Source organism: Malaclemys terrapin, chromosome 1 (genome assembly GCF_027887155.1).
Source record: "Malaclemys terrapin pileata isolate rMalTer1 chromosome 1, rMalTer1.hap1, whole genome shotgun sequence".
In the NCBI taxonomy this organism is placed as follows: Eukaryota; Metazoa; Chordata; order Testudines; family Emydidae; genus Malaclemys; species Malaclemys terrapin.
The window spans coordinates 91,035,073-91,138,584 of NC_071505.1; the positions used below are offsets into that span (position 1 = coordinate 91,035,073).

A 103,512-nucleotide genomic window follows, 5' to 3' on the forward strand; every position below is an offset into this window, starting at 1 on the left:
GGAGAGCACACATACATTGACAGCAGACACACAGATACAGCAAATACACACAGTCACACACACAAGAGTATACATTACACACTATCAGCAAATGCACACAGAGACACAAACAGTAAATGCACATACCGAGCCACATGCACACTGACATCATACATACAGACTGACGGCAAATACACACATGGATCCAAATACACATACACATCGAGACCACAGATCCAGCAAAAACTCACATTGAAACACACACATTGAGAGGCACTCAAACACTGATAGCAGACACACGTACTAATACCATACAAACACACACAGAGACACAAAATGTGTATGTCTCCATCTTTTAGTTTGTAGGCTCTTTGAAACTGTCTTCATATGTTGTACAATGTACACTGTCTATACTTAATAAGCTATTACCTATTAATAATGTAAGACATTTTTCTTAGTAATCTTACCAACCACAATTTTGGCCAAGTTTGCATCCCCAAAAATGTAGAATTTGACTTCAAAAGTGCCACAAGTTTTTTCAGAGATAAAATGGGAACCTGAGCTGCCTCATCCCTGAATGCTGATTTTATGGGCACAAGGTCCTGATCCTGTGAACATTTACTCACGTGAGTAGCCTGCTGACTTCAATTAAACTGCTCACATCTGTGAGGTTCAGCTTAAGGGCTTTGCTTTACTGGGATCCAGATTCTTGAAAATTGATTTTTTTTTTGTTCTCCAATAATAATATGTTTCTTTTCAGAGTGATAATGAACTGGGTTAGATTTATTTAGATATATAACAGAAAGGTGTGAGGAGAAGTGCTTTTTCTGGACTCAAGGGTTGAGATTTTGAAAGGAGATTAGGGGTGCTGTGGAGCTAAATACCCTAATCGGCTTTGAAAATTTCAGTTGAGGTGCCTTTGACATTATTCTTAATTAAAATTTAATGACGTAAAACCTTAGCAGCTTCCCCCAAACCAGAAAATAACCAGCTAGCCAACCAGTCAAACAACACACTGCAAATACACCATCACAGCTACAAATACTGGCCTTTATTGTGCCCCTCTCCTGCCAAAAGGCCAGAGGGAAGGAGAGAGGCTTTGTAGAATTCCCTGAAGGACACAGTTTCTGGCTCTTTTGATTCAGGGGAAGGGGAGTCAGCATTCTTCCATGGAGTACAACCTGCCAGCAGCCCCTTCTTTTATATTGACACAGCCCCAGCTCAAGAGCCTCCACTTATCACAGCTGTTACAGTATGCTACAGGGAGACTCTCTCTCAAGAAGGTTGCCCATGTTCTTTTCTGACACTTACCAACTGTGGTTCCAAACCTTGTCTATCTTGGTTGCTTAAGGCAAGTGGAGTAGCTGTGGGGGCCATTCATTATTATCAGGCATTATTCATGTCTGTTTAACAAAGGGAGGAGACAGACTATCCTCAAATATGTGGAATCCTGCCCCTCCTCGGGGACCCCTTTATTGACACTGACATGCTTGCCGGTTATCACCAAGTCTAACTTATTCCCATGCAAAGAAAGTGATTGAGCAGGTAGTGGCTAGTCAGTTTCAGGTGCACTTTTACATCCAGTGACATCCTGGGTTGATTCCACATGGGCTACAACCTCTCTTTGAAGGTGAGACTACACTGGTCAGGGACAGGAATGTTTTTTTATTTGTTTTTGATTAGCTATAGCTAGTCATTTGGGGGATAGATGACTTCTCAGTAATTTATGGAACAAATGCCTGTGGGTTATTGCTTCAGCAAAAGAAGGAAGTTGCTGGTGTCTGAAATTGCCATCCCGTGGTTTGAGCCATTAATAGAAAACAGGGGCTGTTCTGTGGTAATGGATATTTATGTGATATGCACTAAAGGTCTAATAAGTAGTATCCCCCACCATGTGTTCATCATATAAATGAGGCCTCTTGCCAAGACTATGTCGTTCATGCCTCATCGACCATGTAAATGTGGTCCCTGCCCTGGAGAAATGCTTGGCTGATTTCAGAAGAAGGATGTATCAAGCTGTCTTGTTTTCAAGGCCTGCGGTATCAAAAATCATGGCAGTGGGAACTCATCGTAACAAGTTCTCTCTTCCTTTGTGCCCCTGCTGTTGAGGGGGCTTGCTCTGGGATAGTGAATGATGTTTAAAACACTGGCTCTATCTTTGTCTATGGTAAGCTGTGTGTCAGACATCGTAATAAAGTGTTTATTTCAGATGCACAGTTTGTCCTGGTCGCATCTTTATCTATCTTGCATTGACCTTGCAGGCCCTCATGCTCCGGTGCGGTTTATTATTGTAATTCCATCTGAGTGGAGCTCTCAGCAGGGCTTCGCCATCATTCACAACTTGTTCAGCCTCTGGAAGCATGTTTGCTCACCAGTTTGAACAACCAGGATCAAATTACGCCTGCCATGCATTCTTTATATTGGCTGTACATAGATGTAGCTTAATTTTAAACTGGTACTCCTGGGTTTTAAAGCCCTCTGTGGTGTAGGCTTGAGTTACACGCAAAACCATTCCCCTAAGCCTCAGCGGGACAGGTATCTGATCACACACACCACCTGCTGTAAGGTAATCAGCCTGTTAATCTTGCCTTTTAAATTTGTATGCAATGGTGGCATGACTGCACTGGGCCCTAACACGTGGAATATTCTTCCCCGGACATCTCTCTTAGTACATCTCTTCCCACTATTACAGCTTTCACCGCAAAGTTGGCTTTTCATATAAAACTAATGGCAAATACATATTTGTTTCCTTTACAACCCATTCCTACTCTGAGCTAGGTCCTTTTTCCCAGTAGCAACCCCCTCAGTTTGCTTTATTAATTCTACATTTTTAGAAGGTATTTTTCTATAGAGTTTTATTGCTTGTTGGAATGGCTTAAAGCGTACAGCAGAGCATCCTGAGTGGTTATTATTAATGCTTCTTCTATCTCTCCGCCTCTGTGTGGGCGAGGCAAAACTCTGTTCAAATCAACTTGGTTATCCAGTAGCTTGTCTCCTCTAGTAAATAGATGCTATTTTTTCTTCAGCTGAGACAACTGATTTTTGCAGCATCGTCATTTGCTTTGGAATGTCACAATTGCTCTCACAGAGGCTTCGCATCATTCTGCCGTGTGTCCTGTGGATCAAGATGACTCATAGCGTTCTCCATCAAGGGTCCAAGCCCTGAGGGTGGAAAAACCCAGCACTGGCAGTTGGCCCCACTTTCCCATTAGAAAAGTTTGTTGGAGGCCAGGCAATGACCTTTCCACGTAACTCATCCACATATTTCTTCTTTTCTTTGTCTAAACCAGAAATTGGGCGAGGTAGTCAATTGAAGTCAATGGGAGTTTTGCCTACTTCCTTCAGAGGACTGAACTTGCCTTCTTTGGGGATTTTTGATGAGAGCCACCTTCGCTGCTGATGACCTAAATTTCACCACAACCTTTTGAAAAAGCATGTTTGTGCCATATCCCAGCTCCCCCTTTAGTGGTGGCCTTTGTCCAACCCATTGCAGCAGGGGCGCTGGAACAATTTTTATAGTGTGGGTGCTGAAAGCCATTGAACAAAACTAAACCCTGTATATGATGGAAACCACTTCAAGCCAGAGGGTGCTGCCACACCCCAGCATCCCTACTTCCAGCACCCCTGAATTACAGTAGTTCATGAAGTAAGAGAGAGCTGGAGATCAGAAGTGAAGGGCATTTGGCAGAACTGTGTGGGACCTCAGGACTGCAACACCAGGGGAAGCTGAGGCTCAGGCTTGAAGCGCATAGGCAGTAGGGTTGCCAATTTGGGTTGGATGTATTCCTGGGAGGGCTGTCACGCAATTAAAAAAATTAATCGCGATTAATCGCCCTGTTAAACAATAATAGAATACCATTTATTTAAATATTTTTGGATGTTTTCTACATTTTCAAATATATTGATTTCAATTACAATACAGAATACAAAGTGTACAGTGCTCACTTTATATTTATTTTTGATTACAAATATTTGCACTGTAAAAAACAAGAAATTGTAATTTTCAATTCACCTAACACTATACTGTAGTGCAATCTCTTTATTATTAAAGTTGAACATACAAACTTAGAATTATGTATAAAAAAACCTGCATTCAAAAACAAAACAACGTAAAACTTTAGAGCCTATAAGTCCACTCAGTCCTACGTCTTGTTCAGCCAATCACTCAGACAAACAAGTTTGTTTATATTTGCAGGAGATAATGCTGCCCACTTCTTGTTTACAGTGTCACCTGAAAGGGAGAACAGGCGTTTGCATGGCACTGTTGTAGCAAGATATTTATGTGCCAGATGTGCTAAAGATTCATATGTCTCTTCGTGCTTCAACCACCGTTCCAGAGGACATGGGTCCATGCTGATGACAGGTTCTGCTCGATAACGATCCAAAACAGTGCGGACTGATGCCTGTTCAATTTCATCATCTGAGTCAGATGCGACCTGCAGAAGGTTGATTTTTTTTTTTGGTAGTTTGGGTTCTGTAGTTTCCGCATCAGAGCATTGCTCTTTTTAAGACTTCTGTGAGCATGCTCCACACCTCATCCCTTTCAGATTTTGGAAGGCACTTCAGATTCTTAAACCGTGGGACGAGTGCTGTAGCTATCTTTAGAAATCTCACATTGGGACCTTCTTTGAGTTTTGTCAAATCTGCTGTCAAAGGGTTCTTAAAACAGACAACATGTGCTGGGTCATCATCCGAGACTGCTATAACATGAAATCTATGGCAGAACACGAGTAAAACAGAGCGGGAGACACAATTCTCCCCCAAGGAGTTCAGTCACTAAGTAATTAATGTATTTTTTTTTAAATGAGCATCATCAGCATGGAAGCGTGTCCTCTGGAATGGTGACCGAAGCATAAAGGGGCATACGAATGTTTAGCATATCTGGCACATAAATACTTTGCAATGCCGGCTACAAAAGTGCCATGCGAACGCCTGTTCACACTTTCACAATAAAGAGATTGCACTACAGTACTTGTATGAGGTGAATTGAAAAATACTATTTATTTTATCATTTTAAGTGCAAATATTTGCAATAAAAATATAAAGTGAGCACTGTACACTTTGTATTCTCTGTTGTAATTGAAATAAATATATTTAAAAATTGAAAAAAAATCCAAAAATATTTAATAAATTTCAATTGGTATTCTACTGTTTAATAGTGCAATTAATCGTGATTAATTTTTTGAGTTAATCACATGAGTTAACTGCAATTAATCGACAGCCCCAATTCCTGGCGGTGTCATCCCATTACAATCTTTAATTAAAGATTAATCTTTAATTCCTGGAGACTCCAGGACAATCCTGGAGGGTTGGCGACCCATATTGGCAGAGCTCAGTACTTGTGGGGGCTGGTGAGATAGCTGCCACATAAACCTGAAGTGCAATGCCCACGTTGTGCTGCCCTCCAGTACCTTTGTAGGGACATAATTTCAGCCTATCCCTAGCAGCTGACTGTCCCCCACCCTAAATTACCTGGGTGAGGATATTGCTCATTATAGACAAATATCACCATAGATTGGAGGATCTTTCATTCAAGTATCATACAGGATGTGATTTTTTTTTTAAAAGGGAAAATAAATATCAAAGGGGGGTGGATGGCTCAGAGATCTGATAGGTTTCAGAGTAACAGCCGTGTTAGTCTGTATCCGCAAAAAGAAGAACAGAAGTACTTGTGGCACCTTAGAGACTAACAAATGTATTAGAGCATAAGCTTTCGTGGACTACAGCCCACTTCATCGGATGCATCCGATGAAGTGGGCTGTAGTCCACGAAAGCTTATGCTCTAATACATTTGTTAGTCTCTAAGGTGCCACAAGTACTCCTGTTCTTCTTTCAGAGATCTGAGAATGGGAGTGGAGTTTTTCCACAAGTAGACCACTAGTGACCCAGTTCAGTGACTTTGAAATGAGTCAATGAAACAGGAGTAGATTACTGTATACTAGGGAATTTTCAGTGCATGGTAGTCGGGTTCACACGGACAGTTAGTGTGTGGCACACTAGTGTGCTGTGCATTTACACCCCAGCTTGCCACGCACTAACAGTTCATCTAGATGAGCCCTTAGGTACGTGCCCACGTGGCAAAAGCCCCATGACTACTGGCACTAGTTCTCAGCATAGAAGCCAAGGACTGAATAGGCCTATAACAGGGGACCTCTCCCATAGGGGCTTGAGTGCCTAAAGCTAGCCAATCCTGATTATGAAGGAGCCACCCCTGGGTTGGATCAGGTGGTTCCACTATCAGAGCAGCAGGAAGCTAGAGAGAGAGAGAGAGAAGCTGTAGCAAGAGCACTGAGAGAATTGGTGAGACTGCCAGAGGCAGGAAGCTGTGGGAGAGACACCCTGAGGCCAGAATTCAATGCTGGCAGGGTAGCGTTGCTTTCAATTTTTGTTTGCTGAACTAACAAAATGAAAGAGGACTAAAAACCTGGCCAGAAGTGTCTGGCAGGGCCGGCTCCCGCCCCCCCGGAGCACGGCAGGAGAGGGCGCCGAGCCCAGCCGCGGGCCACTCTCCCCAACCGGCCGGAGCGCCGGGGGGAGGGCAGCGAGCCTGCTGCGGTTCCACTGGCGGCCAGAGCCCCAGGAGGAGAGCAGAGAGCCCGACTGGGGCTCCGCTCTCCCTGGCGGCCAGAGCACCGTGGGGAGGGCGGCGAGCCCAGTCGCGGCCCCGCTCTTCCCGGTGGCCAGAGCGCCGGGGGAGGGCGGTGAGCCCACTGCGGCTCCGCTCTCGCCGGCGGCCGGAGCACCACACCGCGCCACCCCCCTCCAGGTGCCGCCCCAAGCACAAGCTTGGTGGGCTGGTGCCTGGAGCCAGCCCTGGTGCCTGGAGACTGAAGCCTGATAAGAAGCTGGTGAGACTGTCCCTTTGATGTGGAAGTTATGGGAGAGTCCTGAAAGGGGGAGGAATTGTTAGCAGGGCAATGCCCAGGCACCCCTGGCCATGAGGGAGTGCCCAGGAGGCAGCTGACCCTTACTCTGAACTTCCTCTGTATTTCTGGGAGCAGTCATGGCAGGGTAGTCTGTGGGGGATTACCCACTGACACTGTGTGTGCTGCCCCTATGTTATGGCTACAGAATTTGGTGCCCCCAGCAATCAATCTCACCCCTTTTCACCAGCACTAAAGAAACATCTCCTCAAGTTGGGAGCTAAGGGAGGCCTCCCACCTCAGTGCTTCAGCCAGCGGAAAGGCCCGGCCTAATTAATCAAAGTGCTCCTGTCACAGCAGCCACGGGAGAAAGAATTAGAGTTAATACCCAGCAGCAGGTCTCTGAAGAGCTCCAGGGAGGTGTGCCTGGTGTCAGCAGCAGCTTGACTGCTTCTCCTTAATCCCTTCCCTTGATCACTGGGCACAGCATGGTGTGGGTGTTCAGTTTCAGCTCAGCTCCCTTGAGACAGGGAGGGAAGGGCAACCTAGTTGTTTGAAGGAGGAAGGGAAGGGGGAGGCACTCCCTTACTTTAGCAGGGAAAGAAGCAGGTATGGTTTTCGCTTATGTGGGCAGAAAATGCTCCCCTCAGACATCCTCCTGCAATGATTAGAGCAGCATTCCAGGTATCCTAGGTTGGCATCACTGTGACCAGTATCCCTGTAGCCCCAGCAAGGAGCTGCTGTGATCAGTAATTTGAGCACCCAGCTTGGCACCCCTGTAATCGTCATCAGCATGTGGGAGCCTGCAGCTCTTCCTCTAAAATTACTACAGTCTCCATGGGTTTGGCCTGCCGTCCCCAGTCCCAGCCTAAATGGAACCAAACTGCACATGGGCAACATTCATAAGTCCCAGCAGCATGTCCTTGGCACCTTCCTTCCCTTCCCCCAAACTGTGTAAAGCCAGCAGGCCTTACTTATCGAGCCCTGTGTTGGACGAGCAACTGATTTTGGTGCTGGGGAGAGGAATCACCTGGGGAGAGGAGGCACCTCCTGCCTGAGGCAGAAGAAATTCCTTTCACACCTGTCTGTGCCAAAAACTAATTAGCTTTGCTTCAAGTCAAAATTGTGCCCCCTCCCCCTCTGGGAGAGCTCACGTGGCAGCTGGCTTCACCACAGCTCTGCACGCACATGGCCATCCCTTGTGAGCTGCCACCCCCTGGGAATCAAAGAGAGTGGGCGGGGAACGTGAGCAAGCTTGCTGGGGCCAGAGTGTCACCACAAGTGCTCTTTCCTGCCAGGCACACACAGGCAGATCTTGGGCTGTGTCTGTATTTCTTCAGTTGTTATGAAACATCTGGGTGCCCGAGTGGAGCCAAACTTAAGAAGTGCCAAAGGTGAATTCTCACAAGGAGCCCTTTGCTTGAAGCACCCCTGCTAGTGACCAGTGCTTGGAAACTACATAGATGCACTAAACCAGTGATACACAGACCTCAGTGGTTCAGGAGCCAAATTAGCAATCAACATTACCCAAAAGAGCCAGAGTAGTGTGAATTGTTTCATCCACTATAGTACTATATTTAAACAGTAATTCTCCACAGCAAAATGACCAAGTATTATTATTTTATCAGCTACAATTGGTTAATAACATAGTAAAAGGTTTCAGAGTAGCAGCCGTGTTAGTCTGTATCCGCAAAAAGAAGAACAGGAGTACTTGTGGCACCTTAGAATTTGTTAGTCTCCAAGGTGCCACAAATACTCCTGTTCTTTTTTTGAACATAGTAAAAGCATCCTGATTGGTTAATGAATTAGATTGCTCAATAATTAAATAACAGTATTAATATGTGGTGCAAAGAGCCACTTCCAGCTTACAAGCCTCAGTCTGAGTATCACTGCACTAAACTGAGTCCTGGTCTACGCTACACATTTAGGTCAACATAAGGCAGCTTATGTCAACCTAACGATGTCAGTGTGCACACTACAGCCTTGCTCCCGCTGATGTGCCTGCCCCACTACACCGACATAACTCCACCTCCACGAGAGGCTTATGGCAGTGTAGTTAGGGCCATGCAGTGTCTGCGTAGACATTGCATTACTTACATCGGCTGTCTGCTGTCATTCTTGTCAATTTAACAGCTCCAGCACAGAGCCGTGAAATTGACAAAGTCCTCCCTGCTCCCAGCCAGGCTGTTCCCCAAGGCTCCTGGCTCCCTGCAGGGGGCCTGGGCAGCTGCTCTGCTCCTGGCAGTGAGCACAAAGCTGGGAGGGCTGACAGGTTCCCAGCAGGGAGTGGAGGGAGGGGCAGACGGGTTCCCGGTGGGGAGCATGGAACAGAGAGCAGGCAGGTTGGGTGGGGAGGAGAAGAGAACTGGCAGGGAGCAGAGAGCCAGAAGCCAGTGGGGCAGCCGGGCTCCCAGTAGGGAGCTGGTGAGCAGAGGTGAGATACCAGACTCTCAGCTCTCCACACTGCCCCTCCTAGGTTGGTGGAAGTGCTTCTGCAGTGGTTTTATATATGGAGAAAGAACAGGAGTACTTGTGGCACCTTAGAGAAGAAGTGGGCTGTAGCCCACGAAAGCTTATGCTCTAATAAATTTGTTAGTCTCTAAGGTGCCACAAGTACTCCTGTTCTTTTTGCGGATACAGACTAACACGGCTGCTACTCTGAAACCTGTTATATATGGAGATATACCTATCTCATAGAACTGGAAGGGACCTTGAAAGGTCATCGAGTCCAGCCCCTTGCCTTCACTAACAGGACCAAGTACTGATTTTTGCCCCAGATCCCTAAGTGGCCCTCTCAAGGATTGAACTCACCACTGTTTTTAGTGTAGACATGTCCTACTATATTTAAAGGAGAATGGAAGGAGTGAAAATCATTAATCTCATAGGGAGCAGCAGAAGCCTTCGGGGTGGGGAGACAAGGAGGGCAGTTGACACTGATTCCCTCAGGGCAGGTCTTTGTACTTCCTCTAAAAATAAGTGAGACCAGCAGTGAAATTAAGAAGATAAGTTATGTTACAGCAGAGACATGCTGGGTAAGGTAATATCTTTTTCTGGACCAACTTCTGTTGATGAAAGACAAGCTTTGGAGCTCTTCTTCACATCTTACCTTACAGCAGACATTTCCCTAGCAGCACCTTTCACCCCTCCCCATCCCAAAGCACTTTACAGACTGGATCACTCACCCACCACTGAAATGTAGGGGCCTCTGGGGTGATGTGCCCTGGAGCAATGCAAATGAGAAGAGCAAGGGAAGAACACTATGTGACTGAAACTGTCTGGGGTGGGGGGGGGTAGGGAGAATGTATGTCAGAAGGACATAATTACCCAAACTGGAATTTAGATAGAGGTAACACTTCCTCATAGGGAAAGCAGCTTTTGATGACTCCAGATGGTCAGGGCCTCCATTTTTAGGTCTCAAAAGAAAGATGGCACCTGCAGCTGAACAGATTCCCCTGCCATCATTCTGAAATATTGGTTCCTTACTGTCTCAAAACACCCCTGCACGAGTCACTAACACCACTTCCTGCAGCACCATGCATTTCCTTAGAGGTCTCCTATTGATAGTCTCATTGGGCCTGATGCTGTTCAGCTTATGAAAACTGGTGCAGTCACCCACACGCTCCACGCAATCAGGGATTTCCAGTTCTACTGCACAAGCAGTATTGGGTGCATGTGGTTACCAGGTGTTTAGTTCTAGCAACACATGGCTATCTACCCCTTCCCAGCGTCTCCCTGTAAGGTACCAGAAAGTTAATAGTCACTGCAGACTGAGGGAACCTATAGGAGTAAGAGTTATTCAGGGTTCCTTTAATATTAAATGTTTCCCCCTCTTCTGAGCATGAGGTGGCCATGATAGGAGTCATGTCTGAGAGGTTCCCCTTCCAGGCCTGGGTGAGCTTTATTGAGGAGTTCCACTCATCTGGTACCTAACAGCCTGTTTTTCAAAGGTCTGGGCTACAAGCTTGTAATTCCCAAGCGTTAAGAGTTACAATTTTTGGGCAGGCCCACAGGTTTAGCATCACATGTACAATGACATTTCATGTTCATGGTGCATCATGGCCTGATGCTGCTCTATAATCAGTGATCATGCAGCTCGGCTAGGAACCCTGTTTACAGGTTTTAGAGAGGGCAAGGTCACCACATAACTGCCTTTTTCAGTCCCATCCTCCATATCTAGCTTGTGATGCACTACCAGGGCCTCCACCACCTGGCCTTGAGAGTCCATCACGGCTTGCTCAGTTGTTAAATTTTCATTATGTCATCACTTGAACTTCTTGCTCTTTAGTCATCATGTGTCCTGCTGCCGTCAGAACACAAGAGTCCCCTTCTTTCAGTGCTCAGTTTATAGCTTTGGGTCAGATCTCCAGGGAGGTTCTCCTTTCTCGACACCGCACATTTAGCTCCAGCTCTTTCTCCTCATGTTGTCCTCCAATCCTCCTATCCTCCGATTTGTATTTTATGTAGCTTTTGCCTGAAGCGTGAAGACCAGAACTCCACTCCGTATTCCAGGCAAAGTTTTTACACTAGTTCTATAGAGTGACACTTATCAACTGTAAAAACTGTGTGCTACCTCCATAGACATCTTAAAACAGCATTGGATTGTTGTTCCTACAGCTTTGCCCTGCAGGCTCATGTTTAGCTTGGCAGGCTACCAGTAGGTCATCCTCTGTCTCCGCCTTCCACATAGACAGCGTGTTGCTTGTATCCCCCCTGCATTCAAGACTGCAATAATGAATCTCAGCTAGTTGTTCATTGCATAGGGCACACAGTTCCAATAAGCGACTGGGTATTTATACGGTACCCATCACCATAGTATCTGAACAGCTGAGTTTCTTGTGTTTGCCACATCTCGATATTTTGGTGTAATCAAGAAATGAAATCTCAGATAAGTCATTAGTGAAAATATTTAGCAGGTGTCCCAATCTTGACCTTTCACCCTCACCTGTGGTGCTCCACTGGATAGTGTTCTCTATAGAGGGAAGTCTGAGCAACTACTCTGCATTGCCTTAGCTGCTGGTACTAGGTGCAGAGGACTGTGGGATGTCCCAGGGTTTGGAATGTCCTCTTACAGTGAAAGATGGGAGGCAGGAGAACTGGCTAACGCAGTTAAACAGATTCAGTTACTCAGACCAGTCTACACAGCAGAACTCTACAAGAGCCTGACAATCAAGTTACAGACTTGCTCACCAGCAGCCTTGAAACATGGGTGCCCCATATACATAGGGGACGGATGTGTTAATGCAGAGTGACCTTGTTCAGGCTCCGTATGTTTGGTAAAAATGTCATTCAGATGGACCACTTACACAAAGGTTTGCATGGCTGGTGGAGAAGTGCAACACACACACACTTTTCCATACAAGAGGGCAGCTCTACATTATGAAAGGTACCAGGTTCGATGTTACCGTGGCATTGAGAATGAACAGATTCTTCAGGGTGTGGAAGCTAATTGTTGGAAGAGGCAGTTGGTTTTAGTTAGACTGATAGATTGACCTGAGTTCAGATGCTCGGTGTATGTTAACTATGTATCTAAAAAAGACAAATTACTAGCAATGAATAATTATGAAGACTGGTGAATTACATGAATATAAAACACAGGGTACCAGGAGTGAAAGTAGTGATAAACAGAACTAGAAGAAGTTTAAAACAAAACAAAACAAAAACAACAACAACCACCACCCTGAGGTAAAAGTTACTCATAAGTGAAAAACAAGTTTGATTGAAGTAAGACGGATCAATTAAGAGCACCCCCATTCCTAAAATGTCAAGAAATGCTGCAGAAAATTGGAAAAGGCTTAAACGTGACCGATTTGAGGGCCTTGGGATCTACTCATAAGGAAGATGAATAAAAGATTGCTTCAATACCTGCAATATTGAAAAAGATGACAATTTCATTATATAATTCATTTGAGCTTAAGGTTAGAGAATGTACTAAGAGTTTGTCTTAACCTGAAAGATTTCACTCAAGAAATCAAATGGAGGAAGAGACTTTTGAAGCATTTTTAACAGATCTAAAGAGAAAAGTCAGACATATAATTTCCAAAATTTGAGTCCATGAGAGAGATGAAATTGTGATGGGTACATAAAAGATTTCAGTGTAAGAAAGACGGCTAGAGGCAGATCTAAATCTGGAAAAAGCAGTAAGAATTTGTCAAACTGTTGAACTTCATCAACAGTGATTGCACAGTTAAGAAAGAAAACAAACTGTTGAATAGGAAAATAAAAAAAAATAAAAAACAAACAAACACAGAATGAAAGTATTAAAGTTAAAACATATGAGCAGATGAAAGAATGTTCTAGATGTGGAAGGAGGTACACCTCTACCTCGATCTAATGCTGTCCTCGGGAGCCAAAAAAATCTTACTGCGTTATAGGTGAAACTGCGTAATATCGACCTTGCTTTGATCCACCGGAGTGCGCAGTCCCCCCCCCCCGGAGCGCTGCTTTACCGCATTATATCCGAATTCCTGTTATATTGGGTAGAGGTGTACCAACCTAGGCAACGTCCAGCATATGGTCAAACTTGTCATATCTGCAAGAAACAAACAATCGTTTCACAAAAGTTTACACACAGAAGTCTGGAAAAACTTCAACTTTTGAATGTTGAACTAAATGTATATTTCTAGGACAATACCAAATAAGGACAACAAAGCTGACATGACAGATGAAAAAACTTGTTTCTAGGTATTTTAAAAGTCACTTTGAACTACAAGGAGGATTGGTCAATTACACTATCTACTAATGGAACATCTATTTCCTATGTAATATATACGTATCCACAAGCTAATGTAATTTCAGAAAAAAATGTAAAAAGTCTAAAAGTAAAACCTGTAGTTATAACAAATACATATTAACTTACAATATTATAGGGGTGAAAAAATTCTTGTTATGGCTATTTGTGAATTACAGGTCAGTTAAAGGTAGTTTAGAAAACAAGATTTGTAGTACAGGGACAACATTTCTGTATTAGATTTAGAAACAATGTTTAACAATAAATTTACCTGGTAGAATTCAGACTATTCAGGATTCTGAGACACTGGAAATAAAACATCCGCTTACAGAGTTATTCACTGGCATTGGTAAATTGAATATAATGTGTTAAAAAAAAAAAAAAAAAAAAAAAAGGAAATGAAACAAACCAGTAATACATGCAACTAGAAAGATATCCTTAGCTTTAAGAAATAGGATACAAAAAATTGGGTTAGTTAGTTTAGATATAATTAGAGTAGGTGAATTCATTATTAACAGTAGAAAATAAAGGTGGATCATTACATTTTTATTAAATTTCAATCCTGTAAATTCAGAGTGCAAGAATTAACATTTCTAGAAGGAAAAACTGACCATTCAGGGATTATAGATTGATCCACAGTGAATACAACCCATTGAGAGTATTGCTTACCCAAAAGACGAGTCATTACAGAAATTTTGGATATTGTTAATTTTATAGGAAAATACATTCCCAGCCCAGCAGAACCACCACCACCATATTTAAGGGCTTTACTTTGTAAAAGTAATAATTGGAAATGGGACTGTCAACAGCAACAAGAATTTAAGCATCTGAACCAACTAATAAAAACAGCTCCAACATTAAAACTATTTGATAGTAACAGACTTATAAAATTGTTTTTATATGCCTCCAAACAAAGCTTAGGAGCAGTGCTATTACAAAAGTAGGCTGATGTATGGAAACCACTCTCTTATGCATCCTAGAGCCATATCAAAAATGGAATGTCAGTATGCTCAAAGAGAGAGGCTTTGACATTAGTTTTGGCATGCAAAAAGTTTCACGTTTATATAGGGTAGACCTGTATTGGCAGAAACAGATCACAAACCATTAGTTAATATTTCAAAAAGGAACATGATAGACATACCACCTCGGTTCCAAATATTATTTTTTCAATTATTTAAAATGAGGGTATCAGCCAAGCAAGTCATTCATTGTTGCTGATACTCTTTCTAGATCTTATTGTATAACCAATGTAACTGAAGAAGGGGGACGTGGTACATGTAAATGTACTTAAACTGTTTTCTATATTGGAGTGCACAGTCCAGACTATGGGGGGGAGGGGAGAGAGCTATGTCACCCCTGTTCTGCAACCTTGGGTGCCTTACAATACCTTGCTGTAGTAGCTCCCCCTTGGTCTGCTCACAAACAGCCTTCCAGCATGCAAGCCACACTCTGAGTGTCTGTGTATAACTGCAGCCTGCCAGCTACACTCTGGCTCTCTCCAGCCTTGGTTATACTGCACGGTGACCCCAGCATTTCCCCAGAAGTGTATGTCCTGTAGTGCCCAGCCCTGTGCTGGACAGTACAAATATATGAAGTCTGTTAATCCTTAAAGGGAATAATATGCCATCTTATTATTTTAAATAGAGTACGCAGACATTCCCACTTACACACACTGAATTAGATAACAGTAAAACAAGTTTAACAACTACAACGAGATTGACTTTTATGCCTCATTACTTGTAACCAGTTCAGATTAAGTGAGTACAAGTAGGGTCACCAATTTTTTGGTTGGATGTATTCCTGAAGATTTCATCACATGACAATCTTTAAAGATTAATCTTTAATTCCTGGAGACTTCAGAACAATCCTGTAGGGTTGGAAACCGTAGTTACAAGACAAAATAGAAAAAATGTTGACTAGTGCCTAACTATATTAGATTCAAGCAAAATTTCTCAGCACCTGCTTCCAGCATGATTATTGACCAAACTCTTCAGGTCAGGACCCTGCCACCAAAGTCCAATAGGTGTTTCCTTTTGTCTTCTCAGTGCCGACACTGCAATGGGCAGGGGGAGAGAAGGGTGGCTGCCCCTTCTTTTTATAGTCCTGTGCCCTCCTTTGAGAAGCACTTCCAGATTAATCTTTAATTAAAAACTGCCATGTGACAAAACCTCCAGGAATACGCCCAACCAAAATTGGCAACCCTAGCAACGGGTAGCCTGGTGAAGAAAAGAAACTCCATGCCGTTTCTTTGTGAACATGTAGATTTTTTGTGCCTGCCTCTTTCTTGCCAAAAAATGGCCATTTCACAGGTAATGGTCCATCAGCCTCATTGACACTGGCTGAGGCATCAGCTTGCCCTTTGCCTCTGAGGAACTGGTTTAGTCACTCCCCAGACTTATCCGGGAAACATACTTCAGTCATGACTTCAGCTTATGTTCATAACTTTACATATAATGTTGCTATGTGCATTTTGCCATGACATTATTGAGTGTTTTTTTTTTTTTTTTTTTTTTTTTTTTAACAAACATTAATACGGTAATGCGTAGGGTGTGAACACAGGAGTATATTCTGTCACACAGTCTGGGAAGAAATTGTACAAGCAACTAGACAGGATGAGAATTTATAAAGATTATTACAGCTATTGAAAAGCTAATACTAATAAAATGATACTGAAGCCATATAAATAAATTTATTCAAGGTTTACCAGTAATTGAAGGAATTCTGTTTAAAGGGAACAGTAGTAATTCCTTTTAGGGTTAACAGCAGAGATGTTGAAATACACACATGGGACATTTAGGCACAGAAAAATGTAAACAAAGCAAGAGAGGTTCTGCATTGGCCACAAATGAACCAAAACATAGAGCATTATATAAAAGAATGAGACGTACGTAAAAAGATATAGAAATGCTCAGTCTAGAAAACCTGACATTTATTCATGAAAATTCAAGACCTTGATCTAAAGTAGGTTTAGCTCTATTTGAATATAAAAAGACATGCATATGTTATAGTTCTTGATTACTTGCATTTTCCTGAAAATATCTAGACTAGAAAACATGCCAAACAAATCATGAATAAAATTAAATCAATTTTTGCAAGGCATGGCATACCCAACATAGTAACAACTGATAATGGACCTTAGTTTCAGAGTCAAGAGTTTAAAAGCTTTGCCATAGCATATCATTTCAAACATATTACATCAAGTCTAGGTTACCCATAATTTAATGGGCTAGTGAAAATTGGTGTTAATAGTAAAAAGATTACTAACAAAAAGGCTGAAGAAACAAATACTGATTTATATTTGGCATTATTATAGATCACCATTACAAGGTTTATCACCTGCACATTTGTTGTTTAACAGAAACAGATTACTTATGTTTGCTTAAAAAAAGGTTATAAAGAAAAGTATAAACAGTCGAGTTTGTATCAAAAGATTTATGATGATACAAGATTGCATAAATTACCTTATTAGAAACTGAATGATAGAGTCTATGTCTATATTGGTAGCTACTGGGCTCAGAAAGCCACTGTAACAAAAGAGGTAGCACCTCAGTCTTATGATGTCATGACTAATAATGGTCAAGTGTATAGATGAAATCAGAGACATTTGCAGTTGTTACCTACAGACCAGACTCAGCTGAAAGAAGAAATGAGGTAGTACAGCACCAAGAACAGCAAGAAAATGACCTCATTCCTCTAAATAATAAAAGCAACTTCAATAATACAGTAACTCTTCACTTAACGTTGTAGTTATGTTCCTGAAAAATGCAACTTAAGTGAAATGATGTTAAGTGAATCCAATTTCCCCATAAGAATTAATGTAAATAGGGGGGGTTAGGTTCCAGGGAAATTTTTTTCACCAGACAAAAAACTAACACACAGTATACGTTTTAAACAAACAGTTTAATACTGTTCACAGCTATGATGGTTGTGATGCTTGGTTGAGGTGGTGAAGTTAGAGGGTGGAAGAGGGAGGGATATTTCCCAAGGAATGCCTTGCTGCTAAATCAGTGGTTCTCAAACTTTTGTACTGGTGACCCCTTTCACATAGCAAGCCTCTGAGTGCGACCCCCCCCCCTAAATATATAAAAAAGTATTTTTAATTTAACACCATTATAAATGCTGGAGGCAAAGCAGGGTTTGGGATGGAGGCTGACAGCTTGCGACCCCCCATGTAATAACCTCGTGACCCCCTGAGGGGTCCCAACCCCCAGTTTGAGAACCCCTGATGAACTAGCACTGGGCTGAGCCCTCAAGGGTTAACACATTGTTGTTAATATAGCCTTGCACTCTACAAGGCAGCAGGAATGGAGGGGAAGTGAGACAGCATAGCAGATAGAGACAGACACACACCTTGTGTGTGGGAGAGAGAGGGAGAGAGAGAGAGAGAGATGCACACTGCCCCTTTAAGTAAGCTGACCCACTCTTAAGTGCATTGTCTTTTTAAGTGGATCAGGAAGTTGAGACAGCAGCTGCTGCCCCAGGCTCTCTGTCTCTCTCCATCCGTATCCCCTCCCTGCTCTATATGGAGAAGAAGGGGTAGCGGGGTGTAGGAGCAAGGGGGAGGGGGTCACCCTGACATTAGGGCTCTCCCTCCCCCCACCCCCACAGCAAGCAGAGGCTCAGGGATCAGCTCCAAGGCAGAGGCCAGGAGCAGCACATGGCAGTGGGGGGAGGGATAGCTGCAATCGCTAGCCTGCTGGGCAGCTGCTGCACAGGGAACTTAGGGGAGCAGGAAGCTGATAGGGGGCTGCTGGTCCACCCTGGTTCCAAGCCCCCACCAGCTAGCTGCAACAGGCTGCTCTTCCTGCCAAATGACTTTAGAAGGGAGCATTGCACAACTTTAAACAAGCATGATCAGCAACGTAACAACGAAACAACGTTAACCGGGACGACTTTAAGTGAGGAGTTACTGTACAGCAAAAATAGAATTTAGATGGCCACTGCGTCAAAGAAGATCTGTTAAGACAATTTTGATATGAATACATTTGTATTAAAAAAACTACAAGACAGATGTGGTGTTACTCTGGATTTAAGAGCGTGAATAGATTGTTCAGGGTGTGGAAGGGACTACTGGAGAAGGCTGTTGGTCTTAGGTTAGACTGATAGATTGGCCGGAGTTCAGATGCTCTCTATATAAGTTAACTATATCTCTAATAACGACTGTTGTTAAGCTACTAGCAATGAATGACTATTAAGTGGATACTAGTGAATTACTTAGATATAAACCACAGCAGGTGTCTTTCAATCCCATCCCCTCACCCCTCCCACACCACTCTCTCCCTGTAGCAGCAATGCCATTTATCAAAGGCGGCCTTGAGGCCCCGGATAATGCCTTTCACAAACTCTTTGCAACACAGACACGCAAGTCATCTGGAGAGGGTTTAAAGTGCACACTTTTATTTTCTATTACAAAGGCTAAAAGAAGCAAGTTTGTTTTAAGAACAAAAACAAAATTGTTAAAACATCTACATTATTATCTTGGTACTAGACCTTATGAAAGGTACTAAGGTTTTCTTTAATAGTAAAGCGTGGTATTCTTAAATTATATTAATACAGAGACATTTTAAAGGACTCCATCTCATTACTATCCAGCTTAGAACTGCAGCAGCCCCTTGCAATTTTTCCCTTTCACATGCCAAAAGCACGTCCATTTCTGACACACTGTTCATATGAACTGATTTGTTGTTGTTGTTTTTTGCTTCAAACATTTGGTTACTTCTGACACCAACTTCACAAATCCCTCCCTTCACTTGAAAGGATTAGGAGAAGGATTTGTATTATATCCCTCAGCATTTAACAAGCTGAACTAAATCAAAGTCTGGTGTGTGTGTTGGAGGGTTTTGGTTTTTATAAATAAAGGGACAAGATATTTTTTGTAACGTTAAAAAAAAAAAGTTAACGCCGCTCGTTAGCCCTCAGATTTGGTTCCTTGCCGAAAATCCTCCCCTTAGCCCCCACATTGCACAGGCTAGATTGTTATTGTAGGAGGAGTGCGTGCTGGGCTGAGCGTACTGGGTTCGTTGTAGAGTTCCTTTAGAACACTGGAGCTTATGGTTTAAATTATCATAGAGCTGCTAGTGCGGTGTATTTTTGGTGAGATGAAATATCATACTGAAAAAAGCTATAGTGAAAGAAAACGAGGGGTCAAATCTGGAGTCTCCTGCCCTTAACATACATATAAGCAAAGCTTTTAATCATAACTTTACTCATTAGCGAAGCACCTGAATATTCTTTCACTAGGGTGGAGTAGGAAGGTCATCACTGGAGGGTTTTCAGAGGCGTGATCAGGAAAACCTGTCCCAGCTTGAACTTTATTCCTGTCTATAAACTCCTCCCTTCCTCCTCCTTTCTGCCACCCCAGCCAGGAATTTAAAAAAAAAAAAAGCCTTCACATTTAAACAGGAGATGCTGCATTTCCTGGACTGAGTCCTTTTCCTTTACCCTCATTAAAAAAGATTCCTTCGATACCACACACATATATAATATTATATAGAGCGATATATTTAATACCTGTGTATATATGCTTCACAGGGGTCACATATATACACACTAAAACAAGTCTGTGACAAAATACTGCAACACCACAGATCAGGTTATCATATCTGGGAAAACAAAAATAGATACGCAATGCTCGTGAGCATCCCCACCCCCTTTGCCCCATAACAATAGCCCCTCCCCCCAGCTAACACAGTCTGGAGAAGAGTGGGTGCAGAGCAGTTATTTTGATTAAAGAGAAGGGACATCGCCCCGCTCCATAATCTAAACAAATGATCAACTCTTAAGTCCTGGTGCAGCAAACGCGACAATCACACTGTAAATGCAGATTTGTTTTTAAACTAAAAAACAAGCATTCCCCCTCCCTTGATTAATTTTTCCTCTCTTCTCCCCTGCACACGTCGCTGCCGCCACTCCAATGAACATGGTACAAGCCTACGCACTGGTGCTAATATCACTTTTTTGGTAAATTCTGCAGAGGGAGCAACCGGCTGAACACGTGTTGGTAAAGCAGGGATTAGACAGCTACAAAAAGGGGTGTGTGAAGGGAAGGCTGGATTAGTTCATTTAGCAGCAGCTGGGTTCCTGTTACTTTGCTTAATCCAGTGTCACAGCAATTCTATACATTATGAGTATACTTGGCAAAATAGAGACAAGCATCCCTCTCCCTTGCCATCTAGCCTTTCAATTTCAGTGCTTGAGACAATGAAATGTACGTACTAGGAGATGAGATGCCCAGTTTCAAATCTGAACAGAAATCGCGCCTCACCCTATTGGTGGAAACAAATACAGCATCAGCCTGCTCATAAACCATGGGCATCCAATAAAACTTGGGATTGGGAGGCGGATCAGTGGAGCAAGGATCTTTCCAGCTGCTCAGCCGTCTCCTTGGGGCATGCGAGAAAAAGCATCCTCCCTTCTCCCACCTCTCTATCATAAACAACGAATACATACTCAATCTCTGTGCTTCTAGTGCCACTTCCGGGCCAGGACCCTAAAGAGTTGTACACACACTAATGAATTAAGCCTCATATCATTATTATCGCAATTTGGCAGCAGGGAAAACAAGCATGGAGGGGCTAGTGGCTTGTCCAGGGGACCCAGTGACTTAACAGCAGTGGCTGGAAAGACTAGACCCCAGGTCTCCTCATTAATACTCCCAGACTCTAACCACTATGCAAGAACTGAGCCAGCTGCCTATGAGTTGTGTACATCCAGAGTTAGGTCTGTAAATAAAGATGCCAGCTGCCAATTCAGTATCTCCCCCATATTGCTTCCTACCTAATATCTCTTGTCTAGGGGACACAGGTGTTCTCAGAGGTGGGGAGAAGAAAAGGGGACCCAACGCTGCTGAACCACCATGCAAAATACAGCCATGTTTTATTTATTGTACGTACAGCACTGGAGGGCTCTGACTTCTCACAGGCAAAACAATCTCATAAGACCCTATTAAAAAAAACACAACTACACACACATTGCTCTAAGAAGGTGGGACTGTTTGTTCTTCAGCCGATGGTACTGTATCAAACTATGTACACACATGCACACTGTATTAAACTGTAATCAGAGTGAGGGAAAGGGAGGCTCAGGACAAAGGGGGCAGATGTCAGCGTACCCACTCCCCAGTGACAGATGGACCAGAATGAGGCACAAAGCTGACCCCAGAGAAACTCTGGGGTGTTGGCATAAGCTCATTATTGCCATTAGAAATATTGAGATCCTGACTCAGTGGAGTTATATTTGAGACTCTACTCGCACCCCGGTTCGGCCAATCAGGTTCCTCCATTTGAGCTGCCCTATTTTAACACAATTTATATCATTCCAGTATTGGAGATAGAAAATCCTGCGAGTCGTCCTACCACCACTCCTCAAACAAACAAGGCAACAGTGCAGGTGGTATAGTAGGCACTATGGACAGTCTCTGCCATCTTCTTAACATATCCCTGCATCAATCCCACCCCATCCAAATGATGAGAGATCACCCCGCCAACTTGCTGACAGATGGCACGTGTTGGGCCACATCACGGATCTTCCCTCTGGAGCCACACATGCCACATGCACTAATGAATCCCCTCAGCTGGGCTCAACGGAGAATGGTACCAACTCTGACAGGAACAGCGTTCAGCGGGGCCACTTCATTTGGCAACACTAGCTTCACTTACAGCTGACACAGTCTAAGGGCTGGTCTACACTGGGAACATACAGCTGTACAGCTACAACTCTCAGGGCGTGAAAATTCCACACCCCTGAGAAAAGCAGCTATGCCAACCTAAGCCCTGGTGTAGACAATGCTGGGGCGACAGAAGAATTCTTCCACTGTCCTAGCTCTCCCCTCTCTGGGAGGTGGGTTATCGACGCCAATGGGAAAACTGCTCCTGTCAGCGTAGGTAGTGTCTACACTGAAGCACTACAGCAGCGCAGCTGCAACTTTGCCCGAGTAGCATTTTCAATGTAGACATACCTTGAGTGCTTCCCCTAGAGCTGACCTAATTCAAAATGCAAGTCAGCACAATACCAGCAGCAGACCTGACAGCTGTTGCCTCTCTTGCTCCACGAGGCGGGGTGATTCTATCAGAGGCTCCTGTATCCCCTGCGCACCTGAATGTTTCCATGGCAAAGAGGCACTCCTGTATTCTTCCTGACGGCAGGGGCCAGCTTGCTGGAAAATGACATTACTTGCCGCACTGGAAGTCTAGTGAGAGGAGGGAGGCACAAAAGCCTAGAAGCCAGTTTAAACGCAATGTTTATGATGATTTAAAAAAACCAAAACAATCAGAAAAAACACACTTCCCACTGCTGAACATTCCCCACCAAAAAACCAAGGTGTAACCTGATGGGGACACTGGGGCTGGGTGGTTGTGTGTTTCTATTTACCCAGAGGGACTCTCATATTACAAATATGATTTTCCTTTTCTCTTCCAGACAGTTGTTGGACATCTTGTCCTCTGTCTGATAAGGGATACAGGAAGAGTTAATTTCCTTTTTCTTTTCCGGGAGGGGAGACTGCAAGGGGACACACAGTCAAAGTAAAATCACACGCTAAGAACAAACATTCTCCTTACTTGCATTAATAACTGGCTTCAATTTAATAATCTAAAAGAGCCTTTAAAATTGGTCTCTTCAGCACGCTATTGGTTTGTGTTTTGCACGTCACTCAGCTCCAAACTACCCTGGTCAGTTTTGTCTTCCATTTCGAGTTAGCTTTGTTTTCTGGTTCCCAGGCACTCGTCAAATGCTATTGAGTTTGATTTTGCAAGAGAAGGTTTCAACCCCCTCCAGCAACCACACTGTATTCATTTCAATCGCGAAATCATTTCTAAACACATTCTTTGTCAAACACAGACTCTGAATTTTGGGCCTATGCTACTTGATAGTGTCCTTGAATTGATTTGTGCCCACTTCCTCTGACAGCACCTTCAGCCTCTACAGACAAAACCCGTATCCAAGTAACCAAGTATATAGACTATTTAAAGACATAATCCCCGAAGCAGAAGCTGACTGACTTTACACTGCTGACAAATACAAATATAAGCTCCTTTTCTGTTACTTCCTTTTTTCTGGCTGATCCCAAGGCCCAGAGCACACAGATGACAACAGCACCATAGTATTAGCTATACCCTGTGGACAGATTCAGTCTTACTTACATAATCACACTAGTTAAAAAAAAAAAAAAAAAAATCTGCACTCTCTTCTGTCCATGAGAAAGTCAAATGACCCATTACTAGTTTGCTTTTTGGATACAATCAATAGTAACAGCAAAAAAGTCATCCATGATCACTTTCAAACTGCCCCTTCTGCAAAAAGCACTCTGGTTGTTTTCTCAGCTATGCTCCTTGCACCCATGTATGTGGGGGGGCTAGACAGCCATTACCCTCCTCAGCAGTTGTGTGCCTCAGGGGAAGACTTGGGATGTAATTTTGCTCCTTTGCTGTCATCCACAGCAGCTAACAGGCCAGGTGTTTTAAAACAACGTTTTAAATCAGCTACAATTGTTTTTTACATTGTTCTTCCAGGACAGCGTGAAAGAGAAGGGGAATTTGCTCCATCATACGGAGGAGAATGAGCACAGAGGACTGCAGACACCTATGCTCCAGTAACCCTGCCCCCTCTCAGCTGCATTCATGACACTGCGATGTCCCAAAAAACCTCCTAGCCACACTTACAGTCTAGAGACAGGGAATTAAAAAGGAAAAGATTTTCTCTCTCTCATACCAAACTGTGTTCATTCCTTTCAATTAGGAAGGAAAAAAAAAAAAGAAAAAAGAAAAAAGGAAGGTGGGCAGAGAATAAGGAAAGAAAAGAAGATAGAAAAGAAACTTTATGAGCTCGGCATTCACTGGCCACAGAGGAATCAGGTCACAATTTTCACAATTTCATTCACCACCGGAAAATCATATTGGTAATCTTGAAACAAAAGGAAAAAAAAAAAAAAAGTTCTCCTTGTGATACAGGTCTCTCAGTTGCCCTGCCACAGCCTCACCCTTTGAAAACTTGCTTCTGTTTCTCCAGTCAATGGGTCCCCCCACCCCACTATACGCCGTCCCGCAATAGGAAGTTGTATTTGCCGAAGTCGTCATCCTTGGGGCACAGCAGCATGTCCTTGCGAGCTTTGGCCAGTTTCTGCTTCAGCACCTCCCGCCGGTCCAGCCACTCGGTCAGCTCGTCCTGGCCATGAGCATAGCAACATTTCTCCCCCTCAGGGCAGGCCTTGGTCTTCTGGAACCTGCCAGGAGAGAAACACAACTCACTGGACTATTTTATTTTTAAGGGGCAGGGTTTAAAGGGTTGCTCCATTTCTCCAGCATTGACATTGTGCTGGATTCTAAAGCACTTTACAAACGCTCTACCTGTATCGGGCTCATTGTCTGAATGCAGAAATGTAGCCACCACCTCTGGGGTGATGCCTGGAGGTTGTTTAACTTAGGGCTGGTCTACACTGGGAGGGGGGAATTGATCTAAGATAAGCAACTTCAGCTACGAGAATAGCATAGCTGAAGTCGACACATCTTAGATCAATTTACCTTGGGTCCTCACGGCGCAGGATCGATGGCCGCAGCTCCCCCGTCAACGCCGCTTCCGCCTCTCGCTCTGGTGGAGTTCTGGAGTCGACAGGGAGCGCGTTCGGGGATCGATTTATCGCGTCTAGACGAGATGCGATAAATCGATCCCCGATAGATCGATTACTACCCGCCAATCCGGCGGGTAGTGAAGAAGTACCCAGAGTATAGCAATAACAGTTTTGGCCAAGAAGAGACATACTCATACCCAACTGAGACTAAAAGGGGATTTAGGGCTGCCAAGTTAGAACTGGGCTAACATTTAGGGTTGGACAGCCCTACTCTTGAAAAAAATGCCATGGGATCTTGAAACAGACATGAGTGATCAGGACCTCAGTTTTCTACTTCACCTCCAGCAGCACAATGCCTCGTATCATCATCTTGAGGCATAGACAAAAGAGAGAGGGGCACTCTAGTGAGACATTAAACCCACTTACTGAAGCAGCTGGGTTTCCCAAAGAGGTGTCTCATGCAAGCAAGGACCCAGCCAGGCTCTGATTAGCTTGTGAGATCTGATGTCACCACAGTCATGGGTGGCGGGTTAAAGATTCTTTCATTTCCCAAAGTATAGACAGACCGTGTGAGACTGGAGAAGCATCATTCATGCCTTTGAGCTTTGTAGTTTATCACTTTTAGGTGGGGGAATGGGGTGTGAGCTTGATTCTGAAGCGTTATCGGAGGGGGTGTTCCCAATAACGTCTCCCACTTTTTGACCTTCCCAGAACTCCCCCGAGCTGCAGTTCCTTGGGGCTCCCCATTTAGGAGCAGAGCAACTCGGTACCAGATCTGCTCTCCTTTCACCGGCAGCGAACCTGTGTAGAACGGAGGTGTGGCGCACGCGGTACCTGTCACAGAGCCGGAATTCGCCCATGGGGAAGCGGTAGGTCCAGCAGCTAGAGTCGTTGTCAGAGGTGAAAACCTTCTCTTTATGCTTCTCTGACTGGATGTGTTGCTGCCATTGCTTCTTGCTGTTACTGTTCTTCCCACACAGCCAGCAGTGGTATCCCATCTAACCAGCACAGACCGAGCAGCCCATTAGCAGTGCCTACGCTGACCTTCCCAGCACTGGGGAGTGGAGAGGAAGGGCTGTCCCCCTCTCTGCCAGAGCATCCAGGGTCTCCCCACCCCACCCAGCACCCCCCTCTCCTGACATATCAGTGTTGGGAACGTCAAACTGCTGGCCACAGGGGACAGGACTGGATTCTTTGTCTGAGCCCACCAGTATCACTCCTTAGAACAGCCATAGGAGGGATTGTGGAGCAATTAGATATCGTTTCTCCAGACCTTAGTGACCTGCCCATCCCCCTTTCCCATACCTCTCCTCTGCACTCTCCCCCTACTTCTCTTCCCACCCATTGGTGGGTCAGTTACACCCTCACAGATCTCTCACCCCCAACCCAATTCTTTTCAAAATGGCCAGCCGTGACTTTGCCTTTTCAGGGCTCCAGGGAAGGGCGGGAGACCAGGAAGCAGGAGTTGATGCGTAAGATACAGTTTCAGCTGACTCTTGGATAAAAACATGTTTAACTGACAGAAAAGTCCTGGAGCAGCCTTGCTGACCCAGGCCTATGCCCTCCCGCCTCATCACTGCTACCCCAGCTGCCCTCCTCCTAGCTGGCAAAGATCACAGGCTCTTTCCCAAGGGAGCGTTCCAACCTCACTGGATTTCCAGTCAGCACAGTCTCCTCTCAGGAGACTCCTGCAGGGAAGCACAGGAAAGAGGGGGAGATGTCAGAATGAGGAAAGGGAGGAGAGGTATTACCATGATGTCGGCGTAGTCAGTGGGCATCTGGATCTGCTTCTCTCCTTCACGCGACGTGAGTGGTGTCCCCTCTCCTGGCTTTCCAGGGTTGTGTTTCTTTAGCCACATGTCATAGGTCTGCTGCATATCCAGTACTGTGAGGAGGGAATCAGCCAGGTCAGCCAGGCAACCCACCTACCCACCCACTATGGACACACTCAGAACAAGGGACCTGTACAGATCTGGTGTTCTGAGTGTGCAGCCCTCCCCCGCCCACGCTTCCTTCAGTTACAGACACTCCTTCTCCAGTGCGGTTACCTCCTCAGGTGAGAGGCTGGGTAGAGAAATCTCTTTCCCTTGGTCTGGGGGAGGGAGGCAGAGTTCTGAAACCTACAGATCAGATCTGAGCCTGGTCCCTCTCACTGGATAGCTCACCTCCTGCTGCAGCAAAGCAGGAGATGAAACAAAACAAAGTAGTAGTTTGTTTGGGTTTCAAATGTTGTGATTTTTAAACAAAATATTAATTCAAACTGACATTTTCTTCAGAAACAAAGTATCCAAACACTGACCGGGGGGGGGAAGGAGGACATTATTTTTTAGCCACAACTATTCACCAAATTTGACCCAAGTTTGTGAATAGTTTTGGAACACCTCCCCCTCCCCCCCAAATTAATTTTTTTTTAAGCAAAATTTCCATTAGCCAAAGCATTTTGGCCAGCTCTACAACTCATGACACTGGTGGGAGAGTGAAGTGGCAAGGGGAGGAGAAGAAATTTGGCCAAGACCATGGGGTGTGGTGCCCACCTATACTTTCAAGAACTATTAACAAGTGAGGACAAGCTTGGTTGTAAGGGGTACTGCCCAACGGGGTCCTCACACAAAGTTCACACACCTGTTTACGACCTTTCACACAATCAGCAGGGAGTGCTGCAGCCTGGGCATGAGGGACATTAGCAGAACTACGTGAGAGGCCAGGACAGGCGCAGAGGTCAGGAGGAGTGAGGTGTATGGAGCCAGGGCTAGCCTAGCAGAGGAAGAGCAGAGCTGTGGAGCGGGCAGGCAAGAATGGAATAGCACTGGGTGCAGGACTCGGGTGCGCTGGCGGAAGGGTGATTGCACAGCTGTGTGTGGCTGTCGTTTGAACAGCTCTAGCCCACACTCGGAGAGCCTCATTTTTCGGAGTAATTTCACCCTCCTCCTGGAAAGGTGGGGGTGCTCAATGTCGCTGGGGAGAAGAGCCGTAACACACCCTGTGCTCTTCAGCATCCCTGTTCCTGCCCCCATCTCACTACTCACTTTTATTTTCTTTCATGAAGGTCCACATGTCTCTCTCCTCAGGGCTGTGGGCAAAGGAGCAGTTCCCAACATACTGGCACTTCCTGCCATTTTGTGCATGGATACACAGCTGTCAAGAGACAGAAAAGAAAACACAGCCCCCGCCCCACCCAGACCCTTCTGGTTAGGGAAAGAGAAAGGGGCAGACCAACCAGCAAAGGCACTGAGCAGGTGATGCTGATCACTCGTGCCTCTTCTCCCTGGGTCCCCTAAGACTTGAGGGATGAGATCTCTGTATAAACGTACAGGAGGCTTGAGTTCAGTGACTGTCCTCTCACTACCTATCCACCAAGCCCACGGCTGGCCCGCTTACAGGTAAGGTTACTCATGGAGCCAGGTGAGGTGGTGGAAAGCAACTTTTGCTAACCCAGCCGCGGTGTCTGAAGGGGACTCTCACCCATGTCCTCTCCAGCCTGATGGATGAAGGTCTTGAAGGGGGGGGGGGGGAGAGGCTATCAGAGGGAAGTGGAGAGATGCCCAAGGCGAGTTTAGATTGATTCACAGCAAAAGTTCCTAATGACAAAACTCTAGTAAGAACAACAAAGGGCTTTCCCTGCACACGTCCAGCCCACCCTTTGCTAGTTACACACTCTCCCCCTTTCTCCCTGTAAACAGTCCTACCAAGGAGAGTCAGCAAACGGAGGGTGGCCTACAGAGCCTCTCCTCTCCATTCATGGCTGTCCTTATGCACAGCCAAAGCAAGCAGCTGGTTGGAGCCCTGCCTCCTTCACAACTCACTGGCTGACCTTATCTCCCACTTCAGCACCAGGAAACAGCTCCCTCCCAGATCCCGGCTCCTCTTCCAGCAACTGGACCAGAAGTGGAGAAAACTTACAGCTGGGTTCCCCCCCCCATTTCAGCAGCTTAGGCCCTGCAAATTGTCAAGCTAGCCCTGACTAAGCTGATGGCTGGAATCCAGCCCAGATCAGCAGTGACCCTTAATTGTGACCCACCAGGAAGCTGCAATGTGGCCCCACATGAAATGAGCACGGCATGGTATGAAGAAGGGAAATTGCCTTTCGGAAGCACCTGAATGCAGAGGTTTTTGACACTGCAGCCCTCCGGGGGGGAGAGAGAGGGGGATGAGGACACGTCTACCTTGCAAACCCCCCCCCGCTGTTGACACACACAGACCCCCTTGTTGCAGCCTCAGCAGAAGGGCCAGGGCCTGAAGGCGTCGCTGGAGACGTAACCATTCTCTCGCCCGTTGGAAGCGAGAGAGACAGCAGCAGGGCCGGGGTGGGAAGCTTGCACTCTTGCTGCCCATGCACTGCCTACTGTGGGAACAAACCGCAGGGTTCGCTCCCCAGCAAACACTGCCCACACATATGCACCTACACAGGACAGAGGGGAAAAGCCCCCCAGACACTCCAGTGACATCAGTGCCGGCGGCAGCGTTTGGGGCCACAGGTCCATGACTCCCTCATGAGCTCAGGAAGAATTCAGAGCCACGCCCAAGGCTCTTGTCAGGCCCTTTTCTCAGGACACAGTTTACAGACTCACAAAACGAAAGCTGTCACCCTAGAACACATGTGCTGCCCCTGCCCGGGGTCCTTCCTTCTGCAGCTCTCCCACTGGGCAGCTCTCCTTCCTCTAAAAGCCCCGCTGAGCCACGTGACAGGCAGGCCTTAGCTCTCTCCTGGCCGTGCCTCCCTGTCACAGGCTCTTTAATGGAGGCATGGTGGAGAAAACAAAGGGCTACTTCTTCTGCCAGACACTGGCTCCCATTTCCCGTAGCGCTCATGCCTCCTTTTGCACTACAGGGAATCTTAAAAACAAAAAACAAATCCCAAGTCAGCTAAGCTGCGAGTCCACACCCTTCCCCTCTCCCCACACCACAGCTGGGATCTCCCCTGGGTGACATCTCAGCAGCAACTTAGTCTGACCTATCGCCCCCACCCGCCGCCAACACACACATGATTTTGGCTTTGGGCTGAGAGGGGAGAGACAAAATCTGATTAGAAACAGACTGAAAAACCCAGGACAGTTTCCCAGAAGTCAGCAGCCATTCTAGGAAGAAACTCCCACTCCCCCAGGCACCGCCTGCGACTGCCATGGCAGCACATGGAAATCTTTTATTGAGAGGCAACGGAACACACTCCAGCAGCTGAGTGATCCGACTGACTGAGAGGTCGCAGGTGCTTTATAGCTACCCTGGCTGTGAGCAGGAGAAGGGGACCCCCAGCATTTTCACATGGGCTCCCCTCTGGCTCTAGATGAAGAGATGGCAGACACCTCTTCACTGAGGGGAGGGGAGCTCTCCGTTAACCATGGCTGGGGCCTGTCCCGATCTCCTCCTCCTCCCCTGAGGCAGTAAGGAGAAGAGCGCTATCCCACCTCCTATCACATGCTGAGCTGGGATTGGGCTTCACAGCTTTTCACGTCGCTCTGGGGTTTTAATTTAGGGGTTGTGGTTTTTTTTTTTTTTAAATATCTGTTTCCAAATCACCTTTCAAGTGAGCTGTAAAAACTGGTGGAAGTGGCTGAATTGGAAGCCTAGGAGACTAATGCGCTCGGTTTACCAGCGGACAGGTACAGCAAAAGCAGGGACAACATAAGCTTATCCTGTGCCTACTGCCCCACCTGTGACCTGGCCTGGAAAGGCGTGACCTAAGGAGACGGGCTAGACCCCATCCCCATCCCCTGAGCCGGCCAGTCCTATAGGTGTGATGGTGTTAAGAGCAGTGTCAAAAACCTGGTTGCAGGGGTCCTTTCATACCATGCCACGGAGCTGACTGTTTGAGATGGAACTGATCTCTCTTTGTTTTCAGTTGGTCTCTGCTTTTCACCTGGGTCTACGTCTACCTACCCACCTGTCCATTTACAAAAGCACCTGCCCCAAGAGCATCGAAGCACTGGCTCCATGCTCGGTGCATGCAGCGTTGCGATAGGAAGGGAGAGGATTCTGGAGCCGCGAAGGGGTACAGGGCTTACATCATATTGCTGTGGGAAGTTGCGGATGGAAGGCAGCGGTCGGACGGACACCCACTTCCTCTTTGCTTTGGACATCACCAGCAGGACGCGACGCTCCTTTGTCCAGCTAGGAAACGGGGAGAGGGGGAATTAAAACAAAAAGGCAGGAGGGGAAGCAAAGGGGGTTTAAAATATCCCATCACCACACCAGAACCGTCACTCAGCCTGCCCCTCGCACTGGCTGGTAGCCATGGGCTACAGGTAGCTACAGCAGACACACTAGAAGAGCAGATTGTAGCTCTACAGGGTGAGTCAAAAGGGAGCATTTCCTTCTGCTTCCCCCTGCTCCCCCCACTTCTTGTGAGGTGCTGAACACCTCCCACATTCCATCCCCAGGGGTGGCTGAACCGGTCCTGGTCTATACAGTCTTAAAAAAAAAAAAAAAAAAAAAAAAACCAAAAAAACCACACTTCGGAACCCTTCTGGGCGAGAGCTGCTGTAGAACTGCAACACAGACACAGCACTGTGAACCAGATCCTAGTTAGGCAGATCACTCTTCCACAGTGTCCTACAAAAGGATCTGAAGAGAGTACTGTGGCAAAAAAAATCCAGGCCAGTGCAGCACAGACAGAGAAATGACATCCCAGGAAGGGAAGGTGACCGTCCCTCTCTATGTGGCACTGAGGAGACCTCTCCTAGAGCACCACATTCACAGAACAAGGCAGACAAATTGGATACCTTTCCAATTACAACAATTGGAAATACAACAAAAATGATCAAAGGGCTCATTTAAAAAGGATGTAAAGTATATACCATGGCTAAAATTACAACCAATAACGATAGGATTGCCATCTACAAACAGCTGATGTCTGGAAACAAGTTTGGAGAAGAAACTTGGGGGGAGGGATAGCTCAGTGGTTTGAGCATTGGCCTGCTAAACCCAGGGTTGTGAGTTCAATCCTTGAGGGGGCCACTTAGGGATCTGGGGCAAATTCAATACTTGATCCTGCTAGTGAAGGCAGGGGGCTGGACTCGATGACCTTTCAAGGTCCCTTCCAGTTCTAGGAGATGGAGATATCTCCATTAATTATTTATTACTATTATAACTGTTTTGGGTGCTCCAGCTGAGTATAGCTAGGAGAGATGGGATGAATTGAACAAAGGGAAAATGGAGGCTCCCTCTACCCTAGCTTGTAAGCTCCTAGAGAGGGGACTGTCTTTTTTCTCTCTGCAAAGTGCCATGCCCAAAGAGGGCCCTGCATACAAATGATAAATAATAGAACCTGACTGCAGAAAAAACCCAGTTACCTACCTTTTCATAATTGTTGTTCTTCGAGATGTGTTGCTCAGGTCCATTCCATTCTAGGTGTGTGCACACCCCATGCACAGTCATCAGATATTTTTGCCTTAGCGGTATCCATAGAGCCGGCTGTGGCACCCCCTTGAGTGCCACACTCATGCGCTGGTATATTAAGTACCGCCGGCCCTATGCCCTCCGAGTTCCTTCTTGCCGACTACTCCGACAGAGGGGTAGGAGGGTGGGTAATGGAATGGAAATGAGCAACATCTCGAAGAACAGTTACAAAAAGGTAGGCAACCGTTTTTCCTTCTTCGAGTGCTTGCTCGTGTCGATTCCATTCTAGGTGACTCACAAGCAGTATCAATGGAGCTGGGCTCAGAGTTCAAGGTCTTGCAGCTTGCAGCACTGTTCTGCCAAAGCCAGCGACATCTCGAGCCTGCTGGGTAAGCACACAGTGAGACGCGAACATGTGGACAGGCAACTGGGTAGTGGCCCTACAGATCTCTTGGATTGGCACCTATGCTAGGAAGGCCAACGACACTGGCGCCCTAGCCAAGTGTGCCGTCACGACTGCTGGCGGAGGCACCTTCAGCAGTTCATAGCAGTGGTGGAAGCAGGCCATGATCCAGGACAAAATCCTCTGAGCAGACACTGGGCGACCTTTCATTCTGTCTGCCACCGCAACGAACAACTGCGCTGACTTACGGAACAGCTTCATTCTATCTACGTAGAAGGCCAGCACCCTCCTGACATCCAGGGTGTGTAGCCTGGGCTCCTTATCTGACGTATGAGGCTTTGGAAAGAAGATTGGTAAATGTGTGTCCTGGCCAGTATGAAACTAGGAAACTACCTTAGGCCGAAACGCCAGGTGCGGTCGTAACTGGACCATATCCTTGTAGAAGACCGTATAGGACAGCTCTGAAGTAAGGGCCCTGATCTTGGACACCCTGTGGGCTGACGTTATCACAACCAGGAATGAAACCTTCCAGGAGAGAAGCAGGAGAAAGCAGGAAGCCAGAGGTCCAAAGGGAGGCCCCGGCCACCTCAACAGCATGAGATTCAGGTCCCAGGGAGGGATGGGATCCTGGATGTACGGGTAGACACACTCCAGACCTTTCAAAACCATGCTATCATGTCACGAGCGAAGATCGACCTGCCTTGGAATGGAGGATGGAAAGCCAAGATAGCAGCCAGGTGAATCTTGATCAACAGGGACAAACCTTGGAGTTTGAGGTGCAACAGATAATCCAGGATCTCCTATAGTGGGGCCTCCTCGGCTCAGATACGCCGTTCAGAAGCCCAGCATGTGAACCTTTTCCATTTGGCCAGGTAAGTCACTTTGGTGGAGGGTTTCCTGCTACTCAGAAAGACCTGCCCGTTTGTCTGCGCTTAGCCATGCGGTAGCCAAGCCGTCAAGTGCAGTGCCACCAGGTTTGGGTGCAAAAGGCTGCCATGGTTCTGGGACAGCAGATCCAGCCAGAGGGACAGCTGCAGCAGGATGGCTACTGAAAGACTCAACAACGTGCCAAACCAGTGCTGGCGAGGCCACGCGGGGCTATTAGGATCATTCTTGCACTGTCTTGCTTGATCTTCACAGGGACCCTGTGAACCAACGGCACTGGCAGGAAAGAATACATCACCGCCCCCGACCATGGAATGAGAAAGGCGTCTGATAAGGAACCCCTGTGCATCCCCCGGATCGAACAGAACATGTGGCATTTTCTGTTCTGGAAGATTATGCTGACCACCTCCAGATGGAGTGACCACTCATGGCGGGACGAGAAATCTTGCTAAGGTGATCTGCTATGACATTCCTGGTTCTGGGCATGTGCGCAGCTACCAGATGGATGGCATGCCGCACACAAAAATCCCAAAGGTGGAGAGTTGCTTGACAGGGGCCGAAGACCTGGCACCGCCGTGCCTGTTGATATAATACATCGCAGCAGTATTGTCCGTCAGGATCTGCACCACCCTGCCCTTCAGGTGGGGCAAGAAAGTTGCAGAGTATAGCCCTGAGATATTATGTCCAGCACCCAGTGGTCTGAGGTGACCCGCGACTGAACGGTAGGGATGGAGACGGTTGAGGAAAGAACAAGGTGGATCCAGGGAATTGACTGGGGCATTGCTCTCGAGCGCACCTTCAAAATGAGCGTTTCTGGCCCTGGGACGCTTTGTCAGGCTGGGCTGCGCGGGTGAGCAGGCGGCGACGACTAAAGTTGGTGTCTCTATCCCTTCTCCTTGCACACCCCTGATGAGGTTGCCAAGGCCTTGGTGATGGGGGCAGCTGGAACTGCTTCCTTGAAGACTGCAGCATATGCATGCCCAGCGAGCAAAGGGTGGCCCAAGTGTCCTTTAACATGTGCAGCCTCGCAGCAATCTGCTTCGGAGAGAGACTGTTCTCATCAAATGGGAGGTCCTGGATCGAGGTCTGCAGACCGCCGGCCTGTTCCGAGAGTTGAAGCCAGGAGCTGCGCCTCATGACCACCGCGACCACCCTAGCTGCTGAGTCCACCACCAGGTTGCCTCCTTCACCAGGGTGCCAAATTCTGGGCCAAACCCTAAGGGAGAAATTCCTTGAACTTATGGAGGAAGTCCCACAAGTTAAAACTGTACCTGCCAGAAAGGGCCTGTTGGTTCGCCACCTGGAATTGCAGGCTGGATATTGAATAAATTTCTCTCCCAAAAAGGTCCAGTCTTTTGGCCTTTTTATTTTTGGGAGTTGAACTGGTGTGTCCCTGCTTGTCCTTTTCGTTGGCCACAGAGACAACCAGCAAGCCCGGAGGTGGATGGGTATGAAGGTACTTGAACCCTTTGGCCAGGACAAAGTACTTCTTTTTGGCCCTTTTGGAGTGGGAGGGATGGACGATGGGATTTGCCAGAGGGCCTTGGCAATTTTCAGGACCCCGTGCCAAGGTAAGTTTCAGAGTAACAGCCGTGTTAGTCTGTATCCGCAAAAAGAAGAACAGGAGTACTTGTGGCACCTTAGAGACTAACAAATTTATTAGAGCATAAGCTTTCGTGGACTACAGCCCACTTCTTCGGATGCATAAGGTAGAGGCTGAGAGGATATTGAACAAGGTGTTCATCTGCCCGGCCATCTCCTCCACTTCTAGGCCCAAGTTCTCGGTTACCCATTGAAGCAGGGCTTGGTGTTCTTTTAAAACTGTCTGGCAGACTGGCCCTCGAGGGTCCTGCAACAGCCTCGTCCAGGGATGAGGACGACAACTGTACCACTGGGAAAGGCTCCAGGGCATCATCCCCCCATTGGGGAGGGGTTTTTTTGGGGTGGACGCTGTCTCCTCTACCCCAACCTCCAAGCAGGTCTCATGCACCGAACCCAGTGCCGCCAGCTGTTGCGCCGAGGTGGCGGCAGATGAGCAGTGCAAAAGGGTCATCATTACTGGCATGCCCCACGCACTCCAATAAGGCCACTGCACTAGCCATGCTGCCAAGGCAGCGCTGTAGATGTCAATGCAGCCTCAAGTGCCCAAACGCACTGGTGGGGTCTTGACGAGGGGCTGAACTGCCCTTCCGTGTCGGAGGAATCCCCTTCCGGTGACCACAGCGGGGCTGTCGCTGCCTGTGTCTGCCTGCTGACCGTCGCCGCTGGAGACCGGTGTCTGGAGTGGAGGGGTGGGGGGGGAGAGAATCGGTGCTGGTATCGAGGGGACCGGAATCGCGATGGGGAGTACTCCCATGGGGCAGGCAACCAAGATGTGTGCCGAGAGGATGATTGGCAGGAGGGTGAACGGTGACGGTAGAATGGAGACCGGCTCCTCCCCCAGGCGATCCGTGTTGAGATGGTGGGGACCACGATCGTGGTGCCAATGACCGCGGGCAAGCCCCAGAGGATCTGGGCTGCGATGCCAGAGATCTGCAGCGCGGAGATGGAGAGCGCTGCCTTGTCTCGGGGCATTGGTGGCGCTCCACTGCCCCCTGAGGGGTCTTAGCGGCTGGCTTGCTCTTGTAGGGAGCCTTTGCCGCTTCCTGTGGCATGGGAGGGCACATCCACATGGCTCCAGAGTGGCCCAAACTGGGTCCTTGCCAGATGCCCCGTGGCCCTTCTTGCCCGGTGCCGGGGAGCCGTGCTGCTTCTTTTTCTTTCTGGGCACCGGCAACGGGGAGCGGTGCCAGGGGTGCACTGAGGCCGAGGTACTAGGTGAGTCTCAGCAGCATGGCTCGGAAGCGGATGAAGGGCAGCCTCCATGAGGACAGCCCGCGAACAAATATCCCACTCTGAGACCTGGGTCAAAGTTTTTTACAAATATGACTCTTGTCCTTCACATGTGATTCCAAGCACTTGAGGCAGCTGTTGTGGGGGGTCACTTACAGGCATAGGCCTGTTACAGTCCATGCAGGGCTTAAACCCTGGAAACTGGGGCATGTCCCGCTTGGGGCAAAGTCCCCGCTGGGACTCTAACTTCTAACTACACTTAACAGCTACTTAACACCAACTACTATGAACAACTATTTAAAGGCTCTAAGTCAGAAGAAACATAACTGCGAGCCCTTGCTATGTAAGGAAAGGCGCGCCAACTAACCACCCCGGGCAGTAAAAGATAACGGAGAGGGCGTAGGGCTGGTGGCACCTGATATACCGACGTATGAGCGCGGCACTCAAGGGGGTGCCACAGCCGATCCTATGGATACTGCTAAGGCAAACATATCTGACGACCAGGCACGTGGGTGTGTACGCACCTAGAATGGAATCGACATGAATAAGCACTCGAAGAAGAATGCTTGCTAATGGGGATGTCTATAAAACTGGAAGAGTCTCCTCAAGGGAATAGTCTGCCAAGATGGAAGCCCTCACACATATTTCAAAGTAGCCTGTACAAAGCACTGGAGAATGAATATATGGCGGGGGGAAATCCTGCACTCAGGCTAGGGGGAGACAGAAGAGAGGACAAGAGCACTCACCAGTGGCGGGCTTTGGCACTACAGTACTTGAGGTCCTTGTCTGGCTCCACCACCTGCCCGTTTCTCCAGCATTGGCCACACACAAATTTCATCTGGAGGTCAAAGCTGCTTGATGTCGGAGCCCGGGGGGCAGCCTGTGAAGGATCACATGAAGAAACAGGATTCAGGCAAATTGACCTCAACACCTTGCCCCAGTCAGTACTGTGTACAGGCACAGGGTCATGCACGCGTTTGCCCTGGGATAAATGCCTTTCCCCATAGGCACTTGTACACTACAGCAAAGTGCATAGCATAAAAGCCAAGACAGAGGCAGATTGAGCTCTCATTTGGCAGTACAAGCCATTGGTCCATCAAGATACCAGATTAGCTCAAACCACTGGTCCGTTTAGCCTGGTTTCCTACCTCTTGCCATATGATATGGGGCCATTGATCTGTCCTGTCTGTAGCCTCTCTCTAACAGTGGCCAAATCCAGGTCTTCAGAGGAAGACACAACCACCTCACAATGCACATGAACAGGCCACACACCACTAGCACTGACCGAGGGTTCAATCCGGGCTCACTGATGCAGCTGCAGACAAGGGATGGGGATTCATTCGCAGGGAGGGTAGGGGGGCATCTACACTGAACCTCCTGGGGATGTTGTCTATCTGAAGAAAGCAGTTTAAAGTCACAGTTTGGGCCTCTTAGGAGCTCTGATAGCAGAGGAGGCACCCCTGGGCTGCACTGAATCAACATGTCTCCTAGCCATACTACATCCAGCCACTGCCACCCACTTTTGGGTCACAGCTGGATGATGTAGGCCCCACCTTGTGCCTCTAAACTCCATTGTGGGCAGACTTTCCACCCCCAAGGTTCCTGTGCCCTGAGTTGCAGAACCGGACTCAACCCACCAGCCTATTAACCAACATGTGACCCGAAGCCTGAGAATTCACAGCCCTTTCAGCTAGGGATCGTGATGTAAGAGTCACGAAATGTCCGTAGTCCTTTCATATGCTCTCGAGGGATGAAGGACGGTCATATGATTAAGATACATAATTTGCAATCAGGAGGCCTGAATTCTGTACCTGTCTCTTCCACACACAGCAGAGTTGCATTTTGAATTTGCGCCACTACCTTGGGCACTTAGATCTGCAACAACAGGGAACACGTGATGTTTGAGTCTACAGCTCATTTCCCAAGGAAAAAGCAAATGCAGATGCAAGGAGCTACACTCAGCAGCCAACTACATGGGGTGCAGCCAAGAATCCAGAGCCAAAGCGTAATTTCCAAAGGAGCGCACCTGGAGGCGAGCAGGCTGTGAGAGCCCAATGGTTTTGTGCCAGTATATGTGACTGTCTGCCTGTGCCAGCTAACCACCTTGCACCAGCTGTCCCACATTGACTTTCTTATGCTGGGTATTTACCAGAGAACAGACAGAGGCAAACAATCTCCATGAGCAGCAGGTTTTAGTCAAAAGCGACAGAGTCCTGTGGCACCTTATAGACTAACAGACGTATTGGAGCACGAGCTTTCGTGGGTGAATACCCACTTCGTCGGATGCATGTAGTAGAAATTTCCAGCGGCAGGTATAAATATGCAGGCAAGAATCTAGTCTAGGTTTTAGTCAGTTTTCTCAACACAATGTGGATCCTAGGGACATTTGGGCCAATATCTGACAGGTTGTGACGGCAGGCCAAAGGTCCAATGGACAATGCAGAGCCCAACTGCCTCAGTTAGGGGCCTACGGGCCTCCAGTTGGCAGACTCAGTTCCTCTGATTGAGGCAGATCTGGTGGCATATTCATTTTCACCAGCCCTGCAAGGTCTGCTGTATTATCCTGCCATGTGGTGTATTTCACAACATAACCATGAGATGCAGGTTAGCTCTACCTGACAGGCCATACTGATGTGTCAGATCCAGAGCATGACAACGTTCAGGGACCCAAGAGGATTAGCTGAAAAATTCCTAACAGTGTCCGGCTGCTATTCCGAGAACTTCAGGCAGGAACTAACCAAACATGTTTTCTGACATGAGTAGTGCAAAGACCTTGCATATTTACTGTGAGAATAAGGGTCCAGACACCCCAAGGGGAGAACAGCGACAAAGAGTCCTGTGGCACCTTATAGACTAACAGAAGTATTGGAGCATAAGCTTTTGTGGGCTTATGCTCCAATACTTCTGTTAGTCTATAAGGTGCCACAGGACTCTGTTGCTTTTTACAGATCCAGACTAACACGGCTACCCCTCTGATACAAAGGGAGAACAGAAGGTTTAAACCCACAAAATGAGCAGTTAAACGAACTGATTTATAGCATAATACAGTACACAAAATATATCGAGTAAGGTCTTTCACGAAAGCTTGTCTGAACTTGCTGGTCAATATGAGATGTATACAGAAGGTGGTTATGAATCCATGTGTATAGAAAACTGCATTCAGAATCTGTACTACGACTCCAACTACATCTCTCAGTAGGGCAGCGAGCAGTCATGCAGGGAGGGGGACACCACCCAAGCCAGGTGTTTTTACATGAAACCGGCTTTTTTTTCAACCCAGGAAAAGGCAACGATGGATCATTAGTGTTAGTGGGAAGGCAGAGAGACAGCCGGGCTATCAAGCCAAGAAGGAATTTCTCCACTCTGGCTAAGCAAGAGTCATCATGGACAGAGGGAAAAATAAAAGGGAAACCTTTTAAGAACAGGCTTGAGACTGAGGGCTTGTCTACACTTAAAAGGCTCCAGTGGCACAGCTCCGCCGCTGTAGTATAGACAACAGCCACACAGACGGGAGGGGTTCTCCCGTTGGGTTAGGTACCCACCTCCCCGAGAGGCAGTAGCTAGGCTGACAGAAGAATTATTTCGCCAATCGAGGGCGGTCTACACAGCAACTTAGGTCAGCTTAATTATGCCGCTCAGGGGCGTAGATGTTCCACACCCCTCAGCGATGCAGTTAAACCAACCTAGTTTTCCAGTGTAGACCAGGTCTGAGGTTTTTTATCCAGAACTTGAGGGAAGTCTCTAGAGGTAGGAGGCTGCCCATGAATGCTGGACCCCTCCTATAGCTAGATGGTATGTGGAGAAACTGTTTTAGGGCAATAGGTAACTTGTATTTGAAAAGGGATTTTATTTAATACAGAAGTATAAAGTCGGAGTCTGCGTCTACGTTTACGATTACGATTTCATCTTTGAACCTGTGTTTTTTCTATTAAACAAAACTTTTGGTTTTTTTTACCCTAAGTAGGTCTCTAGCATGCAAACTGGGTGGAGCATGGGGGCCAAAGTGAACTGATAACTGGGAGCCGGTTTCATGCCTTTAGGGGTGAGGAACCAGATGGGAATAGTCTGAGCATCTAGTACTTAAGAACTCGGGGAGGATGGATTTGGGACTGGAAAGTCAGGTGGTGTCTCTCTGCAAGTAGCACCTAGGCTGGTGAAAGCCAGGGTGAGACCTTGTGCTTGTGGGCAGGCTGCTAGTGTCAGGGGATTAAACCATAGCTGACCAGCACAGGGACACAAGGTTACAGGGCAGGCAGTGACAGAACCCCTAACCGGGCGGATGATCCCCAGAACGTCACGCTGACCACGTGCAGTAAATCTGGCATGCACGCATACTCAGAGGGGACTGGGCGTAGAGTCAAAGCAGCTGCTGCTATACACAGCGATATTTGTAAGGACATGCTACACGCCTGGCAGACTGGTAATAAAACAAAATCGCCGTGACATGGAAATTAGGGTCTCAGGAGGTTGCTACACATTAAGTCAGTCAAAGGACCTTCAGAATACAACAGCACCCATTGTTATGAAGCCAACACAGAACACTACAACAAAGTTAGCTACTAAACTGTAGCAACCAAATGAATCAAGACTTTGGCACGGCAGTTCTTAGCTTCACGTTCTAAATAAAGCACCAGACACATTATAAGGGAGGTAAAAAAATTCTCCTTCCCACATTTTCCCTCAGTGCCTAGCTACCAACTCTGATGCTCACCTCAGATGTTGTTCAGCAGCTGGCCACTGTGATGGGGCACAGTAACTTCTGGAGTCACAGAGACCTCCGGGAGTCCGGGTAGGTCTACTGCAGAGTCCCCAAACCACCTCCTCTCCCACCCACGTCCAGCAGCGGTTTGCCTCTGCACTGCAGCAGACTCTGATCAGAAACTCCTCTGACCAGCTCTGGGTGAATGACCTGAGATCCACACGTCCTCTGGGTCTGAGCTGAGTTCCAGCACTAGCCTGAAGAGCAGGCCTTTGGCACGTGGCACCTCCTGTGTGAGCCTCCTCGCCTGCACAGCATTTCGAGTCAGCCCAGTATTGCGGCCTTACGCTGTTCTTCTCCAACCAGAGGCATCTAGCTCGTTTTGGGGCTCAATTAGCTGCTGTGACAGTTTAGGTTGCTCCTAACCGTATAGGCCAGTGGTTCCCAAACTTGTTCTGCCGCTTGTGCAGGGAAAGCCCCTGGCGGGCCGGGCCAATTTGTTTACCTACCGCGTCCGCAGGTTCCGCCGATCGCGGCTCCCGGTGGCCGCGGTTCGCTGCTCCAGGCCAATGGGGGCTGCTGGAAGCGGCGCAGGCCGAGGGACATACTGGCCGCCGCTTCCAGCAGCCCCCATTGGCCTGGAGCAGCGAACCGCGGCCACCGGGAGCCGCGATCGGCGGAACCTGCGGACGCGGTAGGTAAACAAATTGGCCCGGCCCGCCAGGGGCTTTCCCTGCACAAGCAGCAGAACAAGTTTGGGAACCACTGGTATAGGAGATGCCTTGTTCCTGCTGTCTGAAGGACACCCTGAGAAGCTGACCTTGGAGCTGTTTAAGTTAAGGGTGGGAGAAGGGGCTGGTTTGCACAGTGCTCCTGGGAAGTTGTCTTTGCAGAGTTGTGAAGCTGGGTGGATGTTATGCCAGATTAGCCTGCTCAGGCTGGAGAAAAATAAAGGCAAAAACAAGCCTCTCTCTGCCGAGTGGTCTAGCCCTGCCCTGCAGTCTGCAGCAGCAAGTTGCTGACTCTCCTGAGCCTATTGTCTGAACACTCACCGGTGCCAGAGCTGTGGTGTGCTGCCAGGCACACATGTGGCTTTAATTGACTGCAGGAGTCTCTCTCTCTTTTTAAAGACAAACAATGCTATGCACTGGCGTCAGGCTGGGGGCCAACCAGCGCCATGCTCGTGACATGGGATGGCGTGATAAGCAAGCACCTTCCAGCCACACTGACAATGCATCCCACGTGTCCCACGACAAACGCAGGGACACGGGCCCTGCAGCTCTGTTATGTTGCAGAGCACCACAAAACTCAGTGCCTGGCTGTCATGCAGCTTTATGAGAATGTTAGCAAAGGGGCCTGGAAACTGTCAGCTCGGTCTTCAATCCCCACAGGCACAGATGTCCTCCTCATCCTGGCACTGCACATGTCGCTGCTACAGGCCTTTAGCAATAAGGGGAACCCATATTTCAGGTGTTATTTCCTACTCCCTAACCTTTGTCTTTATTGTTTGTACATTGTCCATTTTAGGACCTGATCCCTCTGCTAGGCCGAGGCACCTCAATTCACAGTGATTCTGATGGGAGCAGAGGACACTCAGTGTCTCACAGGACTGGATCCTAGATTTTCAGCTCTGCAGGGAGGGAACTGGCTCAGGTGGTCTCTACAGTGCCAACAAAGTATTGTTGCTCTGCCACCCAGGCACGGCCTCTACATCCTGGTTGAGCCACTCAACTCCTCAATATGTGGCAGAAGGAAGCAAAGACCCCCTTGTGGTGGGAGGGTTTAACAAGGCCTCCCCCGCCCCCTCGGTGGGGTTTGCACGCCAAGGCCTTGCTTGGAGGCATAAAGAAACCCTGCTCCTACTTTTCTCACCTTGTCAGCTGCACCAGGCAATTAAAGGAGAGAGAACTTTGTGTTCTAATGCAAGAGCAGCTTTAATCTGACCCCAGGGCAGGGCCGGGCTCAGACGGTTAATCACCAGCTGGGCTCTGCTCCACAATGCAAGCCACCACCACCAAGAAAGCAAGCAAGTGGTTAGGGCTGTGGCTGCCTGACATCACCTAAACCCTACAGCTCAGAAGGAGGTAAATGTGGCCTCTGCTTAAAACACTCCTCTCCAGGGTCAGCGCTGCCTTGAAAGCCTGGGGAAGGGGGGGGGGGGGAGAGTACAACCAGGGGGTCAGGCAATGCCTTCCATCTGCTCTGTCCCCCAGCTTCCCCTGGATTGGTTGCCTGGCATGACCAGCTTCACCAGCACTTGAGCTTGCATGTCCCCTGGAGTTGTTTTTAAATGGGCTCCTCCATCCTAACAGGTGTGTTTGAACCCGGCACCAGTATGACAGTTACTGCTCCCCACGGGATCTGGCTTGTATGAGCATGATGTCCTCCTTCCCTGCAGAGGCGATGCGGGGGTGGGGGGGAACACAGGGTCACATGCCCCCCCAGATTTCTCAAGCCACCTCTTGCCGGGATGCCTAGCAGTGAGGAGGCAGCAGTGCTCACCATGTGTCCGCGGGGAGGGAGGGAGGAAGGAAGCAGCAGGGCGGCTGTGGCTGGCTGAGCTCCCCCACCCACTACATGGGGCTGCTTCTCCTTCTCTGCTGCTAGAGTCCCAGCGCTTCCTGCCACCTGCTTTGCAGGCTGCCTGCTGAGGTGAGTCAGGGGCATCTTCAAAATCGGGAAGAGGAGCTGCGACTTGGTGCCCAGCACCAGGCAGCTCAGGTGGAGCCCCATCCAGTCCGAGTGCCCCAGGGTGAGTGAGGGGAGCAGGCTGGGGGGGGGGGGGGGGGAGACAAGGGGGGGCTTGCAGCTGCTGGGAGTGCATTGAAACAGCAGCAGCCTCCAATGTCTCTATTAAGGAGAAGGCGATTTGTGGGTGTCACATCCCCACTCCAGCCAAAAGTGGCTGATAATTCTGCAGCTTCTTGTTAACTGAGACAAGCCAGCCCCAAGCACCGTCCCACCCTGGCGCCACCCATCCCGGACTGCGCATCCCATCTGTGTTCAAGCTCTGCAAGGGGCAGGCCAGCCACAGGGCAGAGAGCAGGAGGAAGAGGAAGTTGCTGGCGTATCTTGTCTACATACAGATCAAGTTTTAGGGGATGGAGGCAGAGGCAACATGAAAAGGGTGGTCACATGCCCCCACAGAACCTTTCAGTTGTGTGACACCGCCTCCCCCCCCCCATCTACACTTATGTGTCACCTCTGATCTCCCCCCGCCCCCATCATAACAGGCACCATCCTCTTTGCTCCACCCCAGGCACACAGCAGGGGGGGAAGGCAGCCCTCACCGTGACTGAGAATGCGGGAAGTGATGCCTCACGCTAGAGAAGAAGCCAGCTCCTGTGCGGTCCCATCTCCTCCATGGCCGTGCAGAGTGCCATTCGCGTTGGAGTGTGGCAACAGCAGGGATTCACCCTTCCCTGCAGAGCACCTCAGGTCCAGCCCGGGCCACTGTCAGGCACTCACTCCCACCCTGCTTGCTATGGTGCACAGGAGGCAAAGGGGGCCCCGGTGGCGCCATATTTTCTCTCTGATAGGTGGAGAGCGGCAGTGGGAGGGGAAGGCACCGAACTGGCTAGAACAGGTGCGAGTAACAGCTCCAAAACCACAAACCAGTCCCAGGGTCCCCATGGCTTCTTACCGTGCTGCTGGTGGCTTTGCTGGCGTGCTCCATCAGCTGCCAGTACTTTTTAGACTCCTGGACAATATCTTCATGGGTCATCCCTGAAAACGACAAAGCAGAGACATGACTGAGCATCCCCACACCAGTCTGCTGACCCAGGCACCGAGGAGGGAGAGAGGGAGGGTGGTGTGGCTCCTTTCCCATCACCAGCCCAAGACTCCACTTCTAGTAATGCTGCAGTTCATGCCTGAATCACATGGATATTTAGTTTACAGGCTAAAAAGGTGCTGGAGTCACATCCCTGGAGACTCCGGCCTTTTACTTATCACCAGAACAGGTTCACCACAGGCCAAGGAAGTTCACATTTCCTCTACACTCATTCTCTTTCTCGCCCATGTGAATCAACACCTCAGAAGAGAGAGAAGAATTCAGTCTCCATGACTCAGTCAGTCTTTGGCCTGCCTGCTGAGACAGAAATTGCCAACAAAGGAGCCAGTGGCTAAGATGTGGACACTTGTCCTACAAAATCTTGACAAAGACCCACCAAACGATTTCACGCGGAGCACTGACCAGTCAGCAGAGGTCTTGTACATTACTACCAACCTGCGGCCGGGTTGGAGCTGGTGCCTTAAGACGAAAGGCTGCATACAGTAGAACGTCAGAGTTAGGGACACCTCGGGAATGGGCTTCTGATCCTCAGGAGCACCGGGGCTCAGAGCCATGCAGGGGGCACTGGGGTTCGGTGATTTAGCTACAAGGGGGCCGGGAAGGGGGCCAGTTTCCACCCCAGCACTCCCCCCCTAGCTAAAGCTCCAAGCTCCAGCGCCCCCACAAAACCGAACCCCAGCACCCCCCTGATCTAAAGCCCTGACCCTGGTGCTCCAGTGGGTCAGAAGCCCTGTCCACCCCCTGCCCAGAGTCCTGACTCCCCCCCCACCATGCGGCTGCAACCCCAACCTCATCCCCCGCCCGAAGCCTTGAGCCCCAGGGCTAAAGCTCTGAGGCAGTAAATATTTGGGGGGAGGGGAGAGAAGATGTCTGTCTGTCTCTCCGCTGCTGCCTCATGACTTCCAGTTCCAGAGGGTGTCCGGTTGACCGGTAAGTCCAGAACTCTGGTGTTCGCAGCGTTGAGGTTCTGCTGTATATCACATTCCCCTGAGTCAACCAGTCTCTGATCGATCTTGAAAGTCTAAGCTAATTCCTGGCTCCCAGATTCAGTCTGTCTATGGAAAATCCCTAATCAAAACTGGGTGACTTAACAAATCCACTCAAAACAAAAACCCAAAACCCAAATAGCGGGCCGTACATTTTACTGGATACCAACTATGGCTCCTCCCACTAACAAGACATTCACATATTTAGTTGAGGATAAAGGTCTACAGTTTTTGTACCAGTATAGCTATATTGGTTAGGGGTATGATTGTTTATCAGTATAGCTCCTAGTGTGGACAGTTATATCGGTATAAAGATACCTTATACCAGCATAGCTTTTCCTGTACAAGAAGAGGCATAAGCATATTTATACCACTAAAACTGTGTCCAGTATACAACTTGTGTGACTTGTCTACACACAAGGGCTGAACTACACACAAACTGTCACTAAATAACTAAATCAGGTGTAATTCACACCTTGTCATACTTTGCTGCAAGTCTGTGTGTAGACACTCTTGTTTCAAAGTAAATGTCCTATTTCAATTTTGCTAAAGTTGGTAAGAAAAAGACTCTTACAGAAACATTGCCTTGGCCACAACTTATCTCAGGAGTTAACTCCTTGATGGGTTCAAGGATCTGAACCAGAGCCTTTGCCTACACTACCAGCGTGGAGAGAACCAACCAGCATTAAGATTCTCAGAGCACCGAACAGTGAGAACTTGTTAATTTTCTAGCAGGCGTACAAGCATGTAGTCAGTGGAGCACTATGTGGTGAGACATCTTTAACTAGCTGGGTTACTGCCAAGCCTAATTATCTCGTTGTCGTGCAGTTTAGAGATGGCGTATGAAGGATGTTTAAGATGTCTGACCAATTTCCAGCGCATTGAAACCAAAAACACCAGAAGGTTGCTTTAATAAGGCCCCACTGATACAGAAAGGCAGCAAAGCTGTATATATTACAGTCACTGAAAGCTGTTATTATGTTAGCTTTGCTATTACAGAGTACCACGTGAATGCTCTCTTGGCTCTGAGAGCCTGTCTAGTCCAGAGGGTCGGAAGCCAAGAAACTCTATACTTATGACCTGCTGTGTGGCCCTGGACAAGTCAGAATATTCTGTGCCTCAGTTTCCCCATCCATGAAATAATACCATCTGGCAGCTTTCCAAGCATGTTGGGGCATTCATTTTGTTAAAGTCTGTACAGTGTGTTGAGGAAATCCAAAGCACTAGGTAAGCATTTTTATTATTCAAGCACACCCAGAAATGCCTCTGGAGCAGCAGCTACCCTATGTTTGGTACTCAAACCAGTGTTTTGTTGGTTATCTCCTTGTTGATAGAAGGTGGGGTTAGCCCCCAGGAAAGACTGCATAATGTCATTCTGGGTTCACTTCTTCCAGCCCTCATGCATTCTGCAATTCCAGAATATAGGATAAAACCAACCTCTTACTAGAAGATCCTGCTCAAAAATCTTTTTAGTTTTAAAATCACATTTCTTGACCTTGTGGTTGTGTAAAAAAAACCTTCCAAGTACAAACAGTGCTGTCCTCTTGTGTATGAAGACAGCCTGAAACAATGGCTCTGAGCCCTGATCTACACTATGAGTTTAGGTCGCATTTAGCAGCATTAGATCAATTTAACCCGGCACCCGTCCACACGACGAAGCCATTTTTGTCAACTTAAAGGGATCTTAAAATAGACTTCTGTACTCCTTCCCGATGAGGGGATTAGCACTGAAATCAACATCGCCGGGTCGAATTTGGGGGTAGTGTGGATGCAATTCGACGGTATTGGCCTCCGGGAGCTATCCCAGAGTGCTCCATTGTGACCGCTTTGGACAGCACTTTCAACTCAGATGCACTGGCCAGGTAGACAGGAAAAACCCTGTGAACTTTTGAATTTCATTTCCTGTTTGGCCAGCGTGGCAAGCTGATCAGCACAGGTGACCATGCAGAGCTCATCAGCACAGGTGACCATGGAGTCCCAGAATACAAAAGAGCTCCAGCATGGACTGAACAGGAGGTACTGGATCTGATCGCTGTCTGGGGAGACGAATCCGTGTTATACGAACTCCGTTCCAAAAGTCGAAATGCCAAAATATTTGAAAAAAAATCTCCAAGGGCATGAAGGACGGGGCTATAACAGAGACCTGCAGCAATGCCGTATGAAACTTAAGGAGCTCAGGCAAGCCTACCAAAAAATCAGAGGCAAACGGCCGCTCCGGGTCAGACCCCCAGACATGCCGCTTCTATCATGAGCTCAATGCAATTCTAGGGGATGCCCCTACAACTACCCCACCCTGTCTGTGGACACCTGCAAGGGAGTCTCATGCAACAGGGATGAGGATTTGGGGGACGAGGAAGATGAGGGTTAGGAGGAGGATGAAGATAGTTTTTCTCTGCTAGCCCGCTGTGCGCTGTCTCCCCGACAGCCAGGAACTGTTTATCACCCTGGACCCAGTACCCTCCCAACCCTCCCAAGGGGGGCTCCTGGACCATGAAGGCGGAGAAGGCCCCTCTGGTGAGTGTACCTTTGTAAATAAAATGCATGGTTTAAAAGAAAGCATGTTTAATGATTAATTTGCCCTGAAGACTTGGGATGTTTTCCCAGCCAGTACAGATACTGGAATGCAGTCAAGCAACATCCGATCTTTATCTCTCTGTTATCCTCAGGAGAGTGAGATCATTCATGGTCACCTGGTTGAAATAGGGGAATTTTATTAAGGGGACATTCAGAGGTGGCCGTTCCTGCTGGGCTGTGTGCCGGTGTCTGAAAAGAAATCATCCCCGCTGTTAGCCACGCAGTGGGGGGTAAGGGAGAAGCGATCATCCCAGAGAATTGGGAGTGTGTGGCGGGGGGGGAGGGGGTTAGTTGCACGTTAACCCGAAAACCTTAGCCTCTCCTTTTAAATGGCCAACCCATTTTAAATGGTCAACCCAATTCTCCCTTTTTTCCCTCCCGCAGCTGCAAATGTTTCAACGCTACCACTATCATCTCCGTCCCAGAGGCTAGTGCAGATAAGACGACGAAAAAAACTGCACTCACAATGAAATGTTCTCTGAACTCATGCAGTCCTCCCGCACTGAAAGAGCCCAGCAGAATGCGTGGAGGCAAACAATGAGGAAAGCACAAAATGAATGCGAGGACAGGAGGGACATGCGAGATGAGAGGTGGCGGGAGCAAATGCTGAGGCTACTGGAGGAGCAAACTGATATGCTCCGGACTATGGTTGAGGTGCAGGGAAGGCAGCAGGAGCACAGACCACCACTGCAGCCTCTGTGTAACCAACCACCCTCCTCCCCAAGTTCCATAACCTCCTCACCCAGATGCCCAAGAACACCCAATCACTCCACCCCAGAGGGCTGCCCAAGCAATAGAAGGCTGGCATTCAATAAATTTTGAAGTGCAGTGTGGCCTTGTCCTTCCCTCCTCCACCACTCCACCCAGTGCTTTCCTCCTCCACCACCCCTCCCGGGCTACCTTGGCAGTTATCCCCCTATTTCTGTGACTAATTAATAAAGAATGCATTAATTTGAAACAACAATGACTTTTTGCCTCTGCAAGCAGTGATCGAAGGGGGGAGGGAAGGGCGGTTGGCTTACAGGGAAGTAGAGTGAACCAGGGGGGCGAGTTTTCATCAAGGAGAAACAAACAGAGCTTTCACAGAGTTTCATGAAACTAGTTTTCAAAGCTTCTCTGATGTGCAGCGCGTCCTGCTGTGCTCTTCTAACCGCTCTGGTGTTGGGCTGCACATAATCAGCAGCCAGGTGATTTGCCTCAACCTCCCACCCCGCCATAAATGTCTCCCCCTTACTCTCAAAGATATTGTGGAGCACATGGCAAGCAGTAATAAAGATGGGAATATTGGTTTCGCTGAGGTCTAACCGAGTCAGTAAACTGCGCCAGCACGCTTTTAAACGTCCAAATGCACATTCTACCACCATTCTGCACTTGCTCAGTCTATAGTTGAACAGCTCCTGACTACTGTCCAGGGTACCTGTGTATGGCTGCATGAGCCACGGCATTAAGGGGTAGGCTGGGTCCCCAAGGATAACTATTGGCATTTCAACATCCCCAACGGTTATTTTCTGGTCTGGAAAGTAAGTCCCTTGCTGCAGCCGTTCAGACAAACCAGAGTTCCTGAAGATGTGAGCATCATGTACCTTTCCTGGCCACCCCACATTGATATTGGAGAAACGTCCCTTGTGATCCACCAGTGCTTGCAGCACCATTGAGAAGTACCCCTTTCGGTTTATGTACTGGCTGCCTTGGTGCTCTGGTCTCAAGATAGGGATATGGGTTCCATCTATTGCCCCACCACAGTTAGGGAATCCATTGCAGCAAAGCCATCCACTATGACCTGCACATTTCCCAGAGTCACTACCCTTGATAGCAGCAGCTCAGTGATTGCATTGGCTACTTGGCTCACAGCAGCCCCCACAGTAGATTTGCCCACTCCAAATTGATTCCCAACTGACCAGTAACTGTCTGGCATTGCAAGCTTCCAGAGGGCTATTGCCACTCGCTTGTGAACTGTGAGGGCTGCTCTCATCTTGGTATTCCTGCGCTTCCGGGCAGGGGAAAGCAAGTCACAAAGTTCCATGAAAGTGCCCTTACGCATGCGAAAGTTTCACAGCCATTGGGAATCATCCCAGACCTGCAACACTATGCAGTCCCACCAGTCTGTGCTTGTTTCCTGGGCCCAGAATCGGCATTCCACGGCATGAACCTGCTCCATTACCACCATGATGTCCAAATTGCCAGGGCCCATGCTTTGAGAGAAGTCTGTGTCCATGTCCTCATCACTCTCGTCACTGCGCTGCCATCGCCTCCTCACCTGCTTTTGCAGGTTCTGGTGTTGTATATACTGCAGGATAACGCGCGAGGCATTTACAGTGCTCATAACTGCCGCGGTGATCTGAGCGGGCTCCATGCTTTCCGTATTATAGCATCTGCAGGAGAGCAGAGTGGCAGCGGAAGCGTGACGATGGTTTGCAGCCCTATTGTACCGTCTGCTGCCAGCAGCATCCAGGACACAACAGTGGCGGCTGAGCTGAGCTGCCGTGGTATGGTGCCTGCGCGGAAAAAAGGCGCGAAACGATTGTCTGCCGTTGCTCTCACGGAGGGAGGGATGACTGATGACATGTACCCAAAACCACTCGCGACAATGTTTTTGCCCCATCAGGCAGTGGGAGCTCAACCCAGAATTCCAATGGGTGGCGGAGACTGCGGGAACTGTGGGATAGCTACCCACAATGCAACGCTCCGAAAGTCGACGCTAGCCTCGGTACTGTGGACACACTCTGCCGACTTAATGTGCTTAGTGGGGACACACAATTGACTGTATAAAATTGCTTCCTAAAAAAATCGACTTCTATAAATTCGACCTAATTTTGTAGTGTAGACATACCCTGAGAGGTGTGAACTGCCCAAGCATCTCAATGGGATAGGAATGTGAAACCTGAAGCCAACTATTTACATTTCGACATTGTCACCTTCCTCTGTACCATCCCCCGGTATGTAGGGCAACTGCCCAAGGAGTCCAAAAAAATCCAAGTGATGGATAGTGGCAAAAGAATGCCCACTACCATCTGCTACTCGCCAGAAGATTGCACCCATCTGGCTGTGGTGGCCCAGGCATGTGTGTCCTCCAGGCTTGATGAGTGCAATTCATCAGCCCTAGAACAAAGCCTGAGAAAGTTCAAGTGGCTTCAAAACGCAGCAGCCCACTTGCTTAGCAACACAGGTCACTGTGAACACATCACCTCCAGTACAACCACCCTTGCACTGGCTCACCAGTGAACAGAGTCCAAGTTAAGCTCCCAGCCCTGCTGGTCAAAGCTCTCCATGGGATTGGCCTAGGTCCCCAAGAGAGCCTCTCTCCCTCCATAACCATGAACTGCCACGGCAGCTACATTTCACTGGGACCGTCAGCCATGGAGGGCAGGGTCTGGAGTGAGCCGGAGACAAAGCTTTCCCAGGGCCTGCCCCTAGATAACGGCACTCACTCCTGCAGAGACAGGAATGAGCATGGAGTGAGTCCCCTGCGCAACTAAATGCAAAACCCACACACGCACACACCCAGGCTGAGGAGGAGGATGGAGATTATATCCGTTATTTCTCTTTTTACGTACTCAGGAGGTGCTTAAATACTACAGAGGCCATGAGTACGACAGGCCACACAAGCACCCTGAGAGGCAGGCAGATATTTCTCTGCTTTCCCCTCTGGATGGGCACCAAGTGGAACTGCCACATGTTTAGGAGCCTGCCTAAATGGCCTTTGCCTGCCTAAACAGGTCTTCTCATTTCGGCCAAACCCCTCCAAACACACTGCTGGGTTCTCCGTCAACTGCTCCAACACAAGAAAAAGAGTCGGGCTTCATCCTGGGACAGGTCAGTGAAAATCTCTGCTCAGCATGCAGTGAGTCAGAGAATCAGACAAAGCACTTGGAGGGGAGAGAAAAATCAGACTGAAGAGATCTCCGTGCCATTATGTAAGTGACCTGAATTGAAGAGCGTGCTCCAAGAGGGGGCGGACGGCCTATTGCCAACTACATAGTTTCCATAACAGACTCTTGGGAGTGGCTTTATCAAAGTTTTTTGAACGGTCAGAGAAATCCCATTGGTTACCACTATTTTGTGACGGTGTACAAAGAAGCAAAACATCAGAGGGGCCCACTTTCCTTTCACTGCAGCTGCACCAGCTTATCCCTGCCATGTCCCGATCACCTAGCTGTTCTAGGACTCTGCTTCTAACGAGCATTTCCTCCAACACACATGGTCCTGAGGTAAAGGCTCGCTGGGCTAGAATTCCCAGGATTGCCCCTAGACAGACAAACCTGGCAACCACACTGGAAGAGCCGACCTCTCACGGTCCCACCTCTATCTCCTACAAGCCGGGAGATGGAAGGGAGTGCGTGTATTGAGAGAGAACATAAAATTTCCTGAACTCTGACAGAGCCCCCTGCCAGGCCCTCTCTCTGTCCCCAGTGGCACAGTACCTGGGCTGGAGAAGGCACGAGCACATGCTCTCTGCTTCTCTTCCCTTCGCTCCCCACCCCACAGCCACACCCAGCGGCACGCTTACCCGAGTATTGCTGCAGCAGCCAGACCTTGAGCTCGATGAAGCTGTGAGCGAAGTGGCAGCTGTCCTCACGCAAGCAGCCATAGCGCACCTCATGCCGGCACACGTCAAACTGGAAGTGCTCCTGGAACTGGCGGATCTTAGAGTATTTCAGGGAGGTGGAACGCACAATATGAACCAAACACCTACAGTGGGGAAATGGCCGAGCCAGAGAAACACAAGGGATCAACGGATTGACTCTTCACCTTTCCTCCTCCCCGCATTCACTGAGCCGGCTGAGGCACGGGTGGGTGTTAAAGCCGATCCTCGGAGTCACTAACAATCTGGGTGGATCGAAGTCCTGGGTCATGCCTTGTCCCCAACCCCGGAGCACTTCAGGCAGACACCTTGCACCACCTTGTTTAAAATATCTGACCTCTGAACCCCTGTGCAGCATAGGCCAGATCCAAGCTCACTGGAGTCAACCGCAGTCTTGCCACTGACATCAATGGGCTCTGATCTGGCTCCAAATCCCTTGGCACCAGAGGTCAGACATGCAGCGCAACGTATCACACCTTGTGCTTTCATGTGCTGGGGATGAGAGGAAGAAATGGGCAAGTAACATGAGCTAGCTGGTTGGGCTCTAGTGGGATTACTCCGGCAGGCACTGCACGGGCCAGTTCACTCACTTGTTGTCGTAGAAGCTGTGTTTGGCAGCAAGGTTGGAGCAGACAGCTGGAGAGTCCTTGGTCCCTTTGCTGATTATCCGGGGTTTGCTGTCAAAGCAGATCTGAGAAGGGAACAATCAGCACACTAGGAAATCTCAGAGAGCAGGAAAAAAGGAGAGATGCTGCCAGAGATCTCACCCCGACTGGGATCATTTCACTTGGAAGGGAGAAGAGCCAGAGGGAACTTACTCGAGAGGTCCAAAAATTAGAACAAGCCTGATGGAAACTTAAGCAGTAGAGCTGCTTGGAAACCAGTAAACACATTTTGCAAACATTTCCAAACAGAATTTTTGGCTTTTTTTTTTTTTTTTTTTTTTTTTTTTTTTTGACATTCCAACAGTTTTTTCATCACAGTTGGAAAAATTTCAACCAGGTCAACCTATAATTCCCTTCTTTTTATCCAAAAATGCAAAAGCAAGGGGAAACGATAGGGGAAATTAAAGCCGCGTACGTCCAGAACAAAAGTCATGTTCCTTACACACACACAGTCACCCTGGGGAACATGCTGCTGCAGGAGGTCAAGACAGAGAGGGCCAGATCCTCAGTTGATGTAAATCAAGGTAGCTCTACTAGCTTCAAAACAGCCTGTGTTGTGCAGGAGGTCAAACTAGATGATCACAATGGTCCCTTCTGGCCTTAGAATCTATAAACAAGTGACACTAATTTGCTTCAGATGGGGATTTTTCCCATCACATGGTTATGGTTTGTCAAACAGCCGGGTCAAAGTTATGATTATTAACTACCTTGCTAGCTATGAAAGCCCAAGGTAGTCAAACTGCATGCTCCGGGCGTGAGCTGACCACCTGCAGGGGGCAGGGAGGAGTTACCCGCCCACACACCTACAGCATCGCACAGTTGCTCAGGTACATCGCGGATTGTTCCGTTTTGTCACCTTCCTCTGAAGCAACAGGGAACGGCTGCTTCTGGAGGCCGGATACTGGCCAGGATGGACCAATAGTCCGGCTGCACACTGATAGCTGATCTAGGGTGGGATGAAGCAGAAGGGAGCCTGTCTCTTTCACGCACTTACAGTAGAGTTACATTTTGGATTTGCACCACTAACGCGGGCACTTATATCTGCAACAACAGGGAATGTGTGAAGTTTGTGCCTACAGCTCATTCCCCAAGAAAACGGTGCTCCCCCCTCCTCTTCCTCCCTTTACCTCGCAAAGGAAGGTGAAGATGCCCTGGTGTTCCTTCAGGAGCTTGGCAATGGTCAAGTTGCCCCGCTTGATCCCTCCCAGCGGGTCAAAGAGGAGGTCACGATTGAGTGTTCCCTTCCTTTCCTCCGTCCACACGTCGATCTCCTCCTGGTGGTACGCGAAGGTGCAGTTATCTCCGTACTTACAGTCCTGCTTGTTAATCATATCTACAAAGCAACAAAGAGCAGAGCACCCCGCATGGAGGGGGGCCAGGTCAGAAACTGAGCTCGCCCTTGTCACCTCGCCCTGCTCCTCACAACTCACAAGGAGCTAAAACTGAAGAGTTAAGAAAGACATAAAGCCTGAGCTTTTGGCCCTTCATTAGACACTTTATAGTTACACCACCTCAGAGATTAATCTGGTTACATCTCATACATTGAGCAGGGTTGGGCCTGGTCTGGCCTAGGATGGGGAACTTCTTGGGAAAGCCCCAGTGCCCCGCAGCAGGGTTGGTTACTCAGCAGGGAGGGCTCTGGCCAGAACCAAAGTCCCAGCACGTGCTGGTGGGAGCAGTATTAGTAGTTCAGTGCCAGCGGGAGACAGGCTCTCCGTCTCAGCAGGGCACCTAAAACTGGTTGCTTTGAGAGAAGCAGGCTGCAGTCCTGCTATTCCCACCACCCTGCGAAATTTCCAGCGGCCAGGCGCATCGCTCTTTCCAAGCCATCCTGTACCCAGAGCGATAGCACCAGCTGCTGCTCCGCTGTGCAAAGCTCCCGTTTTCTACCATGTATTACGGGTTCATCCGTCTTGTCTCTGGTTCTCATTCCCGCCCGGCTCCCCCAACCCCTGAAACCCAGCGATCATTTCATGAAGGAGCGAGAAGCCTCCAGAGGGAGCACGCGATCCCTGCTGCAAGCTCCCCTGCTACCTCTGCTGGCATATGCCTCACAGCCCCCCTCCCAAGCTCACCTTTGCACAGGTAATAGGATCCCACAAAGTTGGTTTTGGTGGGTCGGGGCCGGATCCTCTTCCAGGTCTTGTCTTCAGAGTTTCGCAGTCTCCCTAGCAATATGTCCCGCTTGCACTTGTGCTCCAGGCCTTCCCGGTAAGTGTAGTCACCAGCCTTGGGGCCTATGGGAAAGGAGGACCCGATCAGCAAGAGGGAAAACAATCCCCAAGCACACGAACTGCTGCGGGTGTCATAAGCACATCACCTGTTTTGGGGTAGCAGAGGTGGCAGGCTTGCTTGAAGACATGAGTGGACGCCAGGGGGTTCTTCACGAGCAGGGCAGTGTTGGGCATCACCGCCTCTGGTTGAGACTGCAGGAGCTCTGCCCCCTTGGGGATGGTAGGGTGACTCACCCCACTGAGGCTGACCTGAAAGACAAAAAAAACCACACACATCCCTCTTCTATACCTCACACCCAATGGACAGAAACTGGCCCCCAGACTAACACTGGGCCCCTTCATGACCATGCAAACACACAACAGAGCTCGTGCCTCAGCAAGATGGCCGCCACCAGCAGCAGGCGGTTCAGAAACGGCAACAGGAACACCAGAGTTGTGTTTTCAAATACACTCAATGGGCAATTTATCTGCAGCAGAGAAGGACCTCTCCTTCCCCACGGAAGGGCCAGCAACTCAGGAGACAACAGCTCTTTCTTCATCCCTGGAGGAAGGGCTTCTCTCCCCCCACCTTCCAGCACAATGAGTTGTGCATTCCACGGCACTTGAACAAAAGAACTAACCCTGCCGTGCAACGTGTCAGACAGAAAGAAAACAGGAAGGACGGAGGTTCAGCGATGTCCCAGTCCCACTCAATAACCTAGTTTAGATAGAGGCAGATCTCCTGAGAGCTCCTGAGAGGAAAAGCCTCAGCCCAACCTCAGACCCGGTGAGACCAATGTACAATCCCATGCCTGACGGAGACTGGAGTGGAGCATTTAACTCCATTCAGACCATAGTGATACAGTGGGGGAGGGGACAAAGAAGGAAGGGGAAAATGCTGTGCGACCACATATGGAGAAAGGCCTCTACACAGCTCTGCCACCACACGGGGCGAGTGGGAAGGAGGTTACGCACACAGGGCAGGGTAACTGAAGCCACCAGATTTTGGAACTGATTAAGAAAGGGCCCAGAGTGCAAGAATAGCCCCGTGCCCTCCCCACTCCCATGGCACATGGGCACCTTGGTACATCCAGCAGGGGTAGCAGCTCACTCACCGCAGGAGATGGTTTCTGGCTGCCAGCAGTGTGTCGCAGTTCCTGAGGACCAGCTTCTTCTGGGCAGAGGAAGAAAAATCCCAAACACATACATCTCACTTTCAGAAGCTGCTCTGATGCCCGAGACAGAGATTTGAGCTTGTTCAACAGTTTTTTAATTCTTTTTATCTTCCAGGAACATCCAGTACCCAGGGCAGAGACTTGAAAACTTCTGCAAGAGCCTCCCCTTTTCTGAAATCCCCAAAGGCAACAGACCCCCACTGCCAGCTGCCTGAAGGGTACTTTTCACAAACAGCAAGAGACCAAAGGAATTCAGCGCAGACGGGAGCCTAGGTTCCAGCACAGTCCTCACTGGGCAACCTCTTCTCCGCTTGTGATGCTCCAGCATTCAGTCTGCTGTAACATCCCCATGCAGCCTACCTATGCCCCAAGGGACTGAAATGCTCCTTACCTGATCTCCCTCCAGAGCCCGGCTCCACAGAACATGACTGGAGTGCTCTTTGGGCTATGACACTTATTGCTCACAGAGATCAAAGGAGGCAAAGACTGACTAAACCATCTAGTCCATCCCACCCTGCCCAATGCAAAATCCTGCCCTACAGTAGATTTGCCAAGACTTTGCCAAAGTCTGTTTTAAATGACTTGGCATGAAAGGGCTCCCACAACTTCCCTTAGGAGACCAGTGTCAGGCAATGTTTCTTTCAGGCTTGATATCAATGTCCCCTCATTACTCGAGCTTTACCCCCTGGGATAACCCTGAACAACAGCTCTGCCTCCTTGGTGTCTACACCCTGCAGATGCTTGTAATCAGCGGTCACACCCCACCACTCCCCCATTATCGCTCAGACAAGCCATGCTGATATTTAGTTCTTTTAATCTTTCCTCCATCTCGATCAATTATCTGGAAGCTTAATTATTGGTCTCGCTCTTCTCTGGCATTGACATCTGTCTGCTGTGGAAATGCTCAGAGCTAAACACAGTGTTCTAGGGGCACTGTCACAGCCACAAATGCCTGCAACCCCCACTCCTCTGTGCCCTGCACCTACCTATAGCAAAGGAATCCAGGGCATCCAGTGAGCCCCTGTTAGTCCCAAAGGCGTCCAGGGCATCGAGCCGTGGCTCTGTGTACGGGAGCAGGTCCAGTGAATCCAGAGAATCCAAGGGGGAGCCACCACTGCCCCCAGTGGGCTCAAAGGCATCCAGGACAGAAGAGGAGAGCTGCTTGGTGGGATCCATCACCAGGCCGAAGGAGGCAGGTGGCAGTGGATGTTGGTTAATCGGGATGTTGGCTGTCACCACAGGGGGCAGCAGAGGGGTTCCGCCCGGAAACACAGGGATCAGCTGAGGCATCTCAGTAGGCAAGTTGGTGGGAATGGTTCCCTGGACCAGAGACTTTGAGAGTTGTGAGGAAAAGGGGGCAGAGAAATCATGTTAGAGAAAGGACTGGAGGAAGCATGTGTCAGAGAGATGGGTGGATGGACAGAGCACACTACAGCAGCGAGTATAACCGTCTCCCACTCCAGAGTGCACAGCACTTAACTTCAGTTCAGAGCAATAAGCCAGCCTCTACCCTCCAGGCCCATTTTCACCCCCAAACACTGACAAGCAGGGGGTGGAAGGGGGAAAGGTGCTATCTTCATTCCCATGGGGTCTAGCCCCTCCATCTGGATTTATGTATTCCACTCACACTAGGCCGTCCAATGAGCCAAGATCTAAGATGGGCTCCTTAGAGACACACAAGCCAGTGATGGGAAGAAAGAAAGGGACTGAGCACACACTGCCAGACGAACACGCGACAGCGAGGAGAGAGAGAACATGCTCTAAAGGATGGATTCAGAACACAACCGGAGCTCTTACTAGAGGGTACTGTGACCCGTCAGCCAGGGAATCCAGAAGAGAGTCCAGTTCTTCCCCAATAACCTCCCCATCTGTGAAGTCCTCCACACTCTCGGGCACGGGCAGGGATACACAATCCGGAGAATGGAGCAGTGGGGCGGCAGGCAGAGAGGTGGGCAGGCCCTTTGCATCCATGTCAGAAGCTGAAAGGGCTGCACCCTCGCTCACAGGGATGGAGGTGGCGAGGGGAGCAGGGATGCACTGCAGGTCCATGGAGAAGTCTGCAGGGGGGAGGGAGGGGGGGAAGACACAAAGCCAGTCACATGGTGCCTGGGAGTGAGCCGAGTGCAGCTTGGCCAAAGAACACAAGATGTACAACTTAGTTGGACCTCAAGCACTTAGCAGGTGAAACCTTTATAGATTGGCAGCTCCAGTTTCAGGGATTCTTGGCCTTTGTTTTTTGTCTCAGACCTCCCAAAGGCCTTCGCAGAATGTCTCGTGAATAGCCAGACAATGCTCACCTCCCATTATGGTGCCTGGGAAGTGTCTGCAGGCCAAATCTTGGTCTCACTGAAGTCAACAGCAAAATTGCTATTGAATTCAGTGGTGTCCGGTCGTGACCCCATGAGTCCAGTTACTCTATACCCCATTGTCCGGTGGTTTTTAAATGCTTCTGAACTGCCTCCTCCTGCAGAGCTCAGTTGCCCTCCCAGCACCTCTGCTCCTTGCTGCCCCTGTGCTGCCCCCCTCACCTAAAACCCACTTCTCAGGCTCTCTAAGTTCTGAGCTTCCCTGTTGGGGAAGGGAGGGAGACACCCAAACCCTGACTGGGGAGGGGAGCAGGGTAAGGAAGCCCAGACAAGCCTCCAAAGAATACAGAATATTGGGTCCCCAAACATACATTTGAAGACTCACCAGATGCCCTTGCCAGAGTGGTGCCTAACTCTTGAGTACCCCTCCCCTCGATGTCTGCAGGAGACAGGCTTAAAGATCTTTACTGTGTTACTGAGGCTTCCCTCAATAGTTGTAGGGGTGATGGGAGGGGAAGGAGAGACAACTTTCCCTACAGCTTCCTTCACCCTCTGGCCCAGTGTTCTGACTATTCGAAAATGAGGCAATTCTCCCCCCCGCCCCACCTCCCCACCCCCAAATACTCTGTTAAGGTGAAGTTAAGGTGGCAAGCACATGTTTGTCACCTGAGCACGCTCTATCCTGCAAAACTGTTAGAATTTAAAAAGAAACAGTCCAAACGTTAGACCCCCAGGAGATGCAGAGTTACACATGTAAGTCTCAAACCAGGCACCCAAACTACCTTCATTCTGCCCCCGTAGCGATGCCCTGAAAAGAAAAAAAATCAGAAAAATACTACCACCTTCTCCATCCACTCTAAAGAGTTCCATGTTCAGAGATTCCAAGGCCCGAAGGGACCCACCCCTGTGATCATCTAGTCTGACCTCCTGTATAACACAGGCCATAGAATCTCCCCAAAACATTATCAGCAACCCCAAAACTAGAACGCCTTCATCTCCTCTGATTAGTGATTGGGCTGCTTTGTGGTCGTACACAGTACATATACCAATTCCTGAGCAGACAAATAGCAAAGCGAAAGCAATCATTCCTCACTCTGCATTAACAGCCCAATTCTGCGACGTCCTGAAGGCTCATAAGAGACGCTCATCACCTCACAGGTCTGGGTCTTATGATTCCATGTGATAGTCAATTATTCAAGAGTCATTAAGCACAGAGCTAATGTGTTTCCACATACAAACGTCATACACCCAGATCAGAAAATGGAGCCCTTTAATGGGGCCCAGCCATAGTTAGCATTGCAGACATTTATGCAAGGAACAAATAAAAACCAATGTGAGGTGGAGCATGGTTTTCAATATGCGGTTAAGAAGGGCGAGTGTCGGAGTGGCATTTCTACCGGGGTGTGGGGGGGGAAATAGAGTTAAGGTAGTTTAGTCCCTGGCAGGAAGAGTGCAACCTTGCAACTTTCACTCTGCGTTTCCTGGGGTTCTAAACATAGAAGGCTCCAATTCTAATGTCTCTGGAGGGGAGCGTGTATTCAAAGCATGGCTCCATATCTACAGTCTTAACTTTAAAGTTGTTTTGGTTGGGAATGTACAGCAGAATCGCATGTGTTCAAACCCGGCTTTAGAGCTGAAAATAGGTTACGTCCCCATGTGTTTGTTATTTGCATTGATTAGTCCCCATTTATCCAAAAATATGACATGTCCCTTGTTCTGCTTGGATAGCTAGATTTCTGTTGTACAAGGTTCTCCTAGCAAGTGCCTTCTTAACCTGATTTCCCCCTCTATCAGTGTCTTAACAGTTTACTGAGGATTCTGAAGTGAAGAGAAACCAATATAAAGAACAGCACCTCCATATACTCCTGCTCCATACCACCTCCTGCCCCCATCCCCGCTAGGCTGGTTTCTTCCAGTCTCCAAAGTCAGGAAGCAAAAGAGGTCCAAATGAAGACAAAGCAACTATTAGTCCAGCCAACCTGAGCAGGTGCCTTACGGCTGCCATGAGAAACAGAAAGGAGAAAGCTTTACCTGTTTCAATATCATCTATGGAGCCCAACCCATTGGAAGTCATCTGTAAGGCAGGGAGGAGGAGAAGAACTCATCACTACAAAGACATCTTTTGAAAGGTGTTAGTGCTTCACAGCCCCAAATCTCCCCTCCCAAATATCTTCAGTGCAGTCTGCTGCTGCTTCCCTCCTCTCCCCCCACCCCCGCCCCCACCTTTCAGTGCTGGAACCATTAAACTGATGTACTGTTAGACCACTATTCCTCCAAGCCTGGTATTTCACCTTCAGCAGTGACCAAAACCTGTATTCCTCTGAAGTGATAAACCCCCATAATACCCGACCTTCTCAGTAATTCTGCACATGGGATTTCATGTGGGTGAGAATATTCCTTCCTGATTCCCAGAGCCAATCAGCTAGCCCCACAAAGCATGAGATCTGATTAGCCTTATCTTACATAACTAGCCTTTCTTAGCTTACATATCTTTCCATTTACTAACCACTAATTTTTACAGCAAGACTAAAAACAGGAAAAGGTTCCCACCAAAACAACTGCTGACTGTGAGCCCTAGGCAAAGAATAAATGAGCAACTTTATAGAAGTCTGAATGCTGCTGCTGGAAATAAATTTTCCTAATAATTGTATTAGGCCTACCATGACTCCGTTTCCACACAAACATTCCTGTGTTAGTCCAAAGGCCACTTGGTGTTGGTTATATCCAAAATACAAAGATAAGCAAATATACCTATATTCTATACGCCAGCAACAATACAGTTCTAAGTATTTTGGCCAAACAGGCTCCAGTTCGGGAGACACCATCCCATCATGGCATCACTCTGACAAAGAACCCCCAGAAAACCTTGCCTTATATGCACTCTAACAAACAAGTGATATCATTGCTGGTTACCGGACCTTGGCTAAGGTCAGATGAAGCAGCTTAGAGCCGAGCTTTATCCTCTGCCCTGGTCGAGACAAGATTAATGACTGGGAACCTCTTTCCTCGAGGTTTTCTTATCTCCTCATTTTACCATATTTTGCTCTCCTTACTAAACTAAGCATTTCTCTATAATCAACTCAACCAATTATTTACTGCACCTGGTACCCAAATAATAATATTTTTAAAATTTCTATGACCTCAGCCCAAACCTTAAATAAGATAACACTAGTATTTTAAGGGTCACCACAAGTTTAACACAAACAACTCATCCTTCTCATAATCTGACTCTTTTTAAAATCACAGGCTTTGGACCTATTCCTTATGCTAAGATCCAAACTCAAGTTAAAACCACAGTTCACCCTGGTCTAATGTGAGCCTATATTCCAACAGTGCAAACACATTTTTCTTCCTGCTTTCAGTTAAAAATGATAGACACCAGCACAACAAATATTTGAGATTACACATTTGTAACTCCATCAGTTACAACTTCAGTTTTTGCAGTGTTCTAATTTTCCATAAAAGGGAAAATTTTCAATGGAAGAAGATTATGGGTGGCTACAAGAAATGATCTTAGGCCGATTCTCACTGCTAGACAGATATTAAGGCAAGTCACTCATCAACATAAACTTCAAATTGTATTGCTCTAGTATCTTTTAAGGGGTTTTTAGGTTCATTAAAAAGGGACAATGTCAAATAGTGCTAGGTCCCAAATTTAAGAGCCTAAAATGATTGGCAAATATTTTTTTTTAAATATGAAGCGTTTTAGTGAAATCTCTTAAAAACCAGCAATGAAATCAGTGATCTGATTATTTTTCATTCTGTGTTTGTACAGTGCCTAGCATAATGGTGTCCTGTCCATGACTGGAGCTCCTAGGTGCTACGGCGATACAAAAGAGTAAATAATAAATTAAGCAATGTTTAAATTTGCATGCTTCACTCAGCTTGGACAGTGAAATCCTCCAGTCTAGTTTCATTTTATAAGTTTCTTCATCTGTTTCATTTCCTGGTTCTTGCATATTAGCACTTTGTAATTGTACCAGAACCAGAGAGGGAAACAGAAAGTGAAGTCATCCAGTCTAGATAAGTGAAATGTAAGCTTTGACAGTGAAAAGCAAAATTAGATTAAGAATTTTTCTGCTTTAATAATGTTATCAGCACTGCTGCAATGGAAATATTTAAAAAATAAATGATTTTCTTGATACTGTTCCTTGAAAAGGGAAAAATAGATAAACACTGATCTTTTACTCCTAAAAGATGGTAATAAACTTGCATGAAATAAAATATAGAAACTCTCATGTAAAATAACGTATGGACATTGAGAATGTCAGACAGGAACTGTACCTGATTTGCTAAGCTGGCTGATGTGCCATTACTGAGTAGAGAGAAAGTTTCCAATTCCTGCTGCAAGGAAGAGAGAGATTTCATGACACAGGGATTCCTTGAACTCCTGCAAATTAGGTAGTGACTGATTGGATCTTGTCAGCCACTGCTATCCAACGGTACACTTCCCTATCAGGCATTCTCTACAACCACAAACCATAGGGAGAGAAATCAGGACCACCTGCTTTTCCTTAGTGTGCACCAATCATCCCAAAATTCATGTGATTGTACCTGAAGCCTGTTGCTTGCAGGATTATGAAAGAGCCCCAGATTCAGTCCAGCCATCCTGGTGCAAAATGCACATCGATGCAATATCCCAATGTGAAAACACCCCTGTACAATGCTGCATCATGAGATGGTAAGTTTGAACCCCACCCCACGACAGACACATTCAGCCTTGTCATTTAAAAAATTAGTTGTGGAGTGCATTAAAGCACTGGAATGAAAAACAGAAGCTAGAGTAAACTGCAGCAAAATGCTACTAAAAAGGTTTCAATTAATTAAAAAAGGGAGTCTTGTGTTTTGCTTGCATAGACACAGTTTAGACTCATCTGCGGAGTAACGAGGTAGAGGGAAAAGTGCAGAGGGCCAATGGACTGAGTAAGTATGAAAAGTATTTCAGGGAAAGTTTCCCTTCTCTCAAGATTCAATAATTACAACATTTTTAGAGCTCTAGCAAGTGGAGGATTTTCCTCTAATCCAACAACACTTGCAAAACATGCAGAGCTTACATTTATATAGCATCCGTTACCCAAAAGCACTTTACCAACTACTACAAATCACTTCACTTGGCACTGAAATGCAGCCACTTCTCAGCTGGAATGTGCCAGCTGTTTAACACTGCACAGCAAGATTACACAAGAGTTAGAGACAGGAACTGAAGAAGAATGTTGCATCTAAATAAAACCACAGAGAGGAATTTGAGGGACACAGAATATCAATCACTCAAGCTGGAGTTCAGCCAGGGCCTTGGGGCTAATATTTCTATTCTTGAGAAATGTGTCACAGGAGCGTCAGTGACCAGAAGTAGTTTTGCCTTATCTAAAGGACACTCCCATCTGTAGCTCAGCACCCCTTAGCACAACCCTAGGGCGTACGTTTCATTCTGATAAACAGAAGAATGCTCCATTTTGAACCACCACATCCATTTATTGCAGCACTAGGGTTTTCCTTAGAGCAGTGGTTCTCAAACTTCATTGCACTGTGACCCCCCTTCTGACAAAAAAAATAAAAAAAAGTTACTACACGACCCCAGGAAGGGGGGACCGAAGCCTGAGCCTGCCCAACCCCTGCCATCCTGGGTAATCTAAGCCACACTGCCCAAGGCTGAAGCCCTCAGGCTTCGGCCCCTTGCCCCAGCAAGTCTAAGCCAGCTTGGCGACCCCATTAAAATGGGGTCACAACCCACTTTGGGGTCCCGACCCCCAGTTTGAGAACTGCTGCCTTAGCGCTATCCCCTCAAACAACATCCAGGCTTCATTCTGCTTAGCTTGGGATATATGAGATTGCACACCAAGCCAAGATGCTTATGGCTCCAAGCCAGAAATGCACCTGCAGGGGTGCTGCAGGCCAGGACTGAAGAATGACTGGCAGATCTGGGAGTGGGGGCATTCCCAGGAGTGGAATAGCAGGAGGTGCTGAAGGCTGTACCTATGGCAATGCAGACGTTCAGAATCAGTAGCCTTTAAAGAAACATATCAGTGGAATCCAAGGGACAGTCTAGAAAGAGTCATACCTGAGGCCTCTTATATGCTTTCCGAACCCTTAAACCCAGCTTCTGTGCGAGCTCCTGACCAAGCTGCGTAACGCTCTCATCCTAGAGAAAATGTAATTCAAGGACATTGTCATTTTAAAGCATGTGGTTTTATTTTACTGCATATACAATAATCAACCAGAAACAGACCACAAGTTATACAAACAGACCACAAGTTACAGCTACACAGACTGAATTACATGCTAGTATTCTTATTGATATGCAAGACGAGAGGTAGCCAATTGCCCGACTCCATTCCAGGAGAGGCTGTGCAGATCTAAGACATCAGTCATTCAGCCCTGCAGAGATACAAAGCTGCGGAAATGGAGAGGCAATATCCTCTCTCCAACAAAGTATCGAGTCTCCAAATGCAGGGCTAGTGATCCTTATTGACACGATGGCCCCACCTTCAACCCTGCTTGCCCCCTCCAATCCCAGGATCTGGGTGGGAACACTGGTTCCGAGACACCTTTGACCTTCCCCACCCTCTGCTGCACTGAGCTCTGCTAATGATTTAGCTCATCACGTCCAGTCTGTGCTCACTTTCTCAGTTTCTCTCTTTAAAAAAGTTCCCAATTTACACAACACATAGATGCTACTTCCTGGAACTACACAAGCCACAACGTAAATTCAGCCAATCACTGCCCCTCTCTCCTGTTAAAGTCCTATTAACCCACAGCACTAGGTCACTCCGAGCATCCACTCCTGCTCCCATGTTGCTCAACACCTTTGGAGGGTGGCCCATGACCACACTGCATCCCCCACCACAGTTCCATTCTCTCTTCCTTCAGCTCTTTCATCTCCCTGGCCAAACAAAAACAGGCTTCCTTCCTCACTGAGTCCCACAAGCACAATCCCCAACACTTATTTTCACCCTCTGACTGCCTCCTTCAGCCTCCTGTTCCCCATCCTTTCTTCCCTCCTTGCAAAGTATTTGGTGAACTTTGTCACAGGGAAAAAAATCAACTAAATCCTATATGATTCGCCCCCTGCCTCGTTCCCTTGAAACATCTTCTCCCTCATCACCAAACTTTGAAGTCTGCCACCTTCTCTCCACCACTAACCCCTCCACCTGCCCCGGCGAGTCCACTGCTGCCTGGCTCTTTACCTACGTTGCCCCCATGCTCCTCCCCTGCCTCCCCCTCCTTCTCAACCTCTCCCTCACGATACTAGTATGCCCTATTTTTCCCTCTCTTTAGAGCACCATCCTTCAACCGGACCTATTTCTCCAACTACTGCCCTGTCGCCATCCTCACCGTCTCTGAACTCACTGAGCACAATCTAAAACCAACGTGTTTACTTCCTCTCCTCTAGCTCTGTCTTGGACCCCTTCCAATCTGGCCCCCACCTCTCCTCTCTACTGAAACTGCTCTCGCTAGTGTCTCCAACAACCTCTTCCTGGCCAAACCTCAGGGCCTCCAACTCTGTGCCGCTTTTGACACGGTCCATTTCCCTCCCCTTCTTGACATCTTATCCTCTCTGGGTTTTCAAGATGCCACTGTCTCCTGGTTCTCCTTCTACCTCTCTGTCCATTCCCTCAGCTTCTCTTTCACTGGGACCACCTCCTCCCCCCTCTCCCACTCCTGGTGGGGGCTCCCCAGGCCTCTGTCCATGGCCCAGAGACAGGATGTAAAGTGAGGACAGCACAGGGCCAGCTTGTCTGCTTATTGACCTGTTTTCTTCTGTCCAACTCCGCTTCCCAACCTGTCTGTGACATCTCCTTTTGGATGTCCCAGCGTCAGTTAAATAGATGTGGTCAAAACTGAACTTCTCTCCCCTCCCAAACCTCCTCCACTTTCCCATCCTTATCTCTGTCAAACAGACCACCCTGTCATTGTCACACACCCCTGTCATTGTCATTCGGGCCTGCAATTTGAGGGTTTCTTTTTTACCCTCCCACTCCGCTGCCACTAATACTCAAGCCATAGCCAAATCCTGCTACTGCTTCCTCCTTAACAGCTCCTTTGTTTTCCCATTTCCCACAGTAAAAACCTCCATTCAAGCCCTCATTACATCCCATCTCGACTACTGCCGCACACTCCTCTCTGATGTTCCAAACACATGCATTGCTCCCTTCAATCCATACATAATACCGCTGCTAAAATCATCTCCTTTACTCAATCTGTTTAGTCTCTTCCCTCTTCAGATTCCTCTACCAGCTGCCCATAAGCTATTATAGCAAATTCAATCTGCAGGTCACCACCTTTAAGGCTCTAGGGGACTCTGCCCTGCCCCAATTATCCTCCCTTCTCAAACTCTGTTTCCCCTGTCAGTCTATCCCACAAATGCCTCCTTGGCCCCCTATACATGGGCCCAGCTCTCTGACCTTAGCCACAAGGCCCCTACTCTGTCCACATTTAAGTGTCTCTTAAAGACCCACTTCTGCCATGCTGCCTACACTGAATCTAATGATTTATTTAAACAATTTAAAGAATACCCATACTAAATGCCCTAAAAATTCCTTAACATTACAACAACGAGGAACACACAGAAGCATTAAATACTATATAGCACCACAGTATTATTTACATTATAAGCTCTTTGGGGGATAGAACTTTGTCAAGTAGGTGCACAGGGCCTAGCACAATGGTGCCCTGATCCATGATGCTACAGCGATACAAATAAAATCAATATCATTGTCATAGTGGTAATGTATTAACCACACAAGCCAGCAGCAGGAAATAGCAGAACCAGGTACCAAATTAACTCAGTCAATCACTTGAAGTCTTTAGATAGTCTATAGCTCAAACAGGAGATACGGGATTGATGCAGGAATTCCTGGTGAAGCTCTCTGGCCTGGGTTATACAGGAGGCCAGACTAGATGGTTACAACAGTCCCTTTCTGGCCTCAAAATCTAGGACATCAAAGCAACATTACAGAATCCCAGAAATGTGGGGACTTTGAGAGGTCATCTAGTCCAGCCCCCTGCACTGAGACAGGACCAAGTAAACTTAGACCATCCCTGACAGCTGTTTGTCCAACCTGTTCTTAACAACCATCAGTGATAGGCTTCCAAGGGATGGAATCCCCATTCCAGAGCTTTACTATCCTTATAGTTAGGAAAAACTTTTTAATATCTAACCTAAATCTCCCTGGCCGCAGATTAAGTCCATTACTTCTTGTCCTACCTTCGGAGGACAATCAATCACAGTCCCCTTTATAACAGGCCTTAACATATCTGAGGAGTGTTATCAGGTCCCCCCTCAGTCTCCTCTTCTCATGACTAAACATGCCCTGTTGTTTTTTAACCTTTTCTCATAGAAAACCTGACCTAAACCTTTTATCATTTTTTGCTGATCTCCTTTGGACTGTCTCCAGTTTGTCCACATCTTCCCTAAAGTGTGGCATCCAGAACTGGACACAGTACTGCAGCTGAGGCCTCATCTGTGCCAAGCAAAGCGGAACAGTTATCTCCAGTGTCTTACATATGGCACTTCTGTTAATATACCCATATTAAAGCCCCTTTCACACACTGACACCTCTCACCCCTGAGAAACACTGGCCCCTGAGGACCTGAACTCTGCTCTTATTAGGTAAAACAACTGCTATTTATCACTTAAAACATATGGTGCTCTACTGAGACTCAAGGCATTAGGAATAGGGTATTAAGGGTATGCCTGCACTAGAAACTTAAGTCGACCTACATTAGGTCGACTTGCACCACTGCAGTAATTACTGCGCTGGCTGTGTGTCCACACTACCCTCCTTGGGTTGGTGGCACACATCCTCACAATGAGCACTTCCACCGACCTAAGAGGGGCAGTGTGGAGAGATGAAAGCCCAGTCTCTCAGCTCCACTTGCAACTTCCTGCCCGGAGCCCAGCTGCCCCACAGGCTCCTGGACTCCAAGTGGGCCGACTGGGGCTTCTCGCCTCCCCGTTCCTGGACGGAACGAGAAGCCATCTGGGGCTTCTCGCCTCTGGGGAGTGGGATCCAGCTGTCCCGGCTTCTTGCCCCGCCTCAGGAGCCAGGAAGTCTTGTCAATTTCACAGCTACAACAGGGAGCCATGAAATTGACAAGACTGCCAACATTTCCAGTCCAGAGATGAGCTGCTGCCTGGGCTTCTCCCTGGTTCCCAGCTGGGAGCAGGATCCATTCTTGCCCCTGCTCTCCTGCCATGAAACTGACAAGACAGCCAGCAGCTGACGTAAGTAACACAGTGTCTTCACAGTCACCACAGTTATGTGGTGTCCTAACTACACCGACATAAGCTCTAAGCCTCTCGTGGAGGTGGAGTTATGTCGTCAGTGTAGTAGGGCACTTACATTGACGGGAGCAAGGCTGTAGTGTAGACACTGACATAATTAGGCCAACATAAGCTGTTCTATGTCAATGTAAACTGTGTAGTGTAGACCAGGCATGAGTCTCTCTCTCTTCCATGTCTCCAGTTCCCATCTGTCCTGGACTGGTAGTGACTGACAGTCATTCCCACCCGATAGCTGTTCCAACATGAACATGAAGTGAGTTGATCTCAGCTCAGTTCCAACTGGGACAGGCTTTCACATCACAAAGCCATCTCAACTGGAACGAGGTGGCCCTTTTGTGGGCAGCCTCAGCAGAGATTACTTGGGCTGACAAGGACATGGAGTCAGAACTCCCCAAGAGATGAGATTACTGGGAACGGGTGCATCATATAGAACAGCCAGCTTCTCTCTTCCACTACCATCACCATTCACACCGCACTGGATTGCGGGAAAGGAAAGACGGAAAAGTGCCTGAGAGGTTGGGATAGACATGCATGTCACACACTTACATGTGGGAGGGACAGCAGGCAGCGGCTATTACATTCATACGCCTCCTTGTGCCTCCCTAGCTCATTTAAGGAGCGGGCTTTGCGGAAGAGGGCACGGATGTTCTCCTTGTCAAGCATCAAAGCCTTCTCACTGTCTTCCAATGCCTTCTCGTACAAGCCCTGCATGAGAAGAAAGAGACCACCTGAGCAGGCAATGGTGTGTCACACACTGGAATCCACCTCCTCTCCCCACTTGAAAGTTCTGCCCAACCATTTACTGCAGTTCACTGGAAACATGTCATCAAAACCCATGAATATAAAAGCAATTGGAGATTAGATACAATTACACACAACACACCAAACTGCATTAAAAGATTATAAAGGTTGCAGAGTCAAGCACTCAAAAGTTAGGAAATGCCAGAATTAAGGGTGTCTGTGTGATCTTAATTCAGCCCCTTCTGTGTATACAGTAGTCTTTCGTGATCCCAAACTACTTTTTCCACAGGACCCCTGCACCATTCAGTGCACAGGATGGCCCTGCTCTAGGAATGAATAAGGGTTGTGTAGTGAAGGGGCCTATTGTATGTAGGACTCCTGCTCCACGTGTTGGGGGAGTTGGAAGGTGTTGGAAGAGGCCGGCAATCGAAGGAAGGGAAAGGATGGTCTCATGGTTAAGACAGGTGAATGCTGCCCTAGAGAATGGGATTCTAGCCCTGCCTCTGCCAATGAGTTCTTATGTGATGCCGGGCAACTCACTTAAACCAGACTTTTTACAGGTGGTCACTACTTATGTGTTCCTCATTTTCTTGGTGCCTGAGACCCTGGGGTCCATTTTGGAGAAGTGCTGAGCTGCAACTGAACACAATGGGAACCCTGATCTGAACATTAAAAGTGCTATGTAATGCTGAGTACTCTGAAAAAAATCAGATCCTAGGCATCTCAAATTTGGCACCCAAATTAATAGAACTTTTTACTTTAATCATTGTGCCTCAGTTCCCCATCTGTAAAACTGAGATAACCCCCCTCCGCCCATCTTACAGGGGTGTGTTGTGAGAATAAATTAATTAACGGTTGTGAAGGACTCAGATACTATACTTATGAGTGCCATAGAATAGCCTATGAGGAAATTAACAACTCTGTCTTCAGAGCAGAGTTTGACTAGTGTACATTAAAATAAGGCCTGGGGCCTCACTCTGTCCAATGAGGAGAAAACAATATATTGACTAGCCGCTCATTCAGTAACCACTGCCTGTTCTGTGCACCATACACACTGAATGAGGCAGGAGTTGTGTGGAAAAATTAGTATGCAAACATGTAACTAGAGACTGCCTCATAATGCCAGGCACACGGGGGCCAAATTAAGATCACACAAGCAACCATAAGTCAGGCATTTCTTAACTTTTGAATGCTTGACTTTACCACTTAATGATGGTTTTTTTTTTTTTTAACATGTGTGTGTGTAATTTCCTAGGTTTAAAAAAGGCAAATCAAATACTATCATGTGGCATCATATTGATAAATTTTTAACAGTGAGGGTAATTAACCTCTGGAACAATTTACCAAGGATCATGGATTCTCCATCACTGAGCATTTTTAAAACATGATTTGATTTTTTTCCAAAGATATGCTCTAGTTCAAATAGAGTTACTTTGGGGGATTTTTACAGCCTATGTTATTCAGGAAGTCAGACTGGATGATCACAGTGGATCCTTCTGAGCTTGATATCTAAGGGTCATCAGCAGAGTTGGAACCTTTAGATTTATATCACAGACCTCTGCCACTTGAGCTAGTGGAGTAACTGACAGCAGAAGTAGGTTGTCATCCTCTTTGTGTACCAGCACTACAAGGAGATGAGACAGTCAGTGGATTTCACAGATATTTGCTGACAGCAGAGGAATGCTGAGACTCAGGAATCCTACGTTCCATTTCAGGCTCTGGAGGGGAGTATTATCTAACAAGCACAGACTTTTCCACCCACTTCCTCCAAGCTTAACCCCCTTCTGCCCCTGGCCCCTCCAGCCCACACCTGGCCCAGTCCCGTCTCTTTCTCACCCCTGGTTCCTCATCCCAGTCCCATTCTCTGCATACCTAGCCAGTCCCAGTCTCCACTCCTCATGCTTCTCATCCCAACCTCCTTGCCCAGCCAGTGCTAGTCTCTCCCATTGGACTCCTTGTCTCAGTCCCCCCCAACTTTCAATCTCCCCCCACCCCTGCTCAACCAATCCCAGAGCCCCCCTAGATCACTGTCCCTAGTCTCCTTGCTGAAAGAGTCTTAGTTCCCCCTCCAAGATCCTCATCCGGTCTCTCCCACATGCTGGCCTCCAGTCATTCCCACCCATGTTCCAGTCTCCCACCCCAAATTCCTAGACTAATCACAGCATCATCCCCCACAAGCTTCTTGTTCCAGTCTCTTTACCCAGCCAATCTTGGTTCTCCCATTGCACTTTGGCTCCTTGTCAGATCGGTCTCCTCTCCTCACACAGCTACTTCCCCCTCAACCCACTAGTTCACAGTTCCAGTCTACTTGCACAGCCAGTACTAGTGTCTCTCTATCCCAATTTCCAGTCCCAGTTTCCTTCTCCCACCTCACCTGCCTGCAGTCCCAGTCTCCCTCCCATCAGGCTCCTTGTCCCAATCTATTCTCCCTTCCCCACCCCAGGTCGGGCTGTTGTCCCCTCTGTATTTGAATCAGTCAGCTTCTTCCACACTGCATGGGCCCAGCAAAGAGGGTTCACTGTTAGCACAGGAGAGACAGGCCCCTTGCTCCAGTGCCTGGCTCCAGACTAGCTCATAGCATCAAGGAGCAGTAACTACAGGTAAAATCCTGCTCAGCCCTAGGCTAGAGCAAGCTCAGTGCCCACAGAACCTTTGGGAATTTTGTTACAACGTTTCAGCATGTCTCAGTTGGGTATGTGCAAACTTACAATTTTTCAAAGGCTTAAAACTGGGCTAGATTTTCCAAGAGATGGCAAAAGACACCTCCCTGTCACAAAGGCTATCTCGCTGCCAAATTTAAGTCCCCGCTCCAAAGCACAAGGGAGCAAGAGCATCTTAAAGAAAAGCGTGTCAGAAATTTTGAACATGGGCAAAACATAATTTTTCCCCTCGCCTTGTTCTCGGAAACAGCTGCACCCTTTGATCTGAAGTTTTCCCAAAACATTCAGCCAAAGGCAGACACCCAGTGTGGAAAATTTCAGCTTGAACAGTTAGTCTGGCAAAGTTATAAGCAACTTGAAACAGGATCTTATAACGGGATGGAAGCAACCTTAATAATAGAGGGTGCCTACCAGTCCCACACCTATAACAACTTTGAAATGGGCATCTGAAGGGAAGAAATCCTACTGGTTGACTGAAACCTCTACTGCAAGAGTATCTGGTATGACCACATTGGGATCCTGGAAGGGTAACGTTTAAAACCAGTTAGACAGGAATATAGAATATACTACCATACCAGATCACAGCACTGATCCATCTAGTACAATATCCTGCCATACCAGTTCAAATAAATAAATAGTCCACCCAATCCAGCATCCTTTCGCTTACCATACCAGCTTTGACCACTGATCTATTTAGTTCAAGAGCTTATCTCCACCAATGCTTGATACTTCAGAAGAAGGTGGCCCTGTAGCCAGGGGATAAGAAGAGAACATTTCTCCACAACTGCCTCCATTTTTCATCTTATCTCCAGAGACACTGCAGCTAATAACCCTTTTCTTGACCTGTAATGTTTTATTAAATCTGTCTTTAGGAGAAGGAGTTATAATGGATGCCAGCAATTTAACTAGGAGTGGACCAGGGGCTCATGGCATACTTTGCTGAGAGACTTATGAAGTTAGGGCTAGTAGAAATTTTTTCATCTGATTTGGGATGGGGGGGAGGTGTTGACAGAAAATTAGGTTTTCACAAAACAAAACTTTTGCAAAATGTCCTATTTCCACAGAAAACTAATGTTTCCCATTGAACAATTGAACATTTGAAAACTAAAATATTTATTTGTTTTTCATACAAAAAATGAAATATTTTAGTTCTGAAATGCCTCACGGAAGCGGTAGTTTGGGTACCACATGTTCCTATACTCCTCTCTAGGTTGAGTTCCCAGGCAGACTTCACCTTCCATGACTCATTGTGATCATGACACTACCATGATGCACCACCTCCACTTACCAAGAGGGGAGACTGAGGTGTATTATGGGAGATGTAGTCTGACCAGGGAACCTGGTGTATAGAGAATGAGGCCCTTGAACTACAGCTCCCAGGAGGTACTACTGCAGCATTTCAGAATGAACATATTTCAGTTTTTGGTTGAAATATTTCAAATTCAAAATTTTCTATGGAAACCCCCCCACCCACCATGTTCATACCAGATCTAGATTAAATGTATTTTCCTCAAGCGCAGGAGAAAGAATAATTTACAGAGCAACGCTCCCCAAGATTGCATCATCATCATGAAATACCTGAAGGAACTGGCCCTTTATAGTTCAGAACTCCACAGCACCTCAACCTCTCCCACAGCACTGTGATCTATATTAGTGCACTCTCAAGGCCTGTAAGGGCACCTCCTCATGTATTCTGTCTTTATCTTGTGACACCTATGTCATAATGAGAAGAGTTCCGAGTTTTCTGCATTCCTCCTCCCATGCTGGAGGCAGGAAGAGTGGATGGGATCAGTCCAAACCCCCATCCTATGCATGGCCATCTGTTGGGTCTCCCCACTTCCTGAGGTTTTTTGTCCAGTTCTTGGGAATGGCTCTGGTAGGTGCTCACCATGGCAAAGTAGCAAGCAGCCCGGTTGACGTGCAGCTTACATAGGAGCTCCACTGGGATGGTCACCTCGTCCGAGGCTGCATAGTCCGCCACGTTCAGCCCTTCTACGTACTGCACCAGTGCCAGCTTGAAGTCCTTCTCCCGGAACAGGTCATTCCCCTCTGCAAAAAGGTTCCGCACCAGCTTCTGTAAAAAGGCCTGGGTGGAGAGAGAATATAAACAGAGTGGAGTAGAAATTCATAGATTCCGTGGCCAGAACAGGTCACTGTGATCATCCAGTCTGACCTCCTGTACAACATGCCCAAAAACTGAGAGGGGTTTCCCCAACCCCTCATTCACCTTCACGTGTTTCCTCAAGTCAAGTCCTCCTGTCAAGAAATTAATTCCCCATCCTCAAATTCCATCTGTCACCTAGCGGGGAGGCTAATTCAACCAAATCTCCTTCCCTCTTAAGGCTAAGTGCCGTCATCCAAATTCCCTCTCTCTTAGATGTTAACTCCTCCCAGTATTCTCCCCCTTAAAGATCTTCCACTATAGACAAATGGCACTAGACCACTCCCACACATAACTAGCCCCTCTTGGCTCTCAAATGCAAGGACATTAATTTATAACATCTGTGCAAGAGGGCAACACGTATTGACCGAAAGCTACCATTATGTGGTTTCAAACGCCTTCAGAAAAACAAATCTTAAATTACCTCATAATCTTCTTGGCTTAGGGGTAATGTGGACCTGAAGAGAAGAAGAGGAAGGTTTCATGAAACATGGATCTGTGCAAGCACATGCATCTCCCTCAACTAAAGAGGCAGTCTTTCTGGCTCTGTGTTATGGATCTCATTATGCATTTACTATCGATTACTTGTACTGCTGTTATGCCAAGAAGGCCAGTTAGAGATCAGTGCACCACCGAGCTAAGCACCGGACACACACAACAAGAGATGGTCACTGCCCCAAAGAGTTTACAATCTGACTAATTTAGGAGACTGCATTTTCATGGCTATTCCCTATGCAAACCAGCTGCTCTGGGGGCTGCATTCAGACAGCCAGGTTTCAATCTGTGATCCAAACAGATATTGTCATGATAAAATGTTTTTATAAAACAACATCAATTTTTAAGAGAATTTGGCACCAGTGAAAGATGTTGGATCGGTAGTCTCAGAACGCTGAATTCCTCTGTTTAGCAACAGAACAAGTAAGGCCAGAGCACAGCAAGCTTCTTCCACGCTTCCCCCTGACAAAGGGTCTAAACCAGAGGTTTTCAGGACAAAATATTTGGTGGCCTCTCTCACACTTTTTCCTAAAATACTTAATTAGCTTTAGGAAAACCAAATAAATATGCACATATACACATCCAAATCATTGTAATTTATTTATTGCTAGCTAGTAAGTCTGTTGTGAAAAGTGATATTAACATACATACAAGTATCACTTTTCACAGCAGACCTATTCAGCCCTGGCAAGCCAGAGACTGATTAATCCCTGGATGGGGGGGCCAAGGAAGGCAGCGGGGGGGCTAGAGCCTGAAGCCCAGCTGCCGGAGTCTGGGGCCTACTGCTGCACAGCTGGAGCCTGGAACTGGAATCTTAAGCCCCTCACCCACCCCACCTCCCCAGGGCTGAACCCCAAAGCCTGAGCTCCACCATCCCTGGGAACGTGGAGAACTGCTCCTCCAGTGTTTTGTCCCAGGTATCTCCAAAGGGGGGCAGGGCCCAACCCCTGCTGGCGGCCCCAGCAACCAACACCAAGGCAGGGCATCCAGGAGCAACAGGGTGGGGGAGTGGCCGCTACTTTGCCTCCCCCCCCCACCCCACCCCCACCCCAAGCCCAGGAGGCTGTGGCCGCAAGAAAAGTTCCTAGTGGGAACTCTGATCTAAACCCTCCCCAGGGGTGAGCACCTCACAGGAGCTCTGGCTCCATAGGCCATCAATCCTTGCCTTTTCTGCAGAGACCACCAGCCAGGGGGCCAGTAGTGCTGGGTGGCTAATGTGGTGAGAATACATGTCCCACAACAGGACTGAGATTATGCCATTTCATACGGACCAAACAGCAATCTGACAGTAAGGACTTTTGGTCACTCTCAAGATCGGACCAGACTAGAACAAGTGACCCAGAGGTGAAAGACTCCATATCCCAAACCCAATCCTTAGATCATCCAGTCACCTTCAATAAAAAGTGTCTTTTGTTTAACCATCACAGGATAACCCATGTTCCCTCCCCTTGATCAACGCACCAAAGCCCAGATCCACAGTGTTTCTTTTCTTCAGGGAAGAGAATGCCAAGGCCCCCAAAAAGCCCATAATTTCCCCCATACCTTTCTAACCCCTGTCCACCCTTGGAACACTACATCATAATCATCTCATTAGCCAGATACACCGGACTCTCTTCTAGAGCTCATCAGTTATTGCGCCTTAAAATTAGCCAGAAGAATTTGCATGGACTTCATAAGTAAAGTGGGGGCGGGGGAATCATCAGGCCACTAAAATTTGAAAGCCCCTCCTCCGCAGTGATCCCTCGAACCAAGCCATTAAATGAAAACTTACACTGCTCCAAGATTCAGGAATACTACTTCACATTTCTTCAGCACTTTCCAGATGAGGATCTCAAGGCACTTTAGAAATATGAACAAATTAAGCCTCACAACTTCCCCTGTGAAGCAGGAAAGCATCATTAGCCCCCCATACTGAGTCTGGCAGAACTAGGGCCAAAATAGCACTGTAAGGCCAAGGCACCAGCGATGGTTTTAAAGTCCTATATCTCACAAATTGATCCATTGGAAGTACAAATACATATTACATGCTATTGGAGAACTAGCCCTCTCAGCTTTCCATTACACCAACACAATTCTCATTCCCACCTTGCTTCTCTCTTACACACACTGGAATTTTGACCTGAGTTTACAGCATTTGCTAACTCAACTGTTGGCGAAAGAATACAAAGCTGTATTCCACGTAAAAGCAACTAAGACTCCTAGCTTCCAAACACTGTACAAACTTTCATCTCAAACTCTAGCAGTCCATGGATAGTCACATAAGAATGGTCTGGAAATTAAATCCCAGGACTGGCAGTTAAGGGATCGGAATTCTTTTTCTGACATTTGGCACCTCTTCTGCCTTGGTTTCCTCATATCTCAAATGGAGATACTACTACTTACTTATCTCACTGAGGGAGTGAAAGGCTTAAATTATCAATGCTTGACCAATGCTTTGAAATCCTCAGATGGAAGGCTTTGAAGAAGTGCAGAGCATTACTATTATTATTACTACTGCTACACTGGCTATTAAGATCACATTGGAATGCCAGTAGTGGGCAAAACCAAGATGGGAATTGGAATGACGTGATTTTAAGTTTGGATATCTTGCAGGACTAGCAACACTTGGAAGGATCAGGATAAATGCTCTCTGGACCTTTCCGAGCATCAGCCCTGCACTAGTGAACAGAATGAAAAGAAAATGTTATTTCTCCGTATACCATATGTTGTAAGAACTATCTCCAAAGTCCAAAGAAAATAGCAGTGAACCTGCTGACTTACTGAATGAATTGAAGTCCCTTCTCTATTTCCTCTTTCCTTTTCTGTCTCTCCATTATAGCGCCTGCAGAGAGAAAAAGACAAAGCCAGTTATTACAGATCTTACTGTCAAAGTAGCAGTGCAGTATTTAAGCACTAGCAAAATGTTCCAGACTGCCTGCCTTACACACCAAAATATTTTATTTACCTACATCGTGGGAGGCAGCAGCAATGCAAACTTGCCACCCATGCATCTCCCCCCTCCCTATATGCCACAATGTTGATTTGCAGGAGACCATCCAATGGGGTGAAAAGGAATTCATTCCCACTGGCCCATTCAGTCCAAGCTCTCTGCTTAGATTGCCAACAAGAGTAGCATGTTGTCTGTGCATGCAATACATGCATGGCATTCCCCAGGACCAGCCATGCCTGCAAGAGGATTCCATCCAGTCCCCAAATGCACATGAAGAATAAAATGGCATCTTCTGCACAGCATGACCTTGTATGTACCGTACGTGCGAGGTCACGCCACATCAAGGATACAATTTTGCATGCAAGTGTAGAAGTGCCTGCCTGACTAAAAATGTCACGGTATGCCATTGGCCAGCAAGGAAGTCAATTAGTGAAAATTGTGATGGCAGATGTTCAATAGAAAATTAACTCAGACTTTCCCCCCACTAACTAATTTAATGCAGGCTACCAAGCCACCATCAGATGATAAGCAACTTTGATCACTACTTATCTGGGTTAGATTTTAACCTGGTGTAAGATGCGGGGTTCAGATACCATGGGAATATAGGTAAACTGCCTACAGTATTTGAGAGCATGTGAGCAGCTGAGGAATTGATTTGTGTGTTACAAATAAAAGTACAAGGATGAAACTGGGCAAAGAGAATTTCAGGCTGACTATTGGAAAATGTTTCCTAGCGGGGACACCTGTTAGACTATGGAATATTCTCCTAAGGAAAGTGGTGATAGCCCCATCATTTAACATGGAATGAACAGAGCCTAGGGGAAGACACTGTAGAGAACAATCCTTCATTGGCCAAGGATGGAAAAAGACCAGATCCATTCTCTTTCACCTATTTTCCATGACTCTATGAATGCAAGCAAGTTAACCATACAAAGGGGCCAATATTCCCCCTACCTTAGATTTGTGAGGAGTGAGACTTAGAAGGCCCTGTTCTCAACTGAAATGGGTTAGATTCAAACAGTTACATTTGCATTGTCCATCTGCTGCAGCTTTGGTGCAAAATCAGGAATAGCCCACTCGCCACACCCACACTGCTATCTTAGCAAGTGCATAGGAGTAGCAGAGAGAGATAGGAGGCACCCTGGAATTCTGTGCCAGGAGAGATCTGTTGAAGCCCACAGATCCACACTGACATAGAGAAGCCATGTTCATGAAAGGTGTTCAACCTGGTGCGCGGGGGAGGGGAAGAGGCAGATAAACAGAATGAGAGCAAAAACAGGGAAGTGAGGTGGAATTCAAGCCACCACGTTCTTCAAGGCATGATTTATACTCCCAGTCTAGGGTTGCCACTGAAAAGGTTGGGGGGGGAGGGGTCACCCCTCCAAGTCCACACCAAAACTTCCAAGAGATATGGTCTACTTCTTATTTACATTAAGGCCATTTCCACCCATTTAAGTACTGTATTCTTTATATTAAAACTAGAACAGGTTGAAGGAGCCTTACAGTAAATGAGAATTAAACCCTTGATGTCTAAGCAAGAAATGGCAGCAGAATCTAACCATTATCATTATTGAAGCCCCTCACCGTGCTCTGCATTGTACATAGAGAAACAGAGAGAGGCATGGCCCCTACTCCAAGGAGTCTTTCCTTGGAAGACTGGATAGACACTAGTGCTCAGATATGTAACACACCAGGGATCAGGGGGTAAAGTGGGGCAGATAGTTTAAATCTCTTTGAGGATTCTCTTTACTAGGACCCGTGGAAGAAGGTCAGCTTTATAAGGGATCTGGATGAGGAGGGAGAATATGCCTGACGCAAATGAGGTGACTGTTCCAGGGGAAAGTGGAAGAAGATATGAAAGCTAGAGCTGGAGATGGCTACAAAGAGAGCAGTGAAACAGGAAGCTTGAACAGAACAAAAGGAGCCAGGGGGAGAGTAAGAAGAAATGCAGGCAGGTGCCGAACTGGGCAGGGCCTTGAAGGTGAGGTTGGGAAGCAGGTACCTGCCCCAAGTGATGGGAAGCCAGAGGTCAAGTTCAAAGAGAAGAATGGCATCATCCGAGCAACAAGTGGAAAAAGACAATTTTAGCATCAGCATTTGGGATGGACTGGAGGAAAGAACCAACGAGGCCAGAGAGGAGGCCACTGTAATGAACGAGGCAAGAGATTATCAATGTACAGACAAGGGCTTTTAGCAGAAGGGATGGAGGAGACCGGACGCATATCAGAGAGGTTGTAATAGTAGAACCAGGAGGATTTATCAACAACCTAGGTGTAGGGCAAGAGAGAGAGGAGATAAATGTAACAATGAAATTGTAAGGCTGGGATGATCAACCATGATAGAGAAGGGAAGGCTTGGAGAGGGGAGGATATGGACTTGAGTTTTGGCCAAAGCATTTGGTTTGTTGTCAGGAAGAGGTAGATTTAGGAATGATCCACATAGTTGAAGTGATGAGAAAGAAAAAGGTCACCCAAGGAGGAAGTAAAGAAGGAGACAAAGACCCCTAGCCAAAGAACCTTCGGGGACATGACAAAGAGAGGGAGAGGAAGTGGAGAAGCTACCACCAGAGACACTGAAGCAGCAACAAGAAAGGCTAGAAAGGCAAGAGAACACAGAATCACAAAAATCCAGAGAGGAAAGAATGTAGAGGAAGAGGGAGTTATTGGCCATATCAGATAGAACAGGGGTGGTCAAACTACGGCCCGGGGGCCGCATCCAGCCCTTCAGACATTTTAATCCGGCCCTCAAGAGCCTGCCAGGGAGCAGGGTCCAGGGCTTGTCCTACTCTGGCGCTCCAGCCGTGGAGCAGGGTCGTGGGCTTGCCTCTCTCTGCATGTGCCATGGTGCCACGTGGCTCCCGGAAGCAGTGGCATGTCCCCCCTTCGGCTCCTACACGTAGGGGCAGCCAGGGGGCTCTGCACGCTGCCCTTGCCCCAAGCACCGCCCCTGCAACTCCCATTGGCCTGGAACCATGGCCAATGGGAGCTGCAGGGGTGGCACCTGCGGATGGGGCAGTGCGCAGAGCTGCTTGCCTGCCCCTCTGAGTAGGAGCTGGAGGGGAACATGCCACTGCTTCTGGGAGCTCCTTGTGGGAAGCACCACCCGGAGCCTGCACCCCTGACCCCCTCTTGTGCCCCAACCCCCCGCCCTGATCCCCCTCCCGCCCTCTGAACCCCTCAGTCCCAGCCCAGAGCACCCCCCTGCACCCCCAACCCCAGAGCCCGCACCCCCAGTCAGACCTCCCTCCCTGAACCCCAACCCCCTGCCCAGCCCGGAGCCCCCTTCTGTACCCTGAACTCCTCATTTTTGGCCCTACCCAAGAGCCCACTCCCCAAGCTGGAGCCCTCACCCCCTCCTGCACCCCAACCCCCAATTTCGTGAGCATTCATGGCCCGCCATACAATTTCCATACCAAGATGTGGCCCTCGGGCCAAAGAGTTTGTTCTATCTCAGGGGTGGGCAAAGGATATGAAAATAAAGCAGTTGCCCATAGACTTGGCCCACTGGGGACCATGGTGAGAGCAATCAAACATTGGCAGGTCATTGCAAAGCTAGTGGCAACAAGCCAAAAAAATGCTGTGGCAGCGCTTTGAACTCCTGTTTACCCACACACCGAGTACAGCATGAGCAGCAGCTATGAAAGTTTCTTGTACACATCACCTAACCCAACCTCTGCCACTTGCATCAACCCTATTCTCAAGGGACCAGTAGGAGGAGTTGGCGGGGGAAGAGGACTTCAGCCTCCACTCTATTACATCCTTAGCCTTCCTGCCCAGACACCCCACGAAGTGGCCAAATGGGGGGTGGACGAAGGTTACAACAAGAACTGGACTAGGACTCCTGACCTATTTCACACGGAGAATGACTTTCAGTCACTACGAGGGCTGCAGGATTGTTACGGTGGTGACAATGTGACGGACACTGTGCCTTTTCAGACGGGAGTGAGGGGGCATTGACAACACACAGCAGCATCCTCCGTCCCAGCACAGCAACCCTAATCCTGGCCAGGTCTCAGGCACAGGGGGTGCAGAGCCGGCTTGCCCCATACTCACTCTGAAGCAGCAGCTCCTGTCCCACAGGGCTGGGTCTGGTTCCCTGCTCCAGGGTGTTGCAACCTGGGAAACAGAGCCACAGTGCCGCTCAGGTTTGGTCTGGCCGTCGCTCTGTCATGACTCATACCTCATGACTCCTATCCAGGACTTTACATGCCATTTCCCCTTAAACCCATGATTTTTACTAAATTTACTATGACTGCTCTGTGATTTTTGATTAAAAATGCCACAACAAATCTGCACCCCATGTCATTACTGACCAGAGGCCTGGTTGGAGCCACTGACTTTGCAGGGAAAAGGCTCCATAACTCTTCTCTGATCCCCCAGACTCACTCAGCTCCCCTTGGAGCTCATTTCAGATTTTCACCACCCCTGCTTCCCCCACACCCATCTAACCTGCCACACCCCACATACCTTCCCTCCAGAGCTCCTCACTTTGATGACTCACCAGCCTAATCTATCCCTGCTGTGACTCTCGTACCTGACCACTGATCCTCACTGCATAACCCCACATAAAAGACTACTGTCTCCTCTGCACCATCCTCTGTACCTGAGAGGTGCTCTTACCTCTCTGTACTGCAGGCATAGCCAGCCCTTTCATTGGCCTTTTTGTGCTCTACATGCCTAATTGTACTCCTCCTATCCCACATGATTAACCAACCTCCTTTACTGCTGACCCTGATGACTTTCCTTTGCTGTTGAGCCCACCCACACCTTTTCATGAGCCTCCATCCCTGCTTTATATAACCCCACATACAAGAACAGTCCTCCTGTGGCCCATCATCCTGCAATACTACCCACTCTGTTACATATCTCAGACATGTCATCTCCTTCCACTATCTTTCACAAGGATCACCATCATTTTCCACTGTGCTCCACTCCATGAAGCTGACCGCTCCCCCATTCTCCCTCCATAATGGCTGTCACCTGCCTGCCTGACCACTCCCCTATTCCCACATTTGACTACACCCCCAACCCCTTCTGCCACCCCTCACTTTGCAAATCTGACCACTTCTCCATCTCCCGCTGTCATTACTTACTCTGGGAGCCTGACTATTCCCCAATCCCCCCTGCCACATCCCATCCTATGCCTCACAAACTTCAAACCGGCTAATGTGGAACACCAGCAATCCAAATGCATGACAAACAAGCAATATGTGAAGCACCTGGATTTTGTGGCATGTCATACCATAACTAACACATAACTGTTTTTAATTATAAAACCTGTTTTAAAGGATGTGTTCACACCATCTTAATTAAATAAGTTAGTTTTGTTTTTTTAAAGAAAAATGGAAAACCATACTATACCACGTGCAACAACACAATACTCCCTCTGACTGAATCCGAAGCAAGGTTTAAACCCTGGGCCTTCACATCCCCACCACAGACCTCTACCACTTGAGACACAGAAGTTAACTGTTTCCATCTGCGTGGATTAACCACTAGAGGGGGACTTTACACACATTTTGCCAAGGAGTTACAAACTATTTACTAGACAGCAGCAAAACACTGCCAACCACACATCCTAAATTCTGTCCCTGGCTCTGGGAGGGAAATGTGGTCTAGTGGTTAGACAGGGTAACCCAAGCACACAGATTTGGCACATTCAGTCTGAAAGACAGTATGACTCAGTGGAAAAGACTTGAGTCTGCCATATTAGAGATCTGGTTTTTATTCCCAATTCTGTCTGTGCAAAGTTTCTGTGAATTTATTTGAAAAATGGGGATTGAGAAGGCTAATACTTGACTGCTTTCCAGGGTTTGGTTACAATGCTTTGGTCAGTATTATGAGCTATAAATGCATTGAAATATAAATGGCAATCAGTAGAGAGGAGATCAGAACTCATGGTCTTCTCACTCCCAGCTTTCAGTAGGCACAGAGTATTTAGATAAGGAGTCGCTAACCTGCAGAACTGTACCAGATTTGGTGCAGCAAAACAGACACCCTAATTCGGCTCAAATGCGGAAGATTCTGCATAATCCAGTACACCAAAGAGCTCTCCCCAATCCTGCACATTTGATTGTCCTTCCCTCCATGTGCTTGAACTCTTCCCCAGTCCTTCTCCACCCTGGCCCATGCCTGACAACTCCCCATGTCCACCCTGTAAGCCTGACCACCTCATCCCATGCCCCACTCTCCATGTCTGACTAACCCCCATCCCCTCTAACATGCCCCATCCCATATTCCTGGCCACCCTCTCTCACCCTACCACCCCTCCATCCCCCTTCCTGCCATGCCCATTAGAAATGCTGCAAGCCACCGAGGTCATCATTACCACCTGAGTGCGCCCTCCCCCCATATTTAAAAGCACACACAATAATGCCATTTAGACACACTGCTGGACAGACAGACAGCGCACCAAGCCACCCCTCCCCTACTCGGGCCTTACCCCACTTTATAGCAGGCTCCCACCTGCACTGAGTGTTTCCCCCAGTCGGTGGGTCCGTGCATCTCCTGAGGGGGTGGCATTTCAATGCAACAGGCACCCAAAGGGGCAGGGTTTTTTTCCCCAGCCATTTCTTTGTATTACAGGCGCTGCAGCCCTTCTCCCCGCTCCTCGGGGCGGTGTCACTCCCCTGCCCCACTGAGGGCCCTAGCAGCAAAATAGCCTGGTTTGATCTCCCAGGAACAAAGTCATCGCCTCTCCCCTCCCCCACCAGCCGTAGGCCGCCGATCCCCGGGCTCGCTTGGCAGAAGCAACGGGCGGCAGGAGCATCTCGGCCGGGGACATGCGCTAAGGCAGCGCCGCCTTCCTTTGGCAGCAACAAACGTCTCCCGTCTAGTCTTCCAGGCGTTGATCACCCCAAAGTCAGCTCTCCCTATTGCTGGGAGGTTTCTCCCATCGCCAATATCGCCCAGCTCCCCCACCCACTTAAAAAACAACTCCCAGAAAATTTCAATAACAAAAAAATCCTCTCTTTCCAAGAGTTTTGGGAGACAACTTAACCCCCTTTTTTAAAACCAATCGTCCGCCCAGAAACCATAAAAAGGATCAAAGAATAAAAACAACCTTTCTTATTTGATGAACTTTCCAACCCCTGAGAAACGTACATCTGAAAAGCTATTTCACAAGCATTTCTTTGCTGTTTCACGGGGCTTATACCCACAAGAGGGAAAACTGCAGGCAAAACAGAGAAGGATAAAGCTTTGCAGTCTTAAAACCACACCAACATAAAACCAATTACTATCCAGTGTTCACATCAACCCTAGGGGCTTTTTTAGCTCGCTAATAACTTTTAAACTTCAGTTGCATTTTTTTTCCCGAAGGAGGGGATTGGGATCTTTGACAATTATTTCCTGCAAGCCCCACATTTTTGGTGGGATGTGGCCTCGAAAATAAATCGTTTTCTCTACTTATTTTTTGCTACTGCAAAACATGTCCTCTATTTAATTACTATTAGGAAGGGGGGATTTTGCTAGTGTAAACAATATTTAGCTTTTCTTCCTGTTTCTCAGACCTGTCCCTTTTATGTCTAGAGTTAGAGAAAAAAATCCAAAAATATAATAAAGGACTCACCTCTGCTTGGGTTTTCCCCCACTCACACTATGTATAACTTTCCTTGATAAATGGTATTATATTACTAGAGATATTATTAGAGTATTATTACAATTAGTAATAATAATAGTAAATGCTATTTAATTACAGAAGGAAGCATTCTGCTTCCGGATCTGCTGCCCCTGCAGCTCCCTCCATGTGCCTCCTGGTCTCTTTACTTTCATTTCCAGGTCTCTCTCTCTCCCTCCCTCAGCAGTAACAGCAGCTTCTCTGAGCTTCCTCTAGGTCCTAGTGGTAACCGGGTTCGCCTAAATAGACCCTTCCCTCATGGCGTTGGAAATCGGTTATTTGATTTTTACCAAGACAACTTTCTTGCTACCGCAAATGATCGCAGTGTTTGTTACGGTTGATATTATTTTGATCACCGATTTCAATAGTTTTTACTGCTCTTTTTAGTAAATACATGTACAATAACATAGGCCTGGAATCTTTGCATACACACTTGAGTAACTTTATGCAAGTAAGGCATCACATTGAAGTCAGCAGTGAGAGAATGCCACCTAAAAGGACCATCACTACATATCTGTGTGCACTGGGACTATCATATGCATGAAGTTAAGCAACTGCAGGTGCCTAAATTATTTGCAGGATGCGGGTCATGAAAATTAGAGATGGCAATTACCTAGTTCATAACCAGGAGTCTGGGGGCCTCCAAGCAGGTCCAGCATTAGACTTGCTGGGGCCCAGGGCAGAAAGCTGAAGCCCTACCACCACATGGGGCTGAAGCCCAGGTCCCTGAGCCCCACCGCTCGGGGCTAAAGCTGAAGCCTGAGCAATGTAGCTTTGTGGGGGCCCCAGTGGCATGGGGCCCCAGGCAATTGCCCTGCTTGCTACCCCCTAATGCCAGCCCTGGCTTTTATATGCACAAAATCAGTTATTGTGGCACAGGTAGGCCAGGGAGTTTTTATAGTGTGTTGGGGGGGCTCAGAAAGAAAAATGTTTAGAACCTCTCCTTTACACTACACTCTTAAACTCTTTATCTCAGTACAAAAGACACAAGCAACATATCCAATTTCAGTTATTTTCAAACTTCTAATTGGCTTCTGGTGGGGACTGATTGTTGCTAGAAATATCAGCTGTGAAATACTTTTTGCTGCTTTTTAAAATCCATACATATTTCCAGTTTAGGCCCTGATCCCACATAAAGCTCCATGCAGGCAGAACCCTGCATCCATGTGGAGCACCACTATCTACAATGAATTCCATTTGGATCCCATTCCAGGATGGGGGCTTAATCTAATATTGCTGGCGTTTTTTTCCTCTCAACAATATTGTTTAATGGAAGATGTTTCTCTTTGGACCAATTCTGAAAAGACAAGACATAACAGGTGGGTAAAACAACAAGAGGGACAGGGTGGGGGTTAAAGAAGCAGGGTTAAGGGCCTAAACCCTAAAGGATTGTGCACAGTTCTTAGCCAGTCAGGAGCAGTACTCCCAACTCACCACCTGCCTCTCGGGCGACTGACATTGAGTCTGAGACAGTGGCCACAACCTTCCATCTGAACAATTGCCTGGCTAATCAACCACTTACAGTCTGTGTTGTGGATTGTCTACTCCCTTTCCAATCAGTTGTCACTTATTTAGGAGTCAAACTGGACCACACTCTATGATACCTGTTCCATCTAGAACACTTAAAGATCTGCACTGTCTTGATCCAGAAGCTAGCAGGAATCTTCTGGGGAGCAGAAGCAAATGTTTTACGAACCTCAGTCCCTCTTGGTGCTGGTATTTGCCCCAGCGGAATATTGTGCAGCAGTTTGGGGCAGAAGTTGGCTACACATCTCATTGATTCGGAGATGAACACATATCATTAGTGGCTGACTTAGCCACACATTAACATCTAATTTATATGTTGGCTCATATAGCTCCCCCAAAACTTTGCCAAGATGCCATCACCCTTAAAACTGCACAGAGGGACTGTGGTGGATGAAAACAACCTGCTGCACACAAGGCTGACAGTGGTCCCAATAGGCGCAAATAAGCAACACAGAAGATCTGCCCACTTCCAGAAGAAAACACCTACAACTGAAGTTCCTGCTGACTTGGCACAACTAACTTTGCAGCATCCTTTTGTGGTGGCCATCAATGCATCATTCTATAACTGGGCTTCTACAGTTGCGGCTCCTCTCCAGGGGTGCTAGAACAATTTGTATAGTGGGGGTGCTGAGAGCCATTGAACCAAACTGTAAACCCTCTATATGATGGAAACCACTTCAAGACAGGGGATGTGGTAGCACCCCTAGTTCCAGCACCTATGCTCCTCTCCGTAGGGTTCCACCTAGAGGGAAGCCAGTGATGATCTCGCCAGAATTGCCATCTCCAAACTTGGAGCCAATCTCCCCAGTACCAATAGGGTCAGCTCACCTATGGTCTGAGAAGTGGACTCTACATCAGACCCCAAGGTCGGATCATCTGTGTCCCGACCTGAAAATGCCCAGTAGCCTCAGTGGGGCATCGGACCACTGTGGTACCGGCCACAGCCTCAGTACTCTAAGGACCAATGGCCTGCACATAACTGGGTCCCATCTCCATATTAATGGCCCTTTTGGGCCCTTTGGGGCTTCCCTCCACATTCTAAAGCCTCTATGCTCCCTTCCTGCCCTTCTACATTGGCAAGGCACCAGGAGCATCTGCAGCAATGTCACTGCCTTCCCTCCCCCAGTACAGGGACCGGTACCATGCATGGGGAACTGCATGCTGACAACTCACCTGTGGAGGAATTGGAGGAGGAAGGTCCTCAACAACCCTATGCCACTTCTTCTTCGTCGCCTGATGAGGTAGTACCTACTTCTTCCACTCCTGATGATTTCAAAGCTCATCAAGTCTTGTTGAGGAGGGTGGCTGCAGCTCTGGCTATCTAACCAGAAGAGGTGCAGGTAAGGTCACACAGGCTCATAGACATTTAAGCCCTAGGGTAAGCCAACAGGATCCTCTAGGGTAGCTCTCCCTGTTAATGATGCTATCATGGAGCCTGTCAAAGGTTTATGGCAAACTTTCCCTTCCTCTCATTGCTAAAAGGGTGGAGAGAAGACATTATGTCCCTTCACAAGGATTTGAACATGTCTATAACCACCCCTCCTCTAGGCTCCTTAGTAGTCACTGCTGCTAATGAAAAAGAGAGGCAGGGACACCAGGCCTCTACCTGAAAGATAAAGAATTAAAAAAGCTAGACCTATTTGTCAGGAAGTTTTATTCCACAGAAGGTTTACAGCTTAGGATCACAAACCAGCAGGCTCTGCTGGGTCGATAAGACTTCAGCCTGTGGGATAATATCCTGAAGTTCAAAGTCAAGCTTCCTGATGAGGCAAAGCAGGAGTTGACTGCTGTGGTGGAGAAGGGCAAAGTAGTTGCAAAAGCAGCACTACAAGTGAGCCTTGATGCGGCAGACTTTATGGCTTGAGCTATGGCTTCTGCCATCACTATGTGGTGTTCATCTTGGCTGCAAGTGTCAGGTCTTCCCTTGGAGGTGCAACAAACCATTCAAGACCTCCCATTTGAAGGTGACTCATTCTTTTCTCATAAGACACAGAAGAGGCTTCAGAGCCTTAAGGATTTACGGGTGACCTTTAAGTCCCTGGGGATTTATACACCGGTGGCAAAATGAAAGCTGTTCCGTCCATGGCAGTCCCAAGGGTTTCAGCCCTTCTTGCCACAAACCCAGGACCTGTCCAAAGAGAGGAGCAGAAGTTACAAGAGGCATCATTCTTCTCCTCCCATCTCTTCTGCAGCTAGACAAACTGGATATTCTAAACAATCATTGTGAGCAGTCTACCACTGACCAGAGTACCATCTTTCCACACCCCAATTTTTGCTAACCATTTCTTAAGTGCTTGGACCTGCATCATCATGGATCAATGGACCTTAAGCACAGTGGAACGGGGATACACCCTTTAATTTATTTCTATCCTCCCTTCCCAATCCCCTTCTCCATCCCTCTTCAGGGACCACTCTCACAAGACCATGCTACTTCAGGATGTCCATTCTCTCCTCCTCTTGAGAGCCACACAGGAAGTTCCCATGTCATTCAGAGGGAAGGGATTTTATTTCCTTTGCTTCATAATCCCAAAGGCAAAAATGTGTGTGTGTGTGTGGGGGGGGGGGGGGGGGGTTGGAGGATTTTAAAGCCTATTTTAGATCTAAGGCAGCTAAACAAGTTCCTAAAGAAAACAAAATTCTGGATGGTCACTCTAGCATCTATTATCCCTTCTTTAGATCCCAGGGACTGGTATGCTGCTCTCAACTTCAAGGACGCTTATTTTCTCATGGTGATTCACCAGAGCCACAGAAAATTTATCAGATTCACGGTCAATGGATCCTATTACCAATTTGCAGTACTGGTTTTTGGCCTGTTTACCTGGCTGCAGGGCAGAGGATTTCCAACAGCTGACCAGAGCGGTCAGGATGGGCATTTTGGGACATCTCATGGAGGCCATTTACAGCGACAAAACCAAGCGCAGTATCTACACTGATACTTCGTCGATATAACTTTGCCACAAAAAGCTCTATGCCTTTTGTCAAGGTGGTTTTATTTTATCACCAAAAGTTCCATTGTAGTGTGTACACCTCCACTGTTTTATTGAGAAAAGCTACCTTTTTTCAGCAAAACTCTGTAGTGTAGACAAGGCCTAAGTCTCCATATAAATATCACAGAGCTTCCGGCCATCCATTTAGCTTGCATGGCATTCCTTCTATATATCAAGAGGCAGAATTTGTTGGTACTCACAGACAGCACAGCAGCCATGCCGCACCTCCCCTCCCCGGACCCCAAGCCGCTGCAGGGAAAAGCTGACTGCAGGGAGGCATTCAGTGGCAGAGTCCAGGAAAGCATTAAGTGAGCATGATGAGAAGAGGCAGGATGCAATGCTGAGGCTAATGGGGGAAGCAAACAGACATGCTCAGGCGTCTGGTGGAGCTACAGGAAAGCCAACAAGAGCACAGACTGCCGTTGCATCCACTGTACAACTGCCTGCACTCCTCCCCGGGTTCCATATCCTCCTCACCCAGATGGCCAAGAACGGGGGGGGGGGGGGGAGAGGGGGGGGGAAGGAGGCTCCGGGCACCCAGCCACTCCACTCCAGAGGATGGCCCAAGCAACAGGGCCCAAGGCTGTCATTCAAACAGTCATTGATTTGTAGTGTGGCTACAATAAGCAATGTGGTCTTGTCCTTCCCTCCTCCCCCACCCCACCCTAACTGGACGACCTTATCAGTTATTTCCCTTTTTTTTTTTTTTTTAATTAATAAAGAAAGAATGCATGGTTTCAAAACAATAGTGACTTTATTTCCTTTGCCAGCTGTGATCGAAGGGGGGAGGGTGGTTGGCTTACAGAGAATTAAAATCAACAAAGGGGGGCGGGTTTGCATCAAGGAGAAACACACACAATTGTCACACCATTGCCTGGCCAGTCATGAAACTGGTTTTCAAAGCCTCTCTGATGCGCAGCGCACCTACCTGGGCTCTTCTAATCGCCCTGGTGTCTGGCTGTTCAAAATTGGCAGCCAGGCAATTTGCCTTAACCTCCCACCCCACCATAAACATCTCCCCCTTACTCTCACACATATTATGGAGCACACAGCAAGCAGTAATAACAATGAGAATATTGGTTGCGCTGAGGTCTAACCTAGTCAGAAAACAGCACCAGCGAGCTTTTAAATGTCCAAAGGCACATTTTACCACCACTCTGCACTTGCTCAGCCTATAGTTGAACTGCTCCTTACTACTGCCCAGGCTGCCTGTGTATGGCTTCACAAGCCATGGGAGCAAGGGGTAGGCTGGGTCTCCAAGGATAACTATTGGCATTTCACAATCCCCAACAGTAATTTTCTGGTCTGGGAATTAAGTCCCTTCTTGCAGCTGCTCAAACAGCCCGGAGTTCCTAAAGATGCGAGCGTCATGCACCTTTCCCAGCCATCCCACGTTGATGTTGGTGAAACGTCTCTTGTGATCCACCAATGCTTGCAGCACCATTGAGGAGTACCCCTTGCGGTTTATGTACTGGTTGGCAAGGTGGTCCGGTGCACAGGGCCAGCTCCAGGCACCAGCTTGGCAAGCAGGTGCTTGAGGCGGCCACTCCAGAGAGGGGAGGCAGGTCCAGCTATTCGGCGGCAATTCGGCGGATGGTCCCTCACTCCCGCTCGGAGCGAAGGACCTTCCGCCGACTGCCACCGCAGATTGTGATCGCTTTTTTTTTTTTTTTTTTGGGCTGCTTGGGGTGGCCAAAACCCTGGAGCCGGCCCTGCTGGTGCCAAGATAGGGATATACATTCCATTATTGCCTCACCACAGTTAGGGAACCCCATTGCAGCAAAGCCATCCACTATGACCTGCACATTTCCCAGAGTCACTACCCTTAATAGCAGAACGTCAGTTATTGCATTGGCTATTTGAATCACAGCAGTCCACACAGTAGATTTGCCCACTCCAAATTGATTCCCGACTGACCAGTAGCAATCAGGCATTGCAAGTTTCCACAAGGCTATCGCCACTCGCTTCTCAACTGTCAGGGCAGCTCTCATCTTTGTATTCCTGCGCTTTAGGGCAGGGGAAAGCAACTCACGGAGTTCCAGGAAAGTGGCCTTACGCATGCGAAAGTTTTGCAGCCACTGGGCATCATCCCATACCTGCAACACTATGTGGTCCCACCAGTCTATGCTTGTTTGCTGGGCCCAGAATTGGCGTTCCACTGTATCAACTAGCCCCACTGCCGCCACGATGTCCCAATTGCCACAGCCTGTGCTTTCAGGAATGTCTGTGTCCATGTCCTCCTCACAATCATCCTCGTGCTGCCGTCTCTTAGCCAGGTTCTGCACATACAGCAGTATAATGCGTGAGGTGTTTACAATGCTCGCAACAGCAGCGGTGAGCTGAGCGGTCTCCATGTTTGCCGTGCTATGGTGTCTGCATGGGTAACCCAGGAAAAAAGGCACTAAATGATTGTCTGCAGTTGCTTTCACGGAGGGAGGAAGGGAGGGGAGACTGACAACATGTACCCAAAACCACCCGCGACAATGTTTTTGCCCCATCAGGCATTGGGAGCTTAACCCAGAATTCCAATGGGCAGCGGAGACTGCGGGAACTGTGGGATAGCTTCCCACAGTGCACCGCTCCATGAGTCGATGCTAGCCACAGTAGTGAGGACACGCTCCGCTGACTTAATGCGCTTAGTGCATTTCTTAGTGCGATTCTAAAAATCAACTTCTATAAAATCGACCTAATTTCATAGTGTAGACATACCCTTAATTGCGTCTTCCATTTAGACAGAATGAAGAGCAGCTAGCATGCCCATCAGCTTAAATGAAATTGCTAGTTACACATTTGCTAGTAACTGCTGATACTCTCTAGAATAACAGTACCATTTTAATAATTTTGGTAGAAATATTTCACCCTAATCAAAACAGTTAAACTGGTATAAAAATAGTGAATATACCAGGCCTTTGTTTACACTGCTCAGACAGGAGTATGGCTCTCAGGAGCTTAGCAAGTTCATGCAGCAGTGCCAATTCTGGTGATTTTTATCATGGATCTTATGATATTTGTTGTTTTTTCTTAAAGCCCCAGATCCTGAAGTTGTTTGGTTATGTAGGAATATCAGCAGGGCTGGTTCTGGACTAAATGGCACCCCAGGTGAGGAGCGTCTTTGGCTCCTCCATTTGATAAACTTTGGAATACCTTTTTCATTGCATCTGTAGCCCATTTCATGACTTTGATGGACGATTTATCTCTGTCATATAAGACAATACATTTGCACGCTAGGATCTGTGAATCTGTATTTATTCATGCCATATATAAACAAATAAAAAAATTATTTCCTCTAACCTTATAGAACCTTTTTAATGTTAAGAATAATTGAAATGTACTAACATCAAGAAATTGAACTGTGCACCATCACTGTGTGGACCAGTATTAAATAGTGTTACAGTAGGTGACAGCCTTAGAACATTAACCCTAGTCCTTTAGTTCAAAAGGTTGCTTTTCTCGCCTTTGCCCTCGCAAATTGAAGCACAGCATCAGAGAGATCCCAAGACTGGACAATATTTTCAAGCAATGAAATAGCAAGTGATGTCAGTCTCTGGTCAGCCATCGTCAATCAAAGATATGTTTTAATGAGCCTGACCTTTGAAAAGCTGTGCTCACCACTCGTGACTGTGACCCGCAGCGTGAGCAGAATCCTCAAAGCTATCCACACATTAGGAAAAGTGTCCTTCAGCTCTGCATCATGAATGAATTGCAGACCTTGGAGTGGAGAGTGCTTCCCATTTGGCAAAATGTGACGGACGTTGTCCAGTTTGACACAGAGGTTTTTATCATTGATGTCCGAACAGTCTCATGTGTCAGCATCTGGTGAAGGTCCATACAATTGTTCAAGAGTGTTTTCCTGTCCATTGGCAGCTTATTAGGTCATACAACTCCCCCGCACCCCCGGCCAGGTCTTTTTGTGGTGCTTCATTTGTCCAAACCTTTCTTTGATGGACACTCAAGCAGTGTCAATGAGGGAGCAAAAAAAACCCCTCTTGAATTTTTCTTCCGAGCTTCTCATCACCTCATTTCTGCCCTCGTAACAAATTGTCTCTTCTTCCAGTGAATACAAGTTTCCTTGAAGATAGGCTCAACTCCTAAGTTGTCTGCCATTTCTTTTGCAGCAGTGATGACATCTTCAAATCATTGTCTCTGTAGACCATAACAAAATCAAAGCAGCGTCTCATCAAAATATTAGCGGTTGCAAAGTTGATCGATTGAGTTTGCAATGCCTTGCCTACAACGTTTACTTGGAACAGGATATTGTGCCAAATCACAACTGAGACCAGAAATTTAAAGTCAATGATCTAGTTTGCCAGGCTTTGGACCTCAGGTCAGATTCCGGCCTTGGCTTTACTTAACTGTGCTAGTTCCATTAGGGCATTGTAAACCTCACTGGTCCTTACGCTGTCAATGCAGCTCTCCCAGCATGTTTAACTTAACAGCTTCATGGTCAGATTTGTAACATTATCTGTGAGGATCTTCCACCTGATAGTTGATGCTGAAAACAGGACGTATATCCTTTGTAGTACTCCAAAGAGAGATACTGAATATAAAGATGATGCTGCATCTGACGCAACCAGGTTGAGGGAATGGCAGCCACAAGGAACAAAGAAAGCTCTTCAGTGCAAGGATCCTTTCCTGGATGCCACTGTTTCTGCCCTTCATATCTATACTGTTGTTGAAGCCTTGGCCATGGCAGTTCTGAAGCTTTATTTTATTCTCATTCAAAATGTTCATAAAGAGTTCTGTCAGGCCTTATCCAGTAGAGTTGTCCATAGACCGTAAACAGATAAAGTGTTCCTTTACTTGGATAAATCTTTGTTGTCAACCAATCTTACTGTAAATTACATCTTTTCATTGTGTCTAATGTCAGGAGTGCAGTCTATTATTACGGTTTAGTACTTTGCTTTGCCAGGCCACATCAATATGTTATCAAGCACCTTCCTTGCCATGTCAATCAATTAATTTTGAATTGTTTTGTTGCAGTAATGGTCCATAGCTTCATTATGAACTAGGTGCTCTTGAATGACACTGTCGTATTTCCCAAGGAGCGCTACCAGACCAAGGAAATTACCGTTATGTTCAGTGAACAACTTATCTGACGAGCCCCGGAAAGCCAAATTATTTGCAAGGAAGAGGGTAATTAAGATCAGACACTCAAGCACATTCCTCCAGTGCTGGGTTTCTAGATTAATAATGATCTGGTTTTCTGTATCTATGCATTTATTCAGCTTGAGCCTGGACACAACCTCCATCCATTAGGAGTAGGCCATAAAATGGATGGGTGACTTTTCATGTTGCTTCAGAGCATCAGCTCAATAGGTATCTCTGGTGTCTCATTAAATATGTCCTTTATTAGTCGCTACTTACATTCTTCAAATCTTAAAACATAAGTACGCTTTCACAATTACACAATAAAACAAGGTTCACAATATGGCAGCTGGGCTCTCACTTCCCTTCCCTTTTATATCTCACTGACTGAAGGGTGACATTCCGCCTCTTATATACCCACAAGGCCATGGCTGACAACATTCTAGGAGGTTCAAGGAAAATATAGTTCTCAGAAAGTCTGTAAGGTGCCCCGAGATTCTACAAAGGTCCAGAACATTCTAAAATGTTAGTGAAAAACGACAAAAAATATTTTCATCAATTGTAATAAACGTTTACAGCTAGGCAAAGTAAGAAAAATGCTGTTTGAAAACTTATTAGAGTTTGATTTAAGACTATTTACTTTGTATGTTTTGATATGTGATGTTCACAATTTGTGTTTTAAGGGTTATAAAGTTTTATCTTTTTGAATCTGTCATTAAATAATTATCTGACCCCCCCCAGTGTCTGACCCCCATAATTTCTCACAACTTTGAAAATTTAAAATTGATAACAATTGGGGAAAATGCTTAAAACCCATAATTTTGCACAGCTGTGAACATTTACATTGATAAAAATTGAAAAAATACTTAAAAATAAATATTGATATGTGTGACGTTATTGACATAATCTGGGACCATATAGATCATTGTTGCAACCAAGGTCCTGTAGTGGCACCCAAATCTGGTATAAAGGGGGTCAAATGGGGTGTCTAGGACAAGGTTATGGTTTACTGGTTATGATTATGCTGTCTATATGTGTGTATCAGTGTTGTAGTTGAAGTTATGAATATTGGCTCTATACTGTCTGTATGGCAAACTTATGCTATGCTTCTGGGTGACATCCCAGACAAGCTGAGATTAGCTCTGCCTAGCCTGCTTGATGGCCCATTAAGGACCATCAGCTATACAATGGACCCATTGAGAGAAGGCAGATACGCCTTGTACCTCAGCAAAGTATGCAGGGACTGGCCCATGTGACTCCAGACTCCATTTTGCTGTAATTTTCCACAGTAAGAACAAAGAGGTGTTCTTACACCTGGAAAAGACTATATAAGGCTGATGCCTGATCTCCATCTTGTCTTCGATCCTGCTTCTTACCTCTGGAGGGACTTTGCTACAAACTGAAGCTCTGAACAAAGGACTGAGGACCCATCCCAGCGGGGGATGTATTCCAGAGACTTGATTTGAACCTGCAGTTTATTCCATCGCTGCTGCAAGCCTGAACCAAGAACTTTGCCATTACTGTATGTAATTGATTCCATTTAACCAATTCTAACTCTCATCTCGATCTTTTTCCTTTTATGAATAAACCTTTAGATTTTAGATTCTAAAGGATTGGCAGTAGCGTGATTTGTGGGTAAGGTCTGACTTGTACATTGACCTGGGTCTGGGGCTTGGTCCTTTGGGATCGGGAGAACCGTTTTCTTTTACTGGGGTATTGGTTTTTATAACCATTTGTCCCCATAACGTGTGGCACTGGTGGTAATACTGGGTAACTGGAGTGTCTAAGGAGATTGCTTGTGAGACTTGCGGTTAGCCAGTGGGGTGAGACCGAAGTCTTAGTCTGGCTGGTTTGGTTTGCCTTAGAGGTGGAAAAACCCCGGCCTTGGGCTGTAACTGCCCTATTTGAGCAATTTGTCCTGAGTTGGCACTCTCAGTTGGGTTCCGCCAGAACCACATTGTCACAATATGTCAAAATTACAGACTAATAAAAATGGAATTCTGTCAAGACTACTTAAGTTACTTGTTACATTCCTGAAAATGATGAGTGTCCTTGTTGTGCTGCAGGGCCAACCAGTAGAACAAACTCAACCCCTTAAAGTCTTCATATCCAACAGCTGGATTAATTGTACAGATTGCTCCAGCTGTAATTTGAAATGAAATCCAGGTCAGCGTCAGTAGGCAGCAGCTGTGTCCCTATTGGACCAAGCCAAGAGGAGCTATGCTAAGCTTGTTCCACCAGGGAGTAGTTTGTTGCATAGCTTACATTGTCGTACAGTTCATGCCTTTTGTTTTATTGGGCTCTATTGATAGGGGAAAATATCACACAAATATATACAGTCACAGTCCAAAAGCATGTATTTTTTAATCATAACATAAAATCTCTAACACTTGGTAGGATGGCCATCTTTCCCATTAGGTAAGTGTGACAGCAAAATATAAGACAAGGGAGCTCTATAAAGATAATATTATTTAAATGACAATTTAGTGAAAATTCACAGAGTAGGGGGTCACCTACAGTAGGGTACCCCATACTGGAGTTTTTCACCCGGGACACATTAATTCAGCTAGATAGTTGCCTGGGTTTACAACAGGCTACATAAAAAGCATTAGTGAAGTGTGTTCAAACTAAAATTTCATACAGACAATGACTTGTTTATACTGCTCAATATACTATACACTGAAATGTAAGTACAATACTTTGATTCTAATGGATTTATTTTGTAATTATATGGTAAAAGTGAGAAAGTCGGCAATTTTTCAGCAATAGTGTTGCTGTAACACTTTTGTCAAGTATCAGAGGGGTAGCCGTGTTAGTCTGAATCTGTAAAAAGCAACAGAGGGTCCTGTGGCACCTTTGAGATTAACAGAAGTATTGGGAGCATAAGCTTTCGTGGGTAAGAACCTCACTTCTTCTTGCATCTGAAGAAGTGAGGTTCTTACCCACGAAAGCTTATGCTCCCAATACTTCTGTTAGTCTCAAAGGTGCCACAGGACCCTCTGTTGCTTGTAACACTTTTGTATTTTTAGGTCTGATTTTGTAAGCAAGTAGTTTTTAAGTGAGGTGAAACTTGGGGGTACGCAAGACAAATCAGACTCCTGAAAGGGGTACAGAAGTCTGGAAAGGCTGAGAGCCACTTATCTACCAAAATTGAGATGATTCTGGAAATATCAGGAGGGCTGGCAACTGTATATTCACTAGCAGTGGCATAAGTCATGTTTGCAATCCTGTTCATAATTCATATTATCTCATCTTCCACAAGAGCAGACGGAATCAGTTACCAATGCACATCCTTCCTCCAGGTATCTGGAAAGCCTCTAAACCACTGCGCTGATTCTTTCTGTATTAAGTACAAAGCACAGCTAACGGAAGCCATGCAAGAGGAACCACCGCAAGGGATTCCTGAGTGCCTGTGCATGGCATAGGCTGGCAGCGAGCAAGGAACAAAATCATTTGGGTACCTGCACACTCTACTAATACCCATAGTTCAGGAGGAGTTCATGGGTTTGGGGGCCTTTGATGACCCAAGCAACTTGTCCTATGGGCTCAAGGGGCATTTGTGACGTGGGGTGGAGTAGAAGATCACAGCACATACAGCTTCAGTGACAGACAAGTTGACACTGAATAACATAACTTTTCTGAAAATCTGAGTAGTCAGACTGTAAAAGGCTTGTCACTGCCTCTGGGGATGATCTCTTGAGGGGCCTCAACTTCTCCTGACTGACCCCATTACAAGGCGTTATTTGTTTAAAGTTGGTAACAAGTCATTTTAAGATAATTTAGGGTGTGCTGAATCCAAATACGGTTGTTAGCAAGCTGCACGTTGTGTATAAAGGCCTCTACAAAGAAAACAAAGTTGGATCTTAATGGGCTGTGGGACATAATAAAAGTAATCAAATAATATGCACAACTTTTTTATAAAGCTATTGAAGTTCAATTTCTTATTTGTAAATATTGTAATATGTTATACAACCATGAAAGAGCACGTTTAGATCGCTCTTATAACTTGAGCATAAGCAACTTGAAACAAACGTATACAAATTGATTTATTAATTGATTTTCTATCAGAAATACAACACAACCTGAAAACACCTGTTTTTTAAAATAAGTGAAAATATTTTCTTAACTAAACATTGAGTTAACATTTTAATGCATACAAGTTAAGCACATGTTAATGTTGTACTATTTCAAGAAACCCTGGAACACAGTGGCAGATTGAATTAATGTCTTAGTGTATTTGGTCACTTACTGTGACATTACTAATTTGATAATACTGTCCTTAAGCACTAAGGTACAGGTACATCGACACAACCTTGGTCCAGTGCTCTACATTTGTATGCTTCTATACAAACAAGTCATGCTGTTTTGCAGTGGCATTGCTGACTTCCGCACCCTGTGCAGCCACAGAATACTGCCTCCATGCAGTCTGCTGGTATTGGTGGCAATGACATAAGCTATAGCAACAGACCTTTGTTCTCCTGTTTCCAAAGCATTGTATTTGGAAGAGGAAGTACTGAATTTGGACAGTGGGCCCATCTCCAAACTAGTGCCTACTAATGAGCTCTATCTGTGGAAGAAAAGAGCACCCCCTGTTGGGAGTACAGCTTCTGATTACCACAAGTATGTGAACAAAATGGCATGTGCTTTGTCAGTGGTGTGGACCTCTGGCAAGCTATACATCTTACAAATAAACTCTGCACTTTTAGTCTTTTCTGAGTCCAGGCCACCCTGTCCAAGGTGTGTTAAAAGCTGATGGTGTCACTGAATAACTTTTCATGTGGTCTTTTTTGCTGGGTCCAGCAATAAAAGACGTAGCATCACAACCAGTCAGGGCATGAAATGGGAGCAGAGTTTCCGAACAGTAGTCCATATTGTAGTTTCTCACAAATGGCATGAATAGGAAAGTACTCTGGCTCCTTTGATGTGCCAGCTTTCATCCAAAGCTGTCTATATGCCATTTAGCTATAGGGAGCCAGCAAAAGAATAAGCACAGCGGTGTTCCTGGCTGTGACTTCAACAACCACACTGATGGCACTCACTGTGGACACAATGTAAAATAATTCTTATGTCTGCTTCTTCCCAATGAGCACACAGCTGATGGGTGTCAACTGTTGCTGTCAAGCACCAGACTTCAGCCTCATCCTGAAAGCCACTAGCCAGAACAATTATTTTACCTTGTCGTGCTTGTGTCATTAGTTGCTTAAAAAAAATATTCCACGGTCCTCCTTATAGCTTCTCAACAGGGGTAATGGTGCGTGAGCAATGGACATCTGCTGTCAGCCTAACACCCAGTATTGCTTTTGTGCCTGTTCTTAGACTGCCATTTCTCTGTGCTAATGCCAAAGGGACAGACATTAACTCATATTTCAAAATCTGTTGCAAATTCACAGCTCAGATAGCTTCATAGGCCGTGATTAGTCGCCGAAGAATATTTCTGCCTGCCTTCATGGTTGAGGTCTTTCCTTTGACCTCTTTCCCGCCTCATATATCATGGAAAAAGTTGGAGCATTATTGTTTGGCAGTGGATCATGAACATATACACATCCAGGCTCCCCCTCCTGTGTCATAAGCTGTTTCTCCATAAAATTGTCCAATTGCACTTTTCCTAGGATATTTACATTCAACGGTGTGTCTTGTATGGCTTCAGCAGCCAGGTCTTTTGTTGCAATATTTGGCAATGAAGTGGGTGGTACATCCCCAGAGAAACCTTGAACCTTTGAAGGGTATGTAAGAGTGCATCCTCCTCTTCATTGTCACATTGCTTCCCGGCCTTTCTTGACTCACTGCAAATAAGTTGGTTATCCAAGCCAACATGAAACACAGTTCTGGTGTCTGCTGCAATATGGGCTCTCCAGTTGTAAGACAAAGCTGATCTGCTGAGAGAGTCTTGGTGATGCCTACACTTCCACTTCCTTTCTTTCCTATGCCTTTAAGCCACTCTTGGGCTCTGATCAGGGTCCACTTGTTTTAACTTCTCATATGATCTCTTGAAAACAAAGTTTCCTTGCAGGAACTTCTTGAACATGCAGCATCTTCAGTCCATATGTTTCACAGAACTGGACTATCTTCTTTTACAGACACTGGTGTCTTTACTGGGATCACTAGAGCTTGCCACACATGATACATCAGTTGCAGATGGTCTTGCTTTCTATATCCTTTGGATTTTGCCTTTGTCAGTTTATTGGGCATAGCAATTTCTGTCCCACATGTACTCCTGGGGGAATTCTGGGCCAAAAATTTAAAATTCTGCGCCAAAAAATTAAAAATTCGGCATACAATATTTTAAAATTCGGCATATATTATTTGTGAAAATAACACAATATAATCACGTCAGTTTCAATTATTTTGGTAATTTATTTCAAAATACCTGTCAGCAAATATGTCTCTAATAATACAGACAACAAAATTCAGGATTTTTTTTTTTTTGACAAATAGATTACTTACTAGGCAAATTAATACAGAACTTTAAGTAATTTATTTAAACGACAATAAAGAAACATATTTCCCGCATCACTCAGAAGCAATGCAAAGGCTTTGGGGAGTGAGAGGTAACAGAGGAGCTGAGGGAGAGGGATGGAGCCTGGGAGTGAATCTGGAGGGTTGCTGGGTGTGGATGGGAGAAGTATGGAACTGTTTTTTGGGGGGAGGGGAAGCTAGGGAGCCTCCCCTATGCAGACCCTGACTGACCTCTAGCCTCTCCCATTCAGTCAGACACATCTGCCCCCATTCCTGTGTGTCCCTGCAGCCCCCTTCCCCACCCTATCCCTACCCCACTAGCTCATGTGCCCTCGCCCCAGTCTGTGACCTCCCCAGCAGTCCCATGTGCCCCGTTCTGTCTCTCCTCCCACATCCTGTGCTTCCTAACCTGGCTCCATGGTCAGGGTGCTGTAATGAATGCAGCCGGCTGCTGGCTGTTATTGCTGGTCAGCTGCTGCTGTCTGTTCTGGTACCACAGTGGCCTCTGTTGGGCAAAAGGCAGAACGACAGCACTTCTCAGACAATGTATTTTTTTTCTGTGGAAAAAAAAAAAACAAAAAAAAATTCTGTGCCAGACAAGAATTTTGTGTGTGCGCAGTGGCACAAAATTTCCCCAGGAGTACATGACTCAGTTCTGCAAGGTGGACTCAATTCTGTCAATGGCCTTTTTGTATTTGACATCTTGTAGTTTCTTTCTAATGGCTGTTGCCTGCGTTATTCTACACAATCTTTGTTCACCTGTTTTATGCACATCTTTACTTAATACTTCACAAATAATGTAGAGACTGTAGGAAAACCAGTATGGATCTCTTGAGCCTTACTACTGGTTCCATGGTTTGCCTACAACCGTAATCAATATGAGTGTTATAAAACATCACCTCATCTAACCACTGTTTCTCTCTCTGTTTGTAAAAAATGCCATCACTATCATTTCTATGTTAATTCTACTCTAACTACAAAGCATTATATAC

General features: G+C 47.2%; 1 protein-coding gene across 5 annotated transcripts; it reads right to left on the reverse strand.

Annotated features, from left to right (window-relative positions):
- Positions 1-18,944: 18,944 nt before the first annotated feature.
- Positions 18,945-86,575, reverse strand: ZC3H7B (zinc finger CCCH-type containing 7B). 5 transcript variants are annotated; one of them, XM_054030836.1, is made up of 24 exons: positions 86,418-86,575; positions 82,901-82,963; positions 78,680-78,740; positions 75,849-75,882; positions 75,152-75,349; positions 70,409-70,567; positions 65,636-65,716; positions 63,862-63,921; positions 61,609-61,651; positions 59,069-59,328; positions 58,258-58,603; positions 57,212-57,270; positions 56,204-56,366; positions 55,959-56,120; positions 55,011-55,216; positions 53,809-53,909; positions 53,144-53,325; positions 44,927-45,009; positions 37,331-37,464; positions 31,132-31,237; positions 28,159-28,267; positions 26,884-27,017; positions 25,967-26,130; positions 18,945-24,787 (listed from the first exon to the last, which is right to left on the reverse strand). In XM_054030836.1, the coding sequence occupies exons 3-24, from the start codon at positions 78,730-78,732 to the stop codon at positions 24,595-24,597; spliced, it is 3,030 nt and encodes a 1,009-aa protein (XP_053886811.1). In that variant the 5' UTR covers positions 78,733-78,740; positions 82,901-82,963; positions 86,418-86,575; the 3' UTR covers positions 18,945-24,594. The 5 variants fall into 5 exon arrangements, with proteins under 5 accessions (XP_053886811.1, XP_053886832.1, XP_053886818.1 ...); XM_054030857.1 differs by lacking the exon at positions 82,901-82,963 and having other exon boundaries at positions 57,212-57,267; positions 63,862-63,918; XM_054030843.1 differs by lacking the exon at positions 82,901-82,963 and having other exon boundaries at positions 63,862-63,918.
- Positions 86,576-103,512: the final 16,937 nt, after the last annotated feature.

Coding starts and splice junctions, on each gene's coding strand:
- ZC3H7B (XM_054030825.1), bottom strand. CDS start 78,732: ATGGAGAGACAGAAAAGGAAAGAGGAAATAGAGAAGGGACTTCAATTC. Junction 37,465..44,926: donor GCAAAGCCACCAGCAGCACG/GTAAGAAGCCAT, acceptor GATCCTTCACAG/GCTGCCCCCCGGGCTCCGAC. Junction 28,268..31,131: donor ACTTCCCACAGCAATATGAT/GTAAGCCCTGTA, acceptor GTCTCTTGACAG/CTGTGTATCCATGCACAAAA.